At 48.3% G+C, this 120,758-nt stretch overlaps 1 protein-coding gene and 2 long non-coding RNA genes across 4 annotated transcripts; 2 read left to right on the top strand and 1 right to left on the bottom strand.

The window, feature by feature from the left end:
- Positions 1 to 4,954: 4,954 nt before the first annotated feature.
- Positions 4,955 to 22,675, top strand: LOC119618431 (uncharacterized). The gene is made up of 5 exons (XR_012091237.1): positions 4,955 to 6,166; positions 21,034 to 21,132; positions 21,351 to 21,474; positions 21,805 to 21,927; positions 22,325 to 22,675. It is a non-coding gene; the product is annotated as an uncharacterized lncRNA (long non-coding RNA).
- A 20,806-nt stretch (positions 22,676 to 43,481) lies between these two features.
- Positions 43,482 to 94,713, bottom strand: KIAA1755 (KIAA1755 ortholog). 2 transcript variants are annotated; one of them, XM_073006687.1, is made up of 14 exons: positions 94,424 to 94,713; positions 80,637 to 80,834; positions 75,329 to 76,676; positions 74,278 to 74,472; positions 64,671 to 64,794; positions 61,604 to 61,697; positions 60,622 to 60,708; positions 59,129 to 59,245; positions 56,989 to 57,087; positions 55,908 to 56,056; positions 53,075 to 53,213; positions 51,684 to 51,806; positions 50,691 to 50,912; positions 43,482 to 47,201 (listed from the first exon to the last, which is right to left on the bottom strand). In XM_073006687.1, exons 1-14 carry the CDS (start codon positions 94,424 to 94,426, stop codon positions 46,500 to 46,502), a joined length of 3,600 nt encoding a protein of 1,199 aa, XP_072862788.1. In that variant the 5' UTR covers positions 94,427 to 94,713; the 3' UTR covers positions 43,482 to 46,499. The 2 variants fall into 2 exon arrangements, with proteins under 2 accessions (XP_072862788.1, XP_072862786.1); XM_073006685.1 differs by having other exon boundaries at positions 43,483 to 47,201; positions 74,278 to 74,475.
- LOC119618577 (uncharacterized) lies at positions 93,352 to 120,157 on the top strand. Its single transcript, XR_012089452.1, has 2 exons — positions 93,352 to 94,282; positions 119,930 to 120,157. It is a non-coding gene; the product is annotated as an uncharacterized lncRNA (long non-coding RNA).
- Positions 120,158 to 120,758: the final 601 nt, after the last annotated feature.

Genomic DNA, 120,758 nt, shown 5'->3' with positions numbered 1-120,758 from the left:
ATCCTGGTTTCTCTGGTCTCCTGATCTCCTGTGCTTCCAGATCCACTGTGAGCCCTGAGCGCGAAGGGTTCCTAGAGTGACAGAGGCCCACGGGGCTCCCCTGGCACTTTTGCTGGAACAAGCTCTACATTCCAGAACAAGCTCTACATCTATTGATGAATTTGGACTATAGAAGCAGCCCCCATCTCCATTCCTAGCTGACACACGGAACAGGGAAAAAAAAAATTCATGTTGCTTCAGTGGATATTTCTCCCTGGGTCAAATGGGCTCTGGCTGGAGTCTCAGTGAACAAACCCACAAACCATGTTGAGCCCAGCTGACCTGTAATTGCCCCATTTGATAGAGATTGTTGCAGAAACTGTTCCCTACAGTTGGTGGAAGCTTGGAGGAAACAGCAGGGTGAGGAGAATCACCTGACTGAGAGGGAAGTCGGTCAAGAGGCCAGGTTCAAGCGTGGCCATGGGCAGGATTTTGACTCATTTTCTTCCTCTGCAAAATGGGGGCAAGAATCCATCCCTCACAGACCTGAGTAAGACTCGGTCTAAATGACCGATGTTGGGTGCCTTACATGGCGAGCATGCAATAACTGGGGGCCCTGAGACTTGGCACCAAAATAGCAAGTGTCCCAGAACCTGCCTATTTCGGGACCTCAAGGAGAGACAGGAGGTGCAGGGACAGTCAGTTCTGCGGAAGGAAGGCTATGTTTCCACAGGTGTCAGCCCTGCCCCAAATGAAAGGATGGGTTTGGCCTTTTCTACCAGGTATTTTTTTCCTTCAAAATCCTCAGCCTGGGAGCTCCTTAGAAGACAGGGAGCCACCTAAGCATGTTATTTTTATTTTTTTGAGACAGGGTCCCACTTTGTTACCCAGACAGTGCAGTGGTGCGATCTTGGCTCACTGCAGCCTGCATCCCTCAGGCTCAAGCGATCCTCCTGCCTCAGCTCCCCCGAGTAGCTGGGACTACAGGAGTGCGCCACCACACCCAGTTAATATTTCTAATTTTTGTAGAGATGGGGGTCTCACTATGTTGCCCAGGCTGGTCTCAAACTCCTGAGCTCGAGTGATCCGCACGCCTCGACCTCCCAAAGTGCTGGGATTATAGTCATGAACCACTGTGCCTGGCCCACCCGAGATTTTTAAACTCTTCTTGACCACGGTGTCCAGCATGGTACCTGGCTCACCACCAGCCCCCAAAAATGTTTGATTTGAGAAATCATCAGTTCTATCAGCAGCAGCAGCTCCATTCTGAACATCATTTATCGCCTCTTCCTGCAGGCCCGGACTTAGTTCATTACACAGAGTGGGTAAGTTACGCAGCCCTGGGTTTAAATTTTGGCCTCCTCACTGTGTAGCCATGTCCACTACACAGCCAGTCACTGAACCTCTGTGCCTCAGTTTCCTCATTTGTAAAATGGGGGCCGTACTGGTACCCACTGCACAGAGTGTCATGACGACTGAGTGAGCCAATTCATGGAGAGTTTGTACAGCAGCAGCCAAACAGTCGGCCCTCAGTGGATGCTGGCTGTGAGAAGAATCCCATTAGATTATTCCTGGATCCCAGCACAGGACTTAGCACAGAATTCCAGGCCTGTCTCGCACCCAGCCAGCTGCCCCACTTCCTCTCCCACATTCCACAGAACTATGGCCACCTGAGTGACGCATGGCCTTGAGCAACCCCAGGATGTGACCAGCCGGGGGCAGGACTGGCTTCTAGGAAGGTGGTAGACAGAGACCAGAACCCAGGCTTGGCCCAGAGACCTGGATTCCAGTCCCAGTGACCAGGCACCTTTGCCCCTCTCTGGGCTGTAGTTTTCCCATTTGTTCAAAGGGACTGGGAAACCGTGCCCTGTCTTACCGCAGTGGTTGTAAAGGTTTCAAAACTCCACTGAGTCCCAGAGAGGGTGATTATGGGCTCAAGATCCCCAGATGCTGCAGTCAGGGACCTTTGTCATCCATTCAGGGCAAGAGTTGTGCAATGCTTAGAGCAGGAGGGCTTTGAGGTCACTCTTGGCTGTGTGACCCTGGGCAAGTTACTAGGCTTCTCTGAGCCTCAGTTTCCTTCTCTATAAAATTGGTATAGTAAGAGTCCCTGACACTGGGGATTAGAGATAATGTTTCTACAGTGCTTACAGGTCACATAGTAGGTACTCAATAAACATCACCTAAGCTTTATGATGATGTCATCAAGAGTCAGGACTCTCTCCAGAAAAGGGAGAGTCCCCGTGTGTGGGCAAAGCAGGTTGCAGTCAGTGTAGAGTATTTGGTCGGTGTTGCTCAGAAAGACCGTCTGTCTCACAAATAAATCTTGTTCCCACAGCCACTGATGCCTAGTATCCCAGCATTAGAGAGATTCAGCCCCTTCCCCAAGGATTCTCAGGCCTCAAGGTGGAGACGAAGGTGAATATTTAGAAACTTTGGAATAACCCACTACCAGTCAGACATTCCATTTAAACCTCACACTATGATTCTTATCATTTGTTAAATGAGGAACCCAGGGCTCAGAGACGGGAAGTGCCTCACCCAAGGCCACACGGTCAGGAGGTGGGAAAGCAGGACCTGTGCTTGCTCCCGCGAGGTTCAGAGGTCAGTCCTGTCTCCCTGTGCCCTCCAGGGCAGTCCTCAGGGGCCTGGGCCATGTCCAGTTCTACAGCTTTCAGTAAGTGAGGGCTCCGAGGACTGCAGCCTGTGCTCCTAACGCATGGTGTGTGGTATACACTGGACGCTTAATAAACGTTTATGGCCTGAGGGAGGGATGAGTTACCACAGCTGGAGAAAGAACAGAAGGAAGGAAGGAAACACAGAAACAAAATTAAAGTTCAGAAAGGTCGGAGACACTGCCGAAGGTCGCACAGCATGACCAGGCTCTCAGGCCCTGGTTCAGCTCAGCCACAACTCGAGGACAAGGTGCCTCCAGGCCAGAGACAGACGTGGACAGCCGATGTGAGAGGGAGGGAGGGGGTGGTGGGCAGGAGTGTGCCAGGGCATCTGGAGGTTTTTCTTCCAACTACTGACTAACCGGGATGAGCAGTGTCTGGTGTGAGGGAGCATAGGAAGGGTGGGGCAGGCTCCCCTGAGGTGGGAGGGGGTGGGGTAGGGGTGTTAGGATGGGGCCTTAGGGAAAATATCAGGAGGCAGGCGTGACCTTTCAAGCGCTTTCAGAGAGTGGCCTGTCTGGGGCGGGATCTGGATCTCCCAGGCTGTGGGGAACAGAGAACACAGCATCTGTGTCGGGAGGGAGGATTCTTTCGATGTGTCCACTTCGCAGATGGAGAGACTGACCTGGTCATCTTGTCCGCAGTTCTGACTCCACAATGTACCACCCTCCAAGTGCAGTCCCTCCCCCTTCTACTGTCCCTGCAGCTGGCATAGGGTCCCAGCCCCTTGAGCTTGATGGACCATGGGCAGGCACTTTTCTTTACTTGTCCGAAGCGTCAGTTTCTGTTTCTGTAAAAGTGGAAATCACATCCCAGACCTCACGAGGCACTGAAGGCCCTGCAGGGCTGAACCAGCTTACCCTTCTATCACATCTTCCACATTCCTCCCTTCCAGCCTCACCAGACACAGTACTCGCCCCCAAATGTGCCCTGCAAACACCCACCTCCAGGCCTTTGCTCCAGCTGTGCCCTCTACCTGGGCTGGCCTTCCCTCTTCACCTATCGAAGTTTAACCCAGGCTTTACCCATCCTCCTGAAACCCACCCAGAGACTTCCTTCTTGCTCTCTTGGCCCCACACCCACAGGATATAGTCACAGCCTACCTTGTATAAGTTCTAGTGTTTGTGAATCTCTGTCTCCCTCCACCCCTCTGGCTCTCAGTAGTTGCTCAGTAAAGGCTTGTTGAATGAATTCATGACCTGCACCAGGGGTTCTAAGGAGGAGAGAGAGAGAACCAAGCCAGGTTCTTGAGGTTAGCCCGGGAGCTCTGTTTGATAGGATTCGTGGTGCCAGTTGCCCCTGGTAGGACCAGGAATTAGGGTGAGGTGCTGGGGCCTCTCTCAGCCTTTGTTGTCTGCACCAGAGATGAGAGATCTGGGTCTGACTTACCCTCCAATCATATGTTCTACAATCCCAGGACAACCATTGGGAGATAAACAAAGGACAGACCTGGGGATGTGTGGGTAAAAGAGTAGGAATGCCCACCGCTGGGCCTCAGAGCGGGCACCAGCCTTTCCCCAGGCTACACTGCAAGTCAGGGCAGAGTCAGGCTGGGGCTTCCAAACACTATAGAAATAAATAGTGGCCCTGTACCAGCCAGGACATTGCATGAGGTATGATTCCACAAGATTGTTCAATTTCTATGGGAACAGATAAGTAAATATACATACAGTACATACATATAAACATACAGAAGAAGGTTTGGAAAAATCCACTCCAAATTGCTGGCAGTGGTGGAAGGAGATATGGGGGCTATGACTGGGGGACAGGCACTGGTAAGTTTTGAAATTTGAGAAAGCTGTTTTTATGTAACTTGGAATTGGGTGTTGCATTTAACAAGGAGTGCGATGGAAGATGAGGCTCAAATGCTAGAACCGGCAGTGAGTCCGTGAGGCAGGGGCCGCAGCTCCAGGCTCCAGTTTGCCCTCCTCTTATTGGCTGTGGCCTCCTCTTCTTCAAAAAGGACTCAACATGACCGACACGCCACCCTGCTGGGCTCAAAGGATGAGATCAGAAGAAACAGGAGATAAGGAAAATAAGTCGATCCTATTATTGTTATTATGAAGTGGCTCCAGTTCCTAGCAATCCAGACACCCGAGGGAATGGGGGGTTTTAGGATTTTTTGGAGAACACAGTTCTGGCCATCTCTGGCAGCAAGATTTGCTTTTCTCATAGGATCAAAACTGACAACCGGATTATCCCTTCCTTGGCACACGCTCCTAACAAAGACGGTCATCTGATATGACAACTCCAAAAGATGAGGAGACATTAGGGCTCAGGAAACATTAGAGATGGGAGGTGCTGAGAGGGTCAGAAAAACTGCACAGGCAGGACCGGAGCTCTGACACTGACAACAGATGGGGCCATTTGGTGTTGGGATAAACAGTTCTGCTCTTTCTGTGCAGCTTCACAGGGCAATTGTCAGTGATTGCCATGGTGACCTAGAGCCATCCTACGAGTAGAGAGACTTTGTGACCTGCACATTAGCCCCACAAGACACTTTTCACTCCCTTCTAGGTTCTTCTAGCAGCAGCAAGGTTCAACTACGAGGACGCGGCCCTGGGTTCAAATCCAGCTCTGCCGTGGACTGTCCTGTGTGATCTTGAGTGAGTCACAGCACGTCTCCAAGCCTCAGTTTTCCCCTCTGTGAAATGGGGGTGATAAAAACAGTGCCTACGTTACAGGATTTTCGTGAAGGTTGTCACCATTCTTGGTAGACAGTAAGCACTCAAATAAAGGTGGTTGATTACTCAGCAATAAAAAGGAAAGATGCATTGACACATGCTACAACGAGAATGAACTTCCAAACCATCATGCTAAGTGAACACAGGCAGTCACAAAAGACCACATATCATCTGATTCCATTTATACAAAACACCCAGAATAGACAAATTCATAGATATAGAGGGTACAGCAGGGGTTGCCAGGAGCCAAGGGAAGGGAGAAAGGAAGAGGGAGGAATGAGGAGTGACTGCTAATGGATACAGGGTTTCTTTTTGGGAGTAAATAAAACATTCTAAAATTGGATGGTGGTGTTTGCACAAATCCATAAATAGACTAAAAGCCATTGAATTGTACACTCAAATGCATGACTTTTATGGTATGTGAAATATCTCTTGATAACGTGGTTTTCAAGAATGTTTGAACGATTTAAAATAAAAAAGCCAAGAATAAAGCTCTGAAAGTCTTTGCAAATATTGTCTCATTCTCAAATTTAAAAAAAACTAACAGAAACTGCACATGTATGTGCCCAAGGAGATGTGTCGAGGAGGGGTCTTTACAGCATTGTCTGTTATGGCAAAAACCCATCCCAACCAAAGTGCCCAGTAGAGGGGGATGGATAAAGAAGCCATGCCTGGGAATATTACTCAGCAGTTGAAAAAAAGAAGAGACAGTCTCCTGTGTGTGGACATGAAAAGAATTCCAAGTCATAAGGTAGAGCGAAGAAAGCACGTTGCAGGACATTCCATGAAGTACGATTCCACCAGGCTGTTCAATTTCTATGGGAACAGGTAAGTAAATATACGCACAGTACATAAATGTAAATATACAGAAGGTTTGGAAAAATCCACTGCAAATTGCTGGCGGGGTGGGAGGGGGTGTTGGGGGCCATAACTGGGGGAAATACAGTGGTAATGAAAGGTGATTTCAATATTCCCTGGAAGGTAAGAAAAGTCTTCTGTGAATAAATAATGTTATGTATCACTTAGGTAATTAAAGGTTAATTTTACAAACAAAAGAATAACCTGTTTTACATTTAGAATTGCGCTGTTATTAAAAAAGGAAATACTCCAAAATACAGAAATTCTGGCAAAGTAGATAGAAAAAAGTATAGTCGAAGATAAAAGAGAAAGTAAATGTGCCCCCCAATCCACAATCAACCCCTAAATGCTTTTGTTAATATTGGCACAGTCTTGCAGAACCAAACCCATAAACAAGCACATGAATAAATAAGAAATTCAAGATGAGAACTGAATCACATCTAAGAAACGTAATTTTGAGGGCTACACCAAGTTTCTGTTTACTTCACAAACTGTTTATGTCTCAAAGTGCTCCTGCAGCACCACCCTGGAAAGTGCTTGAAAATCTTCTATTTTGTGACTTTGTGTCAATGAAAGTTCAGAGAGGTGCAGTGTATTGCCCAAGGTCACACAGCTCAGAAAGGGTGAAGCAGGGGCGCCGAGAAGTGCTTGCTGGAATAGCATGCAAAGGGAATTAAGCCTGCCTCGTGGGTGCCTGGCCAAGCTCCCATGGCCATGTGGGGCTGCTGGAGACATGGAGGGATGAAGCACCCGCATATACAGCATTCCCCTACATCCCTCCCACGAGGCTGAGTCATTGGCTGTGTCTGCCTGGCACACCCAGTTCAGTCAATAAGAGTCAAACACACTTTCATTCATGGAAATGAATGACCCTTTGGGGGCGGGGGCGGAGCTCGTTTGACTAAATTGAACACATGTTTGGCTAAACTGACCACTTGTTTCTCCTGCCTGTTTGATGAGCCGCTTGAGTGACGTCTGCCTCAACTGAATGCTGTAGGTCTGAAGGAACATTCAACTTGACCCAGTTAGTTTAAATCCTGATCTTTGCATCTGCGGAGGTGCTTGCAGTCACCTCGCGCCAGCATCACAGGAGACAGGAGGTTTGGCCTCAGTCCTGGAAGGGCAGGGCTTGGTCTCCAGAATAATAAACCCCACACGCACGTACAGGCATCTCCACTTGGTGGTGTCCTCTTTGTAGGCATAACGAGTCCTTTGTTTTGCCTCTGGCTGACTGCTCTTTTACATAGTCTTGTTGATTACTGCCAAACTGTCAATCAAGAGGCCCCACTCAACTCTAGTTAAGGGCAGGTCTGGGACCTAAAGTCAGCCAATCAGACGCTCTTCTGGGACTTTGACTCTTACAACTCTGACACAAGTTCTAAATAATGGTTGAAATTTGCCGGTTCACGTCTAGAACTACGTCAGCTCTCATCTTTTCTAAAGTTGGGCTTTTTAGCTGTTTACTTGATTTTTTTAAAGTCATATTTATGGAGTTAAAATTTACATACAATACAATTCACCCGTGTTGTATTACATACAGTGCAATTCACCCATAATACAGTTCCGTGAGTCGACAAATATAGTCGTGTTACTACACCACAATCATGATACGGAACATTTCCATCACCCCCCCGCCCAATTCCCCTTATGCCCTTTTGCAGGCAGTACTCTCCCCCTACCTTCCTTCCCTGGCAACTACTGATCTGGTTACCGTGCCTATGGTTTTGCCTTTCCAGAATGTCGTAGGCATGGAATCACGCAGCACGCAGCCTTTTGTGTCTGGCTTCCTTCACTTGCCGTAATGCATTTGATTCATCCCTGTTGTTGCAGATATCAGCGGTTCATTCCTTTTTATTACTTAGTACTATTCCGTCAAATGAATATACCACAATTTACTTGTACGTTAACCAGTTGAAGGACCCTGGGGTTGTTCTGGGAGATTATGAATGGAGCTGCCATACACGTAGAGGTACAGCTCCTTGTGTGGACAGATGTCTTCACTTCTCTTGGGCAAATACCTGTGAGCCATCCCCACATCCTTCCAGTTAATTTTTTGAATGTGGTTAAGCTGCCCTGAGCCTCTTTTCATTCATGCAGCCCAGCAGCTGAATGGGACAGTGACAGCTCCCTCGCCTAATTCTCCCTGTGACTCTGTGGGGTTTATGGATTATTGACCTCATTTTTACCAAGGAAACAGAGGCTTCGAGAGCCTAAATAACCTGCCCCAGACCACACATCAGGTACTCAAATCTAAATCAAAGTCACAAAGGAAGCCACAGCCCCCTTTCTAATTTCCCAGTCACCTTGGTGGGAGGGAACTTTCACAAGGAAGGTTCTAACGAGTGTTTATTGACTGATGAGTTATCGAATAAAAGCCTCACTCCCTTTCTCTGGGCCTCAGTTTCCCATGTGTGAAATGACAAGTAGGGACCAAGTAATGAATTTCTGATGCCTCTAGCGTCCGTGATGTTCACATGCGGTGGCTGTGAAAGTGGAGACATCAGGCCCTTCTTTTCGGATGAAAAATTCCAGGGAAATGAAGCTGGTGGGGGAAGGGGAGCCCAGCACTCACTCCGCCATCAGTCCCCACAGGCAGCCTCCTGAGCCTGCGCCCAGAGCTGGTTGACCCCTAGAAGAGCAATTTGTACTTCCTGCCTTTCTGGCCTAAAAAAAAAAAAGAAAAAAGCCCCTGTCACCTTGGATTCACATCACCCCCCTTGCTAAGAATCTTCTAAGGGGTGCAGCCCCCTCTCTTCACCAATATTTTCAGAATGTCCAGTTTTCTAAACAAGACTTGACAGGCTGGTTTCTTTTTTAAACTTTTTAAAATAAAATAAATCACCCTGTGCACGATCCGGAAGCTCCCATTAGATTAACCCTTTGGTTTCCTAAGCGGCAGCCCCTGTGGGCACAGAGAGGTAGACAGAGGGAAGCGACAGGGGCCTCACCTATAAGCCAGACTCACCTGCTTCGTAGGTCACCTCCCTTCCCAGTGCTCACAGGACAGTACCCAGGCCCATCAGGAAGCTCAGAGGCACAGCGACTGGGGCTTCCAGGCCCAACAGCTCCTAGCTGTACAACCTACTGCAAATGTCATGTCTCTGACCTCAGTTTCCACACCCTGATAATGGGGCTAATGAGAAGACCAAGCTCACAGAGTAGATAAGAATAAATGAGTTATTGCATGGTTTAGTGTTTGGTGCAGGGAAAAGCTGCAGATGTTGACTGTTTTTATTACTCTTATAATTACTTCCAAGGGCTTCAAAGACCTTGATTCCATCTGTGCCCCTGCAAGTCAGCTCTGAGGGTAGGTGAGAGAGGATGGTCATTGTTCACCTTCTGTGTGCCAGGCTCTGTGGAAAGAAGCTTTATGCATGTGATTACCACCCCCACCCCCCCGGCTTTTTTTCTTTTTCTTTTTTTTTTTTTTTGAGATGGAGTCTTTTGCTCTATCACCCAGGCTGGAGTGCAGTGGTGCAATCGCAGCTCACTGCAACCTCCATCTCCTGGATTCAAACAATTCTCCTGCCTCAGCCTCCTGAGTAGCTAAGATTACAGGCATGTGCCACCATGCCTGGCTAATTTTGTATTTTTCATAGAGATGGGGTTTCACCATGTTGGCCAGGCTGGGCTCGAACTCCTGACCTCAGGTGATCTGCCCGCCTTGGCCTCCCAAAGTACTGGGATTACAGGCGTGAGCCACCGCGCCTGGCCGTGATTGCCTTTTGATTGTTTGTTTGTTCTCAGCCCCATCTGGCCGCACAAGGACCATAAGTTAACCCTTCTCCCAGGTAGTTCTATGTCTAGATGACAAACGGCTCCATCACCCAATTTCCAGATGTAAAGAGTAGGGGCCAGAGGCCGGGCACGGTGGCTCATACCTGTAATCCCAGCGCTTTGGGAAGCTGAGGCAGGTGGATAACGAGGTCAGGAGATCGAGACCATCCTGTCTAACACGGTGAACCCTGTCTCTACTAAAAACACAAAAAATTAGCCGAGTGTGGTGGTGGGCACCTGTAGTCCCAGCTACTCAGGAGGCTGAAGCAGAAGAATGGTGTGAACCTGGGAGGCGGAACTTGTAGTGAGCCGAGATCACACCACTGCACTCCAGTCTGGGCAACAGAGCAAGACTCCGTCTCAAAAAAAAAAAAAAGAAGTAGGGGTCAGAGAGAGCAAAGAGCATGCCTCTGGTCACTGGAGCTGGGGTGGGCCCTGTGGTCTGTCTGGGTGGATTCACACTTGGTCTGATTCCTTCCCTGTGGGTCCTGGTCCCATGCTCTGGCACAGACTATAGATGCAGAAAGTGAGGCATTTGCCCAGGATCAGATCTGCCCAGGTCCCAAACCTGTGCTTTTTGCAAAATACCAGCATTAGCTAAGGAGGGAGTAAGGATGAGAAGAGCAGCAGAAGGAGGTGGGTGGTACTGTTGTCCAGGTGAGAGAGGATGGAGGCTGGACTGGGAGGTGGGAGGACCCTGCTCACACCCTGTTTGTGCATACTGTTTCTCATGCTTTTTTTATCCTTCAGAGTTTAACTCCAGGATCACGTCTTGATGACAACCATCTCATCAAAGGCCGCTTGGCCATCATTTGCCAAGGGCTCACTGAGTACAGGGGCTCTGAAATTTACATGCATCTTCAGTCTACTCACCATCCCTGACTTTAAATGCCATCTATGTGCTGAAGGTTCCCACATTTGCATATTCAGCCCTGTCCTTACTCTTAAATCCCAGGTCCAGGTTTCTAATCACCTCCTCAAAATTCCTGATGTGCCCCACCCCCTATTCACTCCCCCGCAATATCCCCATCTTAGTGGACACAAACGCCACCATTCCCTAGGCTCAGTCACCAGGGTCAGCTTTGACTCCTCTGTCTCAGATCCCACCCCAATTTTTCAGGAAATCCTGGTTGCCCTGCCTTTAAAATATCTCTAGAATCTGGCCACTTCTTACGACCTCTGCCTCTGCCACTGCCACCATTATTCTGGTGCAAATCACCAGTTTCTTTCACCTGGACTAGGTCTCCCTGTTTTTCCCCTTGATCCCCACTTCCAATCTGTATTCCGCACAATAGCCAAAGGGATCTCTTTAAAACTTAAGTCAGCTCCTGCCGCTCCTCTGCTCAAGACCTGCAGTGACTGCCCGCTTCACTCTGATTAAAGCCAAAGTTCTCCTCAGGTCCCCAAAACCTCCACCATCTGCTCCCATTGTTCTCAGACTTTCTCTCTGGCCACTCCCTGCTCACTTGGCCCCGGCACGCTGGCCTCCCTGCCATTCCTTCAGCTTGCCAGGCGTGTCCTCTGTTTAGAACTTTTGCACTGGTCGTTCCCTCGGCCTGGCGTGCTCTTCTTTGACTTGGTAGCCTGGGTGTAGCGTGGCGCCTGAGCAATCTGCGCTGCATCCACACAGCGGGTTCTGGAGAGTGTGGAGGGAACTTGATGATGAAGGGACAGAGATTTGGCCCACACACATTAGATGCTGTGTGACCCTGGAGATTGCTTAACTATGTCTCAATTTCCTCTTTAGCCAAACGGGCTCTAAGTGAGCTGATGATGTTACTGGGGTCCCTGACTCATTGTAGCTTGTGGGGAGAAAGTGGTCATGCCCTCAGAAACTGTCTGGTCAACCTGCCGTTGTAGAGCTGGGAACATTGAGGCCAGAGAGGAGTCCCATTGTCCAAGGACCCACGAACAGAGACAGAGCTATGGGGTTTTTGAAAGATTAATTTGCTTATTGGATAATTTATTTATTGAACATTTATTGAGTACCTACTGTATGCTTAATTGTGAGTAAGACAGTTTCTGCTGGCAAGGAACTCTCAGCTCAGTGGACGAAACAGATGACAAGGTGCTCACTATGCAAATAGTAATTCCTGGCCTGGCATGATGGCTAACCCCTGTAACCCCAACACTTCGGGAGGTGAAGGTGGGAGGATCGCTTGAGCCCAAGAGTTCAAAACCAGCTTGGGCAACATAGTGAGACTTTGTCTTTACAAAAATAAAAATAAAATATTAGCCAGGTATGGTGGCACATGCCTGTAGACCTAGCTACTTGAGGGAGGCTGAGGTAGGAGGATTGCTTGAGCCAAGGAAGCTGAGACTACAGTGAGCCATGATCGTGCCATTGCATACCAGTGTGGGCAACAGAGTAAGATCCTGTCTCAAAACAGTAACAACAACAAAAAAAAAAACAAGAACAACAATTAATTTTCACAACCAGTGTTCAGGGTCATGGTGGAAGAAGGCTTTGGGACCTGAGAGACCCCCAGATGAAAAAGGGATTCTCTCTGTGTGACAGATCAGGGCAGCCTCCATGGAGAAGGTGACACAATGTGGGTTTTGCAGTATGAATATGAGTTTTGCAGATAAGGTAAAGAAGAGCATTTCACACTGATAGATTTTGGATGTTGTCTGCTCTAAATCTCATGTTGAATTGTAATCCCTAGTGTTGGAGGTGGGGTCTGGTGGGAGGTGATTGGATCATGAAAAGTGGATTTCTCTGCAGCCATAAAAAAGAATGAGTTCATGTCCTTTGCAGGGACATGGATGAAACTGGAAACCCTCATCCTCAGCAAACACCACATGTTCTCACTCATAAGTGGGAGTTGAACAATGAGAACACATGGACACAGGGAGGGGAACATCACACCCTGGGGCCCGAAGAGGGGTGGGGAGAAAGGGGAGGAAGCGCATTAGGACAAATACCTAATGCATGCGGGGCTTAAAACCTAGATAATGGGTTGATAGGTGCAGCAAACCACCATGGCACATGTATATGCCTATGTAACAAAACCGCACGTTCAGCACATGTATCCCAGAACTTAAAGTAACATTTTTTTAAAAAGTGGATTTCTCATGAATAATTTAGCATCATACCCTTGGCACTATCCTCGTGATAGTGAGTGAGTTCTAATGAGATCTGGCTGTTTAAAGGTGTGTGGCGTCTTCCCCCTCTCTCTCTTGCACCTGCTCCTACTATGTGATATACCTGCTCCCACTTTGCCTTCACCTTCTACCATGAGTAGAATCTCCCTGAGGCCTCCCTAGAAGCCAAGCAGATGTCAGTACCATGCTTGTATGGCCTACAGAACCCTGAGCCAATTCAACCTCTTTTCTTTATAAATTACCCAGCTTCAGACATTCCTGTACAGCAACGTAAGAACAGCCTAACAGACACGCAAGGAGACTTGTCTGTGCACACAGGGGTAAAGTTACAGAAGTGAGTAATAGTGTGGAGTATTCACAGGAAGAAGGAGTGAAACAATATGGCTGGAGTTTGGGGGTACTTGGAAGGAATGTCAAGACTGGAGAGGTTAGTGGGGCTTGGACAACAAAGGTCTTTGTCTACCAGGCTCAGTTTAAGACACAGGGAGCCATGGGAAAGTTTAAAGCAGGGAAGTGGCATAGTCAAGGCTGCATTCTGGGAAAATAGTGCTGGAATTGTTCATCATGGAATTTTAGATCTTTTTTTTTTCTTTCTTTTTTTTTTTTTTTAGAGGCAGAGTCTTGCTCTGTTGCCCAGGCTAGAGTGCAATGGTGCAATCTTGGCTCACTGCAACCTCTGCCTCCTGGGTTGGAGTCATTCTCCTGCCTCAGCCTCCCGAGTAGCTGGGATTACAGGGCTGCGCCACCACGCCCGGCTAATGTTTTTTGTATTTTTAGTAGAGATAGGGTTTCACCATATTTGCCAGGCTGGTCTTGAATTCCTGACCTCATGTGATCCTCCCACCTTGAACTCCCAAAGTGCTGGGATTGCAGACATGAGCCACCGTGCCTGGCCAGAATTTTAGATCTTGAATTTAGTGATTATCATCATCCCTGGGCCCTTTTTAAAAGAAGAGCAAATTGAGGCCAGAAAGGGAAATGGCACCCACCGTTCATCAGGGGCAGAAGCATTTGCCCCCACCCTGGTCTCTGTAGGTGGGGCTGAGCCTGATGCTGGGGTGTGTTTGCAGGTCCTGTGAAGTGAGCTGTTCCCAGTGGGACCAGTTCCCAGCCCTCTGTGACATCCCTCTCTCTGCTCCTCCCCTTCGGGCCTGTCTTGCAGTCTCCGAATATCGTGGTTGATGTGGAAACTCTCTTGTTACACGTTCCTTTTCCAGTTGTGTGACCCTAGCTGTGTGACCCTAGCTGTGTCCTTCCTCTCTGGAGCTTTGGTTTCCCCACCTGGCTAATGGGGGTGATCAGTGGAGTGATGGCTGGCACTGACTATCAAGCACTCGGGGATCTCCTCCAATTCTCCCAAAGGCCCTGAGGAAGAAGAGGGCCTGCCATTGTCAGTGCCCCATCCACTGGCAGCAAGTGTGAGGCGGTTGTGGAAAGCAAGGCTCATAATTTACCTCACTAGCCTGTGTGGTTCTGGATGGCACAGAGCCAACTGGGACTCGCATTTTTCTCATTCTGGTCCCTACTCCCCTCTTCGTGTGACCTAAAACCTTAACAGCTGTGTAAGTGAAAGTGGAACAAACAAAGCAACCCCTGAGAGACATCTCATGATACCAAGGGGCAGCCTCAGAGGACAGACCAACCCTCCTCTCAATCCCTAAAAAGCCCCTGCCTGACTGAGCACAGCTGGGAGCAGTGAGGTCAGGCCTGGCTTGGTAGATCAAAACAGCAATGGCCCCAGGGCCTAATGGGTGCACGGGAGGGGCAGGGCTGAGTTGTTGATCTAGCTCTTAAAGATCCTTGAGCTTGAAGTCACCCTGGGACAGCCTCAGCAAGCACTCAAGACTGGCACTTGGGAAAGGTCACATGGCTTTGGTACTTGGCCAGTTTTAGATGTGGAGAAGCACTACTATGTTAGAGTCTAGATTATCTTAGAAACCCAGCTCTACCCGTGAGTTCCTGAAGAAAGACTCTGAAATCTCTCAGGCAGCAAATGGAGGTCAACTTGGTCTTCAAGCGTGGCTTGGCGCCCACTCTGGATCCAGCTCTGTGCCAGGCCCTGGGGGAGATGAAGAAATGAGGCAGGCCTGCTTTCTCTCTGTGGCTTTAAGAACGGCTGTGATTTCCCTGTAATTAAGCATAATACATGTTCACTGTTTAAAATTTATAAAATACAGAACAGTGAAAAGATGAAAGTTCAAGTCAATCCAAATATCACCAACAAAGAGAACAAGTGTTAACACTGTGTTTTATCTTGTTCAGTGTTGCTACATCATATTTAAGTGTATGTGGATATACAAACTCACATAATTATGTATTTAATTTCTAAAAATGGAATCACTCAATTGTCCAGGAAATATTTGTTGAACATTCACCCTGTGCCAAGCATGCGGCAGGCGGTGGACCAGAGAATGTGGTTCCTACTGTCATGAAAGTTGACTCTAAGCACAATTTTGTCCCTTGCCTTTTTTCACTGTGTGCCTAACAGTTTCAAATTACATATATTTCTATAACACATTTATTGGTTTTCTAGAATTTTATCACATGGCTGAATCCTAACTTATCAAGCCCCGCTTTTCTTGGACATTTAGGTTGTTTCCCATTTTTTTCACTACTGCAAACAGTGCCATCCCTGTAGCCTTGGGCTCAGAAGGTGGATTGACTTATTCCATATCAATTTCAACCTCCTCTTATATGTCTTCCTCAACTGCAGGGGCTGGAAGGGTGAAGACTGCGTTTCCCAACTCCCTTGCAGCTAGGGTTTAGAAACCAATTAAGTAGTTCCCATTAAATGCACTTGTGTGAGGTTTTGAAGGCAAAAGTAAGAGAGACGTCATCCTCCTGCTTTTGCCAGTTGTGAAGCCACTGAGACCTCCTACAGCCGTGTCTACAGTGCCTGGTCACCAACTCTTGGGTGTTGAGAAGTGGTGATGGGACATCAGCCGCATCTGATGGCTGGAGTGAAGCTAAGGTGACAAATTCCTGAAGACAATAGTTCCCAAGCTTCTGGGTGGTGGCAGAGGCAGCATCTTCCTGGGCAGGCCAGTTTAGTGGTGACATTCTAAGAATCACTCCTAGAAGCCCAGGTCCCTTGCTTCAGAACTTTTCATGATTTTGCAAGAACACAACTTCTCGCATTAAATCTCCTTATGTTGAAAGTAGTGAATGTGGTTTCTGTGACCTGCACCTGAACTCTGGGTGATATACGCTACATCTTTGAGCCTGTTGGCAACTATTTCCTTAGACTAAATCTCTACCGTGGAACTTACAAGTCAAGGATTCGTTCTTTTTGTTTATTTAAATAGTTTTACTGAGACGTAATGAATATACAATATTTAAAGTGTACAATTTGATACTTAGTGTATTCACAAAGTTGTAGATCTATCACCATCATCTCATTTTAGAACATTTCTTCACCCAAAAAAGAAATTTCATACCCATTAGGAGTGAACTCCTTAACTCTCTCCCCAGTCCTAGGCAACTGAGAGCCTATTTCCTATCTTTATAGGTTTACTTATTCCAGACATTTCATATAAATCAAATTATACAATATGTCACCTTTTGTGGCTGGCTTCTTTCACTTAGCATAATGTTTTCAAGGTTCTTCCATGTTGTGGCACATATCAGAATTATATTTCTTTTTATTGCTAGATAATGTTCCATTATATGAATATACCACATTTTATTTATCCATTCATCAGCTGATAGACATTTGGGTAGTCTCCACTTTTATTTTATTTTTAGAGACAGGGTCTTGTTCTGTAGCCCAGGCTGCAGTACAGTGGCACAATCATGGCTTACTGCAGTCTCAACCTCCTGGGCTCAAGCAGTCCTCCCACCTTAGCCTCCTGAGTAGCTGGGACTACCGATGTGTGCTACCACACTTGGCTAATTTTTTCTTATTTCATTTTATTGTAGAGACAAGGTCTCGCTGTGTTGCCTAACCTGATCTCAAACTCCTGGGCTCAAGTGATCCTCCTGCCTCAGCCTCCCAAAGTGTTAGGATTACAGTCGTGAGCTACTGAGCCTGGTTTGTTTCCACTTTTTAATTCTTGTGAATAATGATACTGTGAACATTTGTGTATATGTTTTTGTGTGGATGTATATTTTAATTTCTCTTGGGGAGGCTGGTGTCAGCAAAAGTCGGGGTGTTGGTCGGGGGCCGAGAAGGCTTTAGTGATACTTAAGAAGGAGAAGGAAGGGGAATGGAGGCTAACTGTAACATCCAAAACACATGATGATAAAATTGCAGTTGGATTGTGCCTGCATTAGTTCTGGACAACAAGACTTGAATGCAAAGACAGCACCAAACAAATCTAGAATAACGAGCCTCAACATGCAGTCTAACAAGATGGTTTCAGGCCCAAGTAATGTAATTGGTGGAACTTAGAGGAAGAATCCTTCCTTTGAAGTGTTTCTATGTTGTTGTGCTGAGAATGCTTCATGGTATTCAGTCAACTGGAGCGTGTACATGGAGTTTTGATATTGCTGTCTACCTTTGGCCAGCAGAACAGTTTACTCCTCCAAGAGCTCACTCAGGTGGAAAGTTAGGAATTTACTCAGACAGACATTTTGACACATGTGTCATCAAACTCGGAGCCTCCTCCCCCTGACGCTGATTTATTACAGTCTCTGGCTCTGTCTATGTGTGGATGGAAGATGTCTGGCAAAGTCAGAGAAGCCTGTTATGAGTTTTTTCTCCAAATCCAAGGATTGATATTTTTGCCAGATTGGACTGCTTGTGTTTGAAAAAGAGGCCAGGCGTGGTGGCTCACGCCTGTAATCCCAGCACTTTGGGAGGCTGAGGCAGGTGGATCACCTGAGGTCAGGAGTTTGAGACCAGCCTGGCCAACATGGCAAAACCCCGTCTCTACTAAAAATACAAAAACATTAGCTGGGCGTGGTGGCACACACCTGTAGTCAGTTCCAGCTACTCGGGAGGCTGAAGCATGAAAATTGCTTGAATCCAGGAGGCAGAGGATGCAGTGAGCCGAGGTTGCGCGACTGCACTATAGCCTGGGCGACAGAGTGAGACTCTGTCTCAATAAAAAAAAAAAGAAAAAGAAAAAAGAAAAGAAAAAGAAAGGGTGGTGGTGGGAGTTATTGTTGGTTGTCTCCTGGGACTTGTTTTCCTCTTCTTCTCTAATGAAGGAATTTTTAGCAGAGAAAAAAAAAATTTCTCTTGGATATATATACCTAGAAGTGGAATTGCTAGATCACATGGTAACTCAATGTTTAACTTTTTCAGGGACTCCCAAACTGCCTTCCAAAGTTGTTGCACGATTTCACATTCCCACTAGCAATCTATGAATTTCCAATTGCTCCATGTCTTTGTCAACACTTAATATTGTCTCTCATTTTTGTTAGAGCCAGTCTAGCGGGTATGAAGTCGTATTTCATGGTTTAGATAGACAGTTCCCTAATGACTGAAGATGCTGAACATCTTTTCATGTGCTTACTACCCATTTGCATATCTTCTTTGGAGAATTGTCCCTTCAAATCCTTTGCCCATTTTTAGGTTGAGTTATACGACTTTTATTTATTTATTTAGAGACGGAGTCTCACTCTGTTGCCCAGGTTGGAGTGCAGTGGCATGCATTCGGCTCACTGCAACTTCCACCTCCCGAGTTCAAGTGATTCTTGTGCCTCAGCCCCCCAGTAGCTGGGACTACAGGTGCCAGCCACCACGACCAGCTAAGTTTTGTATTTTTGGTAAGACAGGATTTTACCACATTGACCAGGTTGGTCTCGAACTCCTGACCTCAAGTGATCCGCCTGCCTTGCCCTCCCAAAGTGCTGGGATTACAGGTGTAAACCACTGCATATTTATATGAGTTGCAAAGCTTCTTTGTATATTCTGATACAAATCCCTTAATAAGACATGTGATTTTCCTTTTTTTAAAAATTTCTGTGGGTTGTCTTTCTACCTTCTGGATATTGTTTGCAACAGAGAACTTTTTAATTGTGATGAAGTTCAGTCTTTTTTTCTTTAGCCATTTGTGCCTATAGTGTTATATCTAAGAAGATTTAGATTAACCCAAGGTCATGAAAGTTTACTCCTGTGTTTTTTTCTAAGAGTTTTATACTTTTAACTTACATTTAGGTCTATGATCCATTTTGAGTTGATTTTTGTGTGTGGTGTGGATGTGAATATCTAGTTGTCCTAGCATCATTTGTTGAAAGACTCTTCTTTCCCCTGTTGAATGAATGGTCTTGACACCCTTGTTGAAAGTCAATTGGTCATAAGCATAAAGGTTTATCTCTGCATGCTCAGTTTTATTCCCTTAATCTATATGTCTATCCTTAGGCTGGTACCAAACTGTCCTGATTACCTGAGCGTTGTAGTTAGTTAATTTGGGGTCTCTTGCAATTCCACATGAATTTTAGGATCATCTTGTCAATTTCTGCCAAAAAAAAAAAAAAAAGCCAGCTGGAATTTTGACAGAGATTGCATTGAATCTTTAGACGGATTCCAAGAGTATTGCCATCTTAATGATATGAAGTCCTTTGATCCATGAACACGGAGTGTGTCTCCATTTACTTAGATCTTTCATTTCTTTCAACAATATTTGGTAGTTTTATGTATACAAGTCTTGTATACCTTTTGTTAAATTTATACCTACAATTTATTCTTGTTGGTGCTATTGTAAATTAAGTTGTTTTCTTAGTTGGATTTTAGATTATTCATTGCTAGTGTATAGAAATACAATTGCTTTTTATATATTGATTTTACATACAGGTTCCACAACCTTTCTGAATTTGTTTATTAGTTTCACTAATTTTCTAGTTGATTCCTTACCATCTTTTTGTATATAAAAGATTATATCATCTGCAAATATAGTTTTATTTCTTTCCCATCTGGATGCCTTTTTTTCCATATTCTTAACTAATTGCCCTGGTTGGAACCTCCAGTACAATGTCGAATAAAAGTGGCAAGAATGAGCATCACTGTTTTGTTCCTGATCTTTGGGAGGGAAACATCTAATCTTTTGCCAGGAAGTATGATGCTAGCTGTAGATTTTTCATCGATGCCCTTTATGAGGTTAAGGGCACCTATTTTTTTGAAGGCTTTTGTTTTGTTGTGTGAATCGTGCTTCTTTGAGATACCAAACATTCTTTCTTGGCTACTCCCTTGGCCACATAACTCCCATGACAAGCTGGGTCACTGTGAAGGAACAGCTTTCAGAAATGACCAGAATTCTCCAGGTGATGAATAATCAGCAGAAAGGGGGAGAGGGGGTGAAGGAGGGAGCGGGGAGGACAGGGGGAACACACATCCTCTTCCTTGATCCGGTTACAATACTCCTGCTTGTGCAACCAAATGCAGAACTCGCCCTTTGGTGATTGTAATTTAAATGTGGGTCCCTGGCCGGGCACAGTGGCTCACGCCTGTAATTCCAGCGCTTTGGGAGGCCAAGGCAGACAGATCACCTGAGATCAGGAGTTCGAGACCAGCCTGGCCAACATGGCAAAACCCTGTCTCTACTAAAAACACAAAAAATTAGCTGGGTGTGGCAGTGTGTGCCTGTAGTCCCAGCTACTCAGGAGGCTGAGACAGGATAATTGCTTGAACCCGGGAGGCAGAGGTTGCAGTGAGCCGAGATCACGCCACTGCACTCCAGCCTGGGAGTCAGAACAAGACTCCATCTCAAAAAAAAAAAAATGTGGGTCCCTTTATGAGCTTTCAACTAAATTAGTGGTTCTCAACCCTTAGCCCAAAGCACCCCCCACTTTAATCACTTTTTAATTGAGGTATAGCATTGTGACAGTTGATTTTATATGTCAATTTGGCTAGGCACGATCTTTTAAAAGATGAAATTGGTATTTAAATCAGCCGACTTGAGTAAAGTAGATCACAAAAGTAAAGCAGCAGAGTGAAGCAATCTGTCTACAGTGTGGGTGGGCCTTGGTCAATCCATTGAAAGCCTTCACAGGAAAGGACTGAATTCTGCCAGCAGGTGGCCTTCAGACTTGAACTACAACGTCAGCTCTTCTCTGGGTCTCTGGCCTGCCACCCTAGCCTGCAGATTTGGGACTTGCCAGTCTCCAGTCATGTAAGCCAATTCCTTAAAATAAAATAAATCTCTCCCCTCTTCTCTGCTCTCTCTATCTCTCTCTCTATCTCTTTACACACACACACACACACACACCCCATTGGGTCTGTTTTCTGTTTCTCTGGAGAACCCTAATATGAGCCTATATACAGAAGAGTGCACATCACTGTACAACTTGATACATTTTCACAAACTGAACCCATCTGATCACAAAACAGGAACACGACCATCACCCCGGAAGTTCCCGTTGTGCTTCCATTCACCGTCCATCCACGAAACAGGAACACGATCATCATGCCGGAAGTTCCCCTTGTGCTTCCATCCACCCTCCATCCCTCAAAGGTAATCACTCTCCTGCCTTCTAATAGCATGGATGAGTTGTGCTGATTCTAGAACTTTCTATAAGTGGTGTCATTCAGCACACACTCTTTTGTGGCTGGCTTCTCTCACTCAACCGCATGCTCGTGTGAGACCCATCTGTACTGCTGAGTGTAGCTTTGAGTGACTGATTCTTCCTGCTGTGGGTGTTCCTTTGTGCGCCTCACCTCAGTTTATGTATCCATTCAGCTTCGAGATTTTTGAGATATTCGTGTTGTTTCCAGTTTGGAACTATTACAGATGGTGCTGCTGTAAACATTCTTGCACGTATCTTTTACTTTTTTTATTTTTCAGACAGGGTCTCACTCTCTCACCCAGGCTGGAGTGGTGTGGCACCATCGGGGCTCTCTGCAGCCTCTACCTCCCTGGGCTCCAGCGATCCTCCCACCTCAGCCTCCCGGGTAGCTGGGACTACAGGTGTGTGCCACTATACTTGGCTAATTTTTGTATTTTTTGGTAGAGATAAGGTTTCGTCATGTTGCCCAGGCTGGTCTCAAACTCCTGTGCTCAAGCAATCTACCTGCCTCGGCCTCCCAAAGTGTTGGGATTACAGGTGTGAGCTCCTGCACCTGGCCACATATCTTTTGATGAACATGTGAACACATTCTAGCTGAGTTTAAGCCCACAAGTATGATTACCCAAGCCCCCTTTCTCTATCAAACATTTTATGCTTTCTTTCATTTAAATGTTTTGAAATGAAACTTATGGATGATAATACACACATACATCAATGCAATGTCTCTAATACAAAGGAGACATAAAATGGAAGTGATTTGTGATAAAAAAAATAAAGTGTATTTCAATATGTTCTTAGGCGCAACTACCCAAGAAGGCATAATGAAGGTGCCAGGACCCTGTATGCCTGTAATTAGTAAGTCTGGATTCCAGAGATGTAAGCAGACCAGACGCCATGACACAAAAGAAGTTCCAAAAAAATGAAATGTCAGGAGGTGAGGGTGAAGATTGAAATAAAACCTGCTGTTTGGGCAAGACATAACAGACTTGACTTATTTGTATGTGATAACAGAAAGAAAGACTTTAATTGGAGTAAGGAGAGTACCCTCAAGGCACACTGCAGCCTGTCAGTGGGGGAAATAAGGAAGGTGAGCCTCAGTGTGCAGTGATAAAGAACTCCCATTTTATGACACAGGCCAGGGTAGCTGTGTGGTCACCCAGAAAATACATCTTCCTTGAAAATCCCACTTGCAACAGAGGGGTGCATTCTGCCTTCAGATCCCTCATGAGGCAGAGGCAACAAGCAAATAGATCATGAAAGCAGCTTTAATCCAAAACGCTATGGAGGAGCCATGTGGGGCACCTGTGGAAACAATTTCTGAACAAGACTGGAAAATAAATGGTGACCTCATCATCTCAATGTATCTTTTTCACAACATAGATTTAAAGTAATCATCCTTATGGTCATTTTGTGAGATTCAGTGAGATTTCTTGCATCTCTCCTAATTTACTAATACTTGTCTCTAAGATTGTAAAAAAGAGTCACACACCTCCTCTGTTATAAGTATCTGCAGTTGGTTTCACTGTTTTTGCTGTAACAGCGTTCGTGCCCTGGAACCCTTTTCCTCTAGATATGTAGTTGGCGGTGGTCTAACACATTGACTAGACAGGCTGTGAGGAATGAGAATGTTATTCAATAATTGACTCACTGCCATTCCATTTATGTGTCCTTGTCAATAACAACCTTTTTCTAAGTTACTGAGTTTTTCACGGAACTTCTTGTAGAAACCTTTCAGTACTGCAATGTAGTAAAGGCTGACCGATTTATAGTTGTCGTAGGTTTGCATCTGGCGGACGTTTGAAAACTACGAACGATGTGGGCCAAATTTCTGTTGTGTGGGACTGTCCCATCCACTATGGGATGCCCAGCATTCCTGATTCTTGCCCTGTAAATGTCACTAGAGCCCCCAGTGCAAAAACGACCCCATGCATTATGTAAAATGTCCCCTAGAGAATGACCAATTTAAACCCACTCCATCTCAGTCTTAACCTCTTCACCCCACACTTAGTTGTTGGCATTTGAGTCCAAGTTCGGGGGTTGGCAGTCACTCTTATTATATAGTTTTTAAATTTTTTTTAGACACGGGATCTTGCTTTGTCACCCATCTTGGAGTGCAGTGACGCATTCATAGCTCACTGAAGCCTCGATTGCTGGGGCTCAAACAATCCTCCCACCTCAGCCTCCTAAGTAGCTAGGACTATGGGTGGGTGCCAACACACCCAGCTAACTTTTTTGGTGTGTTTTTTTGTAGAGACAGAGTGTCTCTGTGTTGCCCAGGGTGGTCTTAAGCTCCTGGCCTTAAGTGATCCTCCATCCTCAGCCTCCCAAATTGCTGGGATTACAGGCACAAGCCACTGTGCCCAGCCACTCTTATTATATTTTGTTTGCTTATATTCTGCTCATCGGTCCTGCTGGTCAGGATCTTTGGACATTCTGGTTCTGATATCCAATGCCTTATTGCCCCTCCTAGCTATGCTGTACTGGGCCATCTTCCCACCTTAAAATGATCTATAGACCTGTTGAACAGGTGGGGCTGGGGGCAGAGCCCTGTGACATTCCACCATGGACCTTTGTTAAGGGCAATGGCAAAAGTTGATCGTTGATATCTTCTGGCTTCTGGTTCTTTGTCAACCTCATAAGGATACAGCCCAGGTTCCATTAATTTGTTCTTCCAATGCCTAATGTTAGAACTCCACGCAGGTGGAGAGAGTGTATCTCAGAAGAGAGAATGACTTGCCTAGGCTCACTCAGCGAGTCAGAGTCAGAGCAGGGACAAAGTCAGCTGCCTAAGACTGACCCACTCCAGGGCTTAGGGGATTTAAATTCCTCTGATGGCTACTCAGCAGCTCAGAGTGGGCCATGCACTGCTCTGATCTAGCCTAAAAAGGGGTGGAATCCGAGGGCCTGCCCCGGCCAAGCACACAGTGTCCATTAGCCTATTTTGGCATCGGGTCTGACTCTGGAGAATGGGCGGGGAGCCAGTGCTCTGCGGAGAGGGTGGGTTGAGCGGACCCATCTGATGAGAGGCACCAGCAGCTGCCCACTCAGGCTTCTGGGACTGAGTGATGGACAGAGCCCCTAGATGCTCTGTGCTTCAGACCTAAGAACATAATCTCTACCCTCTGGGTCTCAGTTCTCCTACCCGTAAAGTGGGAGCAATCCTTCCTCCCTTGCTTACTTCCCAGTGGTATTGTAAGGAACCAACAAAGAGGACTAGACTGTTTAGGCCTTCTGGAACATTCCAAAGACATTGTCCTTTGCTCTGAGAGAGATGGGAGCCACTGAAGGAGTTTGAACAGAGGAGAGAAGCAATGTGCCTTAGATTTTTAAAAGGATGTTCCAGATACTGCTTGAGGAACAGATCACCTTACAGGGAAGCTTGGAGCTGCCGGACCAGTAAGGAGACTATTGAAATAATCTAGGCCAGAGACAATGGTGGAGGTAGGGGAGCTGGTGAGAAAGGGTCAAGTTCTGGATACATCTTGACAGCAGAGCCAACATAATTTGCTAACAGATTGAGTGTGCGTGTGAGAGGGGTGTCAAAGGTGATTCCAAGGGTTTTGACCTAAGTAGGAGGGAGCTGTCATTGTCTGGGATGGGAAGGTTGCAGGAGTTGCTGGTTTAGTGGGGTGAAAGCAGAAGATTTAGTTCAAGACACATGAAGTTTGAGTTGCCTCAGTCATCCAAATGGAAATGTCAGGTCTGTCATCATTAAATAAATAAGTATTGCTGCCTCCTGAGGAGCACATGACTTCAACACCTTGGACTCAGCGTTCTAAGAAATGGCAACTTGGTCAGACATGAATGTCAGTATTCGAGTGCCTACCCCTGGCCACTGTTTTCTCCGTCTGCTCAGCTTCTTAATTTACTCACCTCATCTCCCGTGTCTCCCCTGGTGCCTCAGTTCCAGCCCTCCTCCATGGGTAGTTGCTTTTTCTCTGAGACACTCTGGGTCGACCTGGAAACCCCAAAAGCAAACTCTGAATACTCGAGGCAGCCTGTATTTAAAATCAGATCATCCCATCTCTTTAGCCCAGGAGTTTGAGACTGCAGTGAGCTACGATTGCACCACTGCTCTCCAGCCTGGGCAAGATCTCATCTCTTAAAGAAAAAAAAAAAAAAAGAAAGAAAAGAAAAGAAAAAAAATCAGATCATCCCAAACGAACACCCCCCAGTGTGTAAAAATCTAAGCAGTTGTTTTTGTGCACTGCAGTGACAGATAGTTTATTTCCTGTAGGTGGATTATTATGCACGCAGGAGAGCTCTGAACCCATCCCTGCCACGAACAGGTGGGGAACTATTAGTGAATCAGCCTTTGAGCCTGCGTCCTCATCTGTAAAATGGGCACAAGGGAAGTGACAAGCAGAGTGGAGTTCAGGACCACATCTTCTGCACACTGACTCAGCTGGGCTCCTGAGCTGGTCTTCTGGGTTCAGCCAGAATCACTGATTGTTCTGGAAGCAACTCCTGGAGACCAGATGGTTCCAAGAAGGAGAGGAAATGCAAAGCTTAGAAATGGGCGGTGGCTTTCCTATGTCACACAGCAACACAGGTTTGAACTGGGGCTAGGACCCCAGCTCTCCTGAGCTCAGCTCAGGGGACTGCCCTCACCCTGCCTCCTCACTGCATACACACACTCCCAGGGTCTCTGAACTTAAAGCAGCCCACTTCCTAGCCAAAGAAACATTCCTTCCACTGCACCTCGTGTTCTACTTTGCCAGGGAGCCTCCCTCTCTTCTCATTCCTCCCTGCCTGGACATTCTCTCTAGCCCCCCATGAATTCAACCTTCAGAGAAAAGTCGAGACTTCTGGCTTCTATGGGTCCATGGATCCAAGTATAAAGTTTATAGAGCATTTACTGTGTGCCAAATACTGTTATGAGTGATCAATCACTTACCAATTCTCTTAGCAACCTAAAGACATTGATACTGGTGTGGTGCAGTGGCTCACGCCTGTAATCCCAGCACTTTGGGAGGCTAAGGTGGGTGAATCATGAGGTCAGGAGTTCGAGATCATCCTGACCAACATGGTGAAACCCTGTCTCTACGAAAAACACCAAAATTAGCTGGGTGTGGTGGCCTGCACCTATAATCCCAGCTACTCGGGAGGCTAAGGCAGGAGAATAGCTTGAACCCAGTAGGCGGATGTTGCAGTGAGCCAAGATCGCACCACTGTGCTCCAGCCTGGGTGACAGAGGGAGAATCCATCTCAAAAAAAAAACACAAAAAACAAAAAAAAAACAAACAAAAACCAGCATTGATACTATCATTAGTCCATTTTACTAAGTAAACTAAGTCCCAGAAAGGTCAAAAGGCGGAGCTGGGAGTTTTAAAAAGTGGCCATCAGGCCCTCAACCACCATGCTCTGGTGTCCAGAAATCTTGCCCTGATCAATTTCTATGGTCACTGCTTCAGGCAGCCCCCTCAGCTCTCACCACTGCCTGTCCCTGGTCCAAGAGAACTAGGCACTGGGGGGTAGCCTCCAGGGAAGGTATGTCCAGGCTAAAAAGCAGGGAAGGCTAAAGTGGGTCAGTATCGCAGAGGGAGACGGGCCAAGGCAGGCTCACCCTCACTACCACCCACCCCTAGCTGAGCTTGGCTCTGCCAGGGGCTGGGCCAAGCCCTGCAGGCCAAGGAGGAGACACCCCCAGGGAAGGCCAGGCCCTGAAAAACAAGCCTCCTTCTTCTGCCAGCTCAGCCTGCCCAGCCCTGCTGGAGGCCTCAGTGGCAAAGTCACCATCCCCAGGGCCAAAGCTGGGCTTTCAGGACATTTAGGCCCCAAAGCCTGAGGCCCCCAGCCCTGCCCTGAGCTCCAGCCTTTTTTTCTGAAAAGAGACCTCTGTTCTCTCCCTGAGCACAAATTTTGACCCTTTATTTTCTGCAGAGGCAAGAAGCAGGGAGAGGAGCCTCAGAATGCCTGTAAGGACGTCTAAGCTGCCCATGTAACAGCTGGGGAAACAGGCATGCAGTAGGGAAGTGGCTTATTAAGATTAGTCTGCTGGTAAAGTGGTGGGCCTGGGACTAGAACTCAGATCTGAGTCACTCTCCAGTCTAGCCGTCCACCGCACTGCAGGGCGTCAAAGAGAAGGAGAGGAGAGGCTTGCGAGAGTGCAGGGTGTGCTTGGAACACTCCCAAAGAGGAGTGTGTCAGCCAGATGCTCCTGGGATGCTGGGGCCCACGCTTTCCTGGTAACGGGAGAGTTAGGACAGAGCCCCTCAGGACTAAAACTGTTTCCTGAGAAAAGGGGAAAACCAAAAACAAAGCAAAAAATAAAAACACACACAGTGCAACCCACAGTGAGTGGTCATACTCATCACTCCCTGACATGGGGGAACAAACTCAGATGGAAGATCTGGAGGTGGCTTGGTGTCTCCATCCATCCATCCATCCATCCATCCATCCATCCATCCAACCGTCCATCCATCCATTCATTCATCAAACATTTGTTTACCCACCTAATGTATTCCAGGCCCTATGCTGGGTGATCGGGATTCAGCTTTTCACAAACCAGTCTCAATTCTCCTGGAAACAGACAAGACAAGAGGCGAGTATCAATACGTACAAGTGTAGCCAGCTCCATGTTGTTGGGTCAAGAACAGAAGATGTAGGTGCCAAAAGAGGGCACCAAACCCAACCTGGGAAAGCGCATGGTCAGGGAAGTCATCCAGGAGGAGGTGATGTTGGAGCTATCCTTGAAACGATATGTAGGAGTTAGCCAGGTAGGCGAGTGGCAACAGCAGGAGCCAAGGCCTGGTGGAGCAAGGCAGTGAAGCCTCTTTAAGGAACTGCTGGGAAGCCAGTCATCCTGAAGGAGGCTTGAGGAAAGACGAAGCGGGGCCAACCCACGTGGATTTTCTGAGGCTTCCCCAAGCCCTGATGTTTAGGTTTCTGCTCTGACCAGGGTCAGGAGGAGGTTATGGAGATGCTGGGGGCTGGGCCAAGAACACGGAGCAGAGGCGGGGAAGCTGGAGACCAGGCAGATTATTTGGAACTTCCTGGAATAAGACCTCCAAGTTCCTGGCATGTCCACGACTCAGGACCAGGGTGCTTGCTTTTCTGAGCATGCGTTTCCCATTGGAGGCTCAACAGGTGGTGGACTCCTAGATGCTTAGAGTTAGAAAATGATGATGATGACGATGACCACTTATCCCTGGATAAGGGCCTGGCCTGGATCAGGTTTCTTACAAATACTGGTTCTAATTGTTGCCACACCATTTGCTGTGGAGGTCAGGGAGGTCAATGAAGTTTCACCCAGGATCCTACAGCTGCTCAGAAGCAGAGTTGGGATTGGATCCAGGGGTATCTGACTCAAGCTTCAGCCAGGTGTGAAAGGGGTCCTCAGTGGGAGGGGCTGTTGCAGGTGGGACTCCGAAGCAGGCCCGGAGACAGGATTTGTGTGAAAGTGGCTTATTAGGGAGTGACCCCAGGAAACACCAGAGCCAAGTGGGATGCTGGGTAGGGAAGGGAAGGAGGCCAAGTACAAGAAACACCAGAGCCAGGCAGGATGCTGGATAGGGAAGAGAAGGAGGCCAAGTACAGGGATGCCAGCAAGGTGAGTCCTCAGGCAGGGCAGAGGAAGAGGAGAGCTGGAGTCTCTATTGCCCCTGCCCTGGCAGTCGTTGGGTAGTGGCTGCACCCACAAGGGAATGAGAGGAGGCATCAGTTTTCGGGCACTTCCAGCTCCCCCTATGCCCAGGCAAAGGGAATTCTGGCAGCTGGGGCAGCCCATGACAGAGACACAGGTGCAGGCTGCTGGGGCTGAGTGCATAGCAGGAGCTGCTGTGCTGGAGACCGGAAAGAGATTCCTAGGCTCTACAGGTGCCCAGAGGAGCTGAGCAACCATCCCAGGACCTGGCCAGTTTCTGTGCTCACCTCGTTGTCTGCAAAATGCTTCTGCACTTCTTCGCCTCCACACTTTTGCACATGCTGTGCTCATTCATTCAACAAATAGTCCTCAAGACCCTACTACGCACCCACTATGAGCTAGGCTCAGGAGCAGGGCGGTGAACAGAACAGCCTGGCTTGGTCTTTCCCCTTATGGAGCTTAGAGGCTGGCTAGAGACAGACATCAGGTCATCACTGCAAAGAGATGTGAGCTCTAAAGGAAAGAGGGAGGTTCTCTGAGAATAGAAAAACTGGATGTAAACTGAGGGCATCAAGGAGAGCTTTCCTGGGGAAGTAGCATCTGAGCCGAGGTCTGGTGGGGGAAGAGACACAACACAGACAGTGGAGCAGCCAGCTGCCCAGAGCTTCGCTGACGAGGGTCTCTCAGCCCCGGGAGCTCCTGGGGGAGGCTGGTCCTGTTCAGGAGACTTGGACAAGCTGAATCCCTTCACCGAGCCTCAGTTTCCTCATCTATGCAAGGGTGCAGACGAAGCTTGGGCTTCCAGCTCTGACCTTGGCTCAAAATATCCACTGAGAAGTGAGCACAGCAGCTGTCTCAGGACTCTCAGTGACCTCTGGCCCTGTGTCCCCAGAGCCTTCCTCCCGGTGCCCTCTGTGGTCAGACTGTGACCTCTGGGGCTTATCAGCCTGGCCCCTAGGGTACCCCACGGATGATGCCTGAGTTGCAAAACAATTGCCCAGTTCCCCAGAAGGCTGCTTGAGAAATGTCAGCCCTCAGGGGAAGCTGACGTGGAGTCAGTGCTTTCAGAGCTATTGCAGAAACAGTTCTATTTCTGGAGAAAGCCCAGCCTGTGCAATAGTAAGACTGGCTGCTAGACCCAGAGCTGGCAGGGGCTTGGTGTGCATCCCTGGGCAACCTGTAACCTCACGGTATCACAGCCTGTCCTTTGGGGACCTGAAAACCTTCCATGCATGTTCATTCATTCAACAAATATTATTGAGTACCTGCTGTGTGCCGGGCAATGTTCTAAACACTAGGGGAGACAGCAGTAAACAAAAACAAGCAAAAGAGCAAAACCCAAAACTTAAAGGCCTGCCCTCGTGGAGCTTACATTCTGCTAAGGAAGTCCTACAGCAGACAAATAAACGTGTATACATAATATTGGCCGGTGATAAGTACTTTGCAGGAAAATACAGAGGGATAGAACTGCTAAATAAGACAGTGAGGTCAAGGAAGTCCTCTCTCAAGAGGTAATGTTTGAGTAAAGACCTAAAGGAAGCAAGAGAGGAAACTATGTGGATATCTGGGGAATGAGTGCACCAAGGGCATACAAAGCCAAGGGATGAGTAAGTGCAAAGATCCTGGGGCAGGAATGCACTTAATGTGTGAGGAATGGCAAGAAGGCCGGTGTGGCTGGAGTCCAGTGATGGAGACGGTAGATGCATTGGACATTGGGGTTACAAACCTGAGTGCATTTTGTCAATGTGTTTGCATATGTGTGTGTGTGTGTGTGCATGTGAGAGAGAGAGAGAGAGAGAGAGAGAGAGAGAGAGAGAGACAGAGAGGAAGAGAGATGGACAGAGACAGAGACAGAGAGAAAGGAGACACAGAGAGACCTGGAGGCTCCTGGTTTCCTTTCTTTCTTCCACCAGCCCCTCCCCATCTTGGCATCATCATGATTCAGAGAGGGGAAAACACAGATGATTAAATGATTTAAACGTGCAAGTAAAATAACACCTCGGTGAGCACATTATGCAAATCTATTTAATTAACATCCTAAATGAGGTGAAGCCACCAGGGCCGAGGAGCTAATTTCCCTGGGGGCTCCAGCTCCTTTCTTGCCCTCCCTGAATGCCGGAAACTTCTGTGGGTGGAAGGAAAGGGGTGGGCAGGGGCTCACAAGAGGGCCTGCTGCATGCTGGCACTGGGGCGCAGAGGGGCGCTTTACCCTAATTTACTCTCAATTAGCAGGAACAGTTACTGCCCTGTTTTGTAGAAGAGAAAACTGAGGCTTGGAGAGGGCGCGGAGATTAGAACCCAGATCTCCTTAGAGCTCTTGCTAAAAAAATTTTCAACTTGTCCCTTGGAGAGGTTTGAGCTTTTAGAAGGGACTGCAGCTTCCTTACATCTTTTAAGGCAGGAATTATCTGCAAACCTTTTCTGTAAAGGGCCAGATAGTAGGATTTGTGGGCCAGAACCAACTGTGTCTTTGTAGTTCAAAAGCAGCCACAGATAATCTATCAATGAATAGGCATAGCTGTGTTACAATAAAACTTTATTTACAAAAACAGGTCCTGAGGCCAATCTACAGGCTGCAGTTTGCTGATTGCTCTAAGGGATCTGACTGGGTCAGAGCTTCCCCTGTGCAAAGCAGTTAACCATGGAAGGCCGTGGACTCTAGGCAAGTCCCTCATCCTCTGATCCTGTTTCTTCACCTGGACAGTGAAGGAATGTTCTGGGTGAGGTCCAGTGATGAGAGCGGGGTGAAGCCGCCCCTAGGAAGGGAGATGCCGCCCTGAACTTTGGGTGGGGAAGGCCCTGGCAAGACACTGTTTGGCTACTATCACTGCATCACAACTTCGTGGTATGAAACACGCAGGGTCCTGTAGGTCAGGAAAGCAGGCATAGCACAGGGAGAGACAGTTTGTCCTGATACGTGATGTCAGCTGGGAACACTTGAAGTGTGACTCAATGGCTGGAGGCTGGAATCATCTGGAAGCATCCGCACTTGCAGGTCTGGGGATTGACACTGGCTGTCAGCTGCGAGTTCAGCTGGGCCGTTGCCAGAGCACCTCCGTGTGGCCTCTCTGAGGGGTCTCTCCGCATGGACTGTTTGGCTTTTCCCACAGCACGGTGGCTGGGCTCCAAGCGAGTTAGGTGGAAATGCATTTTTATGACCTAGCCATGGAAGCCGCATGTTGTCACTTCTGTCACACTCTATTGTCAAGGCAGTCACAAACGGGAAGGAACATAGAACCCCACTGCTCAACAGAAGGAGAGTCAAGGTCACAGTGTAAGAAAACTATATGGGATGGGTGATGTGGCCAACCTACCCCATGCTCATGGTGGGAGGCCCCCACGTGGAGTCTGGGCCTAAAACCTTGCTTCGCTGATTCAAGGCAGCATCAGCCCTGTTACTGGGAGCCCAAGCTGTTCAGACTCCTCCCTCCAGACCCATCCAAGCCTTTTCTGGTCAAAACCCAGCCCACGCTTAATCCTGGGTCTCCTTCCAAAGTAACCCTGAGCCATTGCTGCAGTAGGACAGTATTCACAGTCAGAGTTAAGCCTTTTTTCTTACAAACAATAAGGACAGCCAGGTGCATGGTGGTTCACACCTGTAATCCCAGCACTTTGGGAGGACGAGGCGGGCAGATCACGAGGTCAGGAGTTGGAGACCAGCCTGGCCAACTTGGTGAAACCCCATCTCTACTAAAAATACAAAAAATTAGCCGGGCATGGTGGCAGGCGCCTGTAATCCCAGCTACTTGGGAAGCTGAGGCAGGAAAATTGCTTGAACTTGGGAGACGGAGGTTGCAGTGAGCCAAGACTGTGCCACTACACTCCAGCCTGAGCAACAGAGTGAGACTTTGTCTCAAAAAAAAAAAAAAAAAAAAAAAGAAGGAAACAAAAGCAAACAGCTCCCACCCACACATCAGCCCTGCTGACCCCAGCATTTGCAGAAGAGTTGGCCAAGCACATGGGGAAATGTTGAGACAAAACCAGCTGGGAAATGCCTCCCAAGCCACAGGATGTGATTATGTGTGGTGGGCTGGAGGGCGGAGCTGGGGCCCTGACACGGACCCCCAGAGCAGAGGCCTTCAGAGAGCAGCTGGGTGGAATGGAGTCCCTGCCAGAGGCTGGGGTGCACCAGGGTCACACGGCTGCCGCAGATGGTTGCACAGTGGAAGGAACCACTGAGGTCGGGGTTGCTGAGGCTCTGCGGGGAGATCTGAAAGCCTGAGCAGCCCCGTCAAATTAACAATGGCTCCCTGACCTGGCTCATTCTCAAATTCCACCTCCTCCACCATCTGATCCTCTCCCCAGCAATGAGAGTGAGTTGGAGGAGGACCTCTGGACTCAGAGACAGGGAGGGACTTGCTGGGGTCTCACAATAAGCCAGAGGCTGAGCTGAGACTAGAACCCAGGGCCCTGCCTCTTCCACTGAGGCGGTCCAGCAGAGGCCTCTGGGGGTTCAGAATCCCTTGCATGTAAATGGGTCTATGCCAGGCACAGTGGCTCACGCCTGTGAGCCACTTTGGGAGGCCAAGGCGGGTAGATCACCTGAGGTCAGGAGTTCGAGACCAGCCTGGCCAAGATGGTGAAACCCCGTCTCTACTGAAAAAAAAAAAAAAAATTAGCCCGATGTGGTGGCACATGCCTGTAATCCCAGCTACTTGGGAGGCTGAGGCAGGAGAATCGCTTGAACCCAGGAGGTGGAGGTTGCAGTGAGCCGAGATAGCGCCTTTGCACTCCAGCCTGGGCAACAGAGTGAGACTCTGTCTCAAAAAAAAAAAAAAAAAAAAGGGTCTAATATTAATAATCATGCCACCTCCCACTCATGGCACTCACATGCCAGTGCTTCACTTCGCACAACCCCGCAACAGCGCTAGAGGGTAGGGGACTCCTCTGTCACCCCCATTTCCAGAGGAGGATATATGACTTAGAGAATGAATGGTAGAGCCGGGACAAGACCCCAAGCCTGGCACTTGCGCTCAGGGGCACGTTTTGTGGGTGGGAAGCAGCCTTCCCTGAAAGTGCTGGCATGCTGGCATACTCCCAGCCCTGTTCAAGTGCTTCGAAGCTTCCTGACCCAGGCCATTGGCAACCAGAACTCCCAGGGCCCCCGGCTGAATCCGGCTATGTTGTCAGGAGTTCCTGGCAAGTGTGGAAGCAGGTGGGCCCTACAGACTTCCCAGCCCCAGCTATCCTAGCAGCTGCAGCCAGGATAATTGTCCCCATTTTTTTGCGGGGTGATGGGGGGAAACAGAGTCTCACTCTGACCAGGCTGGAATGCAGTGGTGTGATCTTGGCTCACTGCAACCTCCACCTCCTGGGTTCAAGCGATTCTTGTGCATCAGCCTCCAGAGTAGCTGGGATTACAGGCATGTGCCACCACGCCCGGCTAATTTTTTGTATTTTTAGTAGAGACGGGATTTTACCATGTTGGCCAGGCTAGTCTCGAACTCCTGGCCTCAAGTGATTCACCCACCTTGACCTCCCAAGGTGCTGGGATTACAGGCGTGAGCCACTGTACCCGGCCAATTGTCCCCATTTTAACAGATAGGCAAACCAAGGCTCAGAGAGGAAACCAGGCAACCCTTTCCAGAGGGGTTGAGGTGAGGAGCAGAAGCTGCAGCTGGACCCTAGCTCCTTCCCCAGGGTGAGCTGGATGTGTGGAAACCATGGAGGAGCAGGCACTAGTGAGCAGCTTCCTCCCTGCAGATCTCAGCAGATCAGACAGCAGCCGTGACTCATCCCCACATCCCATCGGCCCTGAGGCTGCCCTAGCCTGGGACTTCCTAGCCCCCGTCTTGTTGCTCAGCGATGCGGAGGACACCAGATCTACACTTCCCTCCACCCATGCCTGGGGAGACATTGTTCTTAATGAAACACAACAGATGGGTGGGGTGACCATGTCATTTGTTGGCCAAACCGGAACACTTTGGAGAACTATTAATAATGATGTGGTGATTGTTGGCATTAACCAGTTCTGGCCAAGACAAGCAGGGATGTCTGGTCTCTTTACTGAATAGTCATTGCCTAACTCCAAGTACTAGACGCACCAATGTCAGTCGCTCAGGCACTGGCCACAGGTTAGGGCCAAAGTGTTCTGGGGCAGGTATGTTTTTGAGGATTCCTCAAGTCAGGGGGCACCCCTAGGCTAGGGGAACTCAAGTCTACATGTAGGACATACTTTGAAATGAGACTGCTGAGTTTGCATCCTGGTTCTACCATGTAAGGGCTATATGAGCTCAGACCCATTACCTAATCCCTCTGACCCTGAGTTTCCTGATCTATAGAACCAATTGACCCCGGTAGAACTGCTGGGGGATTAAAATGAGATAACGTAGGGTAAATGACCCACAATGCTGGCACAGCATATATGCTCAGTAAATAAGAAGTCATTCACATTTGGTATTAATGTTATTATTAACTATGCTGAAAAAGGCAGACCTCATGCTTTCAGGTCTTGCCCTGGGGTTACTCACAGCGTTGCAGGGAATGAAGTCCAGCCTAAGGGAGTGAGTGCTGGGCATGAAGGACACACTGAGGGTTGTGGGGTTCAGAGATGTAGGAGAGGTTTGGGTAGGGGCATCAGGGTGGGCTTCCTGGAGGAGGTGGCCCCTGGGCAGGGTCATAGTCATGTCAAGATTAAGGTCCTAAGAAACACCTGTTTCTAAAGAGTTTATCGTGCTGCCTTTTCTCAGTGTAACTACAAACATAAAAGCTCACTGAAGTTCAGCTTTTTATCTTCATGATAACTTCAATGGTCTCTTTGAGATGTCAAATATCAAGTTCTTTCCCCAAAAAAGTTCACTGAGCTCAGATTAAATCTGCCTATTGTTCCACCCAGGCGAGGAACAGAAGCCCTAGAGCTTGCCCAAGCATGAATGGAGGATGGAAGAGGAGGCTTAGGAGCAGGGTGGTGACCAGGGGAACCCTAGTATGCAGGGCAGCCTGACCTGGGGGTGGAGGGAAGGGCCTGAGCCCAAAGCCAGGGCCGCTGCTGCCTCTGGGCCTCTTGAGTCTGGCTCTGAGCCTGTCAGCTTTGGTTCTTCCTCAGTGGGGACCATCTTTCTGTTTTCTACGGACATAGCTGGACACGGTGGTCCTCCGAACATGCTCCCTCCAGAACCCACCTAGCATCTCTGATTCCCAAAGCCAAATCCTGGGAGAAAAGAATCTTATTGGCTACCTTGAGTCACGTGTCTATGGCCGCACCCAGTCAGCCTACAACCAGTGGCCGGTGGCACGGTAGAAACAGAACTGATGGGTGGAGGTTGTTGGACATTTACTATGGGTAGATATATTTTCACATGTAGAAAAGGGAGAAGGCTTTTTTCCAGGAGGAGCGTACAGCATGGGCAAAGGCTTTGGCAGCGGGGAATTGGGTGCTTAGTGTGGAGAACACTGAGTGGGTAAGTTCCTATTAGCCCTCCTGTGGCTGCTTGAAGGGCAGCTCTTTTAGCCACATTCCTGCCGCTGTGCCTGGAGCCACGGACACGGCCTAGAGAGCGCAGTACGGTGAGTCAGCAGCAGAACCCGAGCTAAACTCCCACCTCCTTTTTCCCAGTACGGGCTTGAGTGTCTAAGGCGTAGGAGGGAGTAGGGGGAGAGGAACAGGGAGAATGAAATCAAGAAATAACAGGCTTCACAGGAGCGGTAATGACATTTTAACTTGAAAATTGCAAGGAGATGGGAGCTGCGGAGGTGTATGCAAATTTCATGTAGATGAGATGCAAACGAGCCTGCCTGCTCCTGCCTGGCACACCTGGATGTGGCTCAGTGACAAATCCTAACGGGCACTGCGTGGCTGTGTGATTGATTAGCAAGGCCAACTGGGATGACAACTGCACTCCTGGGAGCTGGGGGAGAGGTGAGACTCTTGTTTCTAGGCAGACCTGAACCCCCTCTGATGGGGGACCCTGAGGTGTGGCTCTACTAGTTCAAGGGCAGCAAATTTAGGGCACATCTATGACTTATATCCCTGCTGGCACCCATGGCAGACATCATTAATCAACCATAGAATTCTTTCTTACTGAGCCAACCAGGTGCTGGAGGCAGCCCCTACTAATCGAAAAGATCTGGCATTCATCCATTCATTGATTCATCTGACAAACTTTGTTAAGTTTCTTCCCTGTGCAAAGCATACATTGAACAGGTAGACTCAATTTCTGCTCTCATGAAACTCACAGTTTAGTAGGGGATATAAGCATTAAATAAAATATTGCAAAATGACAATTGAGATACATGCTATGAAGAAGAAGTTCCTGGTTTTTAACAAAAGAGGATTTTGACCACTTCAGAGTGGTCAGGAAAGGCTGAACCTCTTGCTGGTATCTGAAGGATAAGGAGGGCTTAGCTAGTTGAAAAGTTTGAAGCCTTGAGATGAGAAAGAGCTTGTAGCAGACACTGTCAGTGCTACACCCAGATACCTTTAATATACAGAATATGTAAAGAATCTCTACTACAACAACAAAAAAAATCCAACCCAATTACCAAATAGGTAAAGAACTTGAATAGTTATTTCTCCAAAGAAGATATACAGATGGCCAACAAGCACATGAAAAGATACATCACCAGTCTATAGGGAAATGCAAATCAAAATCACACTGAGGAATGCTGTGCTTCCCTCCTCTGGCTTCTCTGTGTGTGTGTGTCTGTGTGTTTTAAACAACTTATATTGAGATGTAGCCAATTTGCCACGCAATTCACTCATTTAAAGTGTACAATTCAATGGTTTTTAGTATATTCACTGATATTTACAACCACCACAGTCAATTTTGGAACATTTTTATCATCTCAAAAAGAAATCCTGTATCCTCGAGGGATCACTGCCATATCCTCCCACCTCCCCTATCCCCAGCCCTAAGTGACCACTAATCTACTTTCTCTGTATATAGATTTACCTGTTCTGGACATTTCTATAAAGGGAGACACATAATATGTAGTCTCTTATGACTAACTTCTTTCATTTAGCATAATGTTTACAAAGTCATCTATATTATTACATGTATCAGCACTTCTTTCCTTTAAACACTTTTTATTGTGGTAAAATATATATAACATTTGCCATTTTGTTTTTAAGCGCACAATTCAGTGACATTAATTACATTTGCAATGTACACCCATCACCACTATCTCTTTCCAAAAGTTTTTCATCACTCCAAACAGAAACTCCCTACCCATTAGGCAATAACTCCCCATTCCCACCTCCTCTCAGCCACTGGTAACCTCTTATCTACTTTAGGTCTCTATGAATTTGCCTATTCTAGATATTTCATATAATGGACTCATACATATTGGTCCTTCTGTGTCTGGCATATTTCACTTAGCGTAATCTTTTCAAGGTGCATCCATGTTGTAGCATGTATCAGAACTTCATTCCGTTTTATGTGGCAGGATAATATTCCATTGTATGTGTGTGCGTGTGTATATGTATATATAACAAAATGTGATTATATAAAACAAGTGGGATTATATGTGTGTATTTTGTTTATTCATTCATCTGTTAATGGACACTTGGGTTATTTCCATGTTTGAGCTATTGTGAATAAAGCTGCAATAAACACTGGCATGCAAGTATCTCTTTGAGTTTCTGTTTTCAAACGTTTTGGGTGTATAACTAGGAATGGAATTGCTGAGTCATTCTATGTTTAACTTTTGGAGGAACCTCCAAACGGTTTTACACAGCAGCTGCACCGTTTTACATTCCCACTAACAATGTATAAGGGTTCTAATTTCTTCATGTTCTTGCCAACATTTGTTATTTTCTGCATTTAAAAAGTTATAGCCATGCTAGTAGCTACGAGATGGCATCTCAGTGTGATTTTGATTTGTATTTCCCTGTTGACTGGTGATGTATCTTTTCATGTGCTTGTTGGCCATCTGTACATCTTCTTTGGAGAAATAAGTATTCAAGTTCTTTACCTATTTGGTAATTGGGTTGTATTTTTTTGTTGTTGTAATAGAAATTCTTCACATATTCTGTATATTAAACTCTTATCAGATAGACAATTTGCAAATATTTTCTCCCATTCTATATGTTGCCTTTTCACTTTCCTGATAATTTCCTTTGATGCACTAAATATTTTAATTTTGATAAAGTCTAATTTATCCATTTTTATTTACGTTGATCGTACTTTTGGTGTCATATCTAAGTATCTATTGGCAAATCCAAGCTCATTAAGATTTACCCCTATGTTTTTTTCTACGATTTTTTTTTCCCCCCTGAGACAGAGTCTCGCTCTGTTGCCCAGGCTGGAGTTCAGTGCTGTGATCTCCGCTCACTGCAAGCTCCACCTCCTGGGTTCACACCATTCTCCTGCCTCAGCCTCCCGAGTAGCTGGGACTACAGGTGCCCGCCACCATGCCCAGCTAATTTTTTTGTTTTGTTTTGTTTTGTTTTGTATTTTTAGTAGAGATGGGGTTTCACCGTGTTATCCAGGATGGTCTCGATCTCCTGATCCACCCGCCTCGGCCTCCCAAAGTGCTGGGATTACAGGCGTGAGCCACTGCACCTGGCTTTTTCTGTGAGTTTTATAGTTTTAGCTCTTGTATTTAAGTTGTTGATCTATTTTTAGTAATCTTTTTTATATGGTGTGAAGCAGGGGTCCAACTTTATTCTTTTACATTTGGAAATCCAGTTGTCTCAGCATAATTTGTTGAAGAGACTATTTTTTCTCCACTGAATGGACTTGGGATCCTTGCCAAAAATCAATTGGCCATAGATGCATGGTATTATTTTGGGATTCAAAATTCTATTCCTTTGTCCATACATTTATCTTTATGGCAGTACCACACTGTTTTGATTACTATACCTTTGCAGTAGTTTTTGAAATTGAAAACTCTGAGTCCTCCAACTTTGACCTTCTTTTGCAAGATGTTTTGGCCATTTGGCGCCTATTGCAATCTGTTTTAAATTTGAGAATTGGTTTTTTATTCTTGGACAAAAAAAGCAGTTGGAATTTTGATAGGATTACGTTGAACCTATATATTGCTTTGAGTGGTATTGACATCTTAACAATCCTATCCATAAATATAGTGTGTCTTTCCATTTATTTAGGTCTTCTTTAATTTCTTTCAGTAATGTTTTGTAGGTTTCCGTGTATAAATCTTTCATCTCCTTGGTTAAATTTATTACTGGGTATTTTATTCTTTTAGTGCTGTTGTAAGTGAAATTTTGCTTTCTTAATTTCTTTTTTGAACTGTTTGTTTCTGGTATAAAAAACACAACTGATTTTTGTGTGTTGATCTTGTAACCTGAAATTCCCTGAATTTATTAGCTGTAGTAGCTTTCGTGTGGATTCTTTGGGATTTTTGAGATATAAAATAATGAGATCTGATTTTTTAAATATATAAATAGTTTTACTTCTGCTTTTCTATTTGGATGCCTTTTTTCCCTTTTTCTTGTCTGATTGTGCTGGCTAGAACTTACAGTAAAATACTGAATAGCAATGCTGCAAGTGGGTATTCTTGTCTTCCTCCTGACCTCAGAGAGAAAGCTTTCAGTCTTTCACCATTGAGTTTGATGTTCATTGTGGGTTTTTCATAAACGCCTTTTATCATGTTGAGTAAGTTCACTTTTATTCCTATTTTTCTGAGTGTTTTTATCATGAAAAGCTATTGCATCGATTGAGATGGTCATGTGGTTTATTTTCCTTCATTCCATTAATTTGGCATATTACACTGGTTGATTTTCTTATATTTAGCTATCTTTGCACTTCTAGAATAAATCCCACTTGGTCATGCTGTATAATCCTTTTAAGATGCTGTCATGTTTGGTTTGCTAGCATTTTGTTGAAGATTTTTGCATTTATATTCATAATGTATATTCATAAGGTTAGTAATTTTCTTTGTTATGTCCATATTTGGCTTTGATATCAGGACAACAGTGGCTTCATAAAATGTTAAGAAGTGACTCCATTCCTTTTTAATGGCTAAATAATATTTCATTATGTGTATATACCATATTTTAAAAATCCATTCAATAGCTAATCAACATTTGGGTTGCTTCTACTTTTTGACTATCAGGAATAATTCTCAATAAGCATTCATGTATAAATTTTTGTGCGGATATGTTTTCATTTCTCTTGGGTGTATACCTAGTAATGGAATTGTTTGGTCATATGATGACTTGATGTTTAACAGTTTGAGGAACTGGCAAACTGCTTGCCAAAGTAGTTGCACCATTTTACATTGCCACCAGCAGGGTATGAGAGTTCTGATTTCTCCACATCTTCACCAACACTTGTCATATGTCTTTTTATTATAGCCATCTTTGTGGATGTGAAACAACATCTCCTTGTGGTTTTGATTTGCATTTCCCTGATGGCCAGTAATGTTGAATATCTTGTCATGTGCTTATTGGCCACCTGTGCATCTTCTTTGGAGAAAAGCCAATTCAGGTCCTCTGTCCAGTTTAAAATTTATTATTAGTAGTAGTAATATTTAGTTGTGAGAGCTCTTTACATATTATTGGTGCAGAATATTATCTTTTATGGGCCCACACTTGCAACTTTCTTCCAAGGTCTGCCCTGGAACTATCGGACTCTGCTTTGTGGCACATGATTCTGCAGAAAGCCTGAAGTGCCCTGGAGGTGTAAAATATCCTCCAGCGTTCCCCCAGGCAGCCAGGCAGAGGCTGGGACTTGGTCTGAAATTGCACCTTGGCTTCCCTCCCTTCCCCGTTCTGCTTCCCTTCCTGGTTTCTCTTGTGATCGCCTCTTCAATGAATCACCTGTACCTGAATCCTCACCCCGAGGTCCACTTCTGGGGAACTTGACCTCAGAAAAAGCTTGGAATGGCTGAGGAACTGAAAGCAAGTTATTGCTTCTGGGACTCAGAAGACATGGAGATTGAGATGAAGCTGAAGTGGAGGGTAGAGGCTGACGACACAGGCTTTGTAGATCACGGGAAGGTTGGGTTTTCTATCTGGAGAGTTATGGGGTGCTACTGTTCAGGCTTAAGCAAGGCTGACATTATTTTACATTTTGAAAGACCCCTCTAGTTTCTGGGTGGAGAACAGATAAAGGGGATCCAAGTGACTGCAGGAAGACCACTGAGGACCCTGCTATAGTTGTCTGGGGCTAAAGGATGGAGGCTGGGATGAGGGTGAGGACGATGGAGGGAGAGAGAAGTAGAAGATATCAGAGAGATCAGGAGAGTGAATTTAGGAGTTAAGGGGAGGTTTGAGGACAACTTGCACGTTTCCAGCCTGGGTGCCTGGATGGGTGGTCAGCGCACAGAGAGGGAAGCACGACTGGGAGGGCAGGTCAGAGGTTCCACATACAAAACAACACCAATTTTCCTTCCCTGGTCTGACCGAATCCCTCCATTTCACAGATGGGGAAAGGAGGTCCTAAGGAAGAACACGGCTACCCAGAGTTCCCCAGCGTGCCCCAGGCAGAGGGCAATGGGACTCCCAGAGTCCTGCCGTGTATCCAGAACACTAGCTCTGCAGGGGACTCTGGCCTCAGAGAGCTATTTTCAGCTGGGGTTTGGGACCAGGCAAATTTGTCCTGGGCTGGAGGCCAATTCACAGCCCCTGGAGAACAGGACATCTCTGCTTTATGAGGTCAGACTGTATGCTGACCCCAGCCAGCCACCCTGTCTGGATCTAAAGTGGGTGTGACAGCCACCCTGTCTGTGTCACATGGGTGTGAGGGGCCTACCTCAGAGTGGCTGACAAAACACAGAGTCATCCACAATCCTGGATTTGGCATTGATCCAGAACCAGGCCCAGACCCTGTACTTTCTCCTTCTTGGCCCCTTTCCTGGCTGTGTGACCTTGGGCAAGTCATTGCCCCTCTCCAGGCTTTAGTCTTCCCATCTGTAAAATGGGGCCATCTCAGAGTATGACCTCTGTGACCGAAAGGGTTGTAGTAAATATCAGATGGGAAATAGATGGACAAAAAAGTGTTTTGCAAACTGTAAAGTGCCTAGACTTCTGTTTGGGCTCAGTCCTATGTCTGCCCCACATCACTGCCCAGCAGTGAAAAGTCTTTTCAAAGCTTTGCTCCTTCACAAGATGGCTACTCCTCTGGAAAAGAAGAAGGCTTGGTGCAGAACACAAGGATCCAGAGATCTTATTTTCCTGACCCAGCAGGCTTGACAAATCCAGTGAACAGATGGGAAAACTGAGGGGCACCTGTCTATTCACAGGCACTAGGCTGCTAATCCTGGATTCAAAAGCAGGGCTCTCCAAGATGAGAAAGATCCTCATCCATCCAATGCCTCCATTGGAAAGATGGGGTAAACTGAGCACCTGAGAGAGGACGCAACCTGCCTCGGGTGACCAGGCCATCAGCAACAGGGAAGAGTGGCACCTGAAGTGCCTGACTTCCAGGCTGTGCTCCTCCTTCTGCCTCTTGCCTACCAGCCCCTTGAGCTTGAAAAAAGTGTTCCCATCACAGTGGGCTGTACACAGTCACATCACTAGCTGACCTGGGGTTCCTTGAAAGCCCATCTTCTTCCATCACAGCAGGCTTCAAACTTTGTTTAAAAATCCCATGGAGGGGCCCTGTGGCCTCTGCCTCCTCAGAGCAGCCTCTCAGGGGCCGAGGCTTTGCTGATTCAAAGCTATGTCATCACTCACAGGGAATCTCTGGGGGAGGCTATGCCATGCCCCTACTGTGGGCAGGCTCGGGCAAAGCCAATAAACTAGGCCCAGAGCAAGTCCAGCTCTGCCCCTCATGGTGGCACTGGGCAAGGCACCTCCAAACCTCTCTGAGTTTCAGCTTCATTCTTAGTAAAATAGGGTGGAATCACTCCTCACAATGTTGTAAAAAAACAAAAAAAGTCAACAAGCCCTGTAAAGTTTTTAAAGGATTTAGCTCAAAGCTAGGCACAAAGAAAATGCAAAAGAAACATTAGCTGTTATTATTTGTTGCTTTTATACATTGTTACTCATTATGATATTTAATTTCTGCATTCCCTTCTTCCCCAGGGGATGTGGTGAGGGGAGAGATTGTTGGGGTACAGTTCTTTTTGGGGATAGAAGGATGCACAAGGTAGCCTTGGGGACTCCTCCTGCCCAAGGATTCTTAGATTACCTATGCCCACTTTGCCCCCCTTCCTTCTAGCAGTAGCTGTGGTCTCTCACAAGTCAGTTTCCATTCCAGCACCCCAGGTTCCATGGCTCCCTGTCTGTGGTCCCCACTGGCTGGATGCTGTTTCTATGGCAACCGCATTTTAAGAGCCTTCGGACCTCTCTGAGGCGACAGGCATTGATGGAGACGGGCTAATCTCACACCCCATGCATCCTTGGGCCTGTCTGGATGGAAGGCAGGGAGTGAAATGCAAGAATCAAACCTGGCTTTGGGTGGGGGGCTCAGGCCCTAGCCCCGGGTGTTCCCCCAAATGCACCCCCACTTTGCTGAGTCACACAAGAAGAGCACTTGGCTACAAACGCAGATTCCAGCCACCAGCCAGCCCCACGAGTCTATTTTAATGTCTGGGGTAGGATGCCCTAGCAAACCTTTTGACCGGCTCTGCTCATGGCTCTGAGGCAGGCAGGCCCTAGACCACGCCTGGGGAAATCTTCAGTCTCGGAAGATTCCTGAAGCCATTTTAAGTATTGAGTGTACGACTCTTGGCTGAGACAGCTCCTGAGAAGCCCTAGTTGTCCTCCTATGCCTGGCCCAGGCCTGCCTCTCTCCCCTTCACAGCCTCATTCCGGGGGACCTGTGCCCACCAGCCTCTTTCTGGAGCCAGGAAAATTCAGAGCTAGGTGACCAAGAGGCCACTTCAGTAATGCATCCTACTGCAGAGGCAAGGCAAACACTGTCAGCTTAGTGACACTCCAGAGAGGCGCTGGCAGGGGCCACTCGGGGCAGTAGGAAGGGTGGCCATCTGGATGCTCCATCTAAGACCCGACAGATAGGACCCTTCTCACGGTCCCCAACCACCAGGACCCAGCCACCCACGGAGCCCCAATGGCACTGGATCACAGAGGTTGAGCCTGGAGAGGTGGACGTTGGGCAGGGAAGGGGACAGAAGACATTGAGTCCAGGGAGGCTTGGTGGGGAGGTGAGAGAGAGAGGGGACCTTGAGGGTGGAGAGGATTCTCTCTGGAGGACAAGGACAAGATTCCACAGGGTTCTTTGAACTTGAGAATGAAGGTCCATGCCTATCGAAGGGGCCTCATGAGACAGGGAGCACAGAAGACATGTCCTTCCCTTCTGAGCACAGGAACTGGCCTCCGGCTCCAGGAGGCAATTCTCTTTGCCAAGGCCAGTGGAGCTGGCTGTGCATGCCATCTACAAGTGCCAACTCCTGAGGGTTGGCAGATAAATGCCCTAGATGCCTCACCCCTCAGGGGGTGTTCGAGGATTCCATGCTGTCTTTCAGGGATCTCCAGCAAGATCTAGCTCCAGTTGCCAACATGGAAATTTGTTTGAGGGTAGGGCACAGTGGCTCATACCTATAATCCCAGCACTTTGGGAAGCTGAGTCCACAGGATTGATTGAGCTTGAGATCAGCCTGCCTGGGCAACATAGCAAGACCCCATGTCTACAAAAAAATAAATAAATAAGCTGAGCATGGTGGTGCATGCCTGTAGTCCCAGCTACTCAGGAGGCTGAGGTGGGAGGATCGGTTGAACCCAGGAATTTGAGGCTATGATTGCACCACCGCACTCCAGCCTGGACACCAGAGTGAGACCTTATCCCTGGGTGGGGAGGTGGAGCAGGGGGAGGCAATCCCAGCACTTTGGCAGGCCAAGGCAGGAGGATCACTTGAGCCCAGGAGTTTGAGACCAGCCTGGGCAATGTAGTGAGGCCTCATCTCTAAAAATAAAATACAATGAATTTTTAAAAATTAAAAAAAAAAAGAAAATTTGCTTGACAACGTCCTCTTTATTCCCTTTGCAGACTCAACTCCTACTCCCCCAGCTGAGGTTCCTGGATCAGCACCAAACACACTGATCCTTAAATCCTCATCTCAGGGTACATTTTCCTGGAATCCAAGACAAGGAACCACTCCCGAATCTCCCCAAAGATTCTGTATGAGGGCAACGCTGGACTTCGTGGCCGAGAGGAGAGCTGTGTATGTTCCTGAGCTACAGGTGGGTGTCTGCCTGCCTGCGAGGGAGACCTCTGGAGGGGTCTGTGCCAACAGTTCTTTCCACAGTGAGAGCCTGGAGGGATGGAGCCTATCACACGCTTTTTTGCGCCCTGGTTCTGACGTCCACTCTCGCTACTCTGCATGGGTGAGGAGCGGGTCTTCCAGAAGTTTTCTGGAGCCAGAGGCGGGTCGACAGTTCTCACCATCCCAGCAGAGGCAGAATGTAAAACCAGTGCTCCATGGCGACGTCTCACTGGGACTGACCAGAGCTCCCAGCTACCCCTCCAGCTGGGCCCTGTCCCAGTGCTCCCGGAGGCTGGTGCCACTGAAGGGGGCTGTCAGCTAGAGGGAGGCAAGGGGACTCGTCTGGGGTGAGTCCTCAAGGGATGTCTGTGAGTCTGTCCCCTCTGAGGAGAAGCTGCCCCCAGTGGGGCGAGGGACCTGGCTCTGCCTTGGGGGCTGCTGCCAGAAGAAGGTGGTGGCCAGCGAATGCTCGTGAGCAGAGTCAGGGAGCTCGTGGGCGCCTTTGCCATCTTCAGCCTCTGCAGCCCGGCCAGCTTCCTGGGGTGGAAAGTCTGCCTGGAAAGTTCTGTTCTGTTCCCCTCTGGGGGCCCCAGGAGGCCAACAGGACTTTGGCAAACGGTCCCTGCCCAGTAAGTCTAGTGGGGGCTGGTCCCACCTCCCCTTAGAAGCGACCTCTACACTCAGACCCTGGCCCTTGGCCGCCGCCCCTCTTCGTTCTGGTCGCACTGAGTGAGCAGTGGGAGTCTCTGGGCAAGAGCAGTGGGTCAGTGCCTTCTCCAGGAGCATCCGGATCTCCTCATGCCTGATCCGGGCCTCCTCCCAGAGCTCCTGGCCCAGGCCCGCCCGGCTCAGGGAGGCCACCTGCAGCCCCACGGCTGCGAGCTTCTCAGCAGGGAACTCAGATGCCAGTCGCTGCAGGTAGCGGTGGAGGCGGCGCCGGTCCCCAGGACTGACCCTTGAGGCCTTGTCCAGCCTGAGCTGGGCCATCAGGTCCTGACAGTCCATGTGGAACCAGGTCATCTAGGGGACAAGAAGAGAGGGAGGTGGGGACTCAGGCTGGAAGTGGGACTGTGGAGGACTGAATTAATACATGTCCCATGCCAGGGCCCCGCTCGGCTTGGCCATGATCTTCTCCACTGACCATGATGATCCTGATTTCCCTCTCTTCCCTGGGGTTCACACACCTGCCATCTGGAAACAGCCCCCAAGCACCCTGAGGATCATCACTTTTTTTTTTTTTTTTTTTTTTTGAGATGGAGTCTCGTTCCATCGCCCAGGCTGGAGTGCAGTGGCGTGATCTCGGCTCACTGCAAGCTCTGCTTCCTGGGTTCAAACAATTCTCCTGTCTCAGCCTCCTGAGTAGCTGAGGCTATAGGCACCTGCTGCCATGCCCAGATAATTTTTGTATTTTTAGTAGAGACAGTGTTTCACTTTGTTGGTCAGGCTGGTCTCGAACTCCTGACCTCAGGTGATCCACCCGCCTTGGCCTCCCAAAGTGCTGGGATTATACGTATGAGCCACCGCACCCAGCCCATCAGACACGTTCTAATAGACCTACGGGCCAGCAGGGACTTAGCTCTCTCTGGGGCTCAGTTTCTTCTTCTGTAAAATGGAAGTTGCACTAGATGAGCATGAAAAGCCTTTGGAGAGGTGAACTTCCTATCCGTGGTTGTATTAACCCCTGTGAGTGCTGTGAGGGAGAGTCTGGCTAATGTTTATTGAGCGCTGACTATGTGCCAGGTTCTGTGTGTCTCAGGCAGGATCACACTGAACTGCACCAGCAGCCCATTTCACAGAGAAGAAAACTGAGGCTCAGAGAAGTGAACTCACTTGCCCTAGGTCACACAGCAAGTCAGGAAGGAGCTAGGATTCCACTCAGATCTGTCTTCCAAGCACCTCAGTGGGCAGAAGGAGAAACGGGCCGGGCAGGGGTGTGCCCTCACCATCACACCTCGAGACTGTCAGCCACACCAGGCTCGGAGGCCCCTCCCTCCAACCGAGCCTCTGCCCCATTTTGTGATTCTGTCTGTCCCCGCTTCCCCCACAAAATGTCTGCAGACTGCAAAGAAGGCAACACATTCCCAGCAGCTCGTGAAAAACATAATCTTTCTCTCCATTAATTTAGAACACGACAGCGAGCTGTTAGGCTGTAGGGATTGGAGAACCATTTTCTCCGAAGAGACCATCTTTCCACGGATTAAGGGAACTTGTCTTTAGATAAATGGCTTCATATTCTTGCAAGCACACGGAGCTCATGGCCGGGAAAGAGCTCCATAAATCTCCGTTAGTGGCACCATTGTGTTATTATTATTTAGGACCAAAGCTGCTGCACACACGTTCCCCACCAGGGGCTGAGCCTGGTGCTGGGCTGTCCCATCATCTGTCTGTCTGTCCAGGACTTGACCTTCCAGGCTAAGCTGGACAGAGATGGATAGCACCTCAGAAATCATCTTGCCCAACCCCTTGTGGAACGAATTGAAATTCAGCGCCAGAGAGGAAACAGGGCCAGCCCAGATCCAACAGTGAGAGCTGGACTCAAAGTCAGGGTTGCTTCCTCCTCTGTATGACTTCTAGGCCTGGCACAGACACCACTTCCACACAGGCCATCCCCAGGCTTCCAGCCTATCCTGACTTTCCGCACAGCCTCCCTGAGCCCCTGTGGGCCGAGCCTGTGCCAGGAACCGTGGATAGAGCTAGGACCAACTCGGACCCAGTCCCTGCCTCAGGGAGCTCACCTCGCGGACACCATGCAAGAGACAAGTGAGTGACAAGCACCAGGACAACTTCAGATCAAAGTGAGCACCCAGAAGTGACAAAACAGGGTGATGAGAGAGACAGGGGTGGGTGGTCAGAAAGGGCGTCTGTGAGCTGAGAGCAGAAGACAAGAAGCCAGCCGGTAAATGGGAAGAGCTTCCTAGGCTGAGGGAACAGCACATGCAAAGGCCTCAGAACTGGAGCATGTTTGATTGATCCAGGAAGGCCAATGAGGCTGGAATTGGCTGAAATCAGTGGGCAAGGCAAAGAAGCTTCCAGATGTCCTTAACCCTGGAAGCACTACTCCTCTTCTTCCTCCTCCTAATGATAATAATAATATTGATGTTAATAATAATTCTGAATTTGAACAAAGCCCTGTGCCAGGGGTTACTTCCATTGAAATCTGTCACTACCTGGTAAGGCTGGCAGTAGAGCCAGATGGTCTGGGCTTGAATCTCTGCCCACTCGGTTAGCTGTGTGACCCTGGGTGAGTTATCTGACCTGTCTCTTTCCTTATGTGGAAACGGGCATAATAGTAGTACCTGCCTCATAGGATTGGGGCGACAATAAAACAATATGTGAAATGACTAGAACAGGGCCTTGCTCATCATAAGAACCACACAACCATTAACTATGGTCTTAGCAAAGAGCTGAGGCCTAGAGCAGTGAAGACGGTGGTTGAGGTCACAGAACTCACTCAAGGACATGAAGCCCCGGACTCCAAGGCTAGGATTCTGCCTGTATCGTGCTCTTAACTGCACACAGCTGGAACTGGGGGAGCCCTTTGCTGCCACTGCCGACACCTGCCTCCCTTGCCTGCTGTCTCAAGGAGACAGAGAGTGCCCTGTCCTCCCAGGGCCCCGGGTGTGAGTTGACCAGGGCCCTTCCTGCTGCCCTCTGAAGCAGCCTGTGATCGCTGTGGCCTGCACGCTGGGCCGGCCTGACAGCTGGGAGGCTGGGGCAGGTCTTTCTCATACTCTGGCCTTGGTAGCAAGTGCAAGGGGTAGCTGAGCGCACTGGGCCTGGGCCAGCCATGGGGGCCCCTGTCCCAGCTGGACCACACTCTCCCAGCCTGCTCCTTTGTCCCCACAGACCTCAGTTTTCCCATAAATTTTTTTTTTTTAAAAGAGAGATTTGGCTACATGAATTTAGGATGGGTGGCAGCTCTTAAATCAAATCCTCCTTCACCACTGCCCTCTTTGGGCAGTTTTCTCATCTGTAAAGTGGGAACAACATTGGTGCCCTGTCATCAAAGAGGTATGGTGAAAATAAAGTCAGGTAAGGTGTGTGAAGCCCACAGGAGGGTCTGGTGTGGTGTACACACTCACAAATGTGCACTACCCTCCCAACAACCCATCATCCTCATCGTCGTCAAGCCTGCTTGGAGAAGGGACTCTGTCATCATTTCTTCTCTCTTTGGGGAAGCATATAAGGCATGTCACGGGGCACCACGGACACATCTATGTTCAAATCTCAGCTCTTCTCCTTCCCACTGTTTTTTTCCTGTTATAAGACTTGGGAGCGAATCACAAAGAGCCTCGGGCTGTGTCTAGGTATCCCTGTCCCCGCTGTGCCCCCAGCCAGGGGATGGGGGTGGTGTCTGTGCAAGTGGGCGGGGGGCTGTGTCTAGGTATCCAGGGGATGGGGGGCTGTCTATGGAGGTGGGCCATGGGGCTGTATCTAGGTATCCCTGTCCCCACCATACCCCCAGCCAGGGGATCCGGGGAATCCGTACAGGTGGGCCGCGGGGCTCACCCTCTTGCAGAAGCGGTGCAGGTGGAGCAGGGTCTCGAGGTCCGTGCGTTGCCGCTCGGCCGCCATGTAAAAGTGGGTCAGCTTAGCCTGGAAGGCCCGCTGGGTAGAGGCAAAGGCTGCCAGCTCTGGGAACTCTGCTCCTTCTGCCTCCCCAGCCCCTCCGGCTGCAGCTCCCAGCTGAGCGGCCTGCTTGGACAGCTCCAGGCCTCGGCGGTACTGGGCCTGAGAGGGGAGAGGAGGGGGTGCTCACTCAGCTCCCGCCTTGGCTGCGGCCTCCCTCAAAGGTCAACAACCTCCAGCTGCCCTGCTGCCAAGCCAGGAGACTTCCTGAGCTTCGGTTTCCTCATCTGTAGAATGGGGACCCTAATGGCACCCACCTTACAGGGCTTAGCTCCTGGTGAGGGGTGAACAATAAAGAGCAGTTATCATGCTTCTGGAAGTCTCCAGGTCCTCGCCATGGCAGTTCACTTTGCCTAGCCGGGCTCTGCTTAGATGTCCCTTCTGGAAAACTTCTCTGACTCCAAAGGCTCCTGCTCTGAGTCCCCACATTCTCCCTTTCTGTGCACGTTTCCCTGTTTGTCCCCACCCCCGCCCTCGCTCCTCACTGGCCTGAGAATTCCTGAGCGCTGATACGGGGCTGAATCACCCTGTGGTCCGGAGCCTTGTCACATCGCATCATGTTGATGCAGCATCCCTGCCCCCCAACCCCTGGCTCTGTGAGGCTGAGTTATCAGGTCTAGGGTGAGGCCCTGGAAACGGCATTTTAAGAAACCCTCTGGGGGATTCGGCATATTCTTTGGGCTTGGCCGTGTGGTAAGAACCCCTGAGGGAGATAACATCTCGGCTGAACTCTGCAATCCAAGCTGGTTCCCTCACTGTCTCTGGAAGTTTCCTTGCTCTTTCCCCCCTCCACAGCTTTGCCCTGGCAGTGCCACCCCCTCTAATGCCCTCTCCATCTGCTCCAGTCCTGCTCCGCTGTTGTCTGGAACGCACTGCAGCCTGGAGGAAGAAGTTCTCAAACTCTGCGTGGGCTTTCTCCACTGTCTCCAAACTTCCGTCCTTGGGAGTCAGCGTTTGCAGCCACCGACTTCCTTCCTGCTCCATCCAGTCGCTGACCTGGGGCAGGAGAGGCAGATTTGGACATGAGGGGCTGCTAGGCGACCTCCCTTGTCCAGTTTCCCCACTTCCTTGGAGGCCGAGGTCTTCTGTCCTCACTCATTCAGTGGCTAGGCCTGTGACCCCTGGCTTGGACTGACACTCTCCCAGTTCTAGGCATGGGAAGAAATGACTTGCGGAGGGGGAGTGCAAGGTCATGTTCTTCAAAGTGGGACCCCAGAGGGCATCTGGCCTGGCCAACGCCCTCGGTGCACACTGTTATCTGAATGAAGTCACAGGGTGGTGAACTTCAGGCTACTCTAACCACTCAGTGACGCTGGATCATAAAAGGGGTGGCCTCAGGGGTGATGAGCTTCCTGTTCGTGTGTGTGTGCGTGTGCACACGTGTGCACATGCAAACAGTGCTGGAGAAGAAGCTGCAGGCTGCAGAGGAAAGTCTCTGGGCCTGCTGGGAACTCACTGTGTGAACATGGTAAGCCACTCCCCCTTTCTGGGCCTCAGTTTACTCAGTGGTAAAACGGGGTAGACATGAAGATTCAATGAGGGACAGCGGGTATATAATGGCTCTCAACCCCCTGAGTGGAAGTTCCTTTCTTATTCTGGGGCATCTTAAAGAGCCTGTTCACTCACTTTATCCTCACAGATCCAACGTAGCAGGTACTAATATCACCCCCCATTCAACAAATGAAGATACTGAAGCACTGAAGAGTTAAATATCTTGTCCGGGACCACACCATGAGTAAGCGCTGGAGCCGGGAACGGACCAGCGCTGTCTGATGCAGGAGCACGCCGTGCCCCGCAGCTCCAGGCAGAAAGGAATGTGTTGGTTCTCAGCACCAGCAGTCAGATGAAGCCACACCAGGTGCAGGTTCCAGAATCAGACTCCAAGATATGCAACCACACGCAGTCGACATAATGTCTCCCAGCCTCAGTTTCCTTGTCTGTGCAGTGGGTGAAATCCTAGCACCTTCCCCAAGATGAGTTTGGAAAGCAATGATGTTCACAACGGCTTTGGCCCAGGGCTTGGCACAGAGTTGGTGCTCAATAAATGCAGCTCTTGGGTCCATGTTCTCACTCACTGAGCACTTATTGAGCACCATGTTATGTGCTATGCCCCAAGGATGCCTGCCTGGCCTTTGAAGGACTGCCAGCCTGGTGTCCTTTCTCCAGAATAAAGCACCTGGCTAGGGCCGGGCCCAGAGTCTGGGCTTTCCTGTGGAATGTGGCCAGGCAGAACCCCCACACCCCAAGCCAGACTCCCCTTTCACCTGGTGAATGGCAGCTTCCAGGCGGCCCAGGCGGACACGGAGCTCCAGCTTCCCCAGGAGGCTGTTGGATGCGGTGACCAGAACATGAAGCTGCTCGTCCACAAGGCTGTACAAGGCAGTGGCTGCAGCCAGATGGCTCCTGGGAGGTGGGCGGAGGTGAGAAAAGGCCTGTGTTGCCCTCTTCACCCTGCTGTACTTCTGCCCCACATAGGCCTGTCCCTCCACCTCTGTGGCCCCAGCCTGGGTTTCCAGCTAACTTGCTGTGTCACTGTGGGCAGGTCCCTACACCTTTCTGGGCCTCAGCCTTGGTCTTCCATGGGACTGGGAGGACAAGAGAACACAGTAGGAGGTGAAATGACCCTCCCCCTTCCCTAGAAGGGTATGAAGCTGGCCGGACAGATCTGGGTTCAAAGCCCAGCTCTGCTACCTTCTAGTAGGAGGCTCTGTGCAAATGTCTCAACCTCCCTCTGTCTCTGCTTTTTCTTCTGTGAGGTGGAGATAATCACAGAACCCATTTCATAGCATGGTTGTAAGGATTAAATGATCTAGCGCCTGGCCCTCACCTCCAGCTATACATTATAACCTGCCCTGGGAGCTTTAACAAATCTTAGTGCCCCGCCCCAGGCCAACAAAGTCAGCAGACTGAGTGCAGCAAACACACTGATGTTTTCTTTTTCTTCCCTTTTATTTTTGAGATGGAGTCTCGCTCTGTCGCCCAGGCTGGTCGCCCAGGCTAGAGTGCAGTGGCGTGATCTCTGCTCACTGCAGCCTCTGCCTCCTGGGTTCCAGCGATTCTCCTGCCTCAGCCTCCCGGGTAGTTGGGATTACAGGCACGCGCCACCACGCCCAGCTAATTTTTGTATTTTTAGTAGAGATGGGGTTTCACATGTTGGCCAGGCTGGTCTTGAACTCCTGACTTCAGGTGATGTGTCTGCCTCGGCCTCCAAAAGTGCTGGGATTACAGGCATGAGCCACCGCACCCAGCTGGGACACTGATGCTTTCTAAAGCACCTCAGGCGGTTCCGCGGCAGCCAGGGCAAAGAACCAGTGCTCAGCGTGCAAAACACTTAACACTGTGCCCGGCGCACGATGTTTGTCAGGTTCGAGCTATTTCTATAGCAATGGTGGGAAGTAGCTGCAACACGCCTGCCGGCCCTGCTTCCATTTCACAGATGGGAAAACTGAGGTCAAGGGAGGGGAAATGACTTGCAGATGGCAGCCTGAGTTGCAACTCCACCCAGGGCTGTTTCTGCACATAATTTTTTAAAATGCTGAAAGCCACAAAACACTAAGGAAGAAGTGTGGATGGGATTTCAGGCATAGTGATACTTGCGTGAAGGCAGGAATTTCAAACCCTGCTCTGCCCTCCTCTGCCTTCAGAGGCTCTGCTTTCAGAGGGAAAATGGAAGAGAGAAGGTGGAAGAAAAGCTTTTAACTTCCTGAAGGGTGCCTTGCTCTACCTCGGCCTCCCCATCTGACTGCAGCTCCCCACGGGTTGCCACCCTTGCGGGGAAGAGGTGTGGGCCCAGGGTGCGTGAGTGGGATAGAAAATATCTGCCTGCCTGGAGAGGGAGGGACGGAGGGACACGGACAGCCTGGGGCTGCAGGGACCCGCTGCAGAACAAACGCCCGCAGCGGCTCATGTGGGACCACAGTGCCCCCTGCTGGAGCTTCTGGTAGCTGTGGGTCTGTGAGTCCTTGGGTGGACAGGAGGAGCCTGGGCCCGGCAGGCAGGTGAAGGTGGAACAGGCTGAGAAAGGCAGTGCCAGCCCCCACCAGGCACTGAGGGGCAGGGAGATGACCCCACACCCAATGCTGCCTGTGCGTCCATCTGTGTGAGCCTGCTCTCAAGTCTAGTGCAGCTCTGGGTGGTTTGTTAAGATTCTGGGGCCAGACTGCCTGGATTCAAATCCGGGCCCCACCACATCCCAGCTGTGTAACCCTGGACTAATCACTTACCCTCTCTGAGCCTCAGGTTCTTCCACTGTAAAATAGGGATGATACTTACAGCTACCTCAGGAGTGAATGAAATGAGTTGGTATTTGTAAAGCCCTGAGAAAAATGCTGGACACATACAAAGTGCTATTTAGGTCTTGGTTCCGTAAATAAAATGTTCTTAAAAACTCATGCATACCAGCCCTTGACTTTGAATATAAGTAACTGTGTTCTAAGAGGGTGAAAATATTTGCAATTACTGACCAATGTAATGACTGACTTTCCCCCACCCCCTAAATTTAAGAAAGCTGGAACTTTCCAGGAATGCCTGTAATTTCTTCTGGCTCTGAGACCCCTGTGGCTCTGCTCACAAGTGTGTTTGAGCAGCCTACTGGGAAAGGCAGGGCCGGGTAGGGGTTAAATGCCCAGAAGGCCTGGCTTCAAATCCCCGACCAGCTGCTGCCTAGCAGCTGTTTCCCTTCGCTGAGCCTCAGTTATCCATCAGCCAAATGGACAATGTGCACCTCACAGGGTTCTTGCCAGAAATAAATGAGACAGGCTCTTGCAGGGGCTCAACCTGGTGTGTGGGTCGGAGAAAGTGCTTTGTCCAAAAGGGTGACCAGAAATGGGTAGGCGACATCCTCCGATGCCCATCCCAGGCTCGAGATGGCTGGGGCTGAAGGAGGGGAAGCAGAGAAGGGGTGAGGAAATTGCCAGGGCTGAGGATGGGTTTCTGTGACCAGGCCTCAGCCTGGGATACAGGCCCTGCAACGACTGCAAAGCTGGGCACCCTCAGGGCTTGGCTATGTGACCCCTAAGTGGTGTGGTCCCAACTCCAAGCTCCTGGGCCAGAAACAGGATGGGGTGGAGGAGGAAAGGCCTGGACGTCTGTCTGTACCTGACATCAGGGCTGAAGTCCAGCCTGCTGGCATCACGCTGCAGCCTGGCCAGGGTGGCTCCACCTTCCCGCTGGAGGCCCAGTAGGCCCGGGTCCCTCAGCACAGCCTCCATCAGCTCCTTGGACTTGCTCAGGCAACTGGTGGCCTCCTGCCAGCGTAGAGAGGTGCCCTGAGGCCCCATCCCCACTCTCCCTTTGCAACCTTCCAAGGCTCCCCACACCCAGATCAAGTCCAACTCCCAGTTTGGCATTCAAGGTCCTCCAGAAAGTCTGTCGTTTCTGTCTCTAAAACATCCCCTGTAGCCATGCCCCCTCTCATCACCATGGCAACCTCTCTGGTCCACCCTCCAGCATCTCTTGCTGGGACACCCATTCCAGCCTCTTCACTGATCTCCCTGCTGCCCTCTGGCTCCCCCTACAGTCTATTCTCCATATGGCAGTTGAACGGATCTCCGCAAATCTGATAACCCCTGGTTTAAAACTCTCCAGTGGCTTCCCTGCAGGCTTCAAATTGAATCCCAGACCAACTCTTCCTTGGTCCAGCTCCCGCTGCATCTAGAAGCTCCACTCGTGCTTCTCTCCCACTCATTCTGCTGCACATTGGCCTCCTTGCTACTCCTGAACACCCCAGGTATAATCCCACCTCAGGGCCTTTGCAAGTGTTTGCCCCCTGCCTGGCGCACAGCCCCCAACAAAGGCAGGCTCCTTCTCAAACTTCAAGCCTCAACTTAAACTCCAGCTCTTCCGAGAGACCCTCCTCCCTCATTACTCCCAATCTTACTTCCACAGGACTTGACACAATTTGGAATGACATACCCATTTATGTGTTTGCTTTTTAAACTACCACTTCTGCCGCAGCACCATGAACCCCGAGAGGGCAGGGACAAGTCAGTTCGCCCCAGGCTGGTCTCCAGTGCAGGGTACAAAGTGGGTGCCCCTCAAATATGAGTCAAGTGAATGATGAAAAACAGGGATGATAATGTCCTCCCCCTTTTCCCCAGGCTGCCCCCTTCTCAAAGTCCTTGGTCCCTGGAGTCTGGGATGTAGTGTGGCTTCCCTACCCACCGTGCTCCAGGCTCACCTGCATCCCGCCAGGGGGGTCGGCCTTCTCGAATTCCTCGATGGAAGCTCGTAGCAGGGAAGAGGCCTGCTGGAGGTCAGCAAGGAAAGGGTCCAGCTTCTGCAGGACAGAGGACCAGAGGGTGGGTGTCAGTCCAGGCCAACCCAGAGGATGCCTCTTCCATCCCAGGAGCGCACAGGGGTGGTGGGAAGCAGTGGCTCTCCAACTCCAGGTGCATCAGAAGCACCAGAGAGCTGGTTAAAACACAGGCTCTGGGCTCTGCTCCTGAGTGTCTGCTTCAGTTCCTCTGGGGCGAGGCATGGTAGAAAGTGCATTTCTAATGGGTTCCCAGGCATTGCTCATGCTGCTGGCCTGGGGGACCACACTTGGAGAACCACTGGTGTTGAATGTGAGTGAGGGAGAAGAAAGGAGACAGGCCTGAGCGACTCCCAGGCCGGTGGGGATACCACGGTTGGTAAGGGGAGGAAGAGGGCAGAGTTAGGGGAACATTCTTGGCTGAGTCCCACTTCAGCCCAGCTCCATCACTTACAAGCTGTGAGGCCTTGGGGGGCAAGTTACTTAACCTCTCTGTGTCTCTGCCTCCTCCTCTTTAAAATGGAGACCATAGTAGTTCCTGCCTTATAGGGTTGTGTCAGGATTAAACCCATTAATATTTGCAAGGCACTTAGAACAGAGCCCAGCCCGTACTGTGTTTATCGTCATTCTCAGATCTATGTAGTGGGTCTATAGGTAACATTTCATGTAAAGTAAAGGGTTTAAAGCTAAAATACAGTCCAAAACCCAGTGGATTCATTGGAGGCCTCTGGAAAGGGAAGCTAGGACCCTGGGGGACAAGCAGAAAAGGGAATTGTTCAGTAGGTATCTTTTTGTACCATTTGAAATGTGAATATACTTACTGCCTATTCAAAAACACACAATTTTTTAAAAAATCACCTGGGCAAAAAGTAAATAAGCCACCATGTTAGACTGTTAGTATAGACCAGTGGTTCTCAATGAGGGGTGACTTTGCCCCCCGGGGACATTCGGCAATGTGAGGAGACATTCTTTAATTGTCATAATTTGTGGGGTGCGAACAGTGGGTAGAGCCGGGGCTGGTGCCTAGCATGTCGCAATGCACAAAACAGAATTGCTCGACCCCAAATGTGAATAGGTTAAGGTTGAACAACCCTGGTCTAAGAGAAGCCAGGGTCATTGATGGGCACGGGTTTCGGTGTGGTTTAAGCCCACTGAAAGGCACCCTCGCCCTATGTGTCCTCATGTACTACATTGGGTATGAAATGCCCCCTCTTGGGGTTGTGGGGAGGAGGGACTGTGATTACACAGGAAAGGAGCCCAGCACTGGCGGCTGCCTTATTTCCTCCCTCTGATTGGAGGGAACCAGATCCTGAGCTTCCTGAGTTGTGTGGGTCCACAAAGCAAGTGCCTACAAATTTATTTTATTTTATTTTATGATTATTTTTGAGACAGAGTCTCACTCTGCCACCTAGGCTGGAGTGCAGTGGTGTGATCTTGGCTCACTGCAATCTCCGCCTCCTGGGTTCAAGTGATTCTCATGCCTCAGCCTCCCGAGTAGCTGGGACTACAGGTGCATACCACCATGCATGGCTAACTTTTTCTTTCTTGTATTTTTAGTAGATATGAGGTTTTACCATGTTGGCCAGGCTGGTCTCAAACTCCTGACCTCATGTGATCCACCCACCTCGGCCTCTCAACGTGCTGGGATTACAGGTGTGAACCACAGCGCCCAGCCCTGTAAATTTATTTTCAGTTAACATAGACATAGCTCTTATGTGCCAGACATTCTTCTAAGCTCTTTGCCCACATTAACTAAATTAATCTTCACAAAAACCCCATGAGGAGGTACTGTTATTATCCCCTATTTAGCTGATGCAGAAACCAAGGCTCAGAGAAGGTAAGTAACTTATCCAAAATCACACAGCAGAGCTGGGATTGCAACGCACGCAGCCTGGCCCCAGAGCCTGAGCTCTTAATCATTCTACTCTGTACCTTCATTGTAAACATTTGTTGAGTGACTGTTCATTTTTTAGCATAGCGGGGTTGATGGATCCATGAGGCAGAAGAGTGAAGAGAGGAGGGGAAGGAGTGGAGGTCAGGGACTAAAGGCTGTGATGGTAAACACCTGGAAGAATTGCACCCACTCGGTGTGGCAGTAGGGGAAGCGGCCTTCCAGGGCTGCAGGCAGCTGGCTGGGGTCCACATGGTGGCTGAGGGCCTTCAGTGAGGTCAGCACCTCCACCTGCAGACCAAAGAATCAGGAGAACCAGGGACTCAATGTGAGGACAGTCATTTTAGAAGGTCCTGCCCAGATCCCTGCCCCAGCACCAGTTCACCTCCCAGAAGTAAGGCTGACTCCAGCTTTAAAAGTTGCTTTGTGGGCAACCAATATTCTCTGGAAACTCTTACAAATCAAAATTCAGAACCAGACCCTAGTTAAGGAATGGCAAATAAACAGCACTCATACTGCCACTCTCCCAGCCTGTGCCCAAGGCAGACATCATTAATCAATCATAGCACTCGCTCCCTCTGAGCTTGGCTCCTTCCCAGTACAGCTCTCCGGGCAATCACACGAACAGAATGAAGCTGGCCCTTGTGATGAAACTTCTTTGTAATCCTTGCACAGTTCCCTGAGGAGCCACCAAGAGCTGTTTCTTTCTTGGGGCTGGTGAGAAAAGTCACTAAATCCCAACAGTGTCCCCTAAGAGATGGAATAAGAACTAGGTGACTGCTTCTCCCAGGCAGAGAAATTTGAGGTTTATGTTGGGAATAGCTCCAGTACCTAGGCTCGGGATTCGGTGGATTCTGTGGTTTTTTTGGACCCACCTGATATTCCTGCTACTCAAAGTGTGGTCCATGGGCCAGCAGCACCAGCATCACCTAGGGCATGTTGGAAATTCAGAGTCCCAGGACCCATCCAGAACTACTCAATCAGAACCTGCACGTTAATGTATTTCCCCAAGAGATCAGCAAGCACATTAAAGTTGGAAAAGCACATCTCAACCCACAATGTGCCTCGTCACTCACCAGAAGGAAGGAGAGTTTGAAAATCACATCCCGAAGCAGGACAGAGGACTGACTGCCCATACTCATTATTGTGGTGTATGGCACTAATTAAAGGGAGCTGCAGGGCTCTTTCCTGCAAAGTCCCACTTCAGCTCCACATTTGTATTAATTAGGGCGAGAAATACAGGAAGAGCAGGTCTGACCGCAGTGTGAAAAAGGCACTGGAGTCAGGTGACTCCAGCTCTGCGTCTAGCTTGCTGTGTGGCCTTAGGCTTCAGTTTCCCTCTCTGAAAAGAAAGGGAGGAGGGATGGACCAGATGAAGCTTTTCAAATAGGTTACATGCCATGTGCAATTCTCGATCATGTGGCAGCACCCACCAGGAGTTGCTAGGATAGCCAGAGAGAAATCATTCTGTGACTGATTTGACGATGCCTGCCACAGAGCTATACTGGGGAGTGGTAGCGCTCAGGCCTCGTATTTATTGCCCTACACTAGAATATTTCAAGGTCTCTTCTAGCTCATGAATTCTGCAGTTCTCCCTCCCCTTAACCCCAGCTCAGCTAAAGCCCAACAGCTCCCCTCCTCAACCACCGACCCTGAGTCCCCCTCACCTGGATGTCAGGTAATGTCTGCAGCTGGAGAGCCGACTCCTTCTCCCCCAGGAAGAGAATAGCTCGGATGGAGGCTGGGACCTGAGCCTGTCAAAGACAACCACCGCAGAGGTTCTCTGCCCAAGCCTTCATGAAGCCTCACACACTTTGATTTCCTCCTTCATCCCCTGTAAGATGCAGGCAAATGGGCCACAAGGACAGGATGGGGCCCCCCCATGGCTGGGATCTTTGTGTGATATGTTTGGACTGTGAATCATTGGTTGGAAGTCATGAGAGCAGCAGGTTCAAGCTGCATTGCAAACCTTTCTAGATGACCTGCCCCTCTGGGCCTCCATCTACAAAGCGAAGGAGGTCAGACCATAAGGTAAGCAGATGCAGAACCTCCATTGACTCTGCTGCCCATAATGGCTGGATAGGAATCTCTTCTCCCTTCTCAGCTCATGAGCTTTATGTGATATAAGTCTAAGCCAATCAGTGTGTAGCATTCACCCCCAGGCCACAGGGTTGGGTGTGGAGGGACCCCTGAACCCACTATAACTGAGACACAAATAAATGTTTGCTAAGACCTCTGGGAAAATAATCTGTTACTCTTTCCTAGTGGATTTAAATTAGAGACCATGTAAAGTCAGAGCTTCTGGGAGCCATCCGGCCACCAAGGGGCACAGGGTGCCAAGCGGGGTGGCTTGGCATCCTCCAAAGAGAACAGGGTCAGAAATGGAGAGAGAGGAACCAGATTCTAGTCACAATAGCTGAGCCCTTGGATCGAGCCATACTTGAAACTGGACTTGGCTCCTGGACTGTCCAGTGACATGAACCAATGAGCTTCAAACTTGTTAGGGCTGCGTTTTCTGTTGTCTGCGGTAAAAGTCCCTGCTTGAGAGTCCTGGTCCCAGCCCTAAGCACTCCTGGGCTCTGTGAATGTCAGGAGGCCCCTGGAGGCTTCCAGGACTTACTAGGCTAAGGCTCTCCACCTCCCACTCACCTGGGTGGCCTGCAGGGCACTGACCAGACCAGGCTGGGGGGGCTGTTTCCTGGCATCGATCAGGACCACCAGCCCCTTGGCTTTATCTTCAGGCCTGTGGGTGGTAAACAGAATGGACGGTCTTGCTGGATGGCCTTGGACAGGGGGCAGAACCTAGTGGAAGGTACGGGAACCTGGCTGCTAGAAACCTTGATTTACTGATGAACTCTTCATCCTGTAAGACCAGGTTCTAATGCCCCTTCCAGGAAGTCCTCCATGGTTCTTCTCCAGGCAGAGCCCTTTGCTTCCTTTTTGGTGCTCCTGCAATACCTCATACAGCCCTCGTTTATAGCCCTACTATTCCTAACTCTAGCAACTAACCCAGGTACAGTAGGTGAGTCACTTGGGACTCACCCACTTTTTTGTGTAGGCAGAATCCTTATTTTGTTCAATAATCCAACTCCTTCCAAAAAGCCATGTTTCCCCAGAGCCTGGCTTCTGATTGGTTGAGGCCAACAGTACTGACCTAATTCCTCTGGCCAGTGATTGATTTAGATGGGGGAGGGTCATGTGACATTTCTGGCCAATGAGATGTGAGGGGAAGTTTTCTGGGGAAAGGGGCTTCTGGGAAAGACATTCTCTCCTTTGAAAAGTTCTTACAAAGAGATATGAGGCAGAGACATAGAATGATACATTTCCTTAACAGATAAAACATTTTAAATGGGAATTTCTGTTAATTACAGCCAAAACACTCTCCCTGGTTCAGCCACATTGCACTGAGCTTACAGTGGGCCACTTTTCAGTGACTATCTTAGGATTTTCCAAACTGGCCCAATTTTCAAGACTTGTTAAAATACAGATTCCTCACCCCTCTCCTCCCCCATCCCCACCCCTCTAGCCATCTGGCCAGTGGGTAAAGGGTGGCCAGGGAATCTGTGTGGTTCCAAGCACCCTTGGCTAGTCTGATGATCAGGCAGGACTGAAAAATAGCTCCCAACTGCCTTCAAGCCTTCCAACCACTCAGTGCACAGGCAAAACCTGAGATGGCCCAGTGGGAGGGTAGAGCTGTGGCGCTGCCATTAGTACCTTGTGATCGGGCAAGTGATTTCATCTCCCTGAGTCAATTTAATAATGATAGTACTGGCCTTATGGGCTGTGGTGAGGACTGACGAATTCATTTGTGTAAAGCACTCAGTGACTGCACAGAGCAAGTAAACGGGATGTAAATATTTGCTATGATTATCCTAGAAGGGGAAACTGAGCACAGAAAGGGCCAGTGACAGATAGTGACAGGAGGCTCTGGGAGGTGATTTCAAGTCTCTGGCTTTATGTCCTTGCCTCCCTCTGGCGATGCCCATGCTGGACAGTGATTTGTTTCCAGACTTGTCTCTGCTACCAGCCTGGAGGCCCTTAAAAGTCAGGGCCCAGTGTAAGGAGCCTCTGTCCCTAGCACCAGGTAGCATGAAGCCAAGCCCAGAGCAGGGACCCAGCCAAGGTTCATTCAGAGCACAGGTGGAGAAAACCAGCCCAGCACACAAGCACCTGGTGTGCACTGCACTCCACAGTTTACATCGTCCACACCCCCCATCCCTGCCACTTGTGCCCAGCTTGGTCCTTAGAGCCCTCTTGGTCATGCCCTTTATTCAGGCGAGCCTTGGGGAGGGGAGGTTATTTCCCTATGGTTGCATAGCCAGTGGATGCGATCCCAGAGCTCTGTCTACCACGCTAGTCACTTTCCACCACAGAAAAGGGGGTCCCATCTCCCAATCAGTCCAGAAAAGCCACTCCACCTTGGAAAAGAAGAAAAAAAATGTCAGTGACCAGCAGGTGGCAGTGATGGCTCCAGTGGGGTGGGATGCATGAAGAAAGTTCCAGAGGGTTCCATCACCTTCCACCCCTTACCCCCAGCAGCAGACCTCTAGATTGAGTTGGAGCTTATTAGCCAGTACTGAGCAGCGTCCCCTCTAAGACTGCCCTGGCTAGGGGCTGGGTCCCGGAGGAAAGGAGGGTGCCTCTTCCCCAGCCAGTCCATTAAGTCTGAATGGTGGTGGGGGTAGGAGTGTTAGGAGGAGCATTAGAAATCAGCCTGAGTCCACTCATCATTCACTCACTCACTCATTCACTCATTCATTCACTCACTCATTCACTCACTCTTTCACTCTCTCATTTATTCATTTACTCATTCACCCCTTTCCTTTGTTTATTCAAATATTTATAATTCAGATGACAGTTCAATTATCACCTCCTCAGGGAAGACTTCCCCGATTTCCCAATTGAAATTAATATTCCCTATTCTTCTCACTCTACAACAGTGGTTCTCAAAGTGTGGTCCCAGACCCAGCATCTGTTATCGCCAGGATATTTGTTACAAATGCAGATTTTCAGGTCCCACCCACCTTCATCAACTGAATCAGAAAATCTGGGGGATGGGCCCCTGCAATCTGTTTTAACAGCCCACCAGGTGATTCTAATGCACCCTCCTGTTTGAAAACCGGCCGGGCGCAGTGGGTCACGCCTGTAATCCCAGCACTTTGGGAGACCAAGGCAGGTGGATCACCTGAGGTCGGGAGTTCGAGACCAGCCTGACCAACATGGAGAAACCCCATCTCTACTAAAAATACAAAATTAGCTGGGTGTGGTGGCGCATGCCTGTAATCCCAGTGACTCGGTAGGCTGAGATAGGAGAATCGCTTGAACTTGGAAGGTGGAGGTTGCAGTGAGCTGAGATTGTGCCATTACACTCCAGCCTGGGCAACAAGAGTGAAACTCTGTCTCAAAAAAAAAAAAAAAAAATCGAAAACCACTGATCTACAAACATCGCTCTTCTCTTCATCACAATGACACTCCTGAAAGTTTCTTGGCCATGGTTTGTTTCTCGCACTCTGTCCGTCTCTCCCACCAGCCTGCCAACCCCCTAATGGCAGGGACTGAGGCTGTTTTGCTTTCCCCCATCTGTCTGGGGACTGGCTCTGTGAACAGACGACTGGATGGAAGGCTATGGTGCCTCTCCACTCAGTGTCTGGTCCAGGACTCTGGGCCCAGAAGGTTGAGGTGGGGATGGAGCAGTCAGGGTGGCCCAGACCCTTACCTGGGGATGGTGCACAGGTAGGAGAGTAGCTTGGTGACCTCTGAAGCTGTGCACCACGGCGCCTCCCAGGCACCCTCTGTAGTTGACACCAGAAGCAGGGGCCGCCCAGCCCTGTCCCGGCCACCTGGAGGACAGAGGGCACGCGTGAGCAGTGAGAACTTTGGTGGGGCCCTCTAGGGAACCTCTCCTGTGGCCTTCACAACTTTGGCCATAACGGTTCCTTTGCCTGGAACACCCTTTCTCTCCTTCTCCTTCTGTGAACTCTGACTTCTACTCATCCTTCGAGACCCATCTCAAATGTAACTTTGTGAGAAAAGGCTTCCCTGAATCTCCTCTGTGCACTCCCTCTGCGTAGAGTACGCGGGCAGCCAAAGCTCATGGTGTGATCTCTGCGGTCACACAGAAAGCGGTCAAGTCTCTGCACTGACTCACTGTGTGTCTGTGGGCAAGTCAGTACACCTCTGAGCTTCAGTTTCCTCATCAGCTAAACAGGGGGAATAATCTGCTGAGCTTATTAGGTTATTTCGAGGATGAAATCAGACAGCTCCTGACAAGCACTTAACACACAGCAAGAGCTCAGTGAATGACTGAGTGGCTCAATCATTGGTCGTTACAATGATCACCGTCTCTGTTCTCATCTCCAGTCTAAGGGGTGGTGAGTGTGCAGCCCCGTGGCCACCAGCTCACGATTTCTGCTTACAGACTTTCAACCCTGGGTTCCCGACAGGCTATTTCCTGTTCCAGAAATCTAGGCCGTGTGCCTCACTCTCCCTACAGGGGTCATGAGGCTGAGGCTCTGGGAGCCAGTACAGCCCATCCTCATGGGAGGAAAGGGGAGGGGAAGTACAGCAGCGGGGAAAGAGGCCCAGGCTTCGGGAAACCACGCCTGTCCTGCAGCCTGGACTCAGAGCCCTGCACTTCAGTCACCTCACTCCAGGATGCCCTGCAATGGCCACCAGCCACTCCACGTGGGCACCACCCTCTGCAACGTGCAAAACCCTTCACAGCTCACGAAGCCTTGGACAAACCTAACCACCTTCACAAGTGCTGCCTCACAGGAGTCCAACCACCTGGAACATTCTTTCACATATGTCTTAAAATCTGACATAATTTTTAAAATAATAAAAAAAAGTGTGTATATAAATGTGTATCCATATATATCAATGTTATATCCTCTTGCTATTATGGATTTGATCTTTTTCCTAATATTCACTTACAAATTTCAGAAGTAAAGACATTTTATTGGGGCTAAGAGGGGAGACTTGAATAGGAACTGGAAATTGATTATTATGAGGACATTATTTTTCATTTTTTTAGGGGGCTGGGCGCAGTGGCTCATGCCTGCAATCCCAGCACTTTGGGAGACCAAGGTAGGAGATGGCTTGAGCTCAGGAGTTTGAGACCAGCCTGGGCAATGTAGCAAGACCTTGTCTTTACTAAAAATTAAAAAAATAATTAGCCAGGAGTGGTGGTGTGTGCCTGTGGTCCCAGCTGTGCAGGAGACTGAGGTGAGAGAATCGTTTGCGCTGGGGAGGTTGGCTGCAAGAACCATAATTGTGCCACTGCACTCCAGCCTGGGTGACAGAGTGAGACCTTGCCTCAAAAAAACTTTTTTTTTTTTAATCTGTTAAGTGTACTAATGGTATTGTGATTATTAGGGAATGCGCTGAACTATTTAGGGGATAGAATATGAAGATTTGTAATATTTTTATAAATTCTTCAGAAAAAAATAGATGAAGCATGACAAAATGTTAAGATTTATTAAATCTGGGTAATAGGTACATGGGTATTCATGATACTCTTCTGTCTACTCTTCTATAGGTTTGAAATTTTTCATAATATAAAAGTGAAGAAGAAGGTGAAGTCATTAAACCATGAAAAAAAAATGCACAACTTGTGAAGACGGAGGTGCTAGTACAGGTCCCTCCAAAATCCTATCACAGCTGCTGGATCCCTTGGGTCAGGAAATGCTACATCATGTACCTAGGTCCATTTTGCTGATGAAGAAACTGCGGTGAGGAAGCCCCATGGGCCTAGGTCCCCAAACTCTCTGCAAGGGTAGAGACCATGCCTGATTCACCCCTTGAATTGGGGGTGATGGTGAGCCTTTTGTCTGCTATAAACCTGAAGCCTGGAACTCAATTACAGCTCTGATGGTGCTGCACTCCCCTGCTCTATAACCTTCTATGGCTCCTTATGGCCTTGAAGAGAAACTGCAAGCTTCTGGACCTGGCACTGAAGTGTCTCAGGCCCTGCACACTCTTCCACCCTCATTTCATACACTAGGTGTTAGGGGCGAAGCTGTGACCCCCACCCCTCCAAATTTGTATGCGGAAGTCTTAACCCCCAGTACATCAGCATGTGACTGTATTTGGAGACAGGGTGTTTAAAGAGGTAATTCAGTTAAAATGAGGTTACTGTGGGCCCTAATAGAATATGACCAGTGTCCTCATAAGAAGAAATTTGGACACAGAGGGAAGACCCCATGAAGACACAGGGAGAAGATAGGCATTTGCAAGCCAAGGAGAGAGGCCACAGAAGGAACCAACCCTGCCAACACCTTGATCTTGGACTTCCAGCCTTCAGATCTATGAGAAAATGAATCTCTGTTGCTTAAGCCACCCATGTTATGGCAGTCCTGGGACACTAATATACTATGTCTCCCCTTGCCACCAACGACAGATGATACCACCCAGCTTTGTTCACCCTATTCCTTCTGCCAGGTATGCCCTTCTGTCCTATCTCCATCTGGTGAAATCCCCCTTATCGTTCAAAGACCAGCCAAGATGCCACCTCCTCCAGGAAGACCTCCCTACTGCTTTCCCTCTTTAGAAGCTCTTCCCCAGTCCCAGGTTCCCAAAGCAAATGTAGGCCTTTGTGAGATCCTGCAAGACTGAGAGCCCTTATGGGTGTGCACTGGGTCAAACTCAGTGTTGCATCCCTGTGCTAAGCACAAGGCTGGATAATCAATGTCTGTGATTGATTCATGAAGGAATGGAGGGTTAGAGCAACACCTCTCAAACTCTGATGGGCCTGGGGATCTTGCTAGAATGCAGATGCCAGTTCAGCAGGCCTGAGATTCTGCCTCTCTCCCTAGCTCCAAGGTCATGCTGATGTAGGTAGTCCCCAGACCTCACTTTGATCTGCAAAGGGTTCACACACTCAGGACATTCCACACCGGGACACAGTGGTCATGCGATTAGTTCACATGTCTGGTTCCCCACACTGCCTGGAGCAGGGCCCTGCACCCCCACACCCAGTGCCAGCTGAGTTAATTACAGCAAGGGGCAGTTCTCCACCTGATTTGTCTTCGGCTGGGCCAAGGAGATCCTTTTGCCCCAAATGTTATCCTCACTTACCAGTTGGTGCCAGAAAACCATTATTAGCATCTCAGAACCTTGGCTTGAAGCTGTGCTGTTCACAGATATTATAAGCCTCAGGTGAAAATGAGGATTGCAAAATGAGGGTGGTGGGTAAGCTGGGGTTGCCCAAAGTTGCTGAAAAATGTGCTGTATCTGCCAGCAGCAAGAAGAGGCACTCCAAGTTTGGGGAGGGAGGAATGGTAAGTAATTGAATTTGCAAGCAATTAAAAACATTTTCCATGTCAAAACAAGTGTGAATGTATTGTATTTATGGATATTTAAAATGTATAGAAATGTTAAGGATAAAAAGGATTTCAAAGATCTGTATGGAGCAACTGAGAGCTCAAGGTGAGGCCTCAGTCCCAGGGGCTCTGTTCATTCTCTTCCGCATTAGGGATTTTCCAGTGAAAAGACAGGGAAGCCCTCTCCTAAGGCTTCGTGCCTGTGGCCCCAAAGATGCCTATGCCCTAATTCCCAGAACCTTGAATATGTTAACTTACATGGCAAAAGGGACATTGCAGATGTAATGAAGGGCAGGACCTTGAGGTGGGGAGATTATCCTGGATCATCCAGTCTAATCATAGGAATCCTTAAAAGCAGAGAACTTTTCCTGGCTTTGGTAGAAGCAAGTGCCAAGATGGATGGAGGGTGAGGGAGATGCAACATTGCTGGCTTTGAGGATGGAGGAAGGGGCCACAAGCCAAGGAAAGTAGTGGTTTCTAGAAGCTGGAAAAGGCAAGGAAATGGAGTCTCCCTTAGAGCCTCCAGGAAAGAATGCAGCCCTGCAGACATCTGGATTTAGCCCAGCGAGATCCATGTTGGGCTTCTAATGTACAGAGCTATCAGATAATACATTTGTGTTGTTTCACATCACTGATTTGTAATAACTTGTTATGGCCACAATGGGAAACAAATACAGTGCCTATTAAACAAAACCCCATCCCCAGCATGGGAGCAGACATGCACATCTGCGTGATCAGTTTCTTTCCTGAGAACAGATCTTTACGGGAATTTTACGGGGAGACCTGCTTCATGGGGCTGGCTTGGAGCAGATCTAGATCTTGAAGCACAGGCTCTGGTGACTATTTACGCTACAAGGAAACTCCAACAGAGGCCAGTGTGGACGCAGAGACACCAGCGAGGAGACCACTATAGCAGGCAAGAGACCACGCTGAGTTGGACTTGGGTGGGGTGAAATCAACAGATTCTGAATACAATTTAATGGAAGAGTTGACAGTTAACAAATTGAATGTGGGGTATAAGAGAAAGAGAGCAATCAAGGATGATGTCGTCATCTTTTACTGCCATGAGGAAAGACTGGAAAGTTGGGAAGTGTGGGGTGAGGGGATGTGAAGTCAGGAGTCCATATTTGGACATGCTAAGTTAGAGATGCCTGTGAGTCCCCCACGCAGAGTCATCAAGTAGTAAACAGCTGGATGGATAAGTCTGGTGTTCATGGCCAGGACCTAGGCTGGAAAAATCAGTGTCGGGGTTGTCAGTGTGGAGAGAGCATTAACAGAAAATATTCCACCTCCTGGATGAGATCGCCTAGGAAGTGAGTGTGGATGCAGAGGAGAAAGAGACCAAGGACTGGGCTTTGGGGGCCCTCCAGGATTTACAGGTTGTGGAGATGAGGAGGAGACAGGAAAGGAGGCTGCAAAAGTGTGGCCAGTGAGGTGAGAGGAGGACTGGATGACTGAAGATCTAACGGCAAGTGAAGAAAGCCTTTCAACAGGAGGAAGTGGCCATCCGTACCAAATGCTGCGGAAGGGTCAAGGGTGATGAGGACTGAGAATTGACCCCCGGATTTAGAAACATGGAATACAATGACAACCTCGACAAGACCTGTCTCAGCGGCACAGGGGGGAAGGGATTCTGATTAGAGTGAGTGGAAGAGAGAAGGTGTGGAGACAGGGAACACAGACAACTCTTTTGTGGAGTTTTAATGTACAAGGGTGAGGGTGGGAACATGGGGGCCTAGAATGGCTGGTTTCAAACTGGGCAATATTGCAGCATGTTCTCAAGCTGATGGGAATGGCCCAGAGCCAAAGAGGGAAGATGATCCTGAAGGAAGGAGAGGAGAATCTTGCTGGAGGGATGTATTTGAGGAGGTAGAGAGGAACAGAGCACTGGTTCAGGGTCAGCCTCGGGCACATGGACAATTCATCCGTACCAGAATGCTGAGCCTGTGGGTACAGATGCCAGCAAGCAGGTGAATGTGGTTCACAGAGAAGGAGTTCATAGACTTCCTTCCAATTGTTTCTGCTTACTCAGTAAGACCAGAAGGAAGGTCATCAGCTGAGATTTAAGTTGGGGAAGGTGGTGTTGAAGGTGAAAGGAGAGAGAAGGTGTGAAGTCATCACACAGGACTGTCGGGGAGTCATTCAGGACTCTGGAGGTGAAGTAGGATCCACCGGCACCACTGGGACCCCCGGAGGTCAGTGGTCAGGAATCTAACACAATTAGCCTGCACAAATGTGTGGATTTTTCCATCTTTGTTCAGCTTGAGGGTGTAGGTAGAGAGTTGGATCTCACGGAGGTTGAGATTTCTCCAGGTAAGTGTGAAGGTGGAAAAGAAAAGCAAGCAAGTAAGTGTTTGAAAGGAAGTGATTACAATGTGAGCCTGGAATCTAAGCTAGGAAGAAGGGATGTGAGGATGTGACAGAAGGTGGGGGAGACATAATGATGGAGAACGGATGTGATTGGGGTGGGGGGACATGATGATGGGGAACGGATGTGGTGGGGGATATGATGATGGGGAGGGATGTGGTGGGGGAGACATGATGATGGGGAGGGATGTGGTGGGGGAGACATGATGATGGGAGGGATGTGGTGGGGGACATGATGATGGGGAACGGAGGTGGTGGGGGAGACATGATGATGGGAAGGGATGTGGTGGGGGAGACATGATGATGGGAAGGGATGTGGTGGGGGAGACATGATGATGGGGAACGGATGTGGTGGGGGAGACATGATGATGGGGAAGGGATGTGGTGGGGGAGACATGATGATGGGGAGGGATGTGGTGGGGGAGACATGATGATGGGAGGGAGGTGGTGGGGGAGACATGATGATGGGAGGGAGGTGGTGGGGGAGACATGATGATGGGGAGGGATGTGGTGGGGGAGACATGATGATGGGAGGGATGTGGTGGGGGAGACATGATGATGGGGAGGGATGTGGTGGGGGACATGATGATGGGGAAGGGATGTGGTGGGGGAGACATGATGATGGGGAACAGATGTGGTGGGGGAGACATGATGATGGGGAACGGATGTGGTGGGGGAGACATGATGATGGGGAGGGATGTGGTGGGGGAGACATGATGATGGGAGGGATGTGGTGGGGGAGACATGATGATGGGGAGGGATGTGGTGGGGGAGACATGATGATGGGGAAGGGATGTGGTGGGGGAGACATGATGATGGGGAAGGGATGTGGTGGGGGAGACATGATGATGGGGAAGGGAGGTGGTGGGGGAGACATGATGATGGGGAGGGATGTGGTGGGGGAGACATGATGATGGGGAGGGATGTGGTGGGGGAGACATGATGATGGGGAAGGGATGTGATGGGGGAAACATGATGATGGGAGGGATGTGATGGAGGAAACATGATGATGGGGAGGGATGTGGTGGGGGAGACATGATGATGGGGAACGGATGTGGTGGGGGAGACATGATGATGGGAGGGATGTGGTGGGGGAGACATGATGATGGGGAAGGGATGTGGTGGGGGAGACATGATGATGGGGAGGGATGTGGTGGGGGAGACATGATGATGGGGAGGGATGTGGTGGGGGAGACATGATGATGGAGAGGGATGTGGTGGGGGAGACATGATGATGGGGAAGGGAGGTGGTGGGAGACATGATGATGGGGAAGGGATGTGGTGGGGGAAACATGATGATGGGAAAGGGATGTGGTGGGGGAGACATGATGATGGGGAAGGGAGGTGGTGGGAGACATGATGATGGGGAAGGGATGTGATGGGGGAAACATGATGATGGGGAGGGATGTGATGGAGGAAACATGATGATGGGGAGGGATGTGGTGGGGGAGACAAGATGATGGGAGGGATGTGGTGGGGGAGACATGATGATGGGGAGGGATGTGGTGGGGGAGACAAGATGATGGGAGGGATGTGGTGGGGGAGACATGATGATGGGAGGGAGGTGGCGGAGGGAGACATGGTGACGGGGAAGGGATGTGGTGGAGGGTGGGAAGACATGATGGGGAAAGGATATGGTGGAGGGTGGGGGAGACATGATGATGGGGAAGGGATATGGTGGAGGGTGGGGGCGACATGATGGGGAAGGGATATGATGGGGGGACACGTGGTAACAGGGAAGGGATGTGGTGGAGGGTGGGGGGAGACATGCTGGGAAAGGGGAGTGAAAAGGTGGTTGAGCCAACAGGTTCAAGGTTTTGGGAGGCCTGAAGATGATGAAACTTGGGGCAGTGGGTGAGCTGGAAAGAGAAGCAGTGGTAATGAAGGAGTGGGAGCCTTAACATGAAAACCCAGCTGGGAGAAGTTGGTTACAGGGGATGCCATGGAGGAAGTCATGTGGAGAACAAGGACAAGATCACTAGAGAAGAGCAGGACAAAAAACGGACAGAATGAGCATGCGTGTGGACGTTGCTCATTCACGCAGCAAATGCTTTATGCACATGTACTACGCATCAGGCATGTGCGAGCTAACAGTGCATGTTGCAATCCCCAAGAATTACAACAAGAGTAACTGACAAAAGAGTGACAATGAGCCAGGTGCTATCTGCCTGTTCTCCTCCTCTTGAGGAGGCCCAGAGAGGGCAGTGACTTCTCCAAGGGCACACAGGGAGCTAATGACAGAGTTAGAACTAAAACAAAGGTCTTCTTCCTCCCACAGCAGAGCCTTCCATGGACAAAATCTGAGCCCTTGGCACATAACGGCCCTAAGAGGATCATGAGATCCTTTGTTTACAATTAATATAGGAACAAACAGCAGGAACCTCAGCAAAGATGACCAGGAAAAGGACAGATAAGGTCTCCTGGGAGCTGCAAAAAGACAGGGCAGTGCCCAAGGTCCTGGAGAGATGTAGAAGTCTGTAAAGTAAAATAGTATTTCAGGACAGTCAGTCTCCAGAAAGCACTGTGGTTCTCTTGCCTCTGGACCTTTGCACATGCTGTTCCCTTTGTCTGGAACACTGTTTCCAACTCTTCACCTGGATAATTCCTATTCATACCATAGGACTAGGCTTTCCGTTACTTCCTCCAGGACGTCTTCCTTGACCTCTACTACTCTAAGCCTCAACGAGGGGACTCATCTATGCTTCCACAGCCCCCTGTCCCTCCCAACTGTCACACTTTGTTTACACTGGGTTGCAATAATCTGTTGTGATAACCTGTTGGCTTTTCCCCACCACTAGAATATAGGTTTCCTGAGAGCAGAGAACACATCAGACTTGTTCTCTTATGAATCTCCAGTGCTAAACCCAGGATCCAGTAAACATCTGTTACAACAATGAGGAAATATTAAATAGGAGTGATATGACCTCCTGTATTGGATGCTGCTAGTACCCCAAACCCAGATCCCCTCAGCAGGCAGAGAACCTATCCCCAGAGTCTGGAAGTACCAGCTGTCAGTGGCTCACAGATGCCCCCTCTGAAGAAGCGCCCTGGACTGAACTCGATCACTGGCTCCCCCTGCCCCACCCCATTCCAGGATTAGCCCGCAGTTCCTGCAGTTCATTAATGATGGACAGACTGGGGATCAGCCCATAGTTAATGACTGAAAGACAAGGATTATAAAAGGCCAGTCCCCTATGCCTTAAGCTGGAGCCAACTCTGTGGGGCGGGTCATGCCCCAGCGCTCTCCCTGGGGTCAGTCCACAGCCTTGCTTGGTTCCTTCCCCTGCCCTGACCCTCTGTCCTTCTTCTCAGAGCCCTCCTCCAATAAGTTACTTTCCCAAAAATCTATGTCTCAGGTTCTGCTTCTGGGGAACCTGATATCCACCTTGGCTGCCTCACTGATGGATAGACAAGTAGACAGACAGACATATAGATGGGTGGATGGACACCAACAAATTGCTTTCATCTATTCCAATTATCCCATGGGAAAGATAAGGAAACTGATGCCCAAGGAGGCTTTGTCTAGAACCTAGGCCTCCAGGGCTTTCCCTGCCTCCCCTCCACCCACCAGCACCTGAGGATGCTCTGGGGCCCCCAGCTCCCTCCCCACCACCTCCTGCTTGAATCCCCTGGAACCTGGCAGGCATGCTATCCTGGAGCAGAAAACCCTGACACCTAGAGCCCCAATCCTGGGCTCAGGCCCTGGGGGCTTCTCCTCCAGGGTGGGGCCTTTTTCTGGGGAGCCTGCAGAAGCTTCTGGGAAGGCAGCCTTTTCCTCAGGCAGTGGGCTGGAGGCAGTGGCTGGGCCAGATGTTTTGGTCTGAGGTGATCCTGCTGGGAAACAGCAACAACAAAGAAAAGGATGTTAAGCAGAAGATGGGCTTTCTAAGGGGAAAATGTTTCCTCTTTCTCCTTCTGACTAGTAATAGCTTACAACTATTGATCTCTCCCATGTGCCAGGCATTGCACTAAGCCCCTTACTTTTAGTGTTACCCCTCCCGACACCTCACTTTTTTTTCTTTAGAGACAGAGTCTCACTCTGTTGCCCAGGCTGGAATGCAGTGGCATGAACACAGCTCACTGCAGCTTTGAACTCCTGGGCTTGAAAGATCCTCTCACCTCAGCCTCCCAAGTAGCTGAGACTATAGGCACGCACCACCATGCCCAGCTTTTTTTCTTTTCCCTCCTCTCCCTCCCTAACTCCCTCCCTCCTTTCCTTCCTTCCTTCTTTTTTCCTTCTTTTCTTTCTTTCTTGTAAATTCCTGGCCTCAAGCCACCCAAATTCTCCTGCCTCAGCCACCCAAAGCACTGGGATTATGGGATAAGCCACCACACCTGGCTTCTCGTGTCCCTTTGAACCCTTAAAATAACACTGTGAAGTAGGTGACATTCCCATTGCACTGATAGGGAGACCTGGACTCAGAGAATCTCAGTATTTGGCCAACGTCACACATCCAGTGTGTGGCAAAGGTGGGGTGTGAACTCAGGCAGTTGTAACACAGTCACAGTGCCTTGCTCGATTCCAGACATATGCGACTTCAAGCCCCTTAACATGCCACACAGCACACTAAACCCCTGAAGCTGAGCCAGCCCAGGTGGTCTCTGTCGCTTACAACCAAAACCACCTGAAATGTGATCTCAACCAGACAATAACCTCCCTGTACAGCTGGGCATGTGGGCATCTTACCTTTCCCCAAAGATTTGGCTCGGTTGGGTTTAGGAGAGTAGAGGGAACACAGGACTTTCCAGGGCCCATCGTGCTGGAGTGAGGCTTTCTCCGGAGTCACAGAGGGTTGCTTCTGCCCTTTCAAGAATGAGAACTTGAGCCCAGGAGTGGGGTACTCAGGGGAGGAGGTGTTTCTGCTAGGGCAGGGCATGGGCTTGGGAAGTCTCCCATTTCTCTGTTTGGTCTTCACCTCCATCTTTATTTCAGAGGCTGGAGCTGCAGGAGAAGCTGGGAACAGGCGGGGAGAGGAAGCTTGTCTTGGTCCAGGCCTGAGCTGCACCATATTCTCTGGGTTTCCTAGAGGTCCCTGCACCTTGGAGGCAGCTGGCTCTTGTGAAACACCTGCCCTGAGGCCAGAGGCACAGTCCAGTGGGTCCTCAAGGACATTCATGTAGGAGCCTTGGGGCGGCCTTTCTGAGTCGTGGGTGGGTTCTTTATGATTGACCTTTCTTCTCAAGCCCAAATTGCAGGGCTCCTCCTCGGAGCTTTCTGGCTTCGTGAAAGCCCGATTTCCCAAGGAAGGTCCTTCATTGGCCTCTGAGAGAGGCAGTATCTTTTGAGATAAGGGAGTTTCCTTAGTTCCAGATATCTCCTCTAGTGCCCCAGAAGTACACCCACTGGATGTGCCCACCTCCCTACTGGGAGACTCTCCTCTGCTCTCTTGGGGAAAGCCTAGGAGAGCCACATAGTCTCCCTCAAAGTCCTGGCTGACCACCTCACCCATCCTGAAGGCCATCTCCCCACGCCGGGCTTGCTCTACCTTGATAAGTCCTGGATACTTGCTCCCATATGTCCTGCCCTTACCCTTGGCCAAACTCTGGGTGAAAAGCACCCGGTTGTCCAGAGAACTGGCCTGGTGCAACTCTTGAGGGCTGCTCAAATCCAGTGCCTCTAATGGAAGGGGCCCCCAGGCTGGGCAGAGGGCATTCACTACTTGGGGGTGGTCATCCACAAACTCTGGGCTGGTTATCTTGGTCCAAGGCACAGAGGCAATCCCATTTTCTGATGCTACCAAGCAGTTGTGTAGGGGACTTCCCTCAAAGTTGCTGTTGATGGACTCCAGCCATTCTTGGGTGAAAAGTATAGGATAGGCTGGCTCAGGAACAGGCTTCTTCTCCACTGTGCAGAGGTCCAGGGAGAGGCATTTGATCATGATGCAGACGGACTGCTCCTCCTGGGGCTCCACTTGGAGGTAGAAGTCACCCTGGCGCAATAAGAGAGGGTTGAGGGGAGCCAAGTGGACCACAACTTCATCCCTCAGACAGAGTGGCCAGCCCTCATGTAGGAAGAGGCAGTGGGAGTAGGGAGCCTGTGGAGAGAAGGGGATGGCATCAGAGAACCTGGCCCTGAAAGGCTCCACCCTTGGATCTGCTCCATTCCCTCTCCCATGTGGAATCTGGAACAGGTCAGGGACTAGGATGAGGCAGCATTTAGGAGGCACTCACTGTCAAGGTTGTGCAAAGGTTGCCTCTCCTGTCCCACCCTCGTCCTGGCCCTGACCTTGAAAATTCTTGCTAGCCTACTGACCTAAGTGAGAAAGCTCAGAGCACCATGCATTAGTTAGCAATCAGCTTTCCCAAGTGGTCCCCTTGCTTGGTTCATGCTCCCTTCCTCTCCCCATCTATCCAGAACATCTCCCAACCCAGCTCAAGCTTTAGCCCTCCATGTGAAAGCCAGGGAGACATGGTTTAGACAAAGGTCTACGTCACTAATTTGTGTAAACTGCTTAACTTCTTTGAGCCCCAATTTCCCTATCTCCAAATAGGATAATAATACATGTCAGTATTACTGGGTTGGTATGAGGATTAAGTGAGATTATACAGATATGCCTCGATTTATGGTGGGGTTACATCCTGGTAAATTCATCATAAATTGAAAATATCATAAGTCAAAAATGCATTTAATATACCTAATCTACAGAACATCATAGCTTATTTAGACTAGCCTATCTTAAATGTGCACAGAGCGCTTACATCAGCCTATAGTTGGCCAAAATCATCTAGCACAATGCCTATTTTATAATAAAGTATTGAATATCTTATTGAATTTGGATAGTGTACTGAGGGTGAAGTAGAAACAGTATTGAATGAAAAGTCAGGAAATCTGACCCTTCCACTAACTTACTAGATGATTGTCCAGTTTTTCCTGACCCAAAGGTTATTCTGGGCCAGAACATTTATTATTTATTTGTTTGTTTATTTATTTCTCATTAATGGCTAACAACATGAAGGTTTGTTTATTGTTTATTTATTTCCCATTAATGGATTACAACATGAAGGTGAAGCAAAACTGAAAAAAAAAATTTTTTTAACAGGAGTTGCCAGCAATTCCCTGTATAGGTGGGCATAGTGGGTCATTCTGGAACAGGCTGTGACCCAAGTGATCCCTCTCAGTTGAGCCTCTCCACTGGACTGTGCGGTACCAGTGTTCAACAGTGACACCATGTGGCAACAACGGAAACAACAGCTCCACTGGGCTGACAACAGGTCTTTCTTTAACTGGCTTTTGGAAAAAGAGTCTGAGTTCTGTGGATTGAGTAAGTCCCAGACAATCTTATATAATTTGGATGTTTGTGTGGGAGATGTACAGAGAGTGAGACTGAATTTCCTGCTAATGAAGCAGGTGTTTCCTGGAATTATTGATTGGGGAAATAGTGAGATCTGACCATAGTTATACCTTATGTTGATAAACCCATTTATATCAGTTATTTTGTAGATTGGGCTGCCTCAGAGAAGCTTAATATCCATAAACCTTCATGAGTCTGTAGGTTTCTCGACCCTTTTAACTTAGCCCTCTTGGATTTGCAACATGCTTTCTCTCTCACCTTCTCACTGAATGAGAAAAAACATCCCAGCCATTTTTTTGCAAACAGCAAAGCACCATAGTGATGATGGCTTTGATCGTCTCACTTGACTTTCACAGTAACTCAGTTTGGTGTAGGCAGTTCAGGCATTATTATTCTCATTTTACAGATGATGCAACTGAGGCTCAATATGGTAAAACATTTGGCTCATAGCCACATAGTGGATAAACATCATGGACTTGGACCTAGGCCTTCACATTTGAAGTCAGCTGTATCTGTCCCCAAGCCCCACCAGACTTTATGTGAAGGTGGCTGCCTCTGGGTAATGGTGGCTGGAGAGCAGACTTTGAGGCTGTCATGCTCTTATTTCAGATGGAGAAACAAGGAAGTGGGATAGTGATAGCCAATAGCTACTGGGCACTTGTTGCATGTCAGAGTCTGCCCTAAGCCATGTGTGTCATCTCCATATGTTAGGTGCTGTGTTATTAACGTTTCTGCTTGACACATAAGGAAACTGAAACTCAGAGAGGTGACATGGATCTCCCAAGTTCACAGTGATGAGTTTGGATTTGAACCTGGGGCATCTGACCCCAGAAGCCATCCCGTTAATCCCACATGACTTCCCACTGCTCTGAGGTTGACAGATATTTGCCTATTGTTACAATTAGATTAAACTCACCTACAAGGAAAAATAAAGACATGGAAAGGTTACCTTGAGGAAGGGGCCAGCGCAAATGAAGTTTAAATGGCCAAATAAGGGAAGTGGGCAATTGTGTAGCTTGTCAGGGAGAAGAAATAAAGATAGGAGAGCATCTGCATGAAATAGTGTCATGTGAAAGTGGCTGCAAATGTTTCCATAAGAAGCTCCCTTCTTCTCCAATACCAGTTCCCATGTATTGAGCTATTTCTATGAACTAGGCTCTGTGCTAAGCAAGTAAAATAGATTATCTCATTTTCCTTCTAGTTCCTAACCCTGGACTTTTAGCTGCCACATTCAATTTACTTGTACCACTGAAATGATGCACACAGTCCCCACCCTTCCTTGTTGCTTCTGATGAGCTGTGTCCCTGACAGGCAGTGAGCAACTCAGGACAGGCTGATGGGACCTTGGAACCTCGTTGTGATTCTTGAGGCTGGGGTAGCAGGAGGGTAAGCATTAATAACAATAAGACAGGGAACAGTCGGGAAACCGATGAAGGGAATGGCAAGTTCCTGCGGTAGACATTTGAGGGCTTGGTCTCCTCAGGCTTCTCTCATCCTTTCCTTTTCTTTTTTTTTTTTTTGAGATGGAGTCTCACTCTGCCACCCAGGCTGGAGTGCAATGGCGTGATCTCGGCTCACTGCAACCTCTGCCTCCTGGGTTCAAGTGATTCTCCTGCCTCAGCCTCCCGAGTAGCTGGGACTACAGGTGCATGCCACTACACCCAGCTAATTTTTGTATTTTTAGTAGAGATGGGGTTTCACCATCTTAGCCAGGCTGGTCTCGAACCCCTGACTTCGTGATCCGCCTGCCTTGGCCTCCCAAAGTGCTGGGATTAGAGGCATGAGCCACCACTGCCGGCCTTCTCATCCTTTTCTTAAAACAGCTCCACCCTCTGACCATAGAGGTAGACACATGACTCAAGCTTTGTCAATCCTGGTTCCCCACTCCTCTGGCCACAGTGATTGGTCCAGGAATGGGCATATGACCCAAGCCTGGCCAGTCAGGATCCTTCCTTGAGATTTTTCTATGTGCAGTGGATGGGAAAGAGTTTATTTTCCTCTCTAGGGTAGAAGATAAATCCTTGAGCTTCCCTGGGTTCCAGCCTCGTGGGAACACTTAGCCTGGAAGAATAATGCCAACAAGCAGTGCGAAGCATAGACTAGGGACAGAAAGGGTCTTCAAGGGGTTTGATCAGTGGATCAACTTGGGCCTGAGGCCTGATCCACCCTTCCCTGGTCTGAGTGAGGAGTCTGTCGTTTGCAGTCAATAAGTCTGGCTAAAACAGTTTTCTCTCCACTTTGCCTTGGCAGAGGCCTCCCTGAGATCTGAGTTTGAAGAGGTCACAGGGGAAGAAAGCAAGAGTCCTGATGCCCCAGGGGCTCTGGGGAAGCTCTAGCACCTTCTCTGCTATTTCCACTGAAGCTGCCCCACTTCACCCAAGGCACTTGGCAATGCCCACAGTGTCAGGTGCAGGGCAGGCTCCCCAGGACCAGGGAGCCCCCAAGGATGCCTTTATTCAGGCCTTCTTCTCTGCTGGTGACAGTACAATGTAACGAACTCATAGATGTCACAGGGTAAAGCCCCCTCGATCTGGGAGGCTGAAATCTCCCCTTGGGCAAGCAATGATACTTGGAAAGTCCCCACACACACTCAGTTCCCCGTGAAACAAGACACATGCCAGCCCACCTCCTTCTCTGTCCGCCTCTAGCCCCAAGACTTTCTGGGATAGCTTTGCCCCTGGCCCTGTTTCCCTCTCGACTTACGCAGGCTGCTTCTCGCACTTGCTCACACAGGCGCTTGGCAGGGATCAGGAAATCCAGAAGGAAGCTCAGTCCATCCCCCTGGAAGTCAGAGTCCAGGAGACGGAACACCTGACCCAGGACGGTGGGTGCTGTGGCCTCGAAAGGAGGATAGAGGCCTGCCAGGGCATGCTGGACAGCTGTGTCGAGCGGTGGAGGGTCCTGTGGGAGACAGGAGGAGGGGGTGATAATAGCAATGATAATAAGGACAGAGGCCACTTCCCATGACCTTACAGGCCCCATAAGCCTAAGGCCCCTGCTAACTCTCTGACCTCCTCTCCTACCCTACCCCCCTCACTCACCACTGCCAGCCACACTGGCCGCCTTTCCTGTTCCTCAAACACACTAGGCACAATCTCACCTCAGGGCCTTTGCACTGGCTGTTCCCTCTGCCTAGAATGCTGTTCCTCAAGACAGCCTCATTCCCACACCTCTTGCAGGTCTTTGCTCAAATGTCATCTGCTGATCCAGGGAGACGTGTAGGAATAGGGGTCAGGGGTGGGCATTCAGGTCAGGGTCAAAGAGAAAGAGGATTCTGCCATTGCCCCAGTCTGACCGCCTGGCTGGCCTGCAGGCCTGTAGCCTGAAGCTGAGCCACAAGGGAAGCCCAGCCCAGATCAGACAGCCCCAGTCCACGTGCAGACGGGAGAGTGAGAATAAGTGATTGCTGTTTTGCCACTGCGCTTTGGGGTCATTTGTCACTCAGCAATAACTGATACAAGTCCACGGCTGCAGACTGTATAGCCAGCTGCCTCCATGGACCTCCTAGATGCCTCTCAGCCACCAACCGCCAACACATCAGACCCAACCTGGCAACTTCCCAAACCTGCTCCTCCCCCAGTCCTATCTCAGTGATGACCCCACCGCCCAGTCAGGCTCCTAGGCCAGAAATCTGCTCACAACACTGCTTCTCCTCCTGCCTCCCGACCCACAAACAGCCCTCAGTGTGTCCCACACCACTTCCCCTCCGCCAGCAGCTCTCCAGCCAGGTACTCCGCTCTGTCCCCTGCTCCCCGCCCTGATCCAGGCTTCACCGCCTCTTCCAGGAAGGGATCCAGAAGGCAGTCAGCCCGTTCCCCTGGCAGTCAGAGTCCAGGAGAAGGAACACCAGGCCCAGGACCCAGGATCACCTGACTCCTCTCCTTGGCTGCCAAATTCTCGTCTTTCTCACCCCAGCCAGTTTCCACCAGGACCCCAGAGTGACCTTTCTCAAACGCAAACCTGACCTCATCAGTCTCTGCTCCAAGCCTCTCAAGGGTTCCCACTGTCTTCAGGAAGCATTAGCCTCCAGTCATCCAGCTCCCCCGAGATCTGGCAGCTGCCCTCCGCCCGCCTCCCCTCCAGCCTTGCCGCCCCTCTCCATGCTTCAGCCACAGTGGCACATGCCTTCCCTCGTTCACCTCCAGGCCTCCGCACATGCAGTGTCTTCCTGCTAGAATGCCCTTCACTTCCACCCCTCCTCACCTGGCCAACTCCTCATTCAAGACTCAGGTCAGCCGTCACCTCCTCCAGGTGATTTTCTTGGGCGCCCCCCACTACCCAGTGAGATCAGGTGTCCCCTTTTCTGGGCTCCTGTAGTGCCCCTATTACAGCAGTTCCCATCTAAAGGCAGGTGTAATTAGTAGAATGACCTCCAATGATGCCCACATCCTAATCTCTGGAACCTGTGAATGGGCTACCTTACAAGACAAAGGTGAGTTAAGGCTACTGATGGAATTAAGTTTGCTAATCAGCTGACTTTAAAACAAGGAGACCATCCTGGATTAGACAAATGGGCCCAGTGTAATCGCCAGGTGGAAGAGGATGCAGAAGAGGGAAGGGTAAGAGGAAATGTGACTATGGGCCAGGGGCAGTGGCTCACACCTGTAATCCCAGCACTTTGGGAAGCCGAAGTGGGAGGATCACCTGAGGCTAGGAATTTGAGACCAGCCTGGGCAACATAATGAGATCCCATCTCTTCTTACATTAAAATAATAAATAGGCTGGGTGTGGTGGCTCATGCCTGTATCCCTGCACTTACAGAGGCCGAGGCAGGCGGATCCCTGAGGTCAGGAGTTCAAGGCCAGCCTGGCCAACACAGCAAAACCCCATCTTTACTAAAAATACAAAAAGTAGCCAGGTGTGGTGATGCGTGCCTGTAATCCCAGCTACTTGGGAGGCCAAGGCATGAGAATTGCTTGAACCTGGGAGACCGGTTTCAGTGAGCCGAGATGGCGCCACTGCACTCCTGCCTAGGCGACAGAGCAATAATAAATAAAATAAAATAATAAATAAATAGCAGAAACATGACAACAGAAGCAGGATCAGAGAGCTGTTATGTTGCTGGCTTGGAACACAGAGCAGGAGCCAAGGAATGGGCGTCTCCTAGAAGCTGGAGAAGGCAAGCAAATGGATTCTCCCCTAGAGCCTCCAGAAGAGAAACAGCCGTGCAAGACTTTGTTTTTGGCCCAATAAGATGCATGTCAGGCCTCTGATCTTTTATTACCTGCAAGATACTACACTTGTGTAGCTTGAAACTAAAGTGACTGATCATTTGCTGCACTGGCAACAGGAGGCAGGTACAGCAAGCACTGGCTTCTTTTCCTCTCTCGGGCCTCGGTGTCTGCACAGGACCCAGCACAAACAGGTGCTTCATAAATTTTATGGCAGAGGGAACAAAATGTCCTCTCTGAACCACAATTTTTCTTTTCTTTCTTTTTTTTTTTTTATTGAGAAGGAGTCTTGCTCTGTTGCCCAGGCTGGAGTGCAGTGGTCCCATCTCTGCTCACTGCAACCTCTGCCTCCCTGGTTCAAGCGATTCTCCTGCCTCAGCCCAAATAGCTGGAATTACAGGCATAAGCCACCATGCTCAGCCCTTTTTTTCTTTTTCAAAGACAGGGTCTTGCTCTGTCGCCCAGGCTGGAGTGCAGTGATGCTATCTCGGCTCACTGCAGCCTTGACTTCCTGGGCTCCAGCAATCCTTCCACCTCAACCTCCCGAGTAGCTGTGGACCACAGGTACCCACCACCACGCCTGGCTGATTTTCGTATTTTTGGTAGAGATGGGGTTTCACCATGTTGCCCAGGCTGGTCTGGAACTCCTGAGCTCAAGCTATCCATCCATCTTGCCTTCCCAAAGTGCTGAGATTACAGGCATGAGCCACTGCGCCTGGTCGGAACTACTATTTTTCTGTCAAATAGACAAGTTGGACTAGGCCAGAGGTTTCCACTCAGGTATGGTCTTAGGACCCATGGGTCACGAACCTCATGGGGGCCCTTCTAGTTGCCCCAGCCTGGTTACAAGCTCCAGGTCCACCTGCTGCCCAGGGGTGCAAAGGGAGATGAGAATAAATAAGGACCCCACTCAAAGGGAGCTTACTTAGGAAGGAAAAGTCATTTCAGTAAATGAGGCCCCTGAAGAAAGAGAAATACAGTAGGAACTCTGAGGAGGAGGAGGGTGGCATTTCTCAATGCCAGCAAGATTCCAACGCCAGGAGGCTTTTACGGAGGACCGAGGCTCCCTCCCACCCGTAACCCACACAGTGCTGGGCGCAGGGAGCCGCCATCACTATTTGTAGAATGAATGAGTGAATGAATGACTGTCCACAGCCCATTGTGACGGAAACAGGGTCCAGGCACTGCCGTGGCCGTAAGCTCAGACAGGATGATGGACCGACAGGCACCTGGTGCTGAAATCACACGTACCCAGGAGGTTTTACACTGAGGTGGGGGGAGGGGCCTTCAACTTGGCAGAACAGGGGAAATCTCCTCTGACCTGGTATCCTCTTCTAATCCCCCCCAACCCCCACCAATCATGGTCAAACCCTAACATTTCCCACCCCATGCAATCCTGGGAGCAGTTCCCTCCCCTGCCGTGTGCCCTCCCCACTCCCTCCCTCCTCTCTCCTGACACGTGGACTCCGGCCTCTCTGTGCAGCCTTGAGTAGGTCCTTTCCCTCTCTGGGCCTCTTTCCTTGTGTAAAGAAAGCATACTGAGCTGGGCTAAGCTTGTTTTGTTTTGGTTGTGGAAATGTAATGATTCATGATGACTTTCATGATTTTTAGCATCTCCTCATATCATGTATACTGTTAGCACTTACTCTTTTTCTTCAAATCTGCTCACTTTTTCAAAACGTACATAATTGTGTTTTTCAGTGAGACTCTATATCATCACAGCAGTTATGCGAGTGCAGCCAGACTGCCCGGGTTCAAACTCTGGTTCTGTCACCTACTGGTTATGTGTACCTGGCAAGTCAGATTTAACTCGTTGTGCCTCAGTTTCCTCATCTGTAAAACGGAGACTGTAATTACACCCACCTTAAAGAGCTGATCAAGATTGGGTGAGGTAATACATGCGAATTCTCTGCACAGGACTAGCATTTAGTAGGTGCTCATTAAGTAAGAGCCATCACTACAATTTCTGTGGTCATATTATTATTGTTATTATTATTTTGTAGTCTTAAGGAGCAGAGAGCTTAATAAGCAAGAAAGAAAGAAGGAAGAAGGAAACAGCTCCCCCTTATGGAGACAGAGGGAGGGGAGTTTCTAACAAAGAGAAAACCCCGTGTGCTGCGGGAAAAGTGGCTGCTTATATAAGGAGGCTGGAGGAGGTGGTGTCTGATTTGCACAGGGCTCAGGGAATTGGTTTGACCAGGCATGTCACTCATGTAGCCCACGAAAAAACTGGCCTTCCTACCCTAGCCTTTTAATACGCAAATGCAGGGCGCCATGATGTTCTATACACGTGGGGATATGTGGGGACGGCTATGTTACCAGGCACATGTCAGGGCAAGGACAAAAAGAAGGTAGGAATCACCATGTTTGGGTGAATGAATCTGTGGCAATATTATAATTGTTGTTACATCATCACTGTAAATGGAAAAATAACTGTAAACTGGCATAAATAGAATGTAACTCCAAAAATAAACTGATGATGCACTGGATGGTTTTTATATTATTTCATTTATAAAAATATTTTTAAATATATTACTCATTATATAAGGGTTTTTTTGTTTACTGTTTGTATTTCTATGAAAATAAACTACTTTAAAAAAATAAAAGTAAACAATGTAAAGGAATAGTGTCATTAAATTCTAGGGACATCTGGTCACCTCTTGGAGCCTAAGGGTGTCTTCTCCCTCTCTTTCTCCCAAATGCATCAGGGAGATGTTAAAGACATCTTATCACCAGAGGAAGGCTTCCTCCTTAGGACTGGAGAAGCTCAGAGAATTTGAAAGGAACTGACTGTCTCATCACTGGTTCCATGTCATTTAGTTCCAGTCTGTGACATACCTTGTGTCTAACCAGGCCCCATTCCTGGCCGCTATACTACGCTCATGACCTTCTGGACTGACCCAGGGAATCTTGCAGGTGCACAGGGACATAGAAAACTACCTGTTTACAGTGGTTATATCTGGGCAGTGGAGTGGGAGTGTGTGTGTGTATACTTCTGTTTCAATGTCTTCGCAATGAGCCACTGCTATTATAATCTTTTTTTTTTTTTTTTTTTTTTTTTTTTTTTTTTGAGACAGAATCTCACTTTGTTGCCCAGGCTGGAGTACAGTGGTGCAATCCTGGCTCACTGCAACGTCCGCCTCCCGGGCTCAAGTGATTCTCCTGCCTCAGCCTCCCATGTAGCTGGGATTACAGGCACCCACCACCACGCCCGGCTAATTTTTGTAGTTTTAGTAGAGATGGGCTTTCACCATGTTGGCCAAGCTGGTCTTGAACTCCTGACCTCAGGTGATCCGCCCACCTCGGCCTCCCAAAGTGCTGGGATTACAGGTGTGAGACACCGTGCCTGACCCCATTATAATCTTAAGTATCATTTTTGTCAAGTAAAATACACAAATATAAAGGGCACAGGTTGATGCCTTTTTAACCTATGTATGAGCCCCTGTAACCACTTACCCAGATCAAGAGACAAAAGATCTCCATACTCCAGAAAGAGGCCCCTTGCCAGTTATCTATGTCATCACTGTGATCTGCATCCTAACCTCAGGGAAACAGTGAGTTAAACTATCTTTCCCTGATGTGCCTCAGTTTCCCCTTCTGCACATAGATGGGATGCTGATTCCTATCCTACCTCATTCAGATGATCGTTCTAGAGACAGAAGGAGCTAGTGGATGTAGAGAGTCTTGGGGAAAGTCAAAGGCATTGCCGCTGCTGTTATTGTTATTCATTCTTATTTACTTTTATTCATCCTGTCAGCCCAAGCTTAAGTCCCAGCCTCGGTGTGAAGCATCACCCCTCTCCTCGTCTCTCCCTGTGTCCACTGCTGTCACTGCAATTATAACAACAGTCTCCAGGTGGCTACTGTGCCCAGGTCCCCTACTTGCATTCTCTTGCTTAGCCCACACAACGATGCCAGGAGCCAAGTAGGAACGACCCACTTTGCAAGTCAAGAAACCGAGGCTGACCTTGCCCAAGACCACAGAGAAGAGACAGACAGAGCCAGGATCCAATCCAGATTGGGGTCTGCCAAGTCTGCCCAGATCCTCCATTGTCTCCTGCCACCCCCTCTGCCTGGGGACCACCAGCTGTGGGGACTGACGATCCCAGCTGCCTGTCCTTCCCAGTTTCTAGAGGAACCTGAAGAAACTGTTTACCTCTCACAGAGCAAGGCTCAGAGACTGGGACGCCCTTGGCTTTCACAAATTGGCTCAGTTTGCCACACACTGTTACCATTTCAGGGGCAGCCAGTAAAAAGGAAGAATGTTCCAAGTTAACGGGCTTCGAGCTCTTGGCCAGCACATTATCCACTACAGGCCTGAACCCCAGGGGCTCATAAGCCGTCCAAGTATTGGAGGAAGCACACCGTGGTGGGTGTGGGGGTGCCCAGGCGGCTGCAGGAAGGAACGCTAGCCACTCTCATTCCCAATCCACCCGGCAGCCCAGCCTGGGACCACAGGAACCCAAACACCAGACGTGGGCGTCTCAACATGATTTCCATGAAACTTAATAGACGTGTTTCCATTCCTTCCCAGTGAGCACAGCCCGCAGCCCGCCTGGGCCTTTAACTGTTCCCAGGCAGGAGCCAGCGGGTGTGAGGCTGAAAAGGAAGAAGGCCAGACGAGCCACAGCCCCCTCCCCTGCAGCCCAAGGCCAGAGAAGGAGTTCACCAAGGGGACAGGCAGAACCAGGCCCGCGCTGCTGGCCCCTATGCCACGCTCATGACCTTCCGGACTGACCCAGGGAAGCTTGTAGGTTTGGAGGGACTACTCGCTCGCAGCGGTTATACCTGGGCAGGGGAGTAGGGGCATGTGTATACTTCTATTTCAATGTCTTTGCAATGAGCTACTATTATCATAATCGTAAGTACCACTTTTATCAAGTAAAATATACACATATAAAAGGCACAGGATGATGCTTTTTTACCTACGTATGAACCCTGTAGCCACTTACCCAGATCAAGAGACAAAAGACCTCCGCCACTCCAGAAACAGGCCCCTTGCCAGCCAACTCTCCCACCCCTGACTATTGGAATTTTTTTTTTAAAGAAAACAGTGTCACACAGTATGATCTGTATGTCATACTGTATGAGTAAACCCAAGTAATGTCATACAGTAGGAGTAAAACCACGTAAGCCTAGAAAAAAGTCCAAGTAGACATTAAGTGTTAACTGCAGTTACCCCTGAGGACTGTGCGGGGCAGGGGCCTCCTAAGGCAGCCTTTTAATTTTCTTCGTAGTTTGCTGGATTTTCCAAACATTTCGTAACCAGCTTGTATAGCTTTTATAATCAGGAGAGGAAAAAATAAAAGTGTGAGTGTATGTGTTTTTAAGGCTGGTTCCCTTTGTAAATGCTCTCACCAGATGTTGTTAGCTGGACCTCTGAGATGTGGACTAAGCCTTTCTTTTCTTTCTCAAGACAGAGTTTTGCTCTTACTCCAGGCTGGAGTGCAATGGTGCAATCTCGACTCACTGCAACCTCCGCCTCCTGGGTTCAAGCGATTCTCCTGCCTCAGCCTCCCGGGTAGCTGGGATTACAGGCACCTGCCACCATGCCCAGCTAATTTTTTGTATTTTTAGTAGAGATGGGGTTTCATCATGTTGGCCAGGCTGGTCTCAAACTCCTGACCTCAGGTGATCCACCCACCTTGGCCTCCCAAAGTGCTGGGATTACAGGCGTGACCCACTGCACCCAGCTGGACTGAGCTTTTCTTAAAGGTAGAGATTTATCCATTTACTGAAACGGGCAAAGATTTTAGTATCACTTAGCATCTGCTGCCTCCTTACTTGGGAAGAGAGGACTGATAAAACCTAAAATGGACAGAGTCCTAGGACTACCTTCAGCCTCTGCCCTGTTCCTTGGGGGGAAAAAAAATGCCTAGGGAAGGTGAGATTCTGCCCCTGACTCGCTGGGTGACCCTTCCCCATCTACAAAAGGGAGGCACTGGGCATATCTATCTCCAAGGGCCCTTCCAGTAGGGGCATTCTAGAATTCAAAGTATAATCAGGGGCCAGGTGCAGTGGCTCATGCCTATAATCCCAGCACTTTGGGAGTCTGAGGCAGGAGGATTCCTTGGGGCCAGAAGTTCGAGACCAGCCTGGCCAACGTAGTGACAGCCTGTCTCTACAAAAAATAGAAAAACTTAGCCAGGCATGGTAGCTCATGGTAGTCCCAGTTACTTAAGGCACTGAGACAGGAGGATCACTTTAGCCCAGGAGGTGGAGACTGCAGTAAACTATGATCACACCACTGCACTCCAGCCTGGGCACAGCGAGTCCCCAACCCGCCCCCCCCCCCCCCCGAAAAAAAGTATATTCGAGTTCAGGAAGGTTTGGAGCTGGGATGTGGTTTCTAAATGGGATCAGTTAATCCTCAGTTGGTGAGAAGGTTTAAAAAGATCTGTCTTGGCTAGGCGCGGTGGCTCATGCCTGTAATCCCAGCACTTTGGGAGGCTGAGGCAGGCAGATCACCTGAGGTCAGGAGTTTGAGACTAGCCTGGCCAACATAGTGAAACCCCGTCTCTACTAAAAATACAAAAACTAGCCGGGTGTGGTGGCGGGTGCCGATAGTCACAGCTACTCAGAAGGCCGAGGCAGGAGAATTGCTTGAAACTGAGAGGCAGAAGCTGCAGTGAGTGGAGATCCGGGCCACTGCACTCTAGCCTGGGTGACAGGGTGAGAGCCATCCCCCCCACAAAAAAAAAAAAAATCTGTCTCATTCATCTTCCTGCCTCAGGTCTAGGGAGAGTCAGTCTAAACCAACAGCCACAGGTATAAATAAATGCTTCCAGGGGCCTGATAGGTAACATGAAGACAGACGTTGGCTGAATGTGAGAAAGCACTCACTTCCACCCTTTGGAGATAGTCAGCCTCAGCACCAGAGAAGCAATAGGGAATAGAGGGGCTTGGGGCACACACCCCTTCTCATCCGCATCAGCCGAATGTTGCTTCGGCCCAGCATCTCCTGATCTACTGATTTTTCAGTAAAACCTCCCAATTTTGAAAAAGTTGGCCAAGCCAAACACATTTGTGAGCCAGACACGGCCCAGCGGGTGTCAGGTTGTAGCTTCCAGTCTCAATGACCTGGGACACTCCTCCTGAACTTCTCCAGGCTGGGGATTCTAGAACCAGCATTCTGTGGCTCTGGCTGCCAGGAAGTTCTTGCTCACTTCCAACTAAAACTTCTGCTTAAAGTCCTTTTTATTTTTGTGTGGGTGGAGGTATGAGTGAGTATTGGCTCGTATAAGAAAACTTTCAGAAACTGGAAAAACAGCCCTGATGCCGTGAACCGAGAAGCGAGTGGGTGTCAGAAGACCCACGTTCAAGTCCAGCTCTGTTTGTATCATCTGCGTGACTTCGACCCCCTTCCCCTCACTGATCGTTAGTTTTGTATTTGTTCCTTTCTCTCCCTCTCTCCTTTCCCTCTGCCCTGGGCTCACCATCTCCCACCCAAATCACATCATGATCACAATTGTAACCAGAGCTGCTTCCTGCTGTCTTGTGTGTTAGGCCCGTGCTAAGCATTTTCCATTAACTATTTTATCTCAATAATTCTATGGGCTGGATATTTTTATTCCCATTTTACAAGTTAAGGAACTGAGCTCAAGGCTCTACGGCTAGTAAATGGTAGAGCTGGGGTATGACCCTGGGCTGTCCTGTCTCTTTCCCCGGGCTCCCTGCTACCACACCAGGCTCCTCTTAGCCATCACAGTGGGCTTCCTAACACAGAGATCCAACTGTGACCCTCCACTGCTCAACAACCTCGGGTGGCTCCCTATTGCCTTAGCAACTCACTGGCCTGGTGCTGTGGCCTGTCAGTCAGTTCCCAGCCTACCTTCCCTACTTCTTCTAAACATACTTTATGCTGTAGCCCAGGGCTTTCCAATCATCATGGACCCCATTCATGAGGTTCTTTCTGCCATGTTCACATATTCTAATTTTTTATTGGCTTAATATTTTTTATTAATTATTATTTACTTAACGTTTGACTTTTTGTCAATTCTTTTTCAACTTAAATTTAGTTTTTGACTGGGTGTGGTGACTCATGCCTATAATCCCAGCAGTTTTGGGAGGCCAAGACAGGAGACTCGCTTGAGCCCCGGAGTTCAAGACCAGCCTAGGCAACACAGGGAGGCCCTATCTCTACAAAAAATAAAAAGTTATCTGAGCATGGTGGCACACACCTGTAGTCCTAGCTGCTTGGAAGGCTGAGGTGGGAGGATTACTTGAGCCTGGGAGATAGGCTGCAGTGAGCTATGATCATACCACTGTACTCCATCCAGCCCAGGTGATGGAGCGAGACCCTGTCTCAAAAAAAAAATTATTTATATTTATTATTATGTGTTTGTGCTGTTTAAAATTACTTCCTAATAGTCATTAAGATGAAAAGCTGTAAACTAAAAAATGTTTGTCTAAGCGCCATCTAAAATCTCCCCTCCTGGAACCCTTGGTGGATGCCCCACCTTGGAAAGTGCTGCCTGGACACACATCTCTGTGTCTCTCCTTCCACTGCCCGCTCCCTGGGCTGGGCAACCTCCTGCCCACCCTTCAGAGCCCTTCCAGCCTTGCCTCTCTTCTCTTTGCTTTTCAGGACACATGTACTTCCAGGCAGAGCCCTTCCAGACTTGCCTCTCTTCTCTTTGCTTTTCAGGACACATGTGCTTCCAAGCACACATGTGCTTGAGGGATGGACCCACCACCCATCAGACACAGCTTAGAATTATCTGTGGATGAACTGCCTTCTCCATGGACTGCCGGCCCCCAAGGCAGGAGCCAGGCTGGAATGCAATGGCACGATCTCGACTCACTGCAACCTCCGCCTCCCGGGTTCAAGCGATTCTCCTGCCTCAGCCTCCTGAGTAGCTGGGATTACAGGTGCCTGCCACCATTCCTGGCTAATTTTTGTGTTTTCAGTAGAGACGGGGTTTCACCATGTTGGCCAGGCTGGTCTTGAACTCCTGACCTCAGGTGATCCACCCACCTTGGTCTTCCAAAGTGCTGGGATTACAGGCGTGAGCCACCACGCCTGGCTTAGTTACCTCCTGTTTATGACAAGGGATACTGATTTTTTCATGGTTGTGATATAAAATTTTCTATTTAGATATATTTTTCAGTGTACAAAGTAAGTTGATTTAAAGAAAAATATTGAGCAAATAATAAGTAGTAGATTTTATTATTTTCTTATATATTTTATCCAGTAAGTGGATGTGTAAAAGTTGTTTCAGTGATACTAAACTTTGGGAACCATGGGACAGGATCAACCCTAAGTCCCGGTGCCATAAGATTATCTGACATGGGGGTGCCCCCAAACACTAGACAGCTGTTAATCAAATGCCCCACAAAAATTACAGCTATGATGGGTTATCATAAAGGAAAGATACATGACATGCTAGAGTAAGAGTCAGAGAAATCAGGGAAGGCTTTCCTGAAAAGGTGACATTTGGGTGAAGATTTACTGGGTGAATAAGAATTCATTAGACGAAGGTATTCCTCCAAGCAGGAACAGCATGTACAAAGGCCCTGGGGCAGCAGGGAGCATGAACCGTAAGAGGCTCTGAAGCAAGGCTGGAGCCGCTGGAGCACAGAAGTGAGGCCAGGGAGGTAGGCTGGCAACAACCTTTATTATTTAAAGACAGGCAGGGGAAGGAAATCTGCACGTTGTTCCCAATCTGGAAAGGGTTGCTCACCCTTTGACAGGGGACAAACCAGTGCCTGACCCTTGATCTGAGGATCTGGGGTTCAGTGAGGGATTTCTAATAACTAGGTTAGGTGTGAAGCCAGGAGAGGCTTGGCAAACACCAGGTGCAGGCTGTGGCCCTGGAGTGACCGTGACCGCTGACTGCAGGCTCAGAATTCAGACTGTCCTAACTTGCACTTTCTAGTTGGAGTGACCTTGGGCAGCTACTTAATTTCCCAGAGCCTGAGGTCCCCATCTGTTGGAGATAGCAGCAGGTCTAATCTTAGAGTTGGTACGAGTCACCGACTCCTAGATGTAAATCACCTAGCATGGGGCCTTGCCTGTAGGGAGAGGTGCATAACCATTGGCTTATGAGAGTATTTTCAAACAGCTCCAAGAGCCATGTGTGTGTACACCTGCCCCGCCAGTGCATGGATGGAGGTGCCTGGTTTTGCAATATGTCTGTGGTGTGTATGCCAGTGTATGTCCATAGTTCAGCAGTATGGGGGAGCAGGTAGAGAAGGTATGGGTGTATGAGAAGGCGTGAACATGTGTTCAGCTGTGTGAGTCAGTGGGAGCATTCAGGTGTGCTCTGTGCGTGCATGTGTGCGTGTGCGTGCATGTGTGCGTGTGCGTGCATGTGTGCGTGTGTGTGCATGTGTACGTGTATGTGCGTGCATGCGTTTGTGTGTGTGAGAGAGAGAGAGAGTATGAACACCTCTATATGGAATTCTTCTGCTTGTGGAGATGCATTTCTGTGAGTGAAAACCCATACAAATTCAACACGGTTGGTCACAGTCACGGGGTTAAAGCCTTGGCCTGTCTTCACAGCTTTTTTCAAATCCTTACAGCCCCTGTGAATCTGCCTGAGGCTTTTGTATCTGTCTGGAGCTGGGCTGAAATCCTCTGAAAACAGACTTTTCTTTCATTCCCTGTTGCCAGATACTGGCACAAACGCATCCCCGCCACCACACACACACACACACACACACACACACACACAAATTCTTCCAGAATGTCCCAACTTTTTTCAAGGTTCCAGCCCCAAAAGTCCCTTCCTCTTCCCTCTCCCCAGCCAATTCCCATGGAAGCACCCTGTGTTCAATGTGTCTATCTGAGTTTCCATAGCTGAGTCTAAACAGCAAAAGCATCCCAAGTTTTGGTAAGCGGTTCTCTCCTTTTCACTCTGGACCCTTAACCCTCCTCGCTCTGCACTGCCTGGCTGGCCTGGGAGGGGACTTTCATCCCCACCACCACTCTCCCCCATCCAAACTCCCTGTCGGGACAATGTGCATTATCACAGTCAGTTCCACAACTAATATGCAAAACCACCCCGTTTCAGCCTTTAGCCTGAGGGCTGAGATTCAGGCTCAGGTCTAGGGGTTGGGGAATATTAAAGTTTACAAGTCCAATCTTACTCCATCCATGCACACACATGGAGAAGCCGGGAGAGGACGCGGCCAGAGATGGGCTCCTGCCCCTGAACCCCTGCTGGGGTGGAAGCAGGTAAGCACAGCCCCGCCGAGGCACTGAGGGTCGTCTCAGCGTAAAAGGCCGGGGCCACCTGGGGTTGTTCTGTAGGGAAAGGGGAGGGCTGTGCCCGCTGAAAGGGGGCAGAGCGAGGTGGTCCAGGCCTTGGCGCGTTACCATGGTGACGGGCTGCCAGCGGCAGGCGGCGCGGCTCCTCTCCTGGGCGCGGGGTCTGTGGGTCCGCGGGTCCGTCTGTCTGGGGCAGGCCTCAGTCCCGCCTAGCCCTGGAGCCAGGGGAGAGGGCAGGCCCGGGGCACCGACCCCGGCGTCATCTCGGAGGAGCGGCCGAGGGGGACAGGGAGAGAAACAGAGAGAGAGAGACAGAGAAAGACTGAGGCTGAAGACGGCGAGAGACACAAGAGAGCCACGGGCGGCGCAGGTCGGGCCACCGGACCGGGGGCGGCAGCAGAGGCGGGGCGGGGCGGGGCGCGGCGCGACAGCGGCCCCTTTGTGCCTGGCCCTCGCCCCCAGCCCGCGCGCCCCGCCCCCACCGCCCCCTTCCCTCCGCCCACCCCCTCGGCCGCCAGCTGGAACCCTAGGAACCCCAGCCCGCCCCGCCGAGTTTTCCTCCTCGCTCCTCGCCCTTCCCATGGCGCGCCCGGCCCAGACGGCCCCATTGTACAGAGGGGCAGAGCGAGGTCTCGAGCCGCAGCAGCCGGGTTAAGCGCCCGCGGACCTCGCTGGCAGGCCCGAGTTCGAGCCTCCTCCTCATCCACTTCCCAGCAAGTCACAGACTCTCTTCAGCTTCGATTTCTTCATCTGTAAAATGGGGTAGGAGGAGGAGGAGGAGGAGGAGGATGATGATGATAGTGCCTGCTGCTTAGATTTGGTGATGAGGAGTAAGCATCTGTCCCAGCGCCCTTGAATTCTCCCACATTAGGCCCGATCATGACGGCCTAATTCAAGGCTTTGAGGTGATGACGGCTGTGTGCGAGTTCTGTTCTTGACTCTCAGATAATGACCTTGGTCAAGTCGGTATTTCCTCCTGAACCTCAGCTTTGGAGTGACACTAAGAAACTAGATGACTGCTAGGGTCTATATGTGTGTGTCCCCTCCCAAATTCATAGGTCCAAACCTAATCCTCAGTATGATGGTGTTAGGAGGTGGGGCCTTTGGGAAGGGATTGGGTCATGAGGACAGAGCCCTCACGAATGGGATTAGTGCCTCTCTCTCTATATATATACACACACACACACACATATATGTATGTGTATATATAGGGACTAATATATAGGCATATACACACACACATATATATACACACATATATATACACATATACATATACACACACACATATATATATTTGAGATGGAGTCTCACTCTGTTGCCCACCCAGGCTGAAGTGCAATGGCATGATCTCAGCTCACTGCAACCTCTACCTCCCAGGTTCAAGCAATTCTCCTGCCTCAGTCTCCTGAGGAGCTGGGATTTTAGGCACTCGCCACCACACCTGGCAATTTTTGTATTTTTAGTAGAGACAGGATTTCGCCATGTTGGCCAGGCTGGTCTCAAACTCCTGACCTCAGGTGATCTGCCTGTCTCACCCTTCCAAAGTGCTGGGATTACAGGCGTGAGCCACCGTGCCCAGCCTAGTGCCCAAGAGGCCCCAGAGAGCTAGCTGCCTTGCTCCTTCCACCATGTGAAGACACAGCGAGAAGGGACTGTCTATGAGCCAGATAGGCCCAGAAACATAAGGTCCAGAAAGAAGGCTCTTACCAAACACCCAACTTGCCTGTGCCTTGATCTAGGGCTTCCCAGCCTCCAGAACTGTGAGAAGAGAATTTTTGTTGTGTATAAGCCTCTCAGTCTAAGGTATGTTGTTACAGCAGCCCAGACTAAAATAGTGACCAAAGTTATTCCTGGTGAGATGACTCGGGGATTTGTCCATTTATTTATCAAACTCTGTGCCCTGAGTCAGCCTGTCTCCCCCACTAGACTATACACTACTTGAGAGTCCCTGCCCTCAAGTAATGTACAGTCTAGTGGGGGAGACAGGCAAGGAACAGATAAACAGGAAAAATAAAAAAATAATAACTGTGGTAACTGCTAAGAAGGAAGCAAACAAATGTTGACACTGGGAACTGTAGAGGGATCAACTTATCGCTGGTGGTCTAGGAAGCCTAGGTCTGAAAGCCTAGATCTGAAAGGGGGAAAAGCCTAGATCTGAAAGGGGAGGAATTAGAAGAGTGGAGACGGGGAGATGCAGAGAAACCAAGTTCTAAGCAGAGAGAACAGCATGTGCAAAAGCTCTGAGGCAATATTCAGCTTAAAGGAACTGGGGAGTAAGTGAAGAACTGAAAAAGACGAGTGTAGTTGTAAGGGTTAGAGTTCAGACCCAAGCCTTATCCACAGCCAATCTCCCTCCCCACACAGGTTAATCAGTCTTTTAGCAGAGAAAACCTGACCTAGGAGCCATCCTATCCCAACTTCTGATAAGTTTCTTCACATCCCTGAGCTTCACTTGCTCATCACTAATTTGGGACTACTAATCCCCCCGCGATAGTTCCATTACGCTACACAGCCCAGCAATCAAGTAAACCCTCTCTACAGGAGACGGTCTAGATAGTTTTAGTATCATGACTCCAGATGTGAATTAAGGAGAGAATAGACTTGATGTCCAGTACTGAATTCCACTGAGAGTTGGGAGATCACAGCTTGAAGGTTTTAGAGTCCCAGGTTGCCATGAGACAGAATTGACATGACAGCCAGCATTCTGGGGTTGCAGGCAACAGAAACGGGTTCTGAGTTAAATAAGCAGAAAAGAATGGATTGGCACTCAGAGAATCAATGAGGAGGCTGGGGTCTATCCTCTGGAAAGCACTGGAGTAAGTAGGATGCTCCAGGGATCTCGTTATCAGGAAAGAGTTGGAAATGTTTGAACACATGGAATTACATTAAGACAAACAAACACACCAAAGTAGAACTTTATATGTGTCAGGTACTTTTCTAAGTATATAACAGTTATGAAGAAGATTCTATTGTTGTCCTCACTTTACAGATGAAAAACTGAGGCACCGAGAGGGTATGTAGCCTGCCCAATGTCAGACAGCTAGTAAACTGTGGATTTCTGAATTGGACACAGCTATCCAATTTCGTAAGCTATGTTATTAACCTCTTTGCTACGCTACCTGAATAAATCCCAACCATTCTCTCTGCCCTTGTGTTCCTCACTGATGGACTCAGAACCTTAAAAGAGCCAGGCATGATGGCACGCTCCTGTAATCCGAGTTACTTAGGAGACCAAGGTGGAAGGATCACTTGAGCCCAGGAGTTCGAGGCTGCAATAAGCTATGATTCACCATTGCACTCCAACCTGGGAGACAGAGTGAGACCCCGTCTCTAAAAAACAAACAAATAAAATAAAGCCTTTATAGAGAAATTCTAACTGGGTCATGTGCCCAGGGCCTCACTAAGACTGCACCTGCACATATCAGGAATAGTTGGTCACCCAAAAGGAAATTAAATTGCATTAAAAGGAGAAGAAATGAATATGAAATTGTCCATAAACAAGTACAATTACAGACTGGGCACAGTGGCTCATGCCTGTAATCCCAGCACTTTGGGAGGCCGAGGCGGGCAGATTGCCTGAGCTCAGGAGTTTGAGACTAGCCTGGGCAACATGGCAAAACCTTGTCTCTACTAAAAATACAAAAAATTAACCAGGCATGGTGGCACACACTTGTAATCCCAGCTACTGGGAGGTTGAGGCAGGAGAATCACTTGAACTTGGGAGGTGGAGGTTGCAGTGAGCTGAGATTCACACCACTACACTCCAGCCTGGGTGACAGAGTGAGACTCTGTCTCAAAACAACAACAACAACAAAAAGGTACAATTACAGTCTACCCCTTGGGCCTCTCAACATACTTTATATCCTTGTTCACAGGCATGTTCTTCCAAAACTTTTCTCTACTGACACGGTATAGCAATTCCATATGCAACCAACAATGTGCACACACACACACACACACACACACCCGCTATGGTTTGTAGTCATACTGTGTATGACCTCAGGGAGGTTCACTTTTCTGAGCTTCAGATTCATCTTTTGTAAAAGAGAGAGAATCATACTTCCTCATTGGACTGTGGTAGAGAATAAGTTAATGACTGTAAAGTGCTTTGTACTGTGTCTGCTACATAGAATTAACATGCATCTTATAAAATAGTGCTGTTATTCAAAAAAATAGGGAGGAGGGAATACTTCCAAACTCATTCTATGAGGCCAGTATTACCAAAACCAGACAAAGACACATCTAAAAAAGAAAACTACAGGCCAATATCTTTTATGAATATGGGTGCAAAAATTCTCAACAAAATACTAGCAAACTGAAATCAGCAATACATTAAAAAGATCATTCATCATGACTAAGTGGGATTTATCTCTGTGATGCAAGGATGGTTCAACATATGCAAATCAATCCATTCTGTTGATGTAATACATCATATCAACAGAATGAAGGACAAAAACCAGAGGGTCATTTCAATTGATACTGAAAATGCATTTGATAAAAGTCAACTTCTGCTCATGATTAAAAACCCTCAAAAAACCAGGTATAGAAGGAAAATACCTCAACATAATAAAAGCCGTATACGACAGACCCATAGCTAGTATCATACAGAATGGGGAAAAACTGAAAGTCTTTCCTCTAAGATCTGGAACACAACAAGGATGACCACTTTCGTCACTGTTTTTCAACATAGTACTGGAAGTCCTAGATAGAGCAATCAGGCAACAGGAAGAAATAAAGGGCATCCAAATTGGAAAGGTAGAAGTCAAAATATGCTTGTTTGCAGATGACATAATCTTATATTTCAGAAAGCCTAAAGACTCCACCACAAAACTCTTAGAACTGATAAACAAATTCAATAAGATTGCAGGATACAAAATCAACATATGAAAATCAGCAGCATTTCTATATGCCAACAGTGAACAATCTGAAAAAGAAATTTAAAAAGTAATCCCATTTAAAATAGCTAAAAATAAAATTAAATACCTAGGAACTAATTTAACCAAAGACATGCAAGATCTCTATAATGAAAACTATAAAATATAAAATGAAAGAAATTGAAGAGGACACCAAACAGTGGAAAGATACTCCCAAAGCAATATACAGATTCAATGCAATCCCTATCAAAATACCATTGACATTCTTCACGGGAATAGAAAAAACAATCCTAAAATTTATGTGGAACCACAAAAGACCCAGAATAGTCAAAACTATTCTAAACCAAAAGAAGAGTGGAGTAATCACATTACCTGACTTCAAATTATACTTCAGAGCTATAGTAACCAAAACAGCATGTTACTGATATAAAAACAAATACATAGAACAATGGAACAGAATAGAGAACCCAGAAAGAATTCTGCTTACCTACAATGAACTCATTTTTGACAAAGGTGCCAAGAACATACATGGGGGAAAAGATAGTCTAATAAATGGTGCTGGGAAAATTGGATATCCATATGCAGAAGAATGAAACTAGACTCCTATCTCTTGCCATATACAAAAATCAAATCAAAATGAATTAAAGACTTGAATCTAAGACTTTAAACTGTGAAACCACAACAATAAAACATTGGGGAAACTCTCCAGGACTTTGGTCTGGGCAAAAATTTCTTGAGTAATACCCAACAAGCACAGGCAACCAAAGCAAAGATGGACAAATGAGATCACATCAAGTTAAAAAGCTCTTGCACAGCAAAGGAAACAATCAACAAAGTGAAAAGACAACACACAGAATGGGAGAAAATATTTGTAAACTATCCATCTGACAAGGGATTAACAACCAGAACATATAAGAAGCTAAGACAACTATGAAGAACAAAATCTAATAATTTGATTTTAAAACATGCAAAAAAATTTGAATAGACATTTCTCAAAAGAAGATGGCATACAAATGGCAAACAGGTATATGAAAAGGTGCTCAGCATCACTGATCATCAGAGAAATGCAAATCAAAACTACAATGAGGTATCATCTCACCCTAGTGAGCATGGCTTTTACCCAAAAGACAGGCATTAACAAATGCCAGCAAGGATGTGAAGAAAAATGAACCCTCTTACACTGTTGGTGGGAATGTAAAGTAGTACAACCACTATGGAGAACAGTTGGAAGGTTCCTCAAAAAACCAAATATAGATCTACCATATGACCCAGCAATCCCACTACTAGGTCTATACCCAAAAGAAAGGAAGTCAGTATATGGAAGAGATCATCTGCACTCCCATGTTTGTTGCGGCACTCTTCACAGTAGCCAAAGTTTGGAAGCAGCCTAAGTGTCCATCAACAGATGAGTAGATAAAGAAAATGTGGTACTTACACACAATGGAGTACTGCTCAGCCATTAAAAAAAGGATGAGATGTTGTTATTTGCAACAACGTAGATGGAACTGGAGGTCAGTATGCAAAGAGAAATAAGCCAGACACAGAAAGACAAACATCACATGCTACACTTATGTGTGGGATCTAAAAATCAAAACAATTGAATGAATGGAGACAGAGAGTAGAAGGATGTTTACCAGAGGCTAGGAAGGGTAGTGGTGGGGGGGTGAGTGTGGGGGTGGGGTGGGGTTGGTTAATAGGTACAAAAAAATAATAAGAAGAATGAATAAGACCTAGTATTTGGTAGCACAACAGGATAACTATAACAAATAATAATTTAACTGCATTTAAAAATATCTAACTGTATAATTGGATTGTTTGCAACACAAAGGACAAATGCTTGAGGGGATGGATAGCCCATTCTTCATTATGTGATTATTATACATCGAATGCCTGTATCAAAACATCTGATGTGCTCCATAAATATATACACCTACTATGTACCCACAAAAATAAAAATAAAAATAAAATAAAATAGTGTTATGTTAGGGGCTAGGGGTTGTGAATTCACCCGTCAAATACACAGGCTTAACTGCTGGACTGGACTTGGTTCATCTCTCTGGGAATTTCCAGTGGATCTTCCAAGGACTTCAAGTATTCACTTCCTCCCTCTCTCTCTCTGGCAAACAAATAACTGAATCGTGTGCCAATTGCTACACTAAATTTTGAGAAATAACAAAATCCATCACTGGTCTTACATATATGGTGGAGTGAGAAAATGGGGAAGGGCTGTGGAAATGGGCTCTGCTACTGGTTCACTGTGCAGCTCTCCACATGGGGCCACGGTTTCCTCAGCATAAAATGATGATTATATAATCTCTCTTCATAAGGCTCTTGTAAGAATCCAGTGAAAGAATACGCTGAAAGCGTTTAACACAATGCTTGGCATATAACAGGTTCTCAGCAAATGGAAGCTCTGCCTGTGGTTTTGAGATTCCCAGGCCCAAGTGCCTGGACGCCTCACCAGGGGACAGGCTTACTTGGGGGAAGGGAGTTGCCTCATTTAAGCAGGATGTCATGGGATTCAGAATGCATTCATTCAATCGTTTAATAAAAATTTATTTGCTCCTACTATGAGGATGCTAAATACTTGGCATGTGTGCATATACTCACCCCTCCCATACCCATGACAGACATCACTAATCCATATTGGAACTGGGACAGGGACAGGGACACAAGAGGAGGTGGGAGGCATGGGCAAGGCTCCGTATACCAGAAAGTTTGAATTTTCTCCTTACAGTCATGAAAACCCATGGGAAGGAATTCAGGAGGGAGTAATGTGATCACATTAGATTTTTCTTGCCCCCACCTCCCTTCAAAAGGTTCCTCCAGTGCTGGGTGGAGGAGACCATGGGAGGGGCAGGGGCTGTAGGGAGACCCACTAGCAAGGGGGCTGACATGGGGGGCTGGAGAAAAGTTGGGCTCCAAGGGTGGTGGAAGCCAAAAGTCAGGGCTCTGGGGGGACTTGGGGCTGCAGACTCCGAGGCAGGGGGCACAGAGGGCTGTGCAGCTCCCCCCAGCACATCCCGGAGCCTCTGGAGAAGTCCTGCACCTCTGGAGTTTCTCTTTCCCTCCCAGTCCAGCCCTTTCTTGTTATTGTAGGACAGGCTCCATCGATGACTCATTCAGGACTTGGGTTTCTTGTTCCAGCAGTCTCCCTTCCCCTGATTACTTTGGGCTCCTCTGTGGGGGCCTGCAGGCCTCGCCCCTCATCATCTGGGGAGGCAGCCAAGAACCTTGGTGGCTGGGTGAGCTCTGTGGAGGAAGGAGCCGGGACCCTCCCAGCTTCAGGCCCCACCCATGCTTTCTTGCCTCTGGTTTTGCTCTCCTCTTTCCCCACCAGGGGACCCCTGTTCTGCAAGTCCTGCTCCTCCTTCCAGGACCGCCTCCCCTGGGAAGCCCTGCCAGGTGGCCAGAGACAATCTTCTCCACCCTGTCTTTTTATTCAACCCCCAGGAGCCCACCTTCTGGTGAGTGAGGCAGGGGTGCATTGATGGAACTGTGGACACAAATATGGTAGGAACCTAGAGGAGGGAACCAATAAAACCCCTAGAGATTGGGTCGATGAGGTTTCCCAGAGGAAGGGACATGTACACCTAGGTTTTGAAGGAGAAATAGAAGTTCATCATGGGGAGAAAAATAAGAAGGCGTTCCAAGCCAAAGAAACAGCGTGTGCAGGGGGTGATTGCAAGTTATTTCTGTAATGTGTGAAAGGGGCCCAGTGCATGTAAATGTTTGTTGAATGAATCAATGTTTGGGGGAACATTGAGAAATTTGGTGTGGCTGCATCAGAGCTTGCAAACCACTAGTGGATAGGCCAAATCAGGCAAAGAGAAGGTAAAAAAAAAAGAAGAAGAAGAAGAGAAAAAACCATGAAAATGAAATTAATTGTCAACATCTAAAAGCTGGGAGGCTTCACAGACACTCCAGAACTGGACAGTAGCCTCTGCCTTTATCTAGGCACATGCTATCCAGCTCACCTGAGTCCCCACCTGGCTCAGTTTACTCATTCATTCTACTTCCTGAGCCCTGTGGACATTTGAATTTGCACTCCTACCTAGATGTTATACTCCTCAAGGTTCTGGACTGTGAGCTATTCACAGGACCAGGCACACAGCAGGTGCCCAATAAATCTTTGTTGGCTAAGTGGATAGATGGTGTGATGATTTTAAAATATGTCCCCAAATTTCTTAACACTCCGGAGCCCCCTTCAGTGTGGGCTGAACTCAGAGACTCCCCTGTAAACAGCCAAATGTAGAAGAAGTAATAACTTGTGATTTCAGAGACAAGGTCACAAAAGACACGGTGGCTTCTGCCTGGCTGTTTCTTGGATTGCTTGCTATGGGGAAAGCCGGCCGCCATGTTGTTAGGATACTCAAACAGCCCTGTGGAAACACCCAGCTGGCAAGGAACTGAGGCTTCTTGCCAATGGCCGGCACCAACTTGCCAACCACGTGAGTGAGTCACCTTGGAAGCGGCTCCTCCAGCCCTGTCTGGCCTTAGATGATCGCAGCCCCAGCTGACAGCTTGACTGCAACCTCATGAGAGACCCTGAGTTACAACCACCCAGTGAGGCTGCTTCCAAACACCTGATTCACAGAAACTGTGTGAAACAATAAATGTTTATTGTTGTCTCAGATGCTGAGTTGTGAAATAATTTGTTATGTTAAGCATCAATAGATAACTAATATGGGTGGATGACTAGATAGCTGGATGACTGGATGGATTTACACAGAGTGCACTAGGTAACGGGGGAAGTCCCACTGGAAAAGTGAGGGTCAGAGCCTGGAGAACCAGAAGAAGTTTGTAATCCCTGGTCATCTCTAAGCTTTAGGGAGGTTATTCAGGCAGCCAGAGGAGGAGAGAGTTAGTGAGTTTTGGTAGCCAAGAGGTCATCAGAGGCTGGACCACTCATCCTGGGGAGACAGGCTGCCCTGTGTCTCCAAATCCAGCTTCCTCAAGCAGCAGTCCATACTAGTCCTTCCTACCCTGAGATCCTGGCTCCATCATTCCTTGGCCCCAGCTGGCCCTCAGAATTGTGGAGGAGGTCAAGACTTCAGCATTTTTCAGAAGCCAAGTCATCCTCCTCACTCAGAGTCTTCTTTGTGTGGAGGAAGCAGTTTCTCAGCTGGTGGGGGACTCAGGGCAGGGTCAGTAGCCTTCAGGAACCAGAGGAGGGTATTGAGAAACTGGGACCCTCTGTGGAGACCCTCCCGGCCCCAAAGGCATGGTGGAGAGCCACAGCCACCAAACATCCATAGGATTAGGTCAGCCCTAAGATCCAGTGTATTGGGGTTGTGTGAAATGACCCAACACATGTCCTCGGGAAACGTATGTACAATGGGCCTGGCACATACGAGAATTTTTTAAGTAAATCAAAACTGCACTGAAATGCCACTTTTCATCTATCACATTGGCAAAATTTCAAAAGCTTGACAATACCTGTTGGTGAGGCTTTGAGCAAATAGTTACTCTTATAAATTGTCAGTGATGCCTGTTGGCAATAAACCTTCTAGGAAGGAATTTGTAATATAGAACAAAACAGCATATGCATTTACTCTTTGACCCAGGATATTTACTTCTAGGATTTATCCTAAAGATATAATTCCACAAATATGAAAAATGTATATGCAAGGTTATTTATTGAGGAATTATTTATAATACAAAATGTTGAAAATACCCAAATGCCCATCTGTAGAAAACTGGATGAACAAACTATGGTACCACACGAGAGAATGTTATGCAGCCGTGAAGGCAAGAAGGAAGATCTCTATAAACCTACAGGGAGTGATTTCCAGCATATATTGTTAAACAACAAAATAAGATGAAAGCAAAATAAACGACTACCTATACTATGCAAACTTTTAAGAAAATAAAAAAGAAACATTTATGTATTTACATACATATTTAAATAATTATGCAAAAGAAACCCAGGAAGGATAAATCAGAAACTTACTGCAAATGGTTACTCTTAAGGAGTTACTGGGAATATCAATGGAGAAGAAAGAGATGGGAGCGAAATTCCTCTGAATATATTTGTACAGGATTTTTGACTTTTTAACTATGCAAATATTTTACATTCTCAAAAATAAAATTAAATAAAAAGATAAAAATGTAAACTGTAAACTTGTAAACAAAGAGAAAAGAGATGAGCTTAACTGAATGTCAAATAATAATATAGCCACACAAGGAAAATAAATAAGTTTAACCACAGGTGTCTAGGTATTTAGTGTTATAATTCTAAAACCACTATCTCTGTGTTGTATGATGGAAGAAATGAGTAAATGTGCTGATTTTTTGGGACTCAGCGTTCTCACTATGCGAAAAGGAAGTCAAAAACATGGAGTGGAGGAAGGATCTGTGGCTATGGCTATGAGTGTTAATTGGAGACATTGATATGAGCAGACCAGGGAAAAGCAACATATCTATAGCAATTAGCACACTCAGGGCCCAGATCTTGTCACCTAAATGCCTTCCCCTCTAAACAGAACTAGTGTCCTCAGAGAAATGGCTGATTCCAGGATTGGGCAGGGAAAGTACACGGTGAACCTGAAGCATCTCATGTCAAAATGCAAGGAAACACTCAATGAATGATGAGGCCAAGAATAAAGGAGCCAACTTAAAGGGGCTCCCACTAGCCAAAGTCCAGACAATTTGATTCTCAAGAGAAGAACGATGAGGTTTCTCACCATTGGAGTGAGAGATTACCAACAAGCAAGGGGCTGGAATGATCCATAGGGCAATAGATTTGAGTTGGAGACAGTAGCTTCCCAATGCAGACAGGTAAGTTGATAGTTGCATACAGAAATGTTTATAGGTATGTGTATATACAGAAGTTCATATATACATATATTTCCTTGTTCTATCAGCTGAGAGTACTTAGAAGCATCGATATTGTGGTAGTAATTAGTACACTTAACATCCAGATTTTGGTGTCTAATTACATTCTCCAGTAAAAGAAAACAGGGATCCCTGGAGAAATGGCTGATTCAGGCTGGACATGGTGACTTATGCCTGTAATCCCAACACATTAAGAGTCTGAGGCAGGTGGATTGCTTGAGCCCAGGAGTTCAGGCCAGCCTGATCAACATGAAGAAACCCCGTCTCTACAAAAAATACAAAAATCAGCTGGGCATGGTGGCATGTGCCTGTAGTCCCAGCTGCTCAGGAAGATGACATGGGAGGATGGCTTGAGCCTGGGAGGCAGAGGTTGCGGTGAGCTGAGATCACACCACTACACTCCAGCCTGGGCAACAGAGCAAGATCTGTCTTAGAGAGAGAAAGAGAGAGAGAAATTTAGAGAGAAATGACTGATTCAAGCAAGGACTGGGGTAGAAAATGTACAATGTACAAGATGAGCCTGGAACATCGTACAATGACAGAAGGTAAGAAAATGCCTAAAAAATCAAAGAAATCCACAATGATGGAAGGATGTGAAAGGGACACAGAAAACAACTGAAAGAGCTTCTAATGACCAAAGCTGGATGGAACAACTTGAATAAGAAAATAAACATACACTGATATAAATAAATAAGTGCATAAATAAACAGTCACATGTCCCTTAGTGACAGGGATACGTTCTGATAAATGCATTGTTACAGGGATATGTTCTGATAAATGCACTGTTAGGCAGTTTCGTCATAGTGTGAACGTCAGTGTACTTACACAAACCTAGGTGGTATAGCCAGCTACACATCTAGGCCATATGGTATAGCCTACTACTCCTAGGCTACAAACCTGTACACTGTGTTATTGTACTGAATACTGTAGGCAGTTGTAACATAACAGTAAGTATTTGTGTATCTAAACATACAAAAGGAACTGTAAAAATACACTTACCATGAATGAAGCTTGCAAGACTGGAAGTTGCTCTGGGCGAGTCAGTGAGTGAGTTGTGAGTGAATGTGAAGGCCTAGCACATTACTGTACCCTACTGTAAACTTTATAAACATTGTACATTTAGACTACACGGAATTTATAAAAATATTTTTCTCTTTCTTTCTTTCTTTTTGTTTTTTGAGACAGAGTTTTGCTCTTGTCACGCATGCTGGAGTGCAGTGGCACAATCTTGGCTCAACTGCAACCTCTGCCTCCCAGGTTCAAGAGATTCTCCTGCCTCAGCCTCCCGAGTAGCTGGAATTACAAGTGCCAGCCACCACACCTGGCTAATTTTTGTATTTTTAGTAGAGGCGGGGAGTCACCATGTTGGCCAGGCTGGTCTTGAACTCCTGACCTCAGATGATCCACCTGCCTTGGCCTCCCAAAGTGCTGGGATTGCAGGAGTGAGCCACCGCGCCTGGCCCTAAAAATATTTTTCTTTCTTCAATGATAAATTAACCTTAGCTGTAATTTTTTACTGTCTAAACTTTTTAATTTTTAAAACTTTTGACTCTTTTGAAATAACAACTTAAAACACAAGCACATTAAACAAGTGTACAAAAAAAGATTTAAAGAAATATTTATATATAAGCTTTATACATAATTATATACATATTTTTATTTATATATAAAGATTTATATCTTTATTCCATAGGCTTTTTTTCTATTTTTAAATTTGTTTTAATTTTTAAACTTTTTTTGTTAAAAACTAAAATGGAAGGCCAGACGCAGTGGCTAGTGCCTATAATCCCAGCACTTTGGAAGACAGAGGCAGGAGGATAGTTTGAGGGCAGGAGGACAGTTTGAGGCCAGGAGTTCAAGGCAAGCCTGGGCAACATAGTAAGACTTATCTATTAAAAGAAAAATTAGCCAGGCATGGTGTTGCATGCCTGTAGTCTCAGCTACTCGGGAGGCTGATACAGGAGGATGGCTTCAACCCAGGAAGTGAAGACTGCAGTGAGCTAGGATCCCTCCACTGCCCTCCAGACTGGGCCACAGAGTGAGACCTTGTTGCTAAAAATTAAAACAAAAAATAAAAATAACTAAACTGCAAACATGGGCCGTGTGTGGTGGCTCACACCTGTAATCCCAGGACTTTGGGAGGCCAAGGCTGGTGGATCACCTGAGGTCAGGAGTTCGAGACCAACCTGGCCAACATGGGGAAACCCCGTTTCTACTAAAAATACAAAAATTAGCCGGGTGTGGTGGCACTTGCCTGTAATCCCAGCTATTTGGGAGGCTAAGGCAGGGAAGTTGCTTGAACCCAGGAAGTGAAGGTTGTAGTGAGCCGGGATTGTACCACTGCACTCCAGCCTGGGCAACAAGAGCAAAACTCCATCTCAAAAAAAAAAAAAAAAAAAAAAGCAAACACACGTATTAGCCTAGGCCTACACTGGATCAGGATCATCAATATCACTGCCTATCACCTCCACATCTCGTCCTACAGAAAGGTCTAGGCAATGGGAATTTCTCAACTCCATTATAATCTTACGGGACCACCATCGTTGCTGACTGCAGTGTTATTATGCGGCACATGACTGTAAGTGGGAGAGATTAGGCAGATTTCCCGGGCAGAAGAATTCCAAATAGTTTATGTAGATACTTCACCCCCAAGGCTATAGAGCATAAATAAACAACTTCCACTCCTAAAGTGTGGACTGCACACAGTGACTTCTTTCCAAAAGTTACAGTATGGAAAAGAGGAGAAGTAGTAACTTTACCGTGGAGAAATCTGATAAACACAACCTCTGCCAGGTGATCAAGGCCAACATCAACAGTAATAAATTGTGTTAATACTACATATTCTTGATACGCTGTGTAAGGATGGGGCGCTTCAGATACAGGCTGCCTTAGGCATCTCTATTCTGCCCCCACCTGCCTTGCAAAGATGTCCTCAGAGAGAGCGTAACTGTCTTCTCCAGGGCCACACAGCATGCTGGGAGTGGCAAACACCTGACTGGCCTCTTCACAGCATCATCAGAGTTGCCGCACCTGTTTCACAGAGAAGGTAAGGGGGACCCTGAGGGCTTGTGCAATTTGCCCACATCCTCTTAGAGTGGTCCAGCTGCAAAGAAAAAAAAAATAGTAGAGGGGCTCCACAAGCCACACACACCCCAAACAGCCACAGCTTAGCTCAGCTTCCTCCCATCCCTGGATTCTCAGCACTGAGATATCTCCCTCCCCAACATTCTAGCTTGCTCTCCCTCTTTTCCCACGGGGACGGCCCCTTTCCCTCTATGGCCCCACTTCAGAGCTCTGGGGCCACCTAAGGACACCCCGGGCCTCTTCCTCACAGTATGAAAAAAACTGGGCAGATGCTATGGCGGTGGCGCCACAGAGGGGCCGGGGTCATGCTGCGGCCTCACCCAACAGGCGGCTGGGAACTTAACTCACGGTGAAAGAGCTAAATTGTCCTGTGCAGCTGTGCTTGTTTTTCTTCCCCCTTACAGTCCGCAGCCCTGATAGGGAAGGGGGTAAGCTGGAGGCGGTCACTTTTTCTCCTGCCTGTGTTCCCCCATCCCAGGGAGTCCGCCAAGACTGTCCTCCAGGAGTCCACGTGTGCTCCTTTCGCCTGGTTTCTTATAAAGCAGAGTCTCAGGTCTGCAGGTTGGGAACGGGTCTTCATGGATCCAGCTGTTGCCACATCAGAATGACCCATGGGGATGCAATCCAGGCAGACATCTGCCTCCCCCAATAGGATTAGAACCCCAGGGGCTAGGAGACCAGAATTGCAGTGTTAATAAACACAGATGGTTAGTTAGACCCAGCTTGACTATACAGATTGAGAAAAACTGGGGCCCAGAAAGGGACAGAGATTATTCAGGGTCACTGAATAAGACCTATGGCCAAACCCAAGCTAACCCCATTCATTCATTCATTCATTCATTCATTCATTCATTCATAAAAAATTCACTCAGCATTGACTACTTCAGGCCCTTTGCCAAGGGTTTACCAGGGCGGGAGTTTGCTCACAAGATGCTCACAACAAGCAAGCATGTAAACAACAAACATCCTTCAAAAGTGCAATGATGAGTACTGCAATTGAGATGTCTGAGATACTGCAGGAGCCCAGGAAGGGTACTTGACCAGGCAGAGGGGACATAGTCAGGGAGGGATGCCTAGGGGAGGTGATAACACAAGTAGAATCCTAAAGGAGCCATAGAATATGCAAACGACCAGGCACTATGGCTCATGCCTATAATCTCGGTACTTTGGGAGGCTGAGGCTGAAGGTTGTTTGGGAGGCCAGAAGTTTGAAACCAGCCTGAGCAAGGAGTTGGTTGAACTTGTTTGTTTGAGACCAGAGGAGCAAGACCTCATCTCTACAGAAAATACAAAATTAGCTGGGTGTGGTGGTGTGCACCTAGCTACTTGGAAGGCTAAGGTGGGAGGATGGCTTTAGTCTAGGTGGTTGAGGCTCCAGTGAGCTATGATTGTGCCACTGCACTTCAGCCTGGGCAACAGAGTGAGACCCCATCTCTGGAAAATATATACACAAATTTTTTTTTAATTAAATGAAAATTTGAAAAACAAAGGAGGAAGGCCCCTCCAGGCAGGAGGATGAGCGTGGGCAGAGACTTGGAGGTAAGAGTGGTGTGGGTTGGCAGCAAAAAGCAGTTCAGTGTTGCAGGAGCCCAGATTTGTGTGGCAGGAAGAGGCGAGAAGTTTATCACACCTGCTGAGTGTTTACTGTATGCAGGGCCCTATTCAGGCACTGGGTTTAGGCACCATGAGCAAATGTACACAAAGCCCCTGCCCTCATAGCTCTTCCATTCTAGGGGAAAGAGGAGAAAAAACCCAAACCAATAAGCAAACCAAGGCATAATATTCATGAGGAGGTAAGTGCTGAGGGGGGAAATAATACGGAGTAAGGAGCTCCTATTTCATGACATGTAGCCAGAAAAGGCCTCTTGATGAACATATCCTTAGTGGAGACCTGAAGGAGACAGGGCAGTGAGTGGCAAAGCATCTGGGTAAAGTATGATCAAGGAGGAGGGAGCAGCGAACACAAAGGTCCTGAGGTCTGAGCAAGGTGAGGCTGGAGACAAGTTGGCAGAGGCCAGTTCAGAAAAGGACCTTACATGACATGCTAAGAGTTATCTTTCCTCTTCTTTTTGTAAAGTGTAAGAAGCCAGTGTTGGGGCTTTGTTAGTCCGTTCTCACACTGCTGTAAAAAAAGTCCCCAGCTGGGTGCAGTGGCTCGTGCCTGTAATCCCAGCACTTCGGGAGGCCAAGGCAGGCAGATCACTTGAGGTCAGGAGTTCAAGACCAGCCTGGCCAACATGGCAAAACCCCATCTCTACTAAAAATACAAAAATTAGCCAGGCATCATGTCACAGGCCTGTAATCCCAGCTACTTGAGAGGCTGAGGCAGAAGAATCGCTTGAACCTGGGAGAAGGAGGTTACAGTGAGCCTAGATCATGCCAGTGCACTCCAGCCTGGTGATAGAGTGAGACTCTGTCTCAAAAAAAAAAAGAGAAAAGAAAAGAAAAGAAAAGAAAGAAGGAAGGAAGGAAAGAAAGAAAGAAAGAAAGAAAGAAAGAAAGAAAGAAAGAAAGAAAGAAAGAAAAAGAAAAGAAAGACTTGAGACTGATAATTTATACAAGAAAGAGGTTTAATTAACTCACAGTTTTACATTGCTAGTGAGGACTCAGGAAACTTACAAACATGGCAGAAGGCAAAGGAGAAGCAGGCACCTTCTTTACAGGGTGACAGGATGAAGTGAGTACCAAGTGAAGGGGGAAGGGCCCCTTATAAAACCATCAGATATCATGAGACACACTCACTATCATGAGAACAGCATGGGGGAAACTGCCCGCATGATCCAATTACCTCCACCTGGTCCTGCTCTTGACATGTGGGGATTATAATTCAAGATGAGATTTTGGGTGGGGACACAGCCGAATCATATCATTCTGCCCCTGGTCCCTTCCAAATTTTATATCCTCACATTTCAAAACACAATCATGCCTTTCCAACAGTCCCCCAAAGTCTTAATTCATTCCGGCATTAACCCAAAAGTCCAAGTCCAAAGTCTCATCTGTGACAAGGCAAGTCCCTTCTGCCTATGAGCCTGTAAAATCGAAACCAAGTTAGTTACTTCCTAGATACAATGGGGGTCCAGGCATTGGGTAAATACACCCATTCCAAATGAGAGAAATTGGCCAAAACAAAGGGGCTACAGGTCCCATACAAGTCTGAAATCCAATAGGGTAGTCATTAAACCTTTAAGTTTACCATGTAAACTTTAAGTAAACCAGAATGATCTCCTTTGACTCCATGTCTCACATCTAGGTCACACTGATGCAAGGGGTGGGCTTCCAAAGCCTTGGGAAGCTCTGCCTCTGTGGCTTTGGAGGGTACACGCCCCCTCTCAGCTGCTTTAGTTGGCTGGCATTGAGTGCCTGTGGCTTTTCCAGGTGCATGGTGCAAGCTGTCAGTGGATCTACCATTCTGGGATCTGGAAGACAGTGGCCCTCTTCTCACAGCTCCACTAGGCAGTGCCCCAGTGGGAACTCTATGTGGGGGCTCCAACTCCACATTTCCCTTCCACACTGTTCTAGCACAGGCTCTCCATGAGGGTTCCACCCCTGCAGCAGACTTCTGCCTGGACATCCAGGCATTTCCATACATCCTCTGAAGTCTAGGCACAGGCTCCCAAACCTCAATTCTTGACTTCTGTGCACCCACAGGCTGAACACTAAGTGGAAGCCACCAAAGCCTGGGGCTTTCACCCTCTGAAGCAATGACGTGAGTGGTACCTTAGGTCCTTTTAGCCATGACTGGAACTGAAGCAACTGGGACACAGAACACCATGTCTCAAGGCTTCACAGAGCAGGTGGGGGGCCTGGGCCCAGCCCACAAAACTGTTTCACCACCTAGGCCTCAGGACCTGTGATGGGAGTGGCGCCATGAAGGTCTCTGACATGCCCTGGAGACATTTTTCCCTTTGTCTTGGTGATTAACATTTGGCTCCAGGTTACTTAAGGAAATTTCTGCAGCAGGCTTAAATTTCTCCCAGAAAATGGGTTTTTCTTTTTCTATTGCCTCCTCAGTCTGCAAATTTTCCAAACTTTTATTCTCTACTTCCTTTTGAATGCTTTGCCACTTAGAAATTTCTTCTGTCAGATACCCTAAATCATCTATTTGAAGTTCAAAGTTCCACAGATCTCTAGGGCAGAGGCAAAATGCCACCAGTCTCTTTGCTAAAGCATAGCAAGAGTGACCTTTACTCCAGTTCCCAAAAAGTTCCTCATCTCCATCTGAGACCACCTCAGCCTGGACTTCATTGTCCATATCACTATCAGCATTTTGGTCAAAGTCACTCAACAAGTTTCTAGGTAGTTCCAAACTTTCTCATATCTTCTTGTCTTCTTCTGAGCCCTTCAAACTGTTCCAGCCTCTGCCCATTAGCCAGTTCCAAAGTCAATTCCACATTTTTTAGCATCTTTACAGCAGCACCCCACTCCTGGTACCAATTTACTGTATTAGTTTGTTCTCACACTGCTGTGAAGAAAGATCTAAGACTGGGTAATTTATAAAGGAATGAGATTTAATTGGCTCACAGTTCCACATTGCTGGGGAGGCCTCAGGAAACTTACAATCACGGTGGAAGGCAAAAGAGAAGCAGGCACTTTCTTCACAGGGTGGCAGGATGGAGTGACTGCCAAACAAAGGGGGAAGAGCCCCTTATAAAACCATCAGATCTCATAAGACTCACTCACTGTCATGAGAACAGCATGCGGGAAACCTCCACCTGGTCCCACCTTTGACACTTGGGGATTGTGGGGATTATAATTCAAAAAGAGATTTTGGGTAGGGACACAGCCAAACCATGTCAGACTTAGAAAACAATACCCAGAAATGAAGGCCTCAGAAGCAAGTTTCTTCTCTGACCCCCTCCTGCCCTCCTAGCTCTCAGTCCTATTCCTGAAGGCTAGCCATAGAAACTAGAGTCCTTCTTCCACAACATGGGCTGTAGAAACCAGAACCTCTTCCCCCCAAAGCTAGTCATAAAACCTAAAAATACTACTCTAACTTTCCCTCCAACTTTCTGTATAAAAACTGGCCGTAAAGAAATGATCTTTCCTTTGACTGTAGGTCATAAGACCCCCATTCCAGAAAAGGTCCTGCTCCATCCCCAGAAGGAAGGAGCACTGCTCAGAGAGACCAAGAAAAATCTAGACAGGCAGGCCATGCTGGGTTTTCCCACTCAGTCTATCAGCTTTAGATCAGACCCTTTTTGTCCAGTTGTATTTCTACATGGCTGTTTATACTTCGTTGAACGTAAGCATAAAAATGAACAATTTCCTCTGTATCTTTGGGTCTTCATTCTAAAGACTCCCATGAACACACGTTAAATAAATTTGTGTACCTTTTCTCCAGTTAATGTGCCTTTTGCGAGGTGATTTTTCAGAGAACCTTTAGGGGGCCAAGGAGAAGGCTCTCCCTTGGCCCCTGTGTCAGCAAAAGGTTTAAGTAGAGAGGAGGGCACGCCCCAGGTTAGATTTTGAAGTTCCTCTGACTTCCATGTGGAGAATGGACCAGGTGGCAGCAGGAGGGCCAGTGAGGCATCTGTTACATGGTCCAGGCTGGAAGTGATGGTGGCCTGGATGGTGGATGGAGGGCATGGGGGGCTGAGGAGGAGAAATGGGGGTGCTGAACTAACTATAAAGGAGGCAAACCCATAGGGCTAGGTTGGTTGCTGTTGCTGGGTTGGTCAGGATGATGGCAGGTCATGGGAGGGAGGCAGGCCCATCTCTTAGACAGAGGCAAGCAGGGATGAGCAGGGCTGGGGGAAAAGACACATTTAGTTTTGAACGCCTGAACCTGAGGCTCCTATGGGACATCCCTGTCTTGGGGATGACGATCTGGGGCTCCAGAGAGATCTGAGCTGGAAAGGAGGGTGAGGAGTTGTCATCATGATGGGGGTTGGGAGTAGTGCCTGACCCACTCGTCATTTGCCATGGCTCGTGACTATTGAACTGGGAGATAAGGGGGCCCAGGACAGAACCTCAGAACCCAGGAAACCCCCAGGGTTTAAAGGGTGGAATTGAAGCTCACAAGGGAACCAGGGAGTTATCTAGGCCTCAGGGAGAATGAGGAGAGAGTTTCAAAAGATGCTTCAATGGGAAAGAGACAGGCAATGTTAAGGTTTTCCCCAGACCTACTAAATCAAAGATGAAAATATGTTCCTGGAATGTTGGCAGGCAGTAAACAGAATGACACTTCTCTTAACAGACTAATGTGGATCTATCTGCAAGGTTGGCATGTGTCTGTAGTCCCAGTTACTTGGGAGGCTGAGGTTGGAGAATCGCTTGAACCCAGGGGTTTGAGGTTACAGTAAGCTATGATTGCACCACTGCACTCCAGCCTGAGTGACAGAATGAGACCCCATCTCTAAAGGTAAAAGTTTAAAAGGGCCAGGCACGGTGGCTCATACCTGTAATCCCAACACTTTGGGAGGCCAAGGCAGGCAGATCACAAGCCCAGGTGTTCGACACCAGCCTGGGTGACGTGACAAAACCCCATCTCTACAAAAAATACAAAAATTTGATAGGTGTGGTGGCACATGCCTGTAGCCCCAGCTACTCAGGAGGCTGAGGAGGGAAGACCACCTGGGCCTGGGAGGTGGAGGCTGCAGTGAGCCAAGATTGCACCACTGCATTCCAGACTGGGTGATGAAACAAGATCTCCCCATCTCTAAAACTAAAAATTAAAAGAGGCCAAGTGCAATGGTTCATACCTGTAATCCCAGTACTTTGGGAGGCCAAGGTAGGCAGATCACTTGAGCCCAAGAGTTCAAGACCAGCCTGGGTAACATGATGAAACCCCATCTCTATAAAAATTACAAAAATTAGCCAGGCATGGTGGTGCATGCCTGTAGTCCCAGCTACTGGGGAGTCTGAGGTGGGAAGATCACCTGAGCCTGGGAGGTCGAGGATGCAGTGCACAGAGATCACACCACTGCATTCCAGGCTGGGTGACAGAACAAGACCCTGTCTCAAAAAACACAATTAAATTAAAAGAAAGGTTGTATTTGTTCCCTACTGCTAGGTACCAAACGACTCCCCAGCCTAGGGGCTTAAAGTGGCAATGAACAGTTTCTGTGGTCCAGGAATTCAGGAATGGCTTAGCTGGGTGGCTCTGGCTCAGAGTCTCTCATGAGGTTGCAGTCACAATGCTACTGGCCAGGGCTACAGTCATCTGAAGCTCAACAGGGGCTGATGGATCTGCTTCCAAGATGGCTCACTCACATGGCTGATGAGCTGGTGCTGGTGCTGGCAGGAGGCCTCAGTTCCTCATCCTGCAGACCTCTCCCCAGGACTGCCTGAGTGTCCTCACAGCATGGTGACTGGCCTCCCCCAGAGTGAGTGATCCCAGAGGGAGCCCCATGGGCCACTGTGTCTCATGACCTAACCTCAGAAGTCACACACTGTTACTATTTCCACAATGTCGTGGTGCGGTCAGCCCTATCCACTGTGGGAGGGGACATTCATGAAGGCAGGGGTTCCTGGGGACCATCTGAGGCTGGCATCCCCAAGACAAAGAAAGTATAAACATGAAGTTCTCAGCAGTATGTTCCATTCACAAAGATTTGTGGAAGCTTTTTAAAGGCCCCCCAATTACATAACACACGATAGCTGATATGGTTTGGATCTGTGTCCCCACCAAATCTCATGTCGAATTATAATCCCCAGGGTTGGAGGTGGGGCCTGATGGGAGGTGATCGGATCATGGGGGCAGAGTTTTCATGAATGATTTAGCACCATCCCCCCGGTACTGTATAATGAGTGAGTTCTCACAAGATCTGGTTAAGGGTGTGGCACCTCCCTGCTCTCTCTCTCCCTCCTGCTCCAGCCGCGTGAAGTGCTGGCTTCCCCTTCACCTTCCACCACGATTGTAAGTTTTTTGAGGCCGCCCCAGAAGCCAAGCAGATGCCAGCATCCTGCTTCCTGTCCACCCTGTGGAATCGTGAGCCAAATGTCTCTTCTTTATAAATTATGCAGTCTCAGGTATTCCTTTATAGCAGTGCAAGAATGGACTAATACAAAATCTATGTGCTTATACTTTCATAGATCATCTCTGGAAGGATGTACTTTTCACGAACTTTTTGAATCTCACATTTTTCTCCTCTTCTAATAAATATGTATTTTAAAAATAATTATCAGATAATCAAAAGGAGTGTCCATGGAGTTTGGAAAGAAGTTTTTTCATATATCCAAACCACAAATATTTGTGAAGCTCCTACTGTGCGCCAAGCTTTGTTCTTGGCACTGGAAATGGGGAAGGGAACAGAGCTTCACCATCCTCACAGGCTGGGTTCTTTTCCTAGGGCTGCCATAACAAAATGCCCCTGATGGAGTCACGTAAGCAAGAGAAATGTATTGTCTCACCATTCTGGGGGCTAGAAGTTTGAAATCAAGGTGTCAGCTGGGCCAGTTATGTTGAGGGCTGTGAGGGGAGGGCCTGTTGCAGGCTGGCTTCTTAACTTGCGGACGGCCGTCTTCACGTTCAAGTGGCATCCTTGCCATATGTACGAGTGCCCACATTTCCCCTTTTTATAAGGACACCAGTCTATTGGATTAGGCCCTACCCTAATGACCTCATTTTAATGTGGGTTCCTTTGTAAAGACCATTTCTTCAAATAAGGTCACATTCTGTGATATTGAGGGGGTTGGGAATTCAACATAGGAATTTTCAGAGAGGGGACACAATTTAACTCGTAACCTGAGTGAGGGAGATGATAAGCAAAGGGGTCTACAATACCCGAGGAGCCCGGGGAGATGGAGAGGGAGAAAGCAGCCCAGGGGAGGTCCACGATGGGCAAAGGGAGGGGTGGCCTGTAGGTAGAAGGTGGGGGGGCGGGGAGCAGAAGAAGCGGACAGAGAGTGGAGAGTCACCAGGAGACACATACAGCTTTGAGGAGCTTTGGCTGAGCAGGGAGTCCGGGGTGGTGGCTGGAGAGAAACCTGGGATCAAGACGGAGTCTTATCTGATTTTATGATGAAAAATCTTGTAAGCTGAAAAGACAAAAACAAAAATCAGAAAAGGAGGGCAAGGCCGCAGGTGGAGGGATGGGCCTCTTCTGGGTGCGGAGAGGAAGAGAGAGAGGGAGGAGAGGCAGGTGTGTGTTCATGGTGTGGGGTAGGAGACCTGCTGAGTGAGGAGGTGCCACGCTGCAAGGGCCCTGAGGAGGGAGAAGGCTCAGGGTTTGGCTGAGGGACACAGGAAGCTTGCAGGAAGTGGGGGCTCCCAGCCCTCTCCCAGCCCCCAGACCTCCCTCCCAATCCCCAGCCCACCCTGGCAGCTTCTGTCCTTCCGTTTCCTTCCCATCTCTCCCAGGGCCCCTCCTACGGCCTGTGGGTCTGTCCCTCCCCACAGCTGTCCTGCTGATCAATGGATGCTGTGTTCTCTCTGGCTCCCTTCCACGTGTCCCCGCCTCGCAGGGGCCATGGCCTCACCCCGGGGGTGCACAGGCCTGTGGTCAAAGCAATCTCCATCTGGCCACAGGGAAGTTCCGCCTCCACATCTATGACAATATTTGAAATTCTTCAGAAGTTGCATTTTATGTTATCACACCCATCGGGTCCTGCCCACCTTTTGAAAATCCTCCAGGGACCCCCGACTGCTCAGAGAACAAAACCCAGACAGTTTAAAGTGACCTCCAAGGCTCTGCATGCTTCAGCTTCTGCATTGCTTTGTAGCAACTTTTTATCTTGAAATAATTTTAGATTGACAGAAGAGTTGCAAAGACAGTATGAAAAATTCCAGTATACCTTTTCTCCGGTTCCCCTCATGTTAACATCTTACAACACCCTAGCACATTTATCAAAACTAAGACATTAACATTGGTACAATGACGTGTTACTTTTGTAGGAAATGAAAGTAATTATGGATTTTTTTGTTTTTATTGTGGAACATGCCATAGAGACAAAGGCACATATGTACAGTCTGAAGAATAACAATAAATACCCTTGAACTCACCAATACATTTAAGAAATAGAATATTACTGTTACCCCTGACACTCTGCATGCTCCTTCCTGATCAAACCCCCCTGCCTCAGTGATTGCAGCAGGAATGTTAATTTATGGGGGTGACTGATGACATAGAGAGAAAGAAGAATTCATTACTTACAATTCCAAGACAAAGCATCACACAATGCCACAGAGGGCCCCGGGGGCAGCACCAGGAGGCCGTGCAGATGCCTGCGTCATACTTCCTGTGCACTCTGTAGAGTGTACACCCTTGGGTGAGGAGGTAGAAGCAGGGGCAAAGACAGCACCAGGTCAGAGGCTTTATTGGAGTTTCCAGGAGAAAGGCAAGGCAAGGCAAGGCAGACTAAACATCATGCTCTCAGAACGGTGCACAATTTAAAACTTATGAATTGTTTATTTCTGGAACTTTTCATTTATTTTCAGACCGAGGTTGACCGCAGGTAACTGAAACCACAGAAAGTGGAACTGCAGATAAGCAGGGCTGCTGTATAGTATATGATCGTCTTCATGTTATAATGTTTCTATTTTCTTTTTTGAGAGAGAGTCTTGCTCTGTCGCCTAGGCTGGAGTGCAGTGGTGCAATCTCAGCTCACCTTAACCTCTGCCTCCTGGGTTCATGCGATTCTCCTGCCTCAGCCTCCTGAGTAGCTGGGATTACAGGTGTGAGCCACCAAACCCAGCTAATTTTTGTATTTTTAGTAGAGACGGGATTTCATCATATTAGCCAGGCTGGTCTGAACTCCTGACTTCAAATGATCCGCCCACCTCGGCTTCCCAAAGTGCTGGGATTACAGGCGTGAGCCACTGCGCCCAGCCAATGTTTCTGTGTTCGATTGTTAATGGCGATGTGATTTCTCTCCAGGTGCACAATGCTTCTTTTGAGTATCTCCGTATCTGTGGTTGATATCCAGATGCAAGGCTTCTTCTGGGCATCCCTCGGATTGGGAGTGCATAGACATGCATGGTCAAATTAGAGCACAGCCTGTACACTTTTACTGAAGATGGAAACCTGTTTTCCAAAGTTTACTTGCCTAACATGATGTAACTATCATGCAAAAATAAAATTAAGAATAAAAATTTAAAAATGAAAGTTTACATGTTCACCAGCTCCCTTGAGACCCTCATCTGCCTTTGGTGCTGTCTGGCTTTGTTTGTTTGTTTATTTATTTATAGAGATGGGACCTCCCTATGTTGCCCAGGCTGGTCTCAAACTCCTGGACCCAAGCCATCCTCCAAAAGTGCTGGGATTACAAGTGTGAGCCACCATGCCTAGCCTGACTTTAAAATTTTTGCCAATCCAGTGGGTATGTAATGATATCTCAGTGAGTCTTAATCTACACTTCTTTGATTGATAATGAGAGTGAGCATTTTTTTCATGTTTTTAAATCATTTATGCTTCTTTTGTGAAATTCCTGTTCTTTTGTTGCCCAATTTCTATTGTGTTATTTATTAATATTTTTCTTATTGTTCATAGGCGTTTTTTTATATTATGGATGCTGCACTTCGGTTAGTCACATGTGTTGCAAATCTTGCAAATTGTGACTCGTCTTTTCATTCTCTGAATGGGGTCTTTTCATGACACGGTCCTCTAAATTTTAATGTAGTCAAATTTGTCAACTATTTTCTTTATGGGTTAAACTTTTTAATCTCATTTTTTTTAAGTTTCATTAAAGAATCTTTTCATAAAGATG

The sequence above is a fragment of the Chlorocebus sabaeus genome, chromosome 2 (assembly GCF_047675955.1).
Source record: "Chlorocebus sabaeus isolate Y175 chromosome 2, mChlSab1.0.hap1, whole genome shotgun sequence".
In the NCBI taxonomy this organism is placed as follows: Eukaryota; Metazoa; Chordata; class Mammalia; order Primates; family Cercopithecidae; genus Chlorocebus; species Chlorocebus sabaeus.
This window is presented reverse-complemented; position numbering and strand designations above follow the sequence as displayed.

Coding starts and splice junctions, on each gene's coding strand:
- KIAA1755 (XM_073006685.1), bottom strand. Junction 76,677..80,636: donor AAGTGCGAGAAGCAGCCTGC/GTAAGTCGAGAG, acceptor TTCTCTCCACAG/GCTCCCTACTCCCACTGCCT. Junction 61,698..64,670: donor TACCTGTGCACCATCCCCAG/GTAAGGGTCTGG, acceptor TACCACCCACAG/GCCTGAAGATAAAGCCAAGG.